The 115,237-nt window shown below is 47.9% G+C and overlaps 1 protein-coding gene across 3 annotated transcripts; it reads left to right on the top strand.

Annotated features, from left to right (window-relative positions):
* The first annotated feature begins 29,942 nt into the window (after nucleotides 1–29,942).
* Nucleotides 29,943–113,646, top strand: LOC133344834 (retinoic acid receptor beta-like). 3 transcript variants are annotated; one of them, XM_061555061.1, is made up of 9 exons: nucleotides 29,943–30,215; nucleotides 37,514–38,918; nucleotides 80,709–80,863; nucleotides 96,960–97,101; nucleotides 97,505–97,689; nucleotides 104,439–104,615; nucleotides 108,748–108,952; nucleotides 110,565–110,723; nucleotides 111,404–113,646. In XM_061555061.1, the coding sequence occupies exons 2-9, from the start codon at nucleotides 38,540–38,542 to the stop codon at nucleotides 111,694–111,696; spliced, it is 1,695 nt and encodes a 564-aa protein (XP_061411045.1). In that variant the 5' UTR covers nucleotides 29,943–30,215; nucleotides 37,514–38,539; the 3' UTR covers nucleotides 111,697–113,646. The 3 variants fall into 3 exon arrangements, with proteins under 3 accessions (XP_061411045.1, XP_061411046.1, XP_061411047.1); XM_061555062.1 differs by lacking the exon at nucleotides 29,943–30,215 and adding an exon at nucleotides 31,019–31,156; XM_061555063.1 differs by lacking the exons at nucleotides 29,943–30,215; nucleotides 37,514–38,918 and adding an exon at nucleotides 63,831–64,090.
* The last annotated feature ends 1,591 nt before the right edge of the window (nucleotides 113,647–115,237 follow it).

The raw sequence follows: 115,237 nt of genomic DNA, 5'->3' as shown, positions 1-115,237 counted from the left end.
CCGATCTCATGACCACTTGCTGTGAAGCGATGCCCTCGTAATGGTGGATAGGGGGCGCTCGCTGTGAAGGAGCCGGAGCCATGCCCTTTGTAAGTGAACGCACCCCATCTCCACCCCCACCCAGTACCGGATTAAGCTGGTGCGGGGCCTGAATTTTCGTTATAAAGGGGCCCAAAATAAAAATAAAACATACATATTAAAACACAATTTTTTTTACTTGCTTAGTAAAGTAATTTGGATTTTTTCATTTGCTATACAGCCAGATAATACGACAAATCGCTAAAGCTTAAACATACAGTCGTTCATAAAAGTTTAAGGCAGTATAGTACTATAGCAATAGAGCAAGTGCAGAATCACTGAACCGGAATTGATAGCTTTAAAGCATTTAGCGCGGGGCCTTTGAAAGTGCGGGGCCCGTAGCATATGTAGCTACTTTTGCGACTAGGATAATCCGGCACTGCCCCCACCACCTCCCTTCTCCCCACCCCCACGGGTTTCCGTTCTCCACCAACGTATTGACCCAAGAGGAAGGACAATTGCCCAAACACGTCGCCTGTTACATTTATATATTTTAGTTTCCCTTTTCGGGCAGTGTTTGGTATTGACGAACGTGTTAAGTTGTTGTTGTTTACCCACTGCATCAAGTACCACCCCGCAGCGATGGGGTGGACTTTGTTGACAGCTTTGTGTGAAGCTCTTATATGGTGTCATGTATTATCCGTGTTGTTTCCCCTGGCACGGGGCAGTTTTGCCCTGCTCAATCCGGCTGTTGCTGTTGTTGTTGTAAAATCCATCCACTGAGTACTCACTTCCTGTCAAGCAGCACGGCCTCGACTGGGATTTTGCAAACAGGAAACTGAACCCCACGGGCAAGCTGCTGTCAACCAGTATAGTCATTTCCATGTTGATTTACATTCACGTTCAAGTCAGCAACAGTGGTCATCCACTCATGTCTGTCTGGTTTTTGAATTTGCTTGTCAGCTTCAAACAACTGGCCCACAGGCATTGTTGCTTTCAGCACGCATACCGTCTACATTCTTTGATATTTTTCTGAATGATTTTTTTCAAGCGATTTCCATCACAAACAGAAACTACTTATATCTCAATGGGGCATCGTCTGGTTCTATTTAGAAGTATCAATTCACAAGTCAGGAGCAACCCATCATATTCACAGGGTAAATTTCCATTGCATGAGTGACCTCAAGCTGTCGTTCAACTTAGGCCTCTGCAGGATTAGTGTGGTGAAACATTTCCAGTCGTTTCTTTTTTCAGTCTTGGTAAAAAAAAAATGTGGAAAATTATATATTTTTGTAACTTGAGATTTTAGCTTTGAATAGTGTAACATAACCCAAGCATTAGGGTTAAACATTGTTAAAACATAATGATTTATAATATATTTATAATTGCTGCTTCCCTGCGACTGGGGATGCAGCCACGATAGGGTCAAGTAGAGCAGAAGGGGACACAATCCACGGAGCCGCGTGGCTTTTGACACAATAATCGAGCCGTGCTAGGCAGCCTTTGTAATGAACCAGAAGTGCCTGGGCACGGCCTTGGCACCGCACGGTTCTGACTTGGATTCGTCGTGGACATGTGGTATCGTTCAGCACCGATGGGGCTATGGCCATCAGTGCCCCTGGACTCTGTCAATGGCCCTGGTGATGGCTCTGACATTGAGTGGACGAGAGCGCCAGCCCACAGGGATCGAAGGAAACAATGTTCCCCACAAACAGTGCGCCGGTGTCGGACGACCGCAAACATGCGGCCTTTGGGGAAATTTCTTGCGCTGGGTCTGACTCTGTCACGGTGGCGTTTTGACGTGCAAGCTTGTGAGATCTCGAAGGATACATTTTTTGTATCAATCTTATTTCATGGTTTTTTGTTTCCTTTTCAGCTGGAGACCGTGGTTCTGTATTAAATTACGCCCCGCTGTACATTTATATCACATTCTTTAGTTGCAGTATTTAATACGTTTGGATATTTCACTCGTATTTCTTTGTTGAGTTGAAATATAGATGGAAGCAACTATGCCTTTAATGTATGGAGATGGAAGCAGCTGCGAAAGAAATGTAGATGGAAACACGTATATAAAATTTAAGCGATTTATGGATTTAATGCATGACAAAAAAAAACAACCTGGTATATGGGTGAGTCATTGGGGGAGAAGGCACGACATGGCTTCATTGATTCATTTCTCCAGCTTGCTTCAATAATGAACTCCTTTGGCGAAATTCCTTCTGCTCCCTCGCCGCGTCACGCAGAGGTTGTTGAATCCACATCCACGTGTGTTCTGCTAACGCGATTTGCGGAACGAGGGCAACCGCTCAAGTTCGACGCGCGGGTTATAAACGAAGCGTTTATCTCCGTCGAGTGATCAGAATTTCCAGCAAGGAGCCGATTATCTGTGTGTTTTTGACCGCTGGCCCAATATTCCAAGGCGTGCAACCCTCGCAGCGCGCAGCGGTAATTCACGGGACTCGCGCCTCTTCCTCCGAGCGTTCAAAATCAACGAGAGGACGTCGTCGTTAGGCAACGACGGACAGCGTTGACATCTGCGGTGTCGGCCTGCCATGCGAGTGGGGGGAGATGAGAGGGGGGGGGGAGCTCCGAGTTGGCGGCAGAAAATGCGGCTGTGACGTGGGGCCCAGCATTGACGAGCGTCGCTTGGTCGCGGGCCGGGCGGCGTTGATTGTAAAGGTCACCACTCGCGGTTGCGCACCTAGCGACCGACCGCATATGAAAGAGTCTGTTTATGGATCAGAGCACCTTTGATGGGCTCTCGGGAGGAAAAATAAATACAAAGCGGAGATTTGTGGAGGTTTCTTTTCGTTGTTGTTGTTGTTGCTGTGTGCTTTGAGAATGGCTGTAATGATGGCAACGGTATGTACGATGCATTTTTGTTGTTTTGTGTACAATGCAGCCCTTTGAAACTTTTCGTGGACTTTTTTTCACGTATTAATTTCATGCCTCAAAAGGCAGGATTGGAGAGAACGCCGCCGAGAGAATGTTCACCGTGGAGATGGAGCAATTGAATCAGCTCGTGTGCAGGTGCTGGATGGGAGGCGTTCATCCAGCAGTGAATTGATCATGGCAGATCATGATGATGATGATGAAAGGCAAGATGAGGTCAGTGGAAAAGTTAGCTGTCCCGTGACAATTCAAAGCCCCTAGTGATGATGGTGTCAGAGTAATGTTGGTTTTTCTCCATGCAGATTTGATTTAACAAATATTGACATGCCCGAAAGTCACCCTCACTTCATTCTGTACGTAATAATGGACTCCTTCGCCCCATGCAGGGGAGTTGTTTTCATAATCCTAAACTCATATTGATTTTTCGGTGTGGTTTATACCATGCCACGATCACTGGTAAGAAGAGACACTTACACCGTGATATCCTCGAGACTCCATGACAACACAGGTGTTGCTGAATCAGAACAATCCCTGTGTGTTTTTACAGCCACCGCCGGAATGAAACATTTGCCAAATAAAGCAGCAGCCATTTTCGCAGAGAAGAACCAACATTTTTCGGGGCTTTTGTTTTCACAGCACGTCCCGGGCATGTACAATTGTTGTATTAAAGATTACATTCCAGCCAAATGGTGGATCTGGAAAAAATAAAGCTAATGGAATAATTTCCTCGACAATTTCCTGATGGCTTCTCGCAGCGCTGTGATTGGTCAAGCTGCCTCGAAGCTGATCCTGAGACATTGCGATGGATGTACGCATGCATGCATGTATGTTGAACTTCTTGCGATGTCTCGCTGTGACAGAGGACCAAGCTCTGATGATGCCAAAGATTCAACAAACACACCGCTACGTTTCCAGCTGGTGGTCCAGTAAAACCACGGCATGTTTTAAAGCAGCATCGTGAATGCCGATTCCGCCGTGGTGGAATGGTTAGCGTACCGGACTTGCAATCCAGTGGTCACTGGCAGATGTTCTTTAAATCGCTCTCACCTTTGTCCGTCCCGCAGTATAGGTGGACGCAGAACAATGAGTTGATCGGCGGGTAATGCATGTGTTCTGAGATGAAGCGTGGGGTATTATCAACTCTTTCCAGACGTCTGGCCAGCATGGCAAAATATTCCAAATACCTACCAGAGGGACTCCCTCCAGTGGAGGCCCTCACGCCAGCAGTGATTTGAATGAGCACTTGCGAAGCTGCACCTTTACACGTCATTAATGCTGCAGGGCAGCATTTCACACTGTCTATGGCGGCGTGTAACATTTATCAAGGGCAAAAAATGTGCACAATACCGGAAAATCTTGAGTGATCGAATTTCAATAGAGGTGGCAGTGTTCAACTCTCCAAGTGCTGCACTTGCGGAATTTGTGCCAAACACAGTTGAAAAATGTTCTCCTACAAGTCAATGCTGCTGACTGACTCAGTAGGCTATACACTTATATGGCCTTCTCGTGGAATTTTTTTTTCCTTGTTATCAGTTTACTAAATAAAATCCTGATGCCATTGAACGGATCACCAAACTGCACAGGGGCGGTCTGTCAGTGGCTTGGCGACGATGCTACCAACGCGTGTGAGTTTGAGCAGTGGTGCAGTGGCCAGAGCAATGTGCTCCGAGTTTGATTCCTGGCCCTGGTTCAACATCAGTGGCAAGTGATATCTAACTACTACTAAACTATACTTTTTATTTAACCAGGCAAGGCCCACTGAGCTGTTTTTCAGAAGCGACCTGGTCACAATTTATAGCTCAACGAAGTGGTAGCTTATCGTGTGGAAATGTATAGCAGCCATATACTCTGAACGCATGTTGATCCTAAATGTGGAGGGAAATACCGGAGGACCTCGAGAAAAATCCACGTTACCACGGGGAGAGCATGCAAACTCTGCGTATACAGGCGTCAGGATCGGGATCGAACCCACGACCTCCTGTATACCAGGCGAGGTAGTTAACATTTCGCCACCGGGCCCTTCTCTCCCTAAATCGACTGGTACTCTGACCAGCGCTTTGAAGCATGGTCAAACAACTCCCATGACCGACACTTCATCGGTGTAGAGCAGTGGTTCTTAACCTTTTTGGAGGTACCGAACCCCACCAGTTTCATATGCGCATTCACCGAACCCTTCTTAATTGGAAAAATAAAATCTGATTTTTTTCAAATTCAAAACATAGGTATATGTTTTACTGGTGCACAATCATGTGAGTAGGGTGTGTGTCTTAACCTCCGCCGAACCCCTGAGACTGACTCACCGAACCCCTGGGGTTCGATCGAACCCAGGTTAAGAACCACTGGTGTAGAGGCTTCATCCAGCAGTGAATTGACACAGTGCTAGCAATTATATCATCAATATACCTATACGGATTCCCCACTGATAGAGCTATGGCGTTGCATGGGTGTGTTGAGGGGGGGGGGGGGTAAGCAAACCCCAATGGCATTGCGTGTCTGAATGGTCGAGGTAACACACGTACATTTGCTTCTTATCACAGTTTCTGAAGGCACATTTTAAAAGTGCTCACACCTTAACATTTCATGACGTCGCATAAATAAGTAAATGCGCCGAACAAACTCTCATTAAAATGTAAGCACGCATTTAATATTAACGATTACATTTTTAATTAATAAACAACGAGGCAGTGAAGTCACTGCCCTTGGCATGCTGGCCATGCGTCTATGTCGCCACGATTCGTCTGTGATTTTTTTTTTAGGCCCGTACTTGTCAAAAGCCCAAATGGATACAGACGCTATCTCTCTTCAACCAAGGCTGTATGTAACTTGTGAGAAAATAATTCACACGGCGGCGGTGCAGCGTTTCGATCACCCAGAGAGAGATAAAGCAATGTCGATGTTTGACCTGCACCCTCAGAGCAGTGGTTTTCTACACCTTTTCTGGCGACTGTGCCCACCTTGGTGACTGTCGTTTCAACCAAGTACCCCCTTACCTTGACCCATCATGAGTTTGAGAAATAAATGTTCATAAATAATGAACATCAATATTTCAACCAATTGTACATGTGAGGTATCCTACCTAGCTAGTAACTGCAAGTTAATAACTAACAACTTCAACGGACGCTCTGTATGCGAGACGTCATTTCGCTTCACTGGTTAATCTTGGCAACCACGTTGTTTCACGTAAATTATTCCAGAAAGGTATTTGATATCCTTATAGAACACAATATGGGTTTAAATGACATGGCAGTTATTTTTATATTGGCAGATTGCAGATTTACACACGATTTATTCACCAATGACTCTCGCGTATGATATATTTTCACGCATTAATAAATCACCTCACGTACCCCCTGGGACATTGACACGTACCCCCAGGGGTACACGTACCCCCTGGTTGGGAACCACTGCCTTAGACAACGGGAGAGGTACATCCAAACGGGACATTCGTCTAAGGCAGAGGTGGGGAACGTCCGGCCCGCGGGCCGTATGAGGCCCGCGAAATTATTTGGTGTGGCCCTGCCAAGGCCATCGCAGGCGGGACTCGAAATTCAATCAATCTAGGAGAAAACCTGGAAAAGCAGTTGCGAGTAGCAGCAACATCATCAATACCAGCTAACATCACGCGCCTCGCCAAAGAGAAGCAGTTCCAGCCATCGCATTAGGGGTGAGTTAACTAAATGTTTGACCAAATATAACAGGAAAATTTTTAAGTTGATAATTTTGTATGGCCCGCGAATGATGTTATAAATATCCAAATGGCCCTTGGCAGGACAAAGGTTCCCCACCCCTGGTCTAAGGTGTCCAAAACTCCAGATGGGGCTTACTCTCCAAGCTTTTGCTTGTAGCGCAAACATTAATTTTTAAATGTGGGTAGTCAGTTTTCATTGGGGTAAAGCTGGGACGATTGGAGACTTCAGTTGATAATTGTAATCTGCTACTTTTTTTTGGAATCGCCATCACATCCTTCCTTCCGAAGGCGGGAAACTCCCTACAAGACACGCAGAGCAGCGTGGGAATGGCGATGTGAGTCCCCCCCCCATCGCCTCCCCAACTCTTTTAAAAAACATTTCAGTGTTGTCCGATTCGTCAAGTACTCCCTCGCTGGCACTTAATATGTGCTCACTAACAGCACTTGCGTCAACTGTTTGTAAGGCTTCATGGAGGGAGGAGGGCAGAGAGAATATGGGAAGGAGGGTCGTTTCTACGCTGGTATCCTGAAGGAAAAATATCTACAGACCTCGGTTTACGTCGGGAATGCGTTCCTGAAAAGTGCAACGACGACTATCGAAACGAAGTAAATCCAAGCGATTTAAGGGTAGTAGGTGAAGGCTAAAGGCTGAAGCGACGGGTAGGAGTAAGGACGATGCTGTCAGCGACGTACTTGTGGGTTGAGGCGACGCAAAATCAGCGAGTTGTACATACCTGTCAACCCATCGGGTTTACCGAAATTCTTGTACGGGAAAATTGCGTTTTCAGGTCCATACAGCGTACTGCCGTTTCAATACGGGCGAACAAAAATCTGTTTATTTGTTTGTGTTTCCCCCTTGTGATGGGACGTTGTAAGATAAAAGTTGACATGTATAAGTGCACGCGGTGACCAATAAGGTCTGAATTGGTCTGTAATAAGGTAGGGCACAGATAAGGGGTTGACAGGTATGGTGGTGTAGTGGTACAGTAGTGTAGTGGTATAGTAGTGTAGTGTGTACCTGTCAACTCATACGGTGTACCCGTATTCCTGGACAGGGAAATTGAGTTTTCAGGTCCATACGGTGTACAGCCGTTTCATGATGGGACTTTGTAGGATGAACGTTGAGAATGTATAAGGACAATGGGGTGACCAATACGCTCTGAATCGGTCTGTAATAAGGTAAGGGGTTGCCCAGGTATGGTGGTGTGCATTAAATGCCGACGTCTTTCGCGAAACGACGTGTAAAGGGAGAGACGTACGTCCGTTGCACTGTCACCCGCATCTAAATCCGGCGTGCCTGAGTTGCATCTCGTCCATTGGGCAGGGGAACTACCGTCATGATCCGAGAGCTCCGGGTGGCCAGGGCCCCCCCCTCAGCCCTCCCCAAGTATTTGCCCCTTGGACAAAGCCGTCACACGTGCTCCGTCCAGCAGGTGGAGACATCATGCAATATTCATGGCGCGTCGGCGAGAAATCACGCGAGCGCTTCTACCTATGCGTCTCCCGTGGCTCGGAGCGGAGGAAGCGCCCATTAGCCAGCCAGCCCACCGCTCCCCGACAGGTGAGCATTATTAATTCACGTGCCACACGTGTCTGCTGCTGCTGCTGCTGCTGGTGCTGGTGTCACAGCAAGCAAGCAAGGGGTTGACTTCACACCGATTCCCACCCTCACCACCCCCGTCGCCCCCTCCGTGATGGAATCGTTGGTGAATTTTTTGGTTAAAAAGAAAAGGGACACTTTTAAAATGTCACTGCGAAGATGATTATTGAAGAGTTTGGGGTTTTTTCAAAAAAAAATGTGCTGACTTGTCACTGAAAGTTTGCTGGTTTAAACGCGCATGGTTGATGTTGGTATTGTATTCATCGGCTTTGGTCTCACCACTGCTGGATGAAGGCTGTCGCTATTCGTCATAGGGGGGGGGGGGTGGGGGGTCCTGCGATGCGACAAACCGTGTCCCTCCTAGATTCGAGCTGATCTCAGAACTCCACCTTGATGGTTTAATTTGTGGCCGTCCACTCGGGCTTGTTCCCTCCTCTGGCTGCCACTCGAGCGTTTTGCGATTTTGATTTGGTTCACCTTAAAATATATATTGACTCTTGTCTTGGACATTTACAAGCACCGAGATTGTACTCGACACGAAGCATCAGCGTCCGCGGCATTTATCAAGAGGGTATGGAGATCACAGACAGACCTACAGCTGGGATATTCGATTAATTAAGTGATCGAATACTCAACCTGGTCAACCCCTTATCAGTGCCCTACCTTATTACAGACCGATTCAGAGCTTATTGGTCACCCCATTGACCTTATACATTCTCAACGTTCATCATACAAAGTCCCATCATGAAATGGCTGTACACCGTATGGACCTGAAAACTCAATTTCCCTGTCCAGGAATACGGGTATACGGTATGAGTTGACAGGTACACACTACACTACTATACCACTACACTACTGTACTACACCACCATACCTGTCAACCCCTTATCAAACACGAAAATGGTTTGTGGGAAAACAGGTCACCTCCATTATCAAATGTGCCGCTGGACAGGAGGTAACGGGCGAGGTTCGGTGAAGTACTCGGCATCATGATCTTAGTTTGTTGTCCTACCCACGCACCCCCCCCCCCCCGATTAGCACGGTTGGCTATGTATGGTGCAAAAGAAGTTCAACATACATACATCAGCCGAATCTAGGGGGTTTCCCGCCTTCGGGCGGCAGAATGAGTGGGTGTCCGCGGTTGGCTGCTACTTTATATAGACCCCAAACATAGCAGTCGATTACAATTGTTACTCGAGTAATCTACGAATCGTCCCAGCTCTCCGCAGAATTGGTCATACTTTATGCGTCACACTTCAGAGAGTAAAGGCATGTGTATGACGACATGCTGTTCTTACAGCTGCTGTTATTTGTCTGTAGGCGTTGCGGGTGTCCTGCTAGGGAATGGTTTCCGGTGGCTACTGGGCTTAGATTACACACGCGCAGTAACGAGGTTGTTTGCAAAAGCGGTGATGGAGCGGTGAGCTACGCTGCGCTACGAACCCGGCGAGCCGAGTTCGGATTTTCCGCTCGCGGCAAACACCGGCGACGATTATCTGAACCGGTCACGGGCCTCTCCTAGGACGACTCAGCCTCAAATAAGTACCTGGTGCGATGTGTAAACATCGCCACTGGGGAGACAACGGCGGCCGGGCGTGGTGTTCGCCACCCACCACCTCGCGTGTCATCTTGCCGGCCTTCATAGGTGCTCGCTAACAGCACTTGACCCAACAGTCTATTAAGGCTATACGGGGCTGAGATCTTTATCTTTGTTTACCAAGTGTGTATGAACCTGGGTGGGTTGCACAACAACATTAAGCCAATATATAACAACGCGTGTGTGTGTTCAGACACCCTCCACGATCCCCCACTATCACAGTAGCTTTGCCCCCCCCCCCCGCCCCCCATGATTTCAGCAGCGCCCAGCGAAAGAGTTCTGATTTATGTGTCGCAGATGTTGGACAGGCATGTACAAACTGGGGGTCGCTACGTTGACTCGCGTGCCAGTGGGGATGATACGCTGCGGTGTGGAAGAGCACAGTTGGAATTTCAGGCTAGAATGGGCACGCCAACAGTGCGGGAAGTTGTCGCTTGTTCTTAAGAAGACCACCTGCAGTGATGGGGTTGAGAGGAGGTAAACAAGTGAGGCTTAACTTTTAGCGGATTGCGTTCAGTGATGTGTGAGCAAAGTTCCCGAGCGCTATCGAGTGTCCCATCAATACAGTGGCTCCGACTATTCCCATCCAACGGCCTCTGCCATTCACTCAAAGGTCGTTGGCTATAAAATGAAAAGTGCTGTCTGTGCCCGTGTCCAGGAAGAGCACAGCCCGTGCCAAGCCTTAACCTTTGATGTGCACTTACAATGCGTCACATTCCTTGCCCAGTGAACATGTTGCTTACAAATCAGACCCACTGCACCCTCCAAGTGTGTAAATTGTGAACAGGTTTTTTTTTTTGTTCCGAGCTTGCAGTTTAGGGTTCGGTTTAGATTTGTTTTGGTTGTAGCTAACGCAACATTTTCATTATAATCCGTCAGCTGAGAAATGGTAATCGCCTACGATACATTTACACGGCACGTGTGCTCGGAACTCATCTATGTCAGCAGACACGCTCTCCTTTCACGTTTCTTGAGCGTTTCATCGTCTCGCTTTGCCCACGCGCTGGGGAAAGTGAAGCCACAAAACTCCCTTGTTACCTGTCGACGCGAATCTCATTCAATCGGTGGAGTTTAAACATTTCATGTTTGTTTTTGTGGCGTTATTACTATCACTGTTCAAACGTACAAGTTCCGAGTCGCTGGAGATGTAGAGAGCATCTACAGACAGATGCAGCAGTAGCAGCAGCAGCAGCGGCAGTCGAGTACCAAGCGTGGGTTAAATGTAGCCGGCATGACAGCGGGGAAAGGGGGGGGTGGGGCGGCTTGCGTGGCTGGAAGGAGAGGAAGGGCTGTGGGGGAGCCGTGGAGGTTGCGGTGGTTGGGGCGTATTTTCGGATCAGCGGGCTACGGCAGCTTCATGGGAAGGGACAGCCCCGGGTCTCGATCGCTTCGCCAGGCGCTGCGGTTCCGCCCCGGCTCGGCGCGCAGGGTCGACTTGTCACATCGGAGCGCGTTCACCTGCCCACTGACATTTCTGCCCGTGCCACCGCGCGCTACGACCACGACGACGAAGAAGAGGGAGGGAGGACGGGGGGGGGGGACCCCAGGCGCAGCAAAGGCGAGTGCAGTGCCGCGAGTGCGTGAATAGGATCGGCGGCTTCGCTCGTCCGGGCCCGTCCGCGAACGCAGCGAAACGGCAGCGCGGGGCACGCCGAGAAGTAGCCCAGACCCCTTCTTCTCCTCCTCCTCTCCCCTCCTCGCCCTCCTTCATCGTCGCTGATACTTGTCTAACTCTTGTTCTCCTTCCTTCCTCCCCCTCCTCCTCGGCGGCGCTCCGTAAACTTTTGCGAAGAGTTCTCCGCGTGAGCGATGCGGTGGCCCGATGTTTGGTGAATCTCTCCTCCGATAGACGTCGGGTTTTACGCGTGCCAGCGCGGCCACCACCCCCCCACCCCCACCCCTTCGTTTCGTTTGCCCGCTTATGTTCACCGGCGGTTTGATGGAGACGGGGGAAGAAAATAACTTTGAGATTTTTAAACTAACTTTTGGCTCATGTGCCCTAACGCCAAGAATGTGTGTGTGTGTGTCGTTTTTAAAAAAATTTATCTATCTCTGGGTTTTGTATGACGCGTTTTACTGGTTTGAATATTTGTACCCGAGGCATTTATTTACGTACAACTGAAAACATGTAAGCAGTTGAACATAAAAATATGCTCAGCGAGTGGTGTAAAATGACTTTCGGGGCACTGCGTAACTTCTTTGCGAAGTTTTCTGACGGCAGGGAGGGAAAATGTACGCAACACGAAGGCAAAATGGGCCTGTCTGTACAATGGGGTTACTGTAAACGCATTGTTGATAACAATAGTCGAGTGAAGGAGTCAAAAGTTAATTTCCTGCTGCTCTTATGAGCATTGAGGCGAGGGCATGCTCATCCCCCGTTTACAGCCGTGAACCACTGGTGAACATTCAACATTCATATGGCAGGGTCGAGTATATTCCAAAAGGACATCCACCTTTGACTTCCCCACAAAGTGCTACCCGTTTTATCGACCCTAGAAGGGTGATGGGCTGAGTCACGTGAGAAGGAATATATCGTGATTTTTTGTTTTCCACAAACAGCAGGCGTGAATAAACAATCGCATGTTGTCGGCAGTCGGTTACGTTGCTATTTTTAAACTTTCCTGAAGTGTGCCCTCATGCGTGGTATGACGGTATGGTACACGGGGTCGTGTTTGCAACTTGTGACTTGGTGTCTGGTGACCATCAGGGACGACCTCGCGAGACGACAGATGGTCCAAACATCTCACGGAAAATGTTTCGGAAATTAGCACTTTTTTTCGTATAAAAAACAACTTTCAAAAATAAAAATTATAATTTTAAATGTTCCTTTTAATCTGAACTGGTCCTGCCCTTAACCCCCACGTCCCACAAACTCTGCCCAACATTGACATGGTTGTTGTGGCTAGAAGGCCTTTGTCCTTTGGCGGTATCAATCGCTGACCCTGTATATGCAGTGAAGGCGGGAGGCCAGCGGTCTCTGACCTGCAGCCTGTAATGAGGGCTTGCCCTTCTCCATCAGGTGGTGGTGGTGGGAGAGGGGGGGGTGCTGCGAGTGGCGAAGGGAAGGTGATGGGGATGGGGGCTGCGGTGGTGGTGTTGGCTCGGGCCAAGCCTCCCTGGTGATTTACACACTGCGGGCCACGGGAGCCAGACACAGCCATCCCTCAACCCTCCTCCCTCTTTGGCCATCCACTTCCCAGGGTGATAGGTTAACGCGATCGTGCAACACGACATTCACGGACACCGTGGCTAGCGAGATCGGCGGCCAGGAGTGGTGGTGGGGTGGGGGAGATGCGCAACTTGCGGGTTCGTGGCTAAAGGGGAGACTGAGTCAGAAAAGGAGACGGATTGGTCTGTGTGCGAGCGGTGCCGTCTTTGGCACAATGGCACGAGTCGTCGATTTGAAATCGAATCAAGCGCGCGCAAAATATGAGTGGACTCGTGGCATAATTCGTTTTAGATGCGTACGTCAACTGTATGCAAATTACATGCGAATGTTAAACGCAGGATGATGGAGTGGCCTGTACACATGAGTTGAAAGAAAGGAACAATACAAATGAGATGGTAAAAACGAAGACGAAAATTAAATTGATTCGTGAAATGAATGGTGGCCTCAAATTGTAATTGTTCGTGCATTGTACTGGGAAGTTCATTATGACATGCCGAGTCTTCATAGAGTTCGTTATCCAGCAGTGGAGTGAGAATGGTTGCTGCTGATGGGATGGTGAGGTGGTAGTAAGGCATTTGATGTCATAGCCATTAACATAGCACGCATGTACAAAACCAACTGCTCTATTTTGACATTTGCATGTAAAGGAAGTGCATCCGTTATAACTTTCCATTAAGTTTCAATTCATTCCCGATGCTCCGCGTTATCTTGTCGCTACGGGTACTTGTCAAATGGTAAACAGGAGCAGGGAAGAGGGAACAAAAACACAGAGCCTCGCAACATCCCAGCCGCTCATGCAAAAAAGGAAGGGCGCGGTGCGGAAGATGCTATCACAGCAGCAAACAAATGCTTCTGTTCGTTAATGGTTAATCCTGAGAATTCCTCACGGCGCTTTTATGCGGCCGTGCCTTTTTACCTGCACATCAGTCAAGCAGAGTCTCTGCTGTCCCCTGTCGCACCCCTCCCCCCTCCGTACCCCACCTCCCCGAACGACAGACGCCTGCCGACTTTCATTATGGACACAATGCTGTGTCGCATCTGAATGCCTCTGCAACTGAGAGATTTGCCCCGCCGCCGCCGCCGCAAACCCCCCCCCCCCCACGCCATCTCCCCACCAAGTCCCCCCATTTAAATAATCTTTGCGCGCGCACACATGTGATTAAGCGTGTGTTGAACTCTGAACAGCTCCTGTTATTCAACGTTTTGCACATTTGATGAATTGGTTCAGTTTCTTTTGGGAGCTAATGGTGCTTGCATAATGTTTGAAATCGGGGGCAAAGGCAAATCTGAATACATTGAAATACGCATATACTTGCCCCTATTGTAAAAAAAAAATGATTTATGTATTTTTATCCCACAAACACAATATCACTTGATAGCGTCTATGCAAACACGTGCATATAATAATGCCTTTTAATCTAAATGAACTCTGGTGGCTTTGTGCTGTTTTGCCAACAGCCGTCTTGCTTCGACGCCAAAAGGCTTGGAAATGTAGTCCTAATTGAACCCCCTACGGCAGAATGAAAATCTCCGCCTGGCTAATTCCGCCAGAACTGTAAAGGAGGAGAGCCCGCGCTGTTTTTTTTAGAACCGTCTAGAAAATGTCGAGACGGGTCACGTGCTTACTTTTTGGAGCCCAATCGATTCCTTTCGTGCAAACGTGCATCGGCACGTGCGCGCTCATCTCGCGAGAAGCGGCGGAAAAATTGAGCCCTGACTTGAAAGAGAGCCTTGGGTTGATTCGGACCAATTGATGAGACCTCTTTCCAGGCCTTGACAGTCTCCGGACCCCCCGTCTCCTCCTCCCCTCTACAAAAATCCATCAAAACTCGCTCCCCAGTGCGGTTCCTTCAACGGCGGCGATCCGCATGCCTCTCGTGTCTGCCCTCCGCAGGGCGTCCTTTGCTCTCCCTGTAGGCTCCGTGTACCGCCTTGAAGGCTGAACGACGACAACAACGACGCCTTAACGCGTTTGCAAGCTGTGCCCGTGTGGAGTTTAGCGAGGCAAGAAGGCTGGTTAAATGAAATGTACTTCACTTTTATCTTTCCCCTCACCACCCCATTTGTTTTCCGCGATGCGCGAGACTTCTTGGAAACCGATGAAAGGGCGGTATTTTATTTCGTTGTTTTGACTTCTTTGCTGCAGGATATTTTGACACGATGAATGTGCATTCTACTCAGGTGCATGATTTGACAGTTGATGCCTCGCAGGGCATGGGATTGTAGCTTGAAATACATTCCAGATGTAGGAGTCCACAAAGGGTGACTTCCTTCACCCCCACCTTTTATTCTGTATGCAGCGACTCTGTAGTGAAAACAAATAATTGGAAAAAGATGGCGTGGCTGAGATCCTGAGTTAGAATCTGAGCAGCCACCCATTTTTAAATGTGGACTTTGGGCGTAGTGAGTTCATGGTCCCAGCCTGATCACCTATGACAGTACACACACGCACACACAAACAACTTATAATAATACATCTGTGTTTTCACTTAATTTGGAGAGGTCTCAGCTCTTGAAAAGTAAAAATATTGATGTTACTGCCATGCGAAGGAGACTTCTACAGCAGGGTGCTTGGGAAAGTGGAGTCCCATTTGTGCACAGATAAGAGGTCTCGCAGAAGTAGTTTTGTGGTGGTGCACCGCTCTCAAATAGTTCCGAATGCACGTCTTCACTTCGCGATGTGACGCCGATAGCACAGCTGGAAGGAAACCGGTTGCGTAGAAATTGGACAATGTTGCGTAGAAATTGGACAATGCTCATCTCTGTTGGCAAGCATTGTTGTTTATATTTCCATATTCCTATGGCCAATGTTAGTATCCAAAGGCAACCTCTATTCACCTTCCACCAAGTTGTGTAGCCTCAGCAGGTAGTTCTCATTTTATTGACCCCTAGAGGGAAGATGGGCTGAGTCTCACCCTGTCCGGGATTTTAATTCTAAAATTAACGTTCTAACACAGGTTTCTTATGTAGCGTTCAACACGGAGGCACACGCTCTGGACTGGGAAGCAACACTTTTATTTACCAACTTCCCCAGCGGGTAACACTGAACGTAACTCGGGTTCTATAGTAGGTGATGTGGCTATGTGAGTAGCGAGTTAACTCGAGACGAAGACCTGGAGACGACGAGACGCGGGACCCAGGCTTGATTCCACCGACGAGCCAAGAACACTCCCGGGACCTTCCCTTGATGCTCCTGGGCGTGGCCTCGCTCCGTCCTCGGCCACGCCCCCTTCGAGACCTTTCCCGAAGGATCTCGACCGAGCATCACGTGCCCCACGCGGGCTACCACGTCCTCACTTGCCATCTCTCTCTCAGGCCATCACCAGGACTATGCCCTCTAGGGCTGGCTGACATGCCGCACTTACTCTGGTGCTAGAGAGAGGCTCCAGACGCACAGTTGCACTCCTGTAACAGTTGCTGGCGCGATCACCCTAGTGACACCATGACACCGTTTGTTGACAAATCTAAACTATTGTGAACAAACCGTGGCTGTGCTTCAGGGTTTAACTTTCTCAATTTTCTGGCCGCTGGATAGCGCGGAGTACATGGAAGGTGACCAGTGGCCAGAGCCATGAGTGGGAGGTGGAAGGTGACCAGTAGCCAGAGCCATGAGTGGGAGGTGGAGGGTGACCAGTAGCCAGAGCCATGAGTGGGAGGTGGAGGGTGACCAGTAGCCAGAGCCATGAGTGGGAGGTGCAAGGTGACCAGTAGCCACATCCATCAGTGGGAGGTGGAGGGTGACCAGTAGCCAGAGCCGTGAGTGGGAGTGGAGGGTGACCAGTAGCCAGAGCCATGAGTGGGAGGTGGAGGGTGACCAGTGGCCAGAGCCATGAGTGGGAGGTGAAAGGTGACCAGTAGCCACATCCATGAGTGGGAGGTGGAAGGTGACCAGTAGCCAGAGCCATGAGTGGGAGGTGGAGGGTGACCAGTAGCCAGAGCCATGAGTGGGAGGTGGAGGGTGACCAGTAGCCACATCCATGAGTGGGAGGTGGAAGGTGACCAGTGGCCACATCCATGAGTGGGAGGTGGAAGGTGACCAGTAGCCAGAGCCATGAGTGGGAGGTGGAAGGTGACCAGTAGCCACATCCATGAGTGGGAGGTGGAAGGTGACCAGTAGCCAGAGCCATGAGTGGGAGGTGGAGGGTGACCAGTAGCCAGAGCCATGAGTGGGAGGTGGAAGGTGACCAGTAGCCACATCCATGAGTGGGAGGTGGAAGGTGACCAGTAGCCACATCCATGAGTGGGAGGTGGAGGGTGACCAGTAGCCACATCCATGAGTGGGAGGTGGAGGGTGACCAGTAGCCAGAGCCATGAGTGGGAGGTGGAGGGTGACCATTAGCCACATCCATGAGTGGGAGGTGGAGGGTGACCAGTAGCCAGAGCCATGAGTGGGAGGTGGAAGGTGACCAGTAGCTAGAGCCATGAGCAGGGGGCATACAGGATGTGGTGTACCGGGAGCAGAAATATTTTCGGGCTCCCCGATTTGGACAGACTCGGCGAGAAGTCTTCTTCTTCTTTCGTACAGCTGATGCCGATGCAGAGCAACGACTACAATTTCACATTCAGATGGTCAAGCCAAACAACCGCATCAGGAGTAGCCGGAATGTATCGGTTTTGGTGTCTCCTTCGTATTTGTGGATCGGGCATTGCGTCGCCTGGTATACAGGAGGTCGTGGGTTCGATCCCGACCCTAATGCCTGCTGAGTTTGCATGTCTCCCTTCCCGTGGTTGCGTGGATTTTCCCCGGGTCCTCCGTTTTTATCCCCTACCACATTTAGAATCAACACGCGTTTTAGAGTATTTGGCTGCAAAACATTTCCACGTGATAAGCCACTTCGTTGAGCGACCATTTGTGGCCAGGTCGCTTCTGAAAAAGAGCTATGGTGCTCGGTGGGCCTTCAACCTGATGTAGAAAAAAAAAGATTTGTTCAGCGTTAGTTTATAAATGAAGCCCTGCCCGCTGCTCTTGGTTGCCGTGCTGCATTCAGGCTCCTGGGTAACTCGGCAGAGGAGTTAACGCATCGATCGGGCCGTGCGCACGAGAGTTGCCCCCCACGAGCGCAGAGCTCTCTCTCTCTCTCCCTCTCGCTTGTCCCTGAAGGACGGGGGGGCACGCTCGCCCCCTTCACGCGACACTGATTCCTGACATTTCCGACACGCGCCATCGCTCGCTGCAAGGTCCTTCGTCCGACCAGGTGGTTGCCGTCGTCCGTTGTCGCTGTTGCACGGGGGACTTGGGGGGAGATGGCCGCAATTTGGACTCGGATTTCGTCTTTTTTGTGTGATTTGAATTCAGAATACTTCTTTTCAAATTTGGGCTACGATAGAAACAAGCTTTTTGTTTGCAAATGGTCTTCGGAATGTTGAAGGTCGATATTTACAATGGAGAAACTGCTCACTTTTGTAATTTAGCGGAAGGAATCACCAAGACCGTTGCAGAAAAACACATTTTGTAAACTGGCTCTGCAATCTACATCTTTGGTACGGCTGATGTAGATGCAGAGCAATGACTAAAATTTCACATGCAGACGGTCAAGCCAGACAACCGCGTCAGGAGTAGCTGGAGGGCAACGCTGTGATGTCTCCTTCGTATTTGTGGATCTGGCATTGTGTCGTGGTGTTGTACGGTCTGTTCTGGATGACCAGCAACACTCTGGAGCATAGTAGTAATTGTTTTTACCCTTTTATCTGGTACAAAAACGGACACCTTTAAACAATAACCACAACACAAGCAGTTAAAATGCAAACAAAAATAAACAACTCTGATAATGATAATGACATGCACTGTCCTTGAAGTTGATTGGTCCACACCCAAGACAACTTTTCCTAGAGCCTATTCTCCATTGGTGTTGGACCAGATGACGCCAAAAGGCGTACAACTCAAAAACAGCGCGTTTTAAATGTTCTATTTGTGCATCAGATATCTGCATCTACTGCAATGGTTTGTGCGCAATGACACTCGTGGACATGTCTACGATGAACCTTTGTTGTCTTTGCAATGAATCATCAATTGCAAGTGGAAAAAAAACACAATATTGTTTTTATTTACGCCAGGAACATTTCATGAAAATTCTTTTGGTTGATTTCTACGAGTTATTCTATTTGTGCTGCACATTTTTCAAAGTTGAAACATTATTAATCGAGCTTCCAGAATAATTTTTTGTAAAGCATGACTGAAAACATTTGCCTTGGTATAACAGGTAATGCCTTTCATCCAAACACCGGGAATTCACCCACTCCCAGAAGCTATGCAGAGTTGAGCCCGGGATTGTGACCGTCATGCACAGCAGGTTGTTGTAAGCTGCTTCGGGTCTACGTCGTGGGCAACAGAGGCGGCGCAGCAACGTTCATTGTTGTACCGAACTTCTATGTTTTCAAGTCTATGATCAACAATAACCACCAGTCCGCACTGGCCAGTGTGGTGAAGTATGGTTATATTACGCACGTGACCCGCATGGCTTGAGGAGACCCTCATCCAGCAGTGGATTAACAAAGGGCCGTATATTGTTACAATGAACGACCTTACTAGGCATGTAACGATGCATCGATTCGTTGGTTAAAATTGATGCTGAGGCTCGGGTTGTGTACATTTAGTGGCACGCAGGAGAATGTATTGGTTACGATTTGTCCTAAGTACATTCAAAAGAGACACTAATGTTTCGTGTCGGCTCATGTAGTGTAACATCTGCACAATTAGACCTTCGTCCGGTTGTAAATTGACAAGGGGTAATCCATTGTAATTGTGCTATAATAGATATTATAAATAACTAAGTCGGCACATGTCAAACATCTTTAATACCACCGGCAAGGATACGATTCAGCACGCATTGTTTCTGTAAATCGGACCGGTGTGTGAAACTTAAAAAGAGAAGCCTTATTCGCCTGCTGCTGATTTTTTTTTACAACCGCCCCCGTCCTTTGTGCTCGAGACGCTTATGCCTGGAAAAAAAACATCTTTGTGTACAGAAGAAGAAGATTTATTTTGTTCAAAACCCTTCCACATAGCAATTGGGGCACGAGGCGGCGACGCTCTTAGCAAACCCACCGTGAGTCATTTCATGAATGACCAATGCCGAGCGTCGCGATAACACTTTTTGAAAACGGGGACGCTCTTACGCTGCTGTTAGCTTCATGAGCGGAAATCTCTCCCCCCCCCCCGCCCACTTCCCTCGCTGTTAGATATTATTGGCTTAAAGTAACGCGCCTGCTTATTTGTCTCACGACGAAGCGACCCTGGGCTTCCTCGGAGCGACGTGCACCCATAGAACGGACCATCTCCGATCGCGCTCTTTTCACACTGGCGTCAGTTGTGTGTGTATATATATTTATGTTTTTGACTGTGGGAGCGGGTGGGTCTCCACTGCGTGAACAATGAGCACGGGAGTGAGTCGTTGGCTCATGCGCATGTTTGTCTTTCTGTCGTCTTTGCTTTTGGGGACCGGTGTTCCGTGAAAAGGTAATGGAGACACTGTACCATGTGTATTTTAGAAAAGTGAAGAACACATATATGTCGGAAAAAAAATTCGTGTTTACTTTCCTGCCTACACCCGGGCCCATCCCTCATCTCATACATCTCGAAGGGTTTTAAATATTTGTTTTTTTGGTAATTGCGATCGCTTATTCCTGATAGTCCCACTTTTGTAAAAAAAATACAGTTTGTATTACAACACAGTGCCAGCTCGGTGCTGGGACTTGCCCTCCGCATTCCTTTGTGCGTCAACCTTAGTTTGCAACAACGTTAATCTCAAACTGAATCCTCCAAAGTATTCATCATCGCGGCTGAGAAATGGCATTCGACATTTTTTTGGATGCTGCCAGGGCGCAATGGGTTTGCTGCTCTTGATTTTGAAGTTCAGAGGTCACCGGTTTGCTGTGCAGGTGCGGCAGTTGGACCAACGGCGCAAGTTTATTAAAATCCCGCCACCTCTGCCGACCCGGCAGTTGCACCATAGTTATTCTATGGGCATGCCTCGTGTGGTGGGGTAAACTGTGGGTATTCCTCCCACCTCTTCCAAGAGGTCTGGCCATGGTGGAAGGGTAGACCAAATTACCATCTTTTGTTTGACTATTTTACCAGGTAAGGCCCACTGAACTATATAGCTCTTTTTCAGAAACGACCTGGCCACAATTGATAGCTCAACGAAGTGGCTTATCATCTCGGGGAAATCTACAGCAGCCACATACTCTAAACGCACGTTGATTTTTAAATGTGGAGGGGAAAACAAGATAAAAATCCACGCAGCCACTGGGAGAGAGACATGCAAACTCTAAATAAACAGCAGGCGTCAGGGTCGGGATCGAACCCGCGACCGCCATCGCGGACTCTGAAGCAACACTCAAGCGAAGAGAAGAGCCTTCTGGCAGCAGTGGCATGAGCATGAAATTGCAGGGCCGCACCTTTAACTTTTAACCAAAAATCTGCGGCAGGAGTTGACAGTCAGGTGCGGGGGTTTTGCGATGCAGCCACCCTTGATTAGACGTGTGATTCATGAGCCACTCGCACATTAAAATTGCGCTCCGCGACAGACCGATACATCACCTGGTATCCACCGCCCCCCCCCGATTTGTTTGACTCCCCTTGACACGTGTGCCACGCGATGACGTGGACCGCCTCGCCTGAACAAATGAGGTGTGGGTCACGCTCATGGGCGTTCCGCCGGCCCTCCCCTCGCTGCTGCCCCGGCCTGCTTGCGAAGGCTGGGGGTTGCCACCTGTCCTGCTTTTTCCCAGGATTTGCCCGTTTTTTTGTGTTTAAGCAGCGGTCAATCGTGTAATAAAGCACCACTCAAGACAACGCATGTGGTTCTGCCCTCCCTCGATATGATTTTTTTTGTTTGTTTGTAACTTAGAGGTGGCAACCCTATCCGGAGGTGGCCGAATTGCAAAATAGATTCGAGAAGCCCTTGCGCGCGTGCGCGTGGTGTCGATGAAAACCGATGTCGTCGTGCGGGCATGATCCACGAGCGTTTGTTCGACGTGCGGTGGCGCGCGATGGGGGGAATTCGATGTTTGACTCGCAGCCCATTAGGCCCATGCTCTTGAGAGGGAGGAAAAATGGGCTGGAAACTTTCGGCAATTTGTCAGCGCCGCATTAGGGCTTGCGGTCTAAAAATCTGGAATCGCCCAGAATCTATTAAGAGGCGCTCACTCTCTCTCTCCTTCTCCTCCACTTGCGCTGTATTTGCTTTCCATTGCGAGCAAAAGGTTGATTGGCATCGTAAAACGATTAATTTCCCTGGTTTTTAATCAAGCGGCCACATTATGCTGCCACTTCACAAAACATGCTGATTTATTAATTATAGCAACAATTGGCTTGTCTTTTTTTTTACTATTATAAATGTACCTCGGGTAAATGTTTAATGGGAGCAGTGGTGGTGCAGTGGTCCGTGCACTCTGCTGTGATCTTGGGGACCTTAGTTAAATTCCCGGCCACAGCTAACGTCTGCGGTGAACGATATCAGAGCCGTTTCTCGTGTCGCCCCATCACCAATCCGCCCCGACCGGCGTGGTGAAGCACGTTCAAACAACGTCTGACCGACACCCGTGTCGTTAGCGCCTCATCCAGCAGTGGATTGACAAATGGACTTACGTGCCCCGTGACCAATGGGTGGACTCGATGTTTTATTCCTTTGCTTCAATTTGCCTAACTCAGGCTTGGAGTTTATAGGCAGCTTGGAGGGGGCGGGCGGCGGGCGGGGGGGGGGCACGTGCAACCGTGAGCCAAGTTGGCAAGCCAACCTATTGAGGGAGCCTCCATTGTGGTGGAGGATTCGAGTGTAAGAAGAGACATGTGCGTCTAAACAGAGCCGAAACATTCAGTGTGCACCCATGCACTTGCCTTCTTCCTGTGGAATATAGAATGTCCAGTTCAGCATCTATCTGGTTCCAGGTATGCAAATTCCCTGGCGCGTGCCGCTTGAGAAGGGAGCGTTAAATTTCGATTTAAAGCTTTCGTGACTGCAGGGATTGATCTTCTTGGTTCTTTTGGTAAAGTCACGTAGAAGGAAAATAATAAAATAATAAAAATAAAGCATAATTCAGATTCTTCCTTCTCGACAGACCTGTTCTCCACCTGAAGACGGCTGCTTGCGTTGTGGCCGAAACGTCGTGAGAATTATTTTATTATGTTTTATTTTTAATATTTTATTATTTTCCTTCTACGTGACTTTACCGAAAGAACCAAGAAGAAGGGAGCGTTAGCAGCATTTGTGTGGTCTGTGCCGTACGAACACAGCAGCGATCACGAGCATTGGCAAACACGGAGCGCCTCTCTCTTGAGCTTCCTTCATTTGGGGCCCTGTCAATGACACGCTGGGCCCAGAGTCGGGGACAATGGTCAAGGATTGGAAGAAATGATAAGCACTTGTAATTAATGTGCCCCCAGGGGGAAGGCGATGTATCTTGTGCTTTCATCAGGGGGATATGACTGATTGTGGCTCGATGGATCAAATTGGGTCAGCCCCAAGGTAATGCAGCTCCTCTACTGAGTGAAATTGACTTATTATTTGTCTCAAACACACGCGTTGCGATTTCCGGTATCATTACTGTGGTTTTCCTTTTTTTCTTTTCCCATTATGGACTCGTGTAAGACATAATGGGCTACGTTCTCAGTTCCAATTACAAATTAGGAGATCGCATAGGGAACGGTGTACAAGCAAAAAATATATAACACCTTTATCATTAACACTGTCCAGTAAGAGGAGATATAAAGTAGGCCGATGGTCCAGGAAATGCCCCTTCTTCAGGGTGTATAGAGAGAGGGGGAAGGGTAACAAAGACTTGGCAGTCTCTTTTAACAATACTCAGTCTACCTTTCTGTCTGTCCAAGAGTGGTCCGTCAGTCTTGTCTGTCTTTCTGCCCTCTCTTTATTCTGCAGCGGGGACCATTTCCTGAAACGTTCGCGTACCCTCGGCAGCGAATAGTTTTAGGGCAGCGATGAATGCATTTTTTGAAAAAAAAAATGTTTTTACTCGTAATGCTGTTTCTTTGCATATGGAACACTGTACAGCATTTAATTATTTATTATTAAACAGAATCATTACTTTCTCAGCACATGAATACGGTGCATTGTCTCGGGACAGGGTTATGTTTTAAGCATGGGTAACGGGGGTCGTAAGCCGCTCCGACACGGGTGCCGACTGGAAAACACATTGAGCACCGATTGTGTCAACGTCCCGACGGCCCACGTGAGAGGGGGCAGACGGGGGGGGGGCTGTGTGCCAGCGCTAACCTGTTGCATCAGCTGTGGCAAAATCCCCCCCCCCCCCGCATATCCACAATGCGTATACACTGGGGGAATGCGCTGTAGAAATCCACTCATCCGCGGCCCTGTTACCTGCAATCCCTGTTATACGCTGCACCGAAACGGCCAGCAGAATATCCCTTTATCCGCACCTCTCCTTTACCTTATCTGTGTATTGTCAGTGTGTTTTTTGCCCAACTTTGCTTTGCGGAGCCTCTTCACAAGCCATCGATCAGAAAAGGTCATCCTTTTAATCGCATTTATTGTGACGCTCTTGGTGTGGTGAATTCCTTTCATATATCTGCACATTTTTCACAGATAGCGGGGGTTTATTGTCAAATTCGCCCCATTGTTTGCATTTATTATCACTTTTTTTTTACCAGATAACCTGTGTATAATAGGGTCCACAAAGCTCATGGGCCACATCGGCCACATCAACGCAGATAAGAGGAGGAGTTATCTCGTGCTTGAGTCGTTTGTGTGCATGTGAAAGCTGACCGTGCAAGTAAAACGAGACAGATATTGGTCACTTGGTAGAGAGCGTTGCCCTCTACAAATTGGGTTCAGCATGACACTCCACAGGAGGTGAATTACTTGGTTCACTAATGATGGTGATTGTCTGTTTGTAAGTCTTGAACACGAGACTAAAAGCAATTTACAACTTGAGGCTGATGCTCCCATAATAAATAATACCCAATTTGGGCCCAAATTTAAATATTATAGCAGAAACCCTATGGTATATGTCCCAAATTTTATATTTTTAGCTCTTCTAGAACATAATTACAACTTACATTTACGGTCACTCAGTTATCATAGGCTATATGTAGTAGATAAATATATTAAACATTGGAAATATTAAATATATTCTTGGTTCTTTCGGTAAAGTCACGTAGAAGGGAAATAATTAAATAATATTGATATAAAGCAATAAAACATTCTCACGACGTTTCGACTGCAACACAAGCAATCATCATCAGGTGTGATTTCACACCTGATGATGAATCCCTGCAGTCACGAAAGCTTTAAACCAAAATATTAAATGTTGGGAATCTGGTCCTGTACTTTAAACATCATCTTAAAATAATATTAAGCTTTTATTTAATGTCTTTATCCATTTCATACACATTTCAATATCGTAACACTCTATATTCTAGTCAATGTGAATATACTGCGAGTACGGGTAACATTCATTGTGAACCTGTGTCTACCCTTCAGCGATCACACATCAGTCAAGCAAGCTGTGCCCATGAATCCAACTCAGACTTCTGGGTTCATACTGCAACAACTGTGCCACCACACCCCCCCCTCCCTCCCTCTTATGAAATATTTTGGTCTGCCCAGTTTTTAATATATCTGAGAAGCATTTGTATATTTTGATAATTTGTTTTCCACATTCCTGCTGCATTTCTCGCAGCGAGCGTTGTGCAACACTTGGGGATTGACATAATGAGTACAGAACGGCCACTGCCTTTGCTACGTCACTGCACATTCTTAGGTTTTTTCGGTAAAGTCACGTAGGTAAAAACATTAAAAAGTTAAATAAAATAAAAATCACGACGTTTCGGAGGCAACACAAGCTTCCGTCTTCAGGTGGTACCGTCACAGCCACGACGGCTGTATCAAGTAAATGAGAGATTGTAGGAGCTACCACTCCGTTTATATAATGGTCGGAGAAGGTGGGGGTGCAAGGGCCGCATACTTTTTATTAATATGGTTACTGCACCTCGGAGCGCCGGTGAACATGTTTTGACTTTAAAACCATGTGGGCCGAGTCGTGGTGCAATGAACTCTGCGAACCGAGATAAATTCCCGGTCGTGGCTGACAACATCTTCTTCAATCAATCGAACAACCTTTACTTGCTGTGCCAATATCACCCTCAAAAAGAAAAGTAGCCATCGGTGTTCTTGGTTCTTTCGGTAAAGTCACGTAGAAGGGAAATAATAAAATAATAAAAATAAAACATAATAAAATAATTCTCACGACGTTTCGGCCACAACGCAAGCAGCCGTCCGCAGGTGAAAACCACGTCGAGAGAATTATTTTTATTATCTTTTATTTTTATTATTTTATTATTTCCCTTCTACGTGACTTTACCGAAAGAACCAAGAAGATGAATCCCTGCAGTCACGAAAGCTTTACATCGAAATTTAGCCATCAGTGCTTCGTTACGGCAGAATGGTAACAAGTACAGGGGGCGTGAAGCAACAGGAACGATGAAAGAAACCCGTCACGACCTCGGCGGTGAACACCGACTGAGCAAAGTAGTATGGTAACCGCGCATAAGATAAAGTGCAACCGCGCAAGACGAATAGCATAAGAAAAGTAAGTAGTAGATAAAACAAATAATAAGGAAATAAACCTCCCCCCCCCCCTTTTCTTATTTAATTTTAGATTTTATGGTAAGACAATATTCGTATATCGCTGATGCTGATGTAGAGCAACAATTACAACTTCACATTGAGGTGGTCGGCAGTGGTTGTATTGTATCGGCGTGTGAAGATGTCATCTCTCGTATTTGTGAATTGGCCGTTGAGCCGTTATGCATTCCGTGGTCCGTTCAGGGTAACCACAGTCGCATGAACGGGCAGTATATATATGTTTTAATCATCAGTGGCAAGTCATACCTGAATTGATCCTCGGCCCACCCCTCTTCTCAACATCTTTCACTAACTAGTGTGGTGAAACATTGTCAAAAAACCCACACAGGGGGGCACTTCATTCACCAACGGACTGACAAAAAGCTGTATTCGTTTAAAGATCACTCTTTCACTGTCCTTTCTGGAAGCATTTATTGTTTATACACAACGCAGCCCCTGCTTTTACGTACAATTGGTGTAACTAAAACTGAATTTGTTATTTTAACTGTTTCAATGGGGACATTTTTAACCGCACCGGCCAGCCATAACAGGATGTAGGCTTCACCTGCTCTACACCGTAACGTTGAAATAAGAAGGATATAGTGGCTCGACAATTGGCTTTTATTCAAATCTGGTGTTTGCTCTGTGGCGAATGAATGGGCCGAAGAATAAGCCAATCTCGAGCGAGCACCAGGAGTAGAAGCAGCAGCAACAGCAGCACCTGCCGCACAGATTCTCCGACGTAAATTGAGGTTTGTTCAGGTGAAGTGATGACTTAGAATGGCGTATTCTCTCCTGACACGTCAGTCAGGTATTTACCCCCACCCTCTCCTGTCTCTCTCTGTCTGCGTTTTTTTTCCAGACCCACTCCACTCCTCAGTGTGCACTCACGCATAACCTGGGCTCACCTGTATCGCCTCTGTTGACATTTCAATACTGTTGCCTGGCGGGCAAACAGTGCCAGTGAAAAAGCAACGATTTGCAGCGCCTGTGACGAAGCGTTCGTTGTTCTCCGGGCGGTCGCTCCGCCTCGCGTGAGCCACGACCAGCAGCCCCCCCCCGCCACCCCCCCCCCCCCCTTGTGAATTCAGTACACCCGTCGTAGTGGTGCAGTGGAGTTGTTTTATTGTTGGAATATTGCATTGCGCTAAGTGGCCCGCAGCACAAAACACGCTGCCACAGCCAGGCGGTTCGTATTGTGTGCGGTGTTTGCCTTCTATTTTTCCTAAAAGCAGACATGCCGCGCCTATACATTGTATTACCGCCAAAGAATACAATGTATAGGAACGCTGTGCTATGTGCGGATGCTGCCGCGGTGGAGATGGTGAGCAGCGCGCACCGGACTTGCGGCCTAGAGGTCTCCGGTTTGACTCCATCCTCCGGCGCGGCATTTGAAACAATTGGCAAGTTTTTTTTTCAAATAATATATATTGCTCCCTCCAACTCTGTCCGGCCAGGCGTACAAATGGACCTCTGGCCAACATGGACGAGTCGGCCAAATGTCGTCTATGAGGGCTCTCTCCATAAAGCTCCCTCCAGTGGAGGCCAGACGTCGCAAACGGGTTTTGATTCCTTACCCGTAACCGTACCTGGCCGCACCAGGGTCGCAAATGGGTACCCGTACCCAGCCAGGTACGGGTACCCGTACCCTACCCGAAATGAGTGACAAACGGTTACTCACCAGTGACTCACGGCCTACCCGTACCCGTACCTGGCCGGGTACGGGTAGCCGGGTATCAGGTAGGGTACGGGTATCGGGTACCCGGTTGCGACCTCTGGTGGAGGCCCGTCCACTAGCAGTGGCGTGAGTTCGCAATTGCAGGGACGCGCCTTTACCTGCGCCGGCTGTGCGGGTCTTGGTCGATCGCACCGTTTGTTGCAATGCTTCTTGTGCCGTTGCCTTGTTTTGAGTTCACATTCATGGCGTTACACGGGCAGTGGGGATGTGGTCCTCTTGGGGATTAATAGATAACGAAAACTTTTTTTAACCTTGGTGTCGATGGTGTGCTTACAAATAGTGTCACGTGTGTCGTGACGTAATCACAATGTATATGCACAGCCCCAGAGTCAAACTACTTCTGCATGAGGGCTTCACGGCACTGTTGTCGGTGCTATTTTACCATACTTCACCGCGCTGTGCAGTGTGGGTTGGATGTATGTTAAACTTCTATTGTACCATACGTAGCCAACCGTGCTAATTGGAGGTGCGGGAGAAAGTTAAGTTGGGTGAGGGGGGGATAGATGTGGGGCATATAATTAGAGTACAACATAGATGTAGAGTACAACTTGTGAGATCTGACGGAGGTCCCTCTGACCATTTCCTCAAGCTGGTCTCTCAATCTTGTTTTCTGGCATCTTGAGGCATATTTGTGTTTAATTGCTTAACAACAACAAAAAACTGAAACTATCATTTCATAAGGTGATGACAAATTGTTTACTTGCAAAAATTAGTTTCAGGGCTTTCTTAGAAAGCAAAGCATGACGAATCTTCTTCTTGATTCTTTCGGTAAAGTCACGTAGAATGAAAATAATAAAATAATAAAAATAAAACATAATAAAATAATATTATTTTATTATGTTTTATTATTTCCATTCTATGTGACTTTACCGAAATAACAAAGAAGATGAATCCCTGCAGTCACGAAAGCTTTAAATCGAAATTCATGACGAATCTTTCATTTTATGCATTTTGGATGCATTATATTTAATAAAAAAACAAATAATGTTTCACATGTTGCCACATTTCATTATTGCAGTCTGGTGCCACTTGAGGGTTGCCTCGTATCTGGATCTGACCCGGACAGTCTGGCAAATGGCACCTGTGTTCCGGGTGGCAGCATGGATCGATTCGCACCGAGGTGTGGTACCGGCTTTGCCGTGTTGAACTTTCTCCCAGTTCAACCCGCAGGTTTGATAACAAAGCCCGTGCCGAGACGTCAGTCCGGCTCTTTGGTTTACAGTGAGGAAAAGGCAGCAACCGTATTCCACGTACAGTAGAGTATATGCACAGCCGGTATGCCGATTATTTATATGGAAAGGAAATGGATTTGAAACATGCCTTTTATTTATTTCCCATTGTTTCGCGTTTTTTTTGTTGGTTAAAAACGGCCCCGCGTGACCCCGCGCGAGCCAGACAAGGGGCACGACGACATGGGGTGGGGGGGTAAGGTCGGCTGGGTTCATTCCGTGCTCATTCGCGGGGCCTCCGTGCGTGTGTGCGTGCGTGCGCCATGTGGTGGAGGGTTGGGGGCGGTTTGGGGCTGGTTTGGATGGTGGGAGGATGGGGGGGGGTGGCGGGGCGGGGGGATGTCTCAACCGCAAGCAAAAGTGGTTCGTCAGGCCTCTCGTTCCGCGATGTCACTTGGTGTGCGTGCACGAGCGGCGGCGGCGGTGGTGGTGGAGAGCGGCAAGAGGGGAGGTCCTGCCAGCCATCCAGCCAGCCCGTGTCAGAACGTCTTCCCGGCAGGGACAGGTCAAGCGCGCTCGGGTTGGAACGGGGCAAGGGCCAGGTGCCCGCGGCGCGAGCCGAGGTCCTCCTGTCGGCAACCGGCGGAGTCGTCGAGCGGCGCGTGTCGCGACGCAAGCCGCACGGCTTGTTGCCATTACTGCCCAGAACTGACCTGGCCGTCACTTTGACGGCTTAATTCAAGGTGAGGGCGAGCGGAGTGAGTGAGTGAGTGAGCCCGTGCGTGCTTGTTGTGTGTGTGCGCCTCGGGTGGATTTTTTTTAAGTTCCTAACAGCCGGCGGATTTATCCCCAGAATTCGCACGAATTTTTCGCTGGTTGTTTTTTTACTCGCATAAACAACGTCCGCCAAAAACGCCGTTGCCAACAACTTGCCAAATTAGCACGTACAACTTGTTCGGGGTTAATTCTGTGTGAGTGCGTAAATACAGCCGAGCGACTCATCAGTACAATTTTACAGCTTGTTTCCCCTTTCACGGAGCGCGCACGACAATCACGTCATGCTTGTTAACGTAATTGGGGAAGAAGGAGTGATAAAAGCCCCTTCCCAGGACGAGAGGAGGGCCTGTGGTTGGTAGCGGCGGCAGCGGCGCAGGAGAATCAAATTGTCCGCTCGGATGAGGACGGGAGACGGGGCGGGGAGAGAAGCCACCCCTCCTCCTGGCCGCCCCCCCCTGGCCTCGCTCTCTCGGGGTGTGCACGCGTTGCGTCTCGCCGCTCGTAGCTCCACGGCTGCCATCTCCCTCCCGAGGTATTAAAAGAAAAGGGCCGGGACGTAAACACGCGTGGGAAGATAGACGAAGAATATCCTCACAGTACTGCTGGAAGGAGGGAATAACGGCACTTGCATTGCTCAAGTTGGTGTGTCATCGCACGGCTGACAGAATCCAGGTACTTTTAATGTTCTCGGAAGACTTCACAGAATTCCCAGGACAACGGCTGCCTTAAAGAGAGGATGATGCTGGGAATGCCAGGACAGGTGGCAATGCTATGCCGCTAAAAGCCGTGCCAGTTGCTGTGCCGTACCGGGGAGTGGTGGGGGCCCAGGAGAGAGAAGTGAAAGTGCCGAGTGTGCCCACCCAAGCGCATGGCAACGCGATGCGGAGGGCCGTGCCCGTTTCCCATGGTGGGTTTTTGTTGTTGTTTCTTGGTGGTGTGCGTTCGCAAAAGAAGTGTAGCGCGCTTGATTGGTGTTGTTTCTCACGGAGAGCGCTGCGCGAAAGAAACCGTCGCGTTTTCTTCTTGTTGCGGCGCCGTGTTGTTATACGAGTGCGATCCCTCCAAAACGAATGCGCTACATTTGAAATATTCGTGGTCGCTCCGTGTCGGTGTTTAAGCTGGAGGCCGACAAACCGAGTTTGGCATCGTCGTTTAGTCTTCCGAGTGTTCAAGCAGCAGCAGCAGCTCTTGTGTGAGAGCAGTTCTTCGGTGAGAGTCAGATGTTCCACGGAACGAGAGACACCTTAAGTAAGAAGGTGGCACGGTCCGAATAATCTTGACCTCACCTGGCTTTACCTTCCTGAGTAAAACCGTGCAAAAACCTTCAAATTATTACTGTACTTCCTTTTTTCTTCTCTCCATTGTTTTCGAAATACCTCCGGCACCTTAAGACTGCTCGTTACTGTGTGTAAAAAAGCAGGTTCTTGCTGTGAAAGCACGCGTGCGTGCGCGTATGTGTGTGGTGTGTGTGTGGTGTGTAACTATGCAGCATGCACAGTGAAACGCGCATGAACCTCATGCCCTTTATGAGGGGTCTCAATTAGTGTACCTGCAGGCTTGGCACGGTTTTCTGGTCTGTCTGGTTAGCCTTGCCGCTCACTCACACCACCCCCTGGCTCCCTGTTGGGGGGTGGGAGGGGTAGGGGGCAAGTACCCAGGCACAACGGTGCAGACTGTGCGAGAACAGTGGCTTAATACACGGAGGTGTTGTTTTAACGTGCATTGTGCCACCGTGGAGCAACATCGCCTTATTGTGATACGTGTCTCATGTCACGTGGAATTAGAGGAGTCGTGACCGCCTCTGCGTGTGCGCGTCTGAGCTCGTGCACGTGCCGCGCGCGACCCCACAAATGACACTCGCTATGGAGAACGACAGAACGTGAAGCCCGGCTTGACCCCCACCCCCCCACACACCCCGCGTACGCCGTGTGGAATGAATTGTTAATTGATCAGTGTGGCTTTGGTGGGATGATCTACTCCTGAGCCTCGGCTAGATTGGGCGCCATCTGGTATTTATCTACCAACTCTGAACTGGGGGTTGTGTGTCCCCCTCCCCTCGTGTCCCTTGCAATTAGGGACGATTCGTTCCGATCTGCTCCGAGAAAACCTGGCACCGCCGCCGCTGCCGCCACCGCGCAGGTCCGAGCGCGATGAGCTCGCAGCCGCAGCCGCAGCAGCAGCAGAGATTCCCTTTCCGCCTTGGGCACCTGAGTGCCTCGCTGCTGTTAACACAGCACGTCGCACTAAATAACCCAATATGCAGCCTGGCAACAAGAGCACTGGAGGGCCTTGCGCACAACACAGTGTGTGGGCGCGCGCACACACACACGCACATACACGCACACACGTGTATTTGTGTCGCGCATTTGTGCCTGAACCCGGCGACCTGAGTTTTTTTTGGCTTGCAGCATTTCGCGCAAAATAGCGCAATATGCAGCTCAAAACAACAACAAGAAGGAAACACTGGAGGGTCTTGCGTAGTAAACATTGTTTGCGTGGGTGTGTGTGCACGTGGTGCATTTGCATCTGCTTGTGGTAGTTGGGTGGACGTAGGGGATGCTGCCATCGCCCCAGGAGTAAAAGCACACACGTGCCTGGGCCTCGTGGAGAACTGATTATCCAGCAGTGGAGTGAGAATGGCTGCTGCTGATTCTAATGCTGCTGCTGATGCTGCCCGTGACATATCTTCAGACGTGGACCCTGTGACTGCCCAAAGTATTCTGATCAGCTGATGTTTTCCCAAAAGAGAACGCATTGGTCTGCTTGAGAGACTGCAATTCAGAAAATACATTGTTCTCATAATGTTTCTCTTCCAAATTGCAAATGTGCACGCTAAAGCCTTACTTGCAAGCAGGCTGTTTAACGCTTTAGCTTAATGTTCCTGGAGAAATTATCTTACAAATGCCAAACTCAAATTAGTTTGCGTAAATGGATTTGATTAAGCGAGGCCCTGTCTGTTCAGGAAGCCTTTTTCGGCTTTCACACTACATACAATTCTCACGCGTGTACGACTATAGAACTGTGCTGGGATGGTGAGAACGCTGCTTTCAATCAATTCCTGGCCACACACAATACACATGTAAATTGGCATCTGTCTAATTGAGATTAAAGTAAAAAAAGAAATCCACCCATTCTCAAATCCACCAATGGATGAAGGTCTCCTCTCCATGTCATGCCGGTCATGAGTCTTGTTTTCTATATTTACCATGGTGGTCAGTACCAGTTGGTGTAGATAGAGACTGTAAAACCGGTTCTAATATCACTTATCACTGACATCAGCCATGGGCGGGAATCGAACTCGGGATGCAGGGTTCTTTGTGCAGTACGCTAACCACTGTGCCACGGCTCATCTCCTGATCTACTCAGCCTAAAACGAATAGATCATGGTTCGTCAGAGCTGGAGAGACAAAGTTAGTCAGGCACAGAGCTGACCACACGACCCCCACTGTGTCAGTGTACTTATTCAGTACCCACGATCAGAATGTATTAAGTATGCCCAGCAGTCTACAGGGTTTAATAAGGCGTTGCTGACAAACATATCACTGGGTTTAACACGAAGTTCCATAAAAACAGGCCTTTGGGAATCCATTGTTGGATGAAGGCCTCCCCATACACACTGTGTCGTTCATGAGGGTTATTTTACCATCAAGTTTATTTTTGTTTAACAAGTTGAGAACTCAAGAGACCAATACAGTCTCGTCGGTTTTTCGGTAAAGTCACGTAGGTAAAAAAATTAAAATAAAATTAATAGAAGTAATAATAGAAATCAAATAATAAACCACGACATTTCGGAGGAAACACAAGTCTCCGTCATAAGGTGTGACCGTCACAGCTAAAATTACTGCATCCAGTAAACATATCACTGGGTCCAGTAATTTTAGCTTAAACATATCACTGGGTCCAGTAATTTTAGCTGTGACGATCCCACCTGATGACGGAGACTTGTGTGCCTCCGAAACGTCGTGATTAATTATTTTATTTATATTATTACTTTTATTATTTTTATTTTTTTACCTACGTGACTTTACCGAAAAAAGCCTAAGTCACGAAAGGTTGATTTTCGAACTTGGCAAATTTTTACCCATGATCCCAACGCGCAATGGGCAACTATTGCGAACGACGCCATGGGTTATTGGTTTTTAATGCTTTCATTATATTCGAACAAGAGCCCGAAACAGAGCATAAACCGCGACGTACGAAGAGGCGCATAGAAACTCCGCAGGTAAAGAAAAATCCAAAATCTATGCGCCTGTACAATCAACGGAATGGACGGGGGGTGGGGGGGGGGGGAAATTGGGCTCACTGTCTCACCCAGGTGGGGACCGCGCGTGGGAACATGGACTTAAATTTTATATTCGCTGGGGGGATCTTTAATGTCCACCGTGGCGCCGATGGCACGTGGTATTATTACGGTGAATGCACACCGGCATTAGTAACCAGGGCGGCCACTGGAATTGAACCGTGAACCTTTGCGACGAGCGGCGAACGTCACCGGCCATACTTCAACCGTGCCGATCGGTGCGGGTCGGTGAAATCGGGGGACGTGGTCGTGGGAGCATATAAGTGCAGTAGAACAACCGATTTTGCTGTACTGCTCACTTGACTTGCTGCCCACCACGTAGCCCCAAAGTCTATAGCAACCTGTGTTGCGTGGTTGGCGCTATCCATATCCAGCTGAACCCCGCCCGGCTAGCTTCCGCCATCTGACGAGACCTGGCGCATTCCAGCCGATTTGGTCATGGGCGAAGTGATGTGCAATGCTTTTACATTCACGCGCCGCTGGGCGGTATCAATATACATAGAGGTACGGACATAGCTTCAGCCTGTGTGGTCCTTACCTCTTTGCAAAATAAACATTGCACACGCCCATAGATCAGCCATGTGTCGTGGCACTTGCCCGTAATTCCAGCCCTTTGGGGAGGCAAACGGGTTGGTGGATCACGTAGAGATTCGCGAGGAGGCCAGGAGATCACGGTCACAACAAATGGGTTGATGAAGCCATCCGAATATTTGACAGCCCACGGACACGTCTGCATACTTACCAACTCGCCCTCCCCACTGATGTAGGTGGCAGGCTCCCGGTCTGTAAACCCTTTTACTGCATACCGATTTTCAAAGCAACAAAAAATGACATCCACATTTTTTTTATTTTTCAGAAAAATGTATGAAGTGGTGTGATTAGCTCTGAAAATCGATATGCGGTAAAAGGGTTTGAAAATTGGCAGCCTGCCGCAATCCTGATTGGGGATAGACTCAGCCCATCATCCATCCAGGGGTCTATAAAATAAGTACCACTTTGTGGAGAAGTCAACAGTGGTTCTCCTATGGATGGCCTTGCCCCCGTCATGGGAATGCGAATTTCCCACCACTGGCTCTGGGTTGTGAACAGGAGACGAGCGTAGCCTTGATATTCTCGTCTGAAGTGGGACATCACTTTCACTTTGGTACGCACGCATCTCTGCCAACCAATTATCGTTATACCCTCTTAATGCATCGGGATTTTCTTTGAGTACTCCTGGCTAAAACTTGCGAATGCATGTCTCTCCTGAATACGAGTCTTGAGGCTTTAGTGAGCCTTTCCTGCAGGAATAATCCACGTTATTATACTTTCCAATGTGCCATGCGAATCACACTTCAACCATCATCGGGATGATGGGTGTAGGATGTTCACTGCAGTTACGATGGAGTATAAACTGCCCCAGAGATAGAAGCAACCCGCTTAACGACTTCTTGTCGTTAGTAGCGAGCCTTAACGAGTACCTAAGCCGCATGGTAAATGATTAAAGTTGCACCACATACGGGAGAATCGTATCACGTGAGACAATGCGCGCAATATGGATCATTTAGTACGGATAAGAAAGGAACTCCGTGTGCAAGCACTGCCATTGGTCATCCATCCAGGTCTGCAGTCCTCATCATTAAATAATTAGAGATTCGCAATGAAAAATAAACATTGTGCCATGTTCACTAAAGAGTCAAAACGGAGGCAAGAGGCCAAATATTATCCCCCCACTTAAAGTGAATTTAGGCGTGCCACTTGCCAGTGCCTGATTGTCTAAGGCTCTTGCCGCATATGAATTTGTCAATTCTTAAGTTCGCGTTAACTCATCTAATTTCGGCTCTGCCATGTGTAATGCTCCTGCATGGCTTGGTGCTCTTTTAAAGGGGATACAACATCCCCTTTTAAAAGGCCGGGGGGAAATCCATTTAGAACAAGCAAAAAAAAATGTGTGTGTGCTTTGGCAGAAGCTCGCTTGAGAGCCGTTTTATTCTGTGCGGAGAAATGAAACGGTTTAGCGCCACCACCACGCTCTTGCTCGTTAAGCAGGGACGCATTAGCCGAGGAACCTGGCGAGCCTCGGTGTCTGTCGGCCGTGATCGCGAGCCCGCAGTCGTCCCGTCTGCGTTCTCTCGCCGCTCGTCATTCTTAGCCCCCCGGGCCGGAGCCAGAGAGGACGACGCCGCGTTGATTAAAATGAGCCCACGAGGCACACGGAGGCTTGGGGAAGGGGCGGGGGTTGCCTCAATTCCAACATGAAGTAAAAAAATTAATTACATTTGGTCGAACTAAATTGATAAGGCGCAGATATATCCTCGTTTTTTTTTAAACAGCTGAGGGTAAAATATATTAATGGGATGATCTAATTATTTAAAGACACTGTTCCGCCAGCAACGCGGCTATACTTGTGGGGGAACAACAATGAAGGGACTGCAGTGGCAGTCGTATACCATACGTGTACGGTCATTTTGTCGTCAATCCACTGCTGGATGAGAGCCCTTTCACCACGCTCGTGTAGTTTGTGGGGCTTGTGTGACCGTACTTCGCCACGTTCGGCAGCGTCGGTTGGTCAAGGCACCAGTGGTAGATGAATGTAATATTTAAAAAAAAAACTTGCCACATTTATCACAAACACAGAAAAAGTGTACTATCAGCTGACATTTCAGGAATTGGGTCTTCTCAACAGCAGCCTGATTCTACATGTACATTCACTTTACAAGCACTGTGTACATGTATACATACATTTATGTATTTAATCCACTTAGATACACACAGGCACAATAAATATAAATCATATACATCAGTATTGGTTAAAAGCGATTTTGCACGGGCATTTAGTATCAAACGAGGAAGCACATTAATCAGTGTTTCAAGGAAATTTGTCTTTATGATGAAGGTGGAGGAAAAATGCAAATTGAAGGTTTAATTATTAATCGCAAGACTTGGGCACTTTTAACCCATTCCTTTCTGCTGTGCGGGTGGCAGGACTGGACCGTGACTGAAGAGTGCCTTTTTGGGGGTCGGAGGTCAGCTTGGGGTGCGCGGCAGCTCTCATCTTCCTCCTCCTCCTCTGGGCATCGCATGGACGCCACTCGCCAGCAGATCCGTGGCCTCGCCCGCTGACGCCAGGGGTGAAAGCACCGAGACCCTGGGGAGAGAGCGAGAGAGCCCCTCTCACTCTCCTGGAGCCCGCGGAGGCAACGCTACCGTGGAAGATGAAGGGTGGATTTGTTTTGGCTTCAATCTCGCAAACTCGGGAAACCGGAACGACTGCCGTGATCATCGCAAGATCTTTTTGCGCGTGCTCGTAATTAGGAATGCAAATCTACCGTGTCAGAAGACCCTGACTTGAAGCTGAACATAAAAACCGGGATATTGTTCTTCGGTTTGACTTGTGCTAAGGCTCAGTGGGTTCAATGTTTTTTTTTCCACTTGTGTTGGGAATGCCAACGACTGTTTGGCTGTGAAGCATAGCTGAGCAAACCGAATCCAGCAGCATTACTGCGCCCTACTTCGTTGAACCTTCACTGTGCTTCGCTCTGCTCTTCCGTGGCCACGGTCGTGGCTTAGGACGGTGGCTGCTGGCACGCGGTCGCTGCTGCAGCTCACCCCCCCGCTCGGAAACGTCGCGTTGCAATGATACAAACCAAGCGACGGGACGCGCAGCATTCGCGCGGCAGTGCGCGGTGAACCGTCCCGGCAGACAGTGCATGGGACTCGCAACCGCCGTCCGTCGCCCTCCTCCGACGATGCTACCTGCGCCGCTGACGCCGAGTCCAGAAGTTCCGCGGAGGCAAGCGGGGGGCAGCGCCCCACGCCCTTCCCCGTGCTAGCGTCGCGCAGCGTTCGGACCATCAATGACCACATCGGAGGCGCGACGGGGCTGCGAATTTCGCTGAGGGAGCGTGTTCGACGCCGTGGGGATATGCGGGCGAGCGCGTGAGGACGCTCGCGCGCTCGCGTGCTCGCGTGCGTGAAGCGGACCCGACCCGGTCGCCGGCCGCGGTGACCATGGCCAGCAGCAGCAGCCTTAGCAACGGCGGTGGCGGCGCCGGCGGAGGAGGAGGCTTCGTCGGGCCGAATGGTGCCAGCGGAGGGTTTCCCATGCCTGTGCCGTACCCCTTCCTCTTCCCGGCGAGTTTCCCCGGATCGCTCGCGGGACACTACCGGCAGCAGCAGCACCAGCAGTACCAGCAGCACCAGCAGCACCAGCAGCACCAGCAGCAGCACCAGCAGCAGCTGCACCAGCAGCAGCGACTCCAGCAGCAGCAGCAGCAACGACTCCAACAGCACCACCTGCGCAGTCCGCATCCGCCCACTAGCCTTGCCCCCGTGCTGCTGCCGCCTCCTCCACTGCCCATGGGATGTGGTGGGAGCTCTTCGCCCAGCAGTGAGTAATACACGGTATTCGCACAGTGGTATTTAAGCCGTTGTAGTATTGTTGTTGTTGTTAATGAGGGTCTGCTTTGATTCCTGTACTTCAGTGTTTCTCAAACTTGTTTGTCCCGCGAACACCAGACAGCCTCCCCACTCCTGGTGGCAAAACGCATTCACTATAAATACCAGTCATAGAAAATTATTCATATTACCGGAACATTTTTTTTTCTTCTTAAACGCAGCTATAATGGGTTTCCTTTTAGGTGGTGGCATTTAATTAGGGTAGTTTACCTAACTTAATTTATTATCAATAAAAAAAATCATGAGTAAAATCAACCAGCATTTGCATCACAGCCTCGCAGACCACCTGGAGGACCATCGCAGACCACCCGGTGGTACCGGGAACCACACTCTGAGAACCGCTACTGCAGTTAAACCTTTGTGGGGTGTTGTTACTAAAGCATCAGCCATGGTCTGCCACCAACTGGATGAAGGCCCTGAGCCTCTCAGCGTGATCTCAATCGTGAATCACCATTTCCTGAAGTTTATTTCATCTGCCATACAATGGATGTAAAAAAAAAACTGTGGTGCACAGGCAATGCTGCCATTGTATATTTATAAAGAAAACCCACAAAAAATTGCTCAATGCAACTGTGTGGCTTGAAAAGGAAAATATATCTATCAGGAAACGTTGTATTCGTCATAGCACATGACACCTCGTGCTATGAAGTAGGATCATTGCCCGAAAAAGTCGTCTCTCGTATTTTTTTATTTTATGGCAGCGTTAGTGACGAGCATGAAGTGGCTTCGTGTGTTGTGGAGAAGGCCCATTGCCTGAAACGTCATTTATCATATTTTTCCTTTGAAGGCCACAGTGCTGTTTACGAACGTGTTGATTTTTTTTGTTGGATAAGTGAGCTTCTGCATCGCTGTCAATTGCAGCATCACCAAACGGTTTCTACCATTGTATAAATGGAGGGGTAGGGAACGATCTGCCTTGTGTGTCTTTTTGGGGGAGATTTGTGACACTGCAGATGTTAATATGGAAGACAAGGTAGTATCTCTTGCATGGAGGAGCTGTAGCCGAGTGGACGAGGACATGGGGCGAATATCGGGGTGCCATGGTGGTGAGATGTTAACTAGTTTGTCTGGCATACAGGAGGTTTGTTCGATCCCGACACTGACGCTTGTATATTTGGACTTTGCATGTTCTCTCCCACGTGTATATTTCACCGATAAGCAACTTCGTTAAGCTTTCATTTGTGACCAAGTTCCTTCTGAAAAAGAGCTATGTAACTCAGTGGGCCTTACCTGGTAAAATAAAAAATAGTTTAGTTTTAGTTTTTTAGGATCGGTTTAACATTCAAGCGGCGTGGCCGTCAATCCCAGCCTCTCATTATTTTATTTCCCCCACCCACCTTCCCCTGGCTACAGCGTCTGTTCCCTAAGCAACTATTTTTAACTTAAGTAATGTACAAACCATTGCATTATTAATGCAATATTAATGCAAGTATATGCATTATTAATGTACCGTATGTGTTTGTTTTAACGGTGTATCGTGTGAATACAAACTTTTTCGTGTTTTTTAAATTATGTCGCTTGGCTTCTGCTGCAGCCCACAGGGAATTTTAGTGGGGGGCTAATGTAACGTTTCGTCCCCCCCCCCGCTAAGAGGCGGGGGGGGGGGGGGTTAAAAGCCCCCTTCTTTCTGCCCCCCACCTGCCCCCCTCCCCTCCCCTCCCCCTTTAAAAGTCGTGTCAATTGTGCCATGATGTGAGAAGAGAATTTCCTAAAATTTGGTTAGGGGCCATCCATTTAGTACGTACGCATGGAGGGGGGAGAGGTTAACCCAAATGCGTATGCTTGCATATGGGGGGTCTACTGACAATGTACGTACCCATAGGAAATAGGGGGGGGGGGCTGAAACCTCAGTAATAATTTGTCTACATTGGCCTTCAAATGAGCCACAGTTCAGTTTCTTCAGCTGTCAGACAAGTACTACCGGGAGAAGTGGGACTGTGGGAGAGGTGTCACTTGTGTGCCACCGTGCCCCTGACTGCAGCTATCACGCAGCTCAGCAGTGAGTCTGACAGAGTGTGGCGGCCTGCCCCATGGATTACACATCCTGCAATCTGGCCTCACTGCAGACTGCTGCTGACTCAAGATTTTAGCTGCCGCAGTGCTCTCTGTTCGTGCTGCTGCTGCTGCTGCCCGGACTTCAGTACTAACACTCGTCTGTACATCGGTCTACTGTTGCAGCAGATGTTCAGTCGACGCACTTTATATATAAAGACTAGTTCACCGAGTTTTTAGCGTGTTTTTAAGATCGTAATAGACGTGTTTTTTAATAACCAGTCAGGATGGATAACACGGTCAAGTATAATAACTGTTTGTACAAAGCTGTGTGTAAAGCTAGGCCGCAAGCTAGTAAACAAGAACAACAAAAATAAACCAGTCGTATTCTTTGGGTCTTTTGGTAAAGTCACGTAGAACAAAAAATTATTAACAAAAAACTACGGACGTTTCGATCGCAACACGAGCAATCGTCATCAGGAGAAAAAGAGAGGGGAAGCTGCTGAGGCAGGCTGTTTGAAAGGTTTTCAATGGGTGTAGCCCAAGGGTCATAGACGAAGTGGGCGGGGCTAGTGATGTTAAAGTGAGAAATTTGCATGTCAATGTAAGATCGGAGAGCTACCTCCACGACGAGGGCACGGAGGTGGCCATTGTAATGTGAGAGATTAGCATGTCAATGTAAGATCGCATGCGGAGGTGGCCATTGCGTCGTGAGAGATTAGCATGTCAATGTAAGATCGCATGCGGAGGTGGCCATTGTGTCGTGAGAGATTAGCATGTCAATGTAAGATCGCATGCGGAGGTGGCCATTGTATTGTGAGAGATTAGCTGGTCAATGTAAGATTGCATGCAGAGGTGGCCATTGCGTCGTGAGAGATTAGCATGTCAATGTAAGATCGCATGCGGTGGTGGCCATTGTAATGTGAGAGATTAGCATGTCAATGTAAGATCGCATGCGGAGGTGGCCATTGCATCGTGAGAGATTAGCATGTCAATGTAAGATCGCATGCGGAGGTGGCCATTGAGTCGTGAGAGATTAGCTGGTCAATGTAAGATCGCATGCGGAGGTGGCCATTGTATTGTGAGAGTTTAGTATGTCAATGTAAGATCGCATGCGGAGGTGGCCATTGCGTCGTGAGAGATTAGCATGTCAATGTAAGATCGCATGCGGTGGTGGCCATTGTAATGTGAGAGATTAGCATGTCAGTAAGCATGTAAGATCGCAGCGCCACCGCCACATGGAGGATATGATCGACAGCGGCTGTGTGACATTGAACCTGTTTAATGTAAAATCGGAGAGTCGAAAATAACCACTAACATCAGAAGGTAGGATGGAAACATCACAGCCAGTTATGACTTAATCTGGTTAATAACGTCCTTCCAATGATTGCTCAGTTTGTACCCATCTTCTCGGTTGAAATTGTGTCTCTGTCTATATATCTGGATGGCTTCATGAACGAATCTTTGTTGATAGCCAGTGGGTTTGCAGAGTACCTTCGTCTTAGAGAAATCAATTTCGTGTGAGCCCACCGCATTACAACAATGATCATCCACGGCCGAGGTATTGGTCCTACCGTGTTTCAGATCTGCCTTATGTTCACGAACACGGTCCGAGACATATCGCTTAGTTTCCCTAATGTAACTACTGCTGCAGACACAGCTTGGTTTGTATTCGCTGAGGAATTGCATGTCAGGGGTCACATCCTACCCCCTTTTTTCTCCTGATGACGATTGCTTGTGTTTCGATCGAAGCGTCGTAGTTCTACCGAAAGACCCAAAGAAAATGAATTCCTGCAGTCACAAAAACTTTAAGTCAAGATAGAAACTAATCGGTTATGGGACAAAATAAAGTGGGATTAAATTCCTATAATATGTCACCTGTTCGACTGCGTTCAGTCGGCGTTTGAACCTAGCAGACACCAGACACACCTTTTAAAGGTACGCAACTTAATTATTTAATGCAGCCGGCGGTGGACTATCTGTTTGCTTAAACACTTTAATATTATTAATCCTTGAGCGTTTCTGCGTGGATTGAATATCGGCCGTTCTATAGCATTCGGGGGGGGGGGGGGGTCAAGATTTGACAGATTTTTGCGTACCTACTAAATGGATGGCCCCTTACATTTCTGTTCGCTGTAGTCAGTGTGGTGTTGCAGGTCTCCCTTTACAAAAACGGTGATAGTAAATCAACGTGGGATCTCTCATTGGTTTCCTGAACAAGACACTGAATTGGAGCAATGTGGAGATGGGTGCTGATTTTTGAACACTCTTGCACGGATGAGACCGGAATGTGTTGACACACTGTAACTCCGACCATTGCCTGTGACCAACTCTCCCAGAATGCACTCGGATCTCATCGGATCTCAAATGATAAGCCGGATTTTGAACCTTGCCACTGGATTGGTAACCCCCCATCGATATATATCTAAATGAACTCAGGCCTCCCGTAATGCACGTTATTTCTGTGCGGCCACCCCCACTCTGAATCTCTCCCCTTTCCCCCACCCACTGAAAACAGACACTGCTCCGTGCAGATTCGAGGCCCTGATGTAGCTTCTTTCTCCCCTATCCTCTTCTTTCCTGACCCCTTGCTCCCATTTTTCTATTCCCTTTCCATCCTCTTACCCCTTTGTTTCCCATAATTTATCCTCTCTCGTTCCTTTCTCTGTGCCCGTCCATTACATCCTTGACTCTACTCCACTTCCTGCAGTGTGTCACAGGTACCAACGTTGGTAGTGCTTAACAGCAGCTGTTATAGACAGCAAGACTCCACTGCCAGTAGAGGGCTAAGAAAGTCAAGTCCATTGTCGTGCATGTGCTCCAACATTCGTGCTTGCCCGCCTTCACCAACACACACTCACCGGCATTGTGAAGCATGGTCAGATAATCCCCATGATCCGTACTGTGTGGGGAAGCTCTCTCATCCAGCAGGATTTACAAATGATATTCTTTTACTTCAGTTTCGTAACTCGGTCTTGGAGTTTATAAGCAGCGAGGGGAGCCACTTGCAAATCCGAGAAAAGCTGGTAAACCAGTCTGTTAGAGGGGCCCCCCATTCATTGCATCCGACTGCAAGGAGAAATGTGCACACATTAACAAAGCGAACACGCACGCACTGATTGTTGCCGGCACGTCGTGTAACGTTATATTTTTTAAATGGCAGCAACAATCATTTGAGCCCTCTGATTGTGGGGCGCCACGGTGGTGAGATGTTAACTACTTCACTTGGTATACAGTAGGTCGTCGGTTCGATCCTGACCCTGATGGCTGTATATTTTGAGTTTGCATGTCTTTCTCCCCGTGGTCACGTGGATTTTTCGCCAGGTCCACTTGTTTTTCCCTCCACATTTAGAACCAACATGCGTTTAGAGTATTTGGCTGTTATACATTTTCACATGAGATAAGCCGCTTCGTTGAGCTATCATTTGTGGCCAGGTTGCTTCTGAAAAGAGCTACATAGCTCAGTGGGCCTTACCTGGTAAAGTACAAATTGTTAAATCGTTAGTTTAGTGTTATTTGTGTCGTTTGGCAAGACGTCCAACGTTTTTCGCTCCACGTTCTGAGAGCGTTTTCAGCTTCCGAGCATGCGGGGCGAAACCATCGAACATCATGCCGAACGGCACGGAACGCAACCCCCGAAAAATGCGCGTGAGAGCCGGGTGGTGCAACTGCAACAATCTACGCCGCAGCGACAACAATACAACGATGCATTCATGGCGTCTAAGCGCAACCGCATCTTAGTACGCTTTATATAAGATTGAGAACTGCATTAGGGTGAAAATGGAGTCCGTGGGGTGGGAGGTCAGGGCAGAGACACCAAAAGGTTATCACCAATAACCAAGGAGAGCCCACGTTTGTTAAAATACTTGCAATGAGTGCTTTTTTTTAAAGTAGATCAGTGGCATTTTCACGAAAAAATACATACACGAGCCTGGCCATTGGCGAGTTTATACAACGATTGGCACGATAACCGTTTTGTTGTTTTCGTGAAAACATGTCAAGCATCCTCGAATGGCCAGACTAACGGGCGTAATATTTCGCGGGTGTAGCAATAAGTAGCCCATGGGCTCGCTTAAACAACGGCCACGAGCTCGCACGGACACTCGGGGGCTGCGTGAATTAGTGATGAGCGCGCGGGAGAGATGGGCACACGGACTACAACATCCCTCTCCTAATAAAGTGCTGCGGAAATAAATGATTCACGGTAAATATGAGCAAACTCCCGGAAACCAATAGCTCCGACCTGCAGTACAGCCAACCGCACGTTCTGCCAAAAAGGGGGCGAAAAATGAAAATAAATGTATATTTGTGCAGTCGACATATGATGTACTGCAAGGGCTTTCTTTCTTTATTTGTTTATTTATTTTTGCAATCTGCAGTGTTTCATAATTCATGTTTGCCGCTGATTTATAAAGCTTCTGCAAATGCTTTGAACGGATGGCCTTACATGCCGCGTGTATATCCACCAGATTCATGGCGTGACAATTCATTTGTCTTAATCAAAGAGCAAGGAGTAATACATCAGCCAGCCCTGGCCCGAGCGAGGGGCTGTAAATCCCATGGATTGGACGTTTTCGGGGAGGGAATTTCCCCACCATGGCCGGCAATGGTACCCAGGAGTCCGTGTCGTGAGAGTGTGGTGGTGGGATATTGATTTTGTGGCGTGTAGCTTGAAAACTACCCATTAGCGATTATCCCCATTGCAAACACTAACGGACGTAAATTTATGGAGGAAGCTCTTACGCAGGTGTCGCGAGGTTAAGTTGCGCTCAGGAGAGAGGGTTCTTGTGGAGGGACACTCTTAATTATTTTGGATGCTTTGTTTTGTTCCAGTGTTTTTTTTGATTTTCCCGATTTAAATACGTGCCACTTAGAGGCGAGCGTAAATTGTGTTAGTCATACCACAGGCGTCGAGTCATATTTCATTGTAATATGTGCAGCAGACTGCATGTCATTGCACAATTAGTGAATGTCCCATTTATTACGATATATATAATATACCTGTTCAGCCCGATTCAATATTTTGTCCGAGAAAATATTATATATTGATTTGTGTTTTTGTTGTCAATAATGAAAGAAAATTAATCAGGATAATGAATAGCTTTTTTTTTACAAGCCACAATTTTGGTCTGCGGAATAGTTAGCTCATCCCACGCCTGAGCTGGTGGTGAGATTGTGTTCATTAGGCTGGCGACGATGCATAGATTCAGAGATTATAATGATTCTGTCGCTCGCGATACGAGTGTCGGATCAAGCTTGCGAAAACTGATCATTTACAGCTCGTGGAAATGATACGCAAATTATGTTTTACATTAAAAGCTCATGGGACAAATGAAACCGCACAAAGAGACAGAACAAAAAGAGAAACAATACAAACGAGACAGTAAATGTCAGACGATAAAACTAACGATCGATTCTGGAGTCAAAATTGCACACCTTGAATAGTGACAAATCGCCAAATTGCTGGAAGGGGTAAAACGTGACTTGTGTAGAATTTTCCTTGATCTCTTGGACGTGGACGTGGTGAATTTACCAAATAATAGAGTGAAGCACTGGCCCCATTGTGATCATGTTTGTGCACAAGTTCTCCACCAAACACTCGCATGCGCGTGTGCGTGAGCACGCACCTGTGCACTATTGCTCAAGTGCATCGAAACATCCTTTTGCTCGCTTGCTCGCTCCCACAAACAAGCGCCCGCAGCAGGAAGCCGCCGCTGCCCATGCCAGCTTTCGCTTGCACAGGAAGACAAATACAAATAGCCCCCCCCCCCCCATAGCCTTAACAGACTGTTGTGTGCCGCAACGGTACACAAAGGGATGGGTGGCCAGCACCACGCCTCGAGTGGCGATGTTAACATTGCACCAGGTACTCATTTGAGGCTGGGGAGGCCCAGTACCAGTGCAGATAATCGTCACTGGTGTTGGTGGCCGTGAGTGGGAATCGAACTCTGGTCGCCAGGTTCCTAGCGCAGCGCGCTAACAGCTGCACCACCGCTCCCCACACGCATGTAAACACACACGCGAACGTAGCATGATGAAATCACTTTTAGTGTTTCATCTCGTCGAATCTCGGAAGCTAAGTAAGGTTGAGCCCGATGAGTACTGTACTTAAGCTTTCTCTGGGGAATACCAGAATAGGGTTGAGTTGCGATGTGGATATGAGGTGACAGTAGAGCAAGGAATTGTTGAATCTATCTGTGTGGAGTTTTGAGTGTGCGTGGTTTTTCTCCGGGTACTCCCGATTTCATCCCACATGAAAAAAACTCGTAACTCTCATGAAATTGTCCAACCATCCTCATGCAAGAACCTCCAGCAAGAGAGCCTTGAGATTCAGTGACACTTATTTGGTTAAATAAATGGCATTATTACACAATAATAATGCCCTTTTGGGTGGCATCCTAACCACTGCGCTACCCAACTTCGAATCCTGGCCACGGCTAACATCAGGTGATGAGTGATATCTGAACCGGTCCTGGGAACCCCCCCCCGCAACCCCTTTCACCAAACCACACTGACTAGCGTGGTGAAGTATGGGTCAAATAAACTCATCCCCATTACCGACATCCAACCCCCTTCAACCCACACTGACTAGCGTGGCGAAGGATGGTCAAACTAACCCCCATGACCAACATTTATCAGCGGGATTGGCAAAGCGCTGTAAATTAAAAAAAACGAAACCCATGATAAACTTTACATGTGCGTGCGAACAACTCAAATTGCCCAGTATCTCCATCATCATCGCTTGTTTTTGTTGAATTTCTTTCGGTCGGTCGGTTGGTTTTGTGAGCGGATCAGCATTACAGACGGCGCGGAACAATGCCTTGCCACACGCGGCTCGTAAACACAGCATTGTGGGCCCTCGGTAGTGGCGCTAATAACAGCCGTCTCGCGAGTAGTTTTCATTGCAACAACGTAGCACGCAGCATTTATCCCTCGCCTTTTTTCCGGCACGCGTAACGAAGCGTGTGGCGCCAGCACGGAGGGTCACTGCTTGCCCTTCGTTCTGTAATCTCTCGCCGCGCTCGCCAATTACGGGATGAGTGGAGTAATTCACCCGCCGCGTCGTTGCGGAGTTTTACGGTGGAAAAAATTAACACGCTAAACGCTTAATTTGTATTTTTTTTGTTGCAGAATTGCACTTTCCGCAGCAACGGGCGTTATTTTAACGTCGCAGAGACGAGATAAATTTGCCATCAAAATCACCGGCGATATTTTTTTTTTAGTCCATTAAAGGTTTCACTTTTCATTTTATTTTTTTACATCATCAACGCGGGCCATTTAACATACGAATATAATAAATGCGTCATTACACGAGCCGGTCTTGACAATGATTAATTCTCATTTCCCAGCACGCCACCGAGTGAGTAAAATAACAAGCCCTTGGTGGCCTCGCTTTGCTCTCTATGGTTGTTAGTAATGAGGAGAATTAAATCCGTGAAATGCATTTTTTTTAACTGGCGGTGAGGATTACCTTGCGGCTTGTTTACTTTAATCACCTCTTTGGATTCGTTGTTATCGTCGTCAGCCATGATCAACTAGCCACTGCTGGATGACGGCCTCCTCCGAGCGGACCACCTCCAACGTTCCTGCGATGCAGTAACAATCCACTGCCTCTGCACACTGCATCTCTCCCCGGATTGATGTGATCTCTCTCTCTTAGATGTGTTCCATCTTTAGGCTTGTGTTCCATCATCGCCCTCGACCATTATCCAGTTTTTCTCCGAGCGACGCGTGCCGCCCAAGCCAAGATTCCGCGTCGAACCACCCTTTAGCCTCCGATCCACGTGCATTAATTCCAAGTGTCCACCGCTCCACACTTCTTTGACCACTTTTCAGTTTTTGTTCCATTTTCATCCTTAACGGTGATGTTTATGATCTGTACGTTATAGCAAGTAATACACATTCATGATATACTGTATATGTATATTTAAAAAAAAACTCCTGTTGGAAAGCTTTATAGAATCCATGAATATCGACGTTCTACTTCGGGCACATTGATATGTAATTATCAAGGTCAGTTCTCTCCTCACCGTGTTAGACCGCGTTTATACCGTACAATATTATTATTATACCGTACTAGACCGTGCTGATTTTAAGGACGCAGGTGAAGTGTCGCTCATTCCTGTCTCTCCGGCTTTGTCGCACGCACAACAGAAGCACGTGCATGTGCCGCACATTTGCTTTGCCCGGTTAGCCGAGTGAGCGCCGGTTAGACGAGCGTTCCGTTTTTCACTCTCCTCGTCGCAGTCGCACTCTGGTGATGAACGTAACTCTACGTCCTGCCAAAGCGGCGCGCTTCCCGTCGCCATGCAGTGAAACCCGAAAAGGTTTTTATTTATGTTTTGTTGTTTTTCCAAGGTACGACAGTTATGTATATACATTGTAATTCAATACAACTTGGATTTACAATTTTAATTCCTCATTTGCAAGGGGATCCTGGATGAAAACGAGACAACATTGGACGCAGCCGTTGCACACAAAAACTCATAAATAAAGAAAACAATCGGACCACTCTAGTCGTGACGAACACTGCCTTGTCCACGTGCACTGTATAGCCTTGTGTCAATCCACTGCTGGATGATGGCCTCACCATGCCGTACGGGTCCTCGTGGTTATTTGACCTTACTTCACCATGCTGGTCTGCGTGGGTTTGTGAAGCCGCGGAGCATAGATTGTGTTACATAGGGGTGCAGTACACCAATGGGTTTTGTTACACAGCCCTCTGCTGCCCTTAATGTAGCCCCAATACGGCCGTCTCACATTTTGTTTACACGTATATATAAAATAATCTCACTTTTTGGACAACGGCCCATTTATACTTTGTTGCTGTTGCCCAAACCCTGAGCTGAAGTAGTTTTATGTTATCAGACAATGTTCATAAGGAAAGGTGGTCACCGTCATTAGCCATGGTTAATCCACTGCTGGATGAAGGCCACTACTTCTTCTTCTTACTGTTTTTAACGATGTCTCTATCCTTGCACGTGTTCTCTAATCTACGGGTTCCTCATTCTCCCTCGCAGTGTAATTCCAAGCAATCATCCCCCCCTCTCTTTGCTTCCTTGTACACTTATCAGTTTTTGTACCATTTGTTTTGCTATTCATCGTGTTTTTGATCAATGTCATAGCAGGTAATATGGATTCATTATCATGCTACTCCTAAAATAACACTGGTCAACACACTTTTTCTGGCATAAGGTATTCCAACGGTTTTAAGGTAATTTTGGGGTGCTGATTCCAAATCTGGCATCAGTTTTTGTCTATCACATCAGGTTTTTGAAATATCAATTATTGCATTTTCAATAAAAACTGCAGAAGAAAAATATTAAATAAATGTGGATATCTACATAAAATTATATTATAAACACACTATCCTAAAAATACAGCACCATATTTTAACACTAAAGCAGTCACTGACTCGCAACAACTTGCAATCATAAGTGACAGAGTTAATTTCGGGTAAAAGCAATGAAAATGGGGTATGCCGATAGCATAAAAATGAGATGTGATAGAGCAAATCTGAGATCAGATTTGGAATCAGCACCCTGAAATTAGTCTAAAGCAGCTGCAAAAGTCCAGGCCAGAATTTTTTTTTTTGACCAGTGTAATATATGCATCGAGTGTCCAGACTGACTGCTGGCTGAGCTACTTTCCATCCCAACAATAACTCTATTTATGGCTGTGGGCCGTTGGCCACTGAAACTAGCTGGGTAACTGGCTAAACGGAATTTTCCATGTTACAGATACACATTGCATTGAATTGAAATGGTGGAAGATGTTCGGAAAACGCATCGCGGATAGCGTTACCGAGGCGGGATTAACGGACACAGAAGCCTGACCACGGTTCATTTGAATTGGCAAACCTTTTCAATTTATGTTCCTATTAATGTAATTCTTTCACCAGAATAGTCTTTAAATCCCGGAGAATAAATATAGAAATACTCAAAATAATGATGATCTTGCCATTGTATTACTACATAAAACAGCAGATTGCTTTTTGTGCTCCAAGTACAGAAATATGAGAAGAGTGAACACGACATCTGTCTCTAATTTTCCGTTGCATAGCAATCGGTTCTCTTACCAGTTGTTTTGTTAAATTTATCCTTACGAGGACAAATGGATGGTTGGAAAGCGCTACAGAAGCCATGCATATTCATTACTTTTCTTCCTTATTAATATTGTTATCTTTTGAGGACACAGCAGTTTTCCCCCCATTTTAAATAGCATTAATTATTTTCGGCCTTGTTAGGTTTGTTTTGTTATGTCTACCTGCCGCTACGTTTTGATAAAAAAAAATATCTGGTGGTTATTGAGCCTTGGTGGCTTGTTCGTGCACTTTTATCCTCCATAAAAGAGGTTTTGCTTGCGTTAGATTGCTTAAATATAAATGTGTTGTTAAACCCGCCACCAATTAGAAAGGTTTTCCGTGTAAACAAAATGTGCGGATTCGTTACTAGTTCAGAACACTGCTGGAGAGTAAACCCACAGCATTTACAATGCGAGTACGACGTTTCGCCGGTAATTACAACCAAACCTCATCAATATTAGTCACGAAAGCCGATGTGTAAAAGTGATTTTTTTTATCCTCGTTTTGATTATAACTTATTAAAAGGGCACAGGTGAAGCATCACTCGTGGGTGGCAGCGTAGGTGCTGTCCAGCGGAATAAACAGAATTAAGTGCTGGACCCAACTTTATTTTAATTTAGTTTTTTTCCCGCTGGGAGCAAAGTGATCTGAATGTAGTCAAGTGTTTTTTTTTGTCAGTCCCTATGCAGGACCCTCTGAGCTTGGGCGACAAATGTAATTCTACTTTCTACCAAATCAGTTGCGCTTTCCCATTATCGTGCAATGGAATTACTTGATTATCGATGTTGTTTTCGAGGTAGCTTTTTTTAATTTGGATACAATCAGTGCTTATTTTCAGACAACAGCCCCAAACATCGTTCCGAGAATTAATTCGGCAGGCCAGCCACATCCATCTCGTTTTCGTCCATGATAAATCACACTAGATACAACAATAACGGTGAATCCATGCATCACACTTTTTTTTTTAAACCTGTTTATAGGATTTTGAATATTTGATGTAATTATGTGTGATCAATTAGCTCGGTTGGCTACATAAGGTGCGAAAGAAGTTCAAAATACGTACATTATTATGGATGGGCCTGTGTTGTACTCTTGAGCAGGGGTCCCCCAACCCCCGGGCCACGGACCGGTACCGGTGCGTGGCCTGTTAGGAACCGGGCCGCACAGCAGCAGGAGGTGAGAGCGGTGAGTCCGCACGTGGCCCGCCCCCATTGTTGTTTATTCACCACTTCCATCCGCGCCTCTTTCCCGCACTGCGCACTCGTCTCAGTCACAGTTTTGGTAAGCCCACAAGCTCTAACCCCTAGTAGCCAAAATGAGTAAAAAACAAACGTCGCTGGAGAGCTTCTTTGAAAAGGGGGAAAGACCCAATGATGACCCCCCCCCCCCCGGTCCGTGAAAAAATTGTCTTCCACGAAACCGGTCCCTGGTGCCAAAAAGGTTGGGGACTGCTGCTCTAGAGGTAGTGCCTCATTCCAATGAGCCCTGGGTACAACACAACGCAACTTGGATGTATCCAGCATACACATTCAGCCTCATCTCAAGATGTTCTCTGCAGTCACTTGAGATTCACATTGTGATCATCAGCCGTGTTCCCTCCACTGTTTGATGAAGGCCTCCCACAATCTGTGTCGCTCCTGCACATGAGCTCGATCTAATTGCTCCATCTCCACGGTAATCGTCATCTCGTGTTCCCTCCTTTGGCTTCCATTGCCTTACCAGACTCATCCATTGGCCTTCAATCTTTTTTTTCCCACCGTGGTGCATCCTGCCCAAGCCCTTACTTTCCTTAACAGTCAAATTTTTTTTTGCATTTGACTGCAAGTATTGCGGTTAATGTAAACATGATTCCGTGCAAAATGTGTCAGTTTTGTTGCCAGAAAAAAGGGGAAAACCCATATTAGTATATTTTGGTACTGGCAAAGGAGGTCCCATGATGTAGCTGCTCATCCCGAGCTCTCATTACTCTGATAATGCGTTGTCTTGAATTGTGCGCCTGTTGGCGTCATCTGGTCGAACACCATATGAGACCAGGCTCTAAAGAAAGCTGTCTCTGGTGTGGACCAATCAGTTTCAAGGACAATGCATAAATTATCAGAGTATTGTTTTTTGTTTGCATTTGACTGCAAGTATTGTGGTTAATGTAAACATGATTCCTTGCAAAAGGTGTCAGTTTTGTTGCCAGAAAAAAGGGGAAAACCCCTATTAATATATTTTGGTACTGGCAAAGGAGGTCCCATGATGAAGTCAATAGTCACCTTCGTCATCATCATCTATCCTGGCCTCTTACCCACGGTGGCGAGATGTTAACCACCTCGCCGGGTATACAGGAGGTCGTGGGTTCGATCCCGACCCTGACGCTTGTGTATTTGGAGTTTGCGTGTTCTCCCTGTGGTCGCGTGAATTTTTCCCCGGGTCCTCCGGTTTTTCCCTCCACAATTGAAATCAACATGCATTTAGATTATTTGGCTGCTATACATTTCCACGTGATAAGCTGCTTCGTTGAGCTATAATTTGTGACCAGGTTCTGAAAAGAGCTATATAGCTCAGTGGGCCTTACCTTGTAAAATACAAATAATTTAGTTAAAAATAGTTTTACCTTTTGAGTTGGTAATAGGACAGCTTTAAGTGTAAAATAATTTTTCCAACCATTCTTAATCCACCAGTTGATGACGGTGGCCTCATGCCATGTCAGTCATGGTGTTTTTTTGGACCATACTTCCCCATTGCGGTCAATGTAGATTGGTGAATGGCAGGGGAGGACAATTCCGATTCTGATATCACTCGACACTGACATTAGCTGTGGACGGGAATTGAATTCCAACTGATGGGTTCACAGCGCAGCGCTCTGAAAACTGTGTAACTCCCCGCTGTGTAAAATATCATATAGCAAAATCTACTGCGTTAAAATGTTGACATTTACAGAACTTTGCGATCTTTATATGAAAGGCAGTATACAAAACATTACTATTATTATTTTGTCCGTTTGCGTCTCCAAAATCATGAGCACAGAACATAATACAACGACACGTGTTCATGAATAATTATTCTGCGTTGGCTATCGGTTCGCTTTAAAAGTGATTATCTGAACGAATAAAAAAAAACACAAACAAAATTTTTTATCACGCCGTCATCCAGGCAAGCCCGTAATGAGTGTGCGCGAAATGAGAGCGGGGGAAACACATGAGACGCGGTGCATCTGTCCTCGGCGATGGTGAATACCGGCGGAATCCGCCCACTACGAGACTGAAACTCCGTCGAGCGTAGACGGAAGCCAGGTAAATGGCGGAAGCTGATGAGAGGCAGCCGTATGCGCACCAGATCGTAGCGGAAACGCCGGCAAGCCTCTTAGCCGCCTCGTCGTATTCGCGGAGCGCTCCTGCCGACTTGGACGACGCCAGAGTTCGGCGCATCTGCCATTGGGCTCGTGATGGCCTCGCGTGAAGTTAATAAAACGGCAATAAAAACAAATCCACGCACAAAGGACGAGCGCGCCCTGTCGACACGCGTGCTCGCATTGTTGCGCCCTTCCCCAATGTGGCTCTTTCATTTCACCTGCTTTTAAATCAGGCGCGGGCGGCTGTAAATTTGCTAAACAGTTTCACCGATTTGGCGAGGGGGGGGGGAGGCAGTGGAAGCGGGTGGACAATGAGCGATGGGTTGTGTGGGCCCGTTGCTCCATGGGTGTATTGAGAGCTCGCGGGGCATTTGTCACCGAGTTGTCTGCGGTGACAAGGAGTGCTAGTTGGGCAGGATTTATCGCGGGGGAAACAATAGCGCTATGAAGCATTTACAAGCCGGTGATGCTGACAGTAGAAGTAGCAGCAGCCTTCTTCCTTTTTTTTTGGCACCAGAGAAAGTCACGGCACTTTTTTGCTCGTGGCCAATTAAATTGAAAGAAAAAAAAACCTACAGTAATAAAAAATACAAAAGTAAGAAGAATCTGGTATCAGGATAACAAAAAATCCCAGCCTTCATCTGAGAGAGACACGCAGCACTTTGAGCGCGTGCGTGCACAGTGTATCAAAACATCTCACTTGTATATCATCATGGGGATATGTTTGCTTTTCAGTGTCATGGAGCATGGCCGCTGTTGTGAAATGGCAAGGGACTCCATCTCAGGGCCTCTTTGCAGCCGTTGGCTCTGTCCGCTATTGTTCTGGCTTTTAAGAGCACGCACGCACACGTACACACACACGCACGCACGGCAAGATACACGAACTGCAAGCTTAACCACCGTGCAGTATTGACCCTTCCTTTCAAAAGTTTATTCATGCATCACATTTTTTTTTCACTACTAAGTTTCTAAATCTTTTGCACACAACCTTAGAGTTTCCTGAAGGTGAACCAAGAGTTGGAAGTTTCCTTTTTTCGTCCCACAAAACATTTCCAGTCAACGCACCGGTAAGTGCGGCACGCATCTTGTGTCGTTCTGCTCGTTGAGGCCAACAGGAAATCCTGAATTGAGACCAGACGACACACGTACACGCGTTCCACATGAACAGAAAGTGGTGGTGGAAAGTAGCCTTCCGTTTCCACGTTGGTACCCGCAGGAAGACGGTCACTGCACATCGCGCGGTGCTTTCAGATGTGCTTCTGCGGCCATCTGGAACGCTCTTCCTTCTGATATTTGGAAGCCACTGGAGCTATGCACTTTTAAATCGAGATTGAAAAACCATTTCAGTATAACTGCTTTTTGTGTTTAGTTTGTTGTCATTTGCTCGCATCTCCGATCAGCATGGTTGGCTATGTACCGTGCGAAAGACGTTCAGCATACATACATACAACATACAAAACATTTGTAAAAATAAAATATTCCATTGCTTCTTCTGTGGACGCTTCAGTGGTGTGCATGCATCTGTACGAGATGTGTATAATTAAGTATGTTTCAGGCATGACAAATATTTTGTATTAAACTTTAGGTTACTGAATACCATTGTTACTAAACATTGTATTTATGTATTACATCTCATCGAAGATAGTACTCACATTGTATTGTGCCTCATCGAGTCATCCTAAGGCACAATAACATTTTATGGCTCTATATTAGTTTCACTTTTTTTTCTCTCCACAAAATGCCTGGCACAATTTTTTGCAGAAGTAAAATAAAACAAGCCAATGTTAATGCTCGTCTATCCCACACACCTGTTTAACTGGCACCGAATTCATGCAGCATGAAAATCGGATGCGCGTCTGACCGCTCGTTACAAATGCTAATGCGCCGGCGTTTAATTTTATGCAGTTTGCCCAACCGCACTGTGCATTGTCCTTTTTGTCCTGTATTCTGCTCTAATAAGGCTGTCTTGCTCAGTTAATTGAGTTTTCTGAAGAATTTGAATCATTCCTTCCCTGGGGGTGGCCGTTTGGAAAGATTCCTCTGTACGCTCAAAGTGTTCCACTCTGGTCAGCCCCTCGAGCTAATTAATGTAATAGGGAGCGTCAGGCCGGGCTTTGCAAGGGCGATTGTTGGGAAGCGTTCAGAACAAATGGCCATTAGTTGTCCTTAAGACTGGCTTCCACTGCGGCAAGGTTAATCTGTGGGGTAATTCTGCAAAGGAGGTTAAAGGAAGGAGAATTGGGCATGAACTGGATGGGGGAGGCTCCGTGTCAAATAATATGGGCTAATATGGGCGGTAGGGACGCTGCTACCGTGCTGTAATGGTTAGCACTGTGGACTTTTAATCCAGAGGTCGCCGTTTGGATTCGATCTCCCGGCGTAGCAGTTGAAACAGTGCACACGTTTCTTCTTCTTGGTTCTTTCGGTAAAGTCACGTAGAATGGAAATAATAAACTAATAAAAATAAAACATAATAAAATAATTCTCACGACGTTTCGGCCACAACAACAGAGTCAGACTCTGTCTTCTCGACAGACCTGTTCTACACCTGAGGACGGCTGCTTGCGTTGTGGCCGAAACGTCGTGAGAATTATTTTATTATGTTTTATTTTTATTATTTTATTATTTCCATTCTACGTGACTTTACCGAAAGAACCAAGAAGATGAATCCCTGCAGTCACGAAAGCTTTAAATCGAAAAGTGCACACGTTTCTTAAACGTCCTCTTCCGGCAGTGTAAATGGGTGCACCACAGTCGATCGGCATTTCGCATGTAGTGGGGTAAAGTGTGGGTACTCCCACCTCTAGCCAAGATGTCTAGCCAGCATGGAAGAGTAGGCCAAGTACCCTCCAGAGTTGCGGCGAATGGGCTCGCACGCCGCACCATGAATCTGATCAACCCACTTCGATTCCTGGCCACGACTGACATCAGCAATGAGTGAGATCTGAACCGGTCCTGTGCCCCCACATTTCACCGATCCACGCCGACCCAGCGTGGTGAAGTATGAGCAAGCAACCGCCAGACCTGACACGGTCTTCATCCGGCAGTGGTGGCTTTTAACAAGCAGCTCTTTTATGGCACACTGGTTTCGTGCTTGCTGGCAATCGTCACCGAAGTGTGACCCGGCTACGTCACCATTGTGCTCTTTCTTTGCGAGAAGGTGTAAAACAGAACAGCAGTGATTTCACATGAAGAGCGGAGCCCCGTTAAAAGAGGACTGGAGCAGCCTTAAAGACTTGTTCAACAAGCGGACATCCTTGTGGTCAGACCGCACTGTAGCGTTTTTGTTTACTGAGACACGTCGAGCACAAAGGAAGGGAGCATTTGTAAAAATGCAGCATCAGGCCGATAAGGCTTCTTTTTTAAAAGTTCCGTGCAATAAGTCCGATGTACAAACAACATGTTAATTTGCACCCTTGTTTGTGATTTTAAAGACATTTGACAAATGTTTACTTCCTATATTATTGCTGACATTAACATTTTTTCATTTATTTCCCATCCACTGCTTGATGAAATCCTTGCGATTCCATAATCCATCTTGTGTCAATTAGGGGGCATGTTTGGCCAAACCTCACCACACTGTTCATTGCGGGTTGTGGAAAAGGGGTAGGGGTCAGGATTGAATCAGATTAGTTTATTTAGATTTGTTACACGCATGGTGATGTTTAGCCAGTTGCCCGGATATTTTAAAAAGGGGAGCACAGCAGCAATAAAACAAGAGACAATAATGAGATATCACTCATTGGTGACATTCGCCGGAACCAGGAATCAAACTCAGGTGGCAAGACACCGCTGCAGCTCATGATTGTCACTTATATTTATCTGTTACAGTAGTTTAACTAGCGTAACATTATTTTTTTTTTATAAACGTATTAAATAAGGTGGAGTGGTGGTATAGTGGCGAGCACACCTGTACTATGAACTTGGTAACCTCAGTTTGATTCCTGAACATGCCAAACATCGGTGATGTTGAGTGATATCTGAACCGTTCCATACTCCCGCGTGGACCACCATCCCTCCGCTTCCATTTTCACTCACCTGCACCACAGCTGACTTTGGCATGTAGAGTCCTTCGTCCAGCAGTGGATTGACAGAGGTTCTGCAATTTGCGTTAGTATTTACTGTCCTTAAAAATAACCGTAGTCAGTAGAATAAAAAATAAACCAAAACATACCGGGGGCAATCGCTCTATTTAAAAAAAAAAGCAGCTTTGTTGCATTTACGTTGTGACATTTTAAAATATCGAACCAGAATCAATACTTGCTGAGAAGTTACGCACGGCACTCATGCGCGATGATCCTGCGGTTCACTCAATGTGTCCCTCGTGACCGATGGTGCGGTGCTTGAGCTCGCCTCGCCATCACGCCGCCGCATGGCCCTTGGCTTGCTGTCTCCACCTATTGTCTTCATCTTTAACACAAACGTGCACAATCGCGGCTCGTTTGCGGATGGAATTTAGCGTGCGCCTGTCGTGAATGTGCGTTTAGAAAAAAAAAATAAACGGGTATGAATTTTTACAATAAATGTTTGGGCTCTTTGTCAGTCCGCTAACAGATTAAGGCCACCGCCCTCCCAATGCCATGGGAGCTGTTTGGCCAGATTTCAACACACTGGTTAGTGGTGTGGGTTGGTGAAGGAGGCCCTCAGGATTGGTACAGGTGTCATTCACCACCGATGTCAGCCGTGGATGAATCCATCGTTCATCGCACAATCCACAAACCACTGCTTATTCTTTGTGACCCTATATCAATTATATAAACAGTATTTAGATAATTTAGCATTTTCTTCTCATTGTAAACCTAGGGTAAGTCATTTGAATTACAGACATGCATTTATGTAGATATTTACACAGCATATACAAAAAACATTGGCGACCACGCATTGATTTTGCAGCACAGGATCATGTATACACACTGGGGGGAGGGGTGGGTGGTAGTTATGAAGTGTATCGGTGGTGCAACTGCACCAGGTATCATGGACTTGACGGGCCCAGGTGCTGGTATATGAAGGATGGGGAGAATCGGATATGGGAACTCCACTTTATTTCTTACACCAAGGCCCATGTCATCAATGTTATGCCACTGTAAATACAAAAACCCCCGTATAGACTTACAGACTGTTGGGGCAAGTGCTGTTCGCGAGCACCTATGAAGGCCGGCTTTGTCTCCCTAGTGGTGACGTTTACACACTGCACTAGGTACTCATTTGAGGCTGAGTCGACTTAGGGGAGGCCCAGAACCGGTTCAGATAATCATCACTGGTGTTGGCCATGAGTAGGAAACGAACTCGGTTTGTTGGGTTCGTGGCGCAGTGCGCAAACCACTACACCACCGCTCACTGCATACACACACACTTACAAGCGAAGGCACACGCATATGCACTTACCCACCAGAGGAGGCAAGAGCGGCATCTCATCCAAAATGTTATTTTCTTTTTTGTATGACATAGACCATTAAAACAATTATGTAAAATTGCACAACTGCACATTGTTGACGTAAACATCATTACAAAAACCTTAAGTATAATATTAAGAAGTCTGAATGTACATGCTAGCAGGATTGCTTTTTCGAAATTATTTTCCCCATCCGAAATCTTGATGTAGGTGCACCGCCGCGTTCAGAGGCTGGCATGGGGGGGACACCCCCCCTCCCCCACCGATCCTACAGACAGGATCACCACCGATCTGACAGACAGCTTCATCACTGCGTAGGTTTTGGCGGTTGTGCTGTGTACAGCCTCTTCGAGATGTTTTTGGCTTGTACCGTGTGTTGTTCGGCAGCATGTCCAATGTTTGGCTCCACGTGCTGGGAGCTTATTCAGAAGGTGTTGCCGTTTTGTGAGGTCGAAAGAAGTTCAATATACATACATACAGGTCACTTGTCTGTGTGATTTGGTGGGTACGTCCGGGGTGTCCTTGTGAACTCACGATCGCACACGGACTGTGCTCACACCCATACTCAATCACACACACACAATCATGATCGCACAAGTCAAAATCACACACGGACATGCTCGCTCACACATTCATGATCAGACACACAATCACTATAACACACGATCACACTCACAATTTCATGATAACTCACAGTCGCACAAAAAATGACGATGCCCGCAATCGCACGCATATACGCTCGCACAATCGACGATCACACACAATCTCAATCGCACATAGATGCTCACCAACAATCACGCGATTTTGCTCAGCCGCTCGGCTCCATCATGCTCCTCCACCGCCACGGCGTCGATTCACCTCGACATTCGGGCGAGGGGGGGCGGGGGAGAAGGGTCGTGGAGCAGGGGGGGGGGGGGGCGGCGGTGGTGGTGGCAAACCCTAACAAAACCTTTTGGTAACGGTTAGATAATTTGTCTGGTGTCTCACCTCCCCCCCCCTCCTCCTCCCCCCGCCATCACAGTCCCGCCGGTTCCAGGCATTTGGGAAACTCTGGGGAAGGTTGGGAGGGGGGGGGTCCGTTCTTGCTAACCCCTCCCCCCCCGCGGGTTCGACGCCACTGGCACTACGGCTGTAGCGGTCTCCCCGTGGGTGTGAGGTCCCTGAGCCCCGCGCTCGCGACCCTTTGTGTGCAGCGCCATTATTACAAAGGTCTCGGCTGTGAATGTGCGGCCCTGCATTGTGTCAATGCTGGCTGATGTATGGCCTCCAGGTGGTGCCGAGACCCCTAGGCTTGCACGGCAACAAAGGCTTAATTTTTCACGTAACATTTTAATGTTCCCCCCATAATTGGATTCTTATGCGGGGCCAAGATGAAGATCTTGGGCACTTCGCCTTGGGCTGTACATGCAGTCGGTCATATTAACTCAACGTCGCACTTTATGTATGTATCTCTGGCTAAACTTTGACTAAAGCCAAAACAATTAGCCCCAGAAGGGAACGGAGACCGTGTGCGATGTTTCTGGAGTTCCCCCCCCCCCCCTTTTCCTTTACCTTAATTGCTCATCTGGCTATATGCAAAGACTATTCCGCAGTCACGGCTGTGGCAGCGTGCCTTGTTAGGAATGACGCATTTCTTTTCTTTATGCTAACCAAGCTCGATTGCTCAGCCCGTACCAGAGGCTCGTCCCTAAATCTGGATTTTATGAATCATGCATTTCACTATTTCTCCTTTAATAGGGCTGCTGGTGATAATGGTGGCTGGGGAACGAGGAAGGGGGGGGGGGGGTGAGAGTGCTATGGGTCTGCAGCGTGGGTTTGGCGCGGCGTGATCGGAGAAGCAGGTGTCTCTCCCCAGTTCACAAACAAATCGGGCGTTCTGAGACGGCAATTTTGAAACGCCGCTGACCCAAACAGGCGCGCTGACGGGGGCGTCTTGCGCCTGGTAATGATGACGTACGACTCGAACAGTCTCATCTGGCCGGCTCGGCCGCGCTGTAATTGCATTACGGCCCCTCCACCCCAAATTGATGCAGCTTGTCAGCCTCGTGGCCCTGCTGATGAGATCGCAATTTTTTTTTTTAAAGCAAGAACGTTGGAGATTCGCGAGAGAGAACAAATAAATGTGGTCTCATATTTAGTTTTTTTTGCGTGGTCCATCCACGCGGGGGGTGGGCGGTCTGACCGCGGCATGGCTCTCAAACGCGACGCATTTTTGTGACGAAGGCGCCCTGCCTGAAAAGACTCTCACTTCCACCCTTTGTTGCCGCAGTCCTGGCGAAAATGATTTATGATGCGTTTCCCAGACAACACGGCTCCCATATGAGCTGGCTGATTGATGTTAAAGAGATCGAGCTGTACCTATCACAGATAAGACTAAAATTGTCATTTGATTCGAGCCGTATTGACGAATGGGTTTGTGTGGAGAACAGAATTTGCTTGAGAGCAATCGATTCCATTTCAATCTAGCCCAGCTTCATTCGAGGGCTCACTTTTTTTACATCTTACGATTCCGCCGAATCGCTGTACAATAAAAAAAAAACTACCGTCGTCCGCGACTACAGCCAACCGGGCATTGCATTCGTGGCCTTTTTTTGGTGGATGCAAGGGGAACGGGGAAGGAAGAAGAAGAAAAAATCAAAACACATTTTGGGATTTAAAAATAAGAGACGGGGGAGCATTTTCTGATGGCACTGCCGGTCAAGACGCTAGCACGTGGAGTCGGGTGACGTCACAACTGCAGAGGTCACATGAAGGTTGGCAGCTCAGGGTGGTTCACTCAGAGTTCAGGCGCATGCATTAAGGGGCTGCAGCCATTCATGGCTCAGCTCTGGGGCAGTGGGTGGTGGCCTATACAACACCGGGATAGTCCACTGCCGCTCCCATAGCAGGGGGGTGACGGCGCAAATTGTTAACGGTAAATATAAGCCTATCGTTAATATTTCGTGCAAATTATTCGCAGCGGGGGGAGTAGTATTTGTCTGCTAGCCTGTGTGGCACTCTGTTTGATATCGGCAGGGATTAAATGTCTGGTAAGATTTTCTATTACTTTCAACCCCCCTTCGGAGGTGGGGTTCTGAAGCAGCTGGGGAATGGTTACTCAGATCAATTACAAGCTCTTAGGTTTGTTGTGAGCCATAACTCATGACTCTGTCGTGCGGAAGGAGGTGGGGGTGGGTGTGGGTGTTGCATGCAGCTCGGCTCAGACAGACCCAAGGCTGCACGAGTGTGGCTCTTGGCCGTGATTTTGTGTTGCCCGCTTCGTCTGCCATCTGCGGCTGAGTGAACGAGTTTAGACTCGGGATTTCGCCCCCCCCCCCCTCTACTCTGTGTTTTTTTGTCTTTGTAAGTTTGTATTCCACTGTGAAATTTTTGACCGCGTTTTTATCTCGCCAGAACGTGGGGGTTTTTTTGGGTTTAATTTCTGGGCGACAAATTCATTCTTAGCCTATGTTTAATGATAATCTATTTTGAGAGGGCATCGTATAAACTCGCAGTTTTTTTTCTTTGCCCCGCGAGTTATTGATTGAGCTGGTGCGGGCGACCGCTCTGCGCGCAGTGGTAACTCATCTTTAGCGGCTCCAAATTCTGCAACTCAATCACAGCGGAGAACTTAGTGGGGGTTTTTGTTTTACAAAGGGCGGTAAGACACAGCGAGCTAGCTAGCTAGCTCATCGTTCTTCTAAAAAGGACCCAAGACAATGACCAATGTGGGACAATCAGCGGTGAATGCAAACGCATGACAAAAGTCCTCGCGATTCCCATTCAAACCGACCTCAACAAAGTCTACATTTCGCCTTTGATTAAAAAAAAGAGAAAAGAAAAAAAAACCCCTCCTCCTCGTCCTCCTCTCCCCACCAACCCAGCCCGTCGTCAATCCGTCGAGGTCAGCTCAAGAAACTTTCAAGAAAAGGCGGCGCTGCAAGTTTTCGTGAAAACAACTCCGGGAGGGGAGGACCCACGGACCCAACTTGTGCCGGTGTGGGGTGGGGTGGGTGGGGAGTGGTGGCCGCAGCCGCCGCCGCCGCCGCAGCAGTGAAGCGTAGGAAGTGAAGTGAGCGGGCGAAGACGAAGAAGAAGGAGGAGGAGGAGGAGAAGGAGGAGGAGAAGAAGGGACAAGGGCCATGTACGACTGCATGGAGACGTTCCCGGGGCTGTCGGGGTCCCGGCAGCAGCACCTGCGGGAGCCGTGCGGCCCCGTGCCGCGTGCGTCGTGCATGATGCAGGCGCGCTCGCACCCGGCGTTCTTCAGCCCGCTGCCTTACCCCGACTGGGGGCCCGGCTCGCACGACAGAGCTCACTGTGAGTTGCTTCGGTGTTTGTGTGTGTGTGTGTTTTGTAGCGGACAAAAACCGGTGACAATTGTCTCAACCGGTCCGTGGGCCTCTCCTAGGTCGACTCGGCCACAAATGTGTTGTATCCCACCGGTGGCGGTGCGTAAAAACGGAGACAAAGGTGGCCGGGCGTGGTGTGGCGGTGCCGGTCTTCGTAGGGTTTGCTACTCGATGGCAGCGCTTGTCCCAACAGTCTGTTCAGGGTGTACGGGGAGGGGGTGGGGTGGGGGACATCTATGTATTGTGCACCTAGCCTGGCACAGACGCTGTGGCGACGTCGAGTGGCTAATGGCGTCAGTTGTTGTGCGGGGAGCGGTGGTGCTGTGGTTAGCGCACTGCTCGATGAACCCGGCCCGAGTTCGATTCCCAGCCACGGCTGCTAAACATCATTGGCGAGCGATAGCTGATAACTTAGTGGGGGAGGGGGGGGGGCTCTCATTAGCCGCAGTAACAATAAACAATTGCCGCCGTTTGCCACTCCACTGCTGGATGAATGGCTCTGCGTGCCACGTTCACCATGCTTCACGTGAGCCGGTGCGGGTTGATGAACTACTGCGGGCTACTTAGTTGTTTACAGTATTCGGGCATAGGACGATTGTGTGTGCCTCTTGAGTGCTGGGAAGACAAAGGTGTCCGGGGAATTGTCGTGTCCACACCACCAACCCCCACGCCTTGCGCATCCTCGTGCCCGGCCTTAACTTGGGGTGCTTGCCAACCAAGCACTCGCCTGCTTTCTACATTCTGTGTTGGCTGTACGTGGTGGTGGTGGTGTGGGGTCTGTGTGGGTGCGAGCGCACGGTTACAGGCACCATATGATATGGGGCACATTCGAGTTCGATTCCGGCTCACGGCCACCAAATACCAAAGCGACGATTTTCCGTGAACCGGGGACCCCCCGAACCTCCTCCTCCTCCCGGTTTCAAACGAGCACCTGGAGCGGCGTTTCAATCAAACAAACAAACTAACAACCCCCCCTCCATCGCCGGTGGGGTGAGACAAAGGCGGTCGGGCGTTGTGCCCTACCACCCCGCACATTCCCATCTCATCCCCATCTCGTGTACCGTGCTGGCTTTCATAGGTGTTGCCCCCCCCCCACAACACTTGCCCCCATAAGTCCAACAAGGCGTACGGGGGATCTTTGTCTTTTTGTGCGCACATTGTTGCAATTCGCGAGCCACCCACCTCTTAGGCAGGCGGCCAGGACAACTGTGGGATGAATAAATGTGATTTTTGCTGTTCGGGGAAGGGTGTAACAGAGACGGCTTCGTTTGCATAAGAATTTGCGATGTTGATGGATCGCAGATTTGTTGTTTTTCCTTTTTACCGGGCGACCGTGCGGGTTATTGTTTTGCATTTAATGAAAATGTAGTGGTGAAGCAGTGCACACAGTGCGCGGCTGTCAGAAGTGAACTTTGCTTCTAAAGAGGCCCTTTTTTATGTAACAGTTTTGGTTTCCATCCAGCTGGAAGAGGAGAAAGGGGGTTTGCAACAATCTCGCGCAGCAGCTCTCCCATGTGTTTGTCACTGAAGCGACGTTGGCCGACGATTCGCTCCACGTGCTTCTTCAGGAACTTGAACAACACGCGGTATCAACCTGAAAACGCACTGGAAAATATTTTAGAACGCACCCGTAAACAAAATATGTACGACGTGCCTTGTTCGTTTGGCTGATTGTTAGACGTTGCTTAATCTATATTTTACAATCTGATTATCCAGAGGGGGAGATGCCTTTGCGAGTAAATGTTTAGTTGTGCGTGTGTGTACATTTGTCCTGGAGGGGTTTTGTATCTTCAGATCTGACAACACTGGGATCGGTATGCACCAACAGACTAAATGCATTATTGAGCGGCTTTTGTGGAGTTAATGTATAGTCCTGATAAGTTGTAATTGTGTAAGCGGCAATCGCACACATTCACACAGTTTATGTCGTATTATGGACTTGCAATATAGTATTATGGACTTTGTATGTGAACTCTATGACTTTACATTTCCTGTATGCACCTGCTGAGGAATATATTTACACATGCATGCGTACACAGACAAAGATCCCCCATGTAGCCTTAACAGACTGTTGGGGCAAGTGCTGTTAGCGATCACCTCTGAAGGCTGGCACGACACACGAGGGGGTGGGTGGTAAACACCACGCCCGGCCGCCTTTGTCCCTCGTGACGATGTTTACGCACCGAACCAGGTACTCATTTGAGGCTGAGTCGACCTAGGGGAGGCCCAGGACCGGTTCAGATAATCGTCACCGGTGTTGACCGTGAGCGGGAATCGAACTCGGGTCGCCAGGTTCGCAGCGCAGCGCGCTAACCGCTGCACCACCGCTCCCCACACCGACACCCACACACGTGCCAGGAGCCTGCAGAACCAGCCGGGCACAAAGCGAGAACAACAAAGACACTTGAATGCATTGCGCAACATCGTGCTTTACAATTCACTCCGGTCAAACAGTGAAGAGCTACACATTGTAAGTGTTCTTTAGCAAGAGATTTAGCGATTCATTGCTTGGCCAAAAGCTGCCATTCATATCATTGGCCTTTTGAAAAAGGCGTGCTGTTAGGCTGGTTGGGTTCGAGCTTACATCCCAGGGTGGCACCGCCTGATACTCCGCATGGAGTCCGATGTTTTCCCCAACGTGCTGGGAGCTTCAGTAACTGAATTGACCACTGTTAGCCATGACCGGGAATCAATCTCAGGTTACCGGGGGTGAGTAGCGCGGTGTGATAGCAGCCATTATGCCATTGCCCCACACACACAACCACAAAGACACACACATACCCTGAATTGCTTCGGTTGCTGATGAAGCTCTTAGCACGTGGAGCAAAAATGTCGGACATAATAAATGCGGTATCAACCCGAAAATACATCCGAGAGCTTTGCAGCACAACTGTGAAAAAGCTACGCAGTGCATACGGTAACGTTGTCCAGAATTAAGCGCGGACAACACATCTGTTAAAACATCATCTCCTTGGTTATGGAATGGCCTGAAGAAAGAAAAAAACACACCCACCCAAAGCCTTCGGTTGTGGGAAAGAAAGAAATTAAATATAAATGCCTTTGTCGTAATAACTGTGGAACTTTATTTATTTTTGGCCAGACCAGTGTTGACCGGGACACCCAAAGCACACTGTGTGCACATAAACACGGACATGATGGTATTGTAAGCAACCTCTACAAGCGAGGCTGAATTTTATACAAACCCTTGCTGCGCTTCTGTCTTGTACATATTTACTTCCACCCCCGTTCTCAGATTGCCTAGGTTCTGAAACAGACGCTTGCACGTGCTCTTACTGGTGTCTGCTTTACGTCGCCCTTCCGTGGAACGGATTTTGTGAGCATGTCCACATGCTGATTTCCACCAAAGCAAGCCTCTTCATCATCGGGGATGCTGCCGCATTGTTATGGTTAACACACTGGACTTGCGATCAACATATCGTCAGATCCATTTGATCTCCCGGCACGGCACTTAAAACAGTGATGCAAGTTTATTCAATCCCACCGCTTTGCAGCCAGCATTATAAATGCGAACGCCGCGTTCGAGTGGCAGGTCTTGTGTGGTGCGGTAAAATGTGGGTACTACCGCCTCCATTTGGGACGTTTAGAGCGGCTCTTTTGAGTTCCTTCTAAGCAGCCGCTACTAGCAGTGTCTTGAACAAGTCATTGGAGAGCTGCACCTGTACACAGTATTCAGTGACTCTGGATTATCAGGCAGTGTCTGTATTATCATCAGCCATTATCTATACGCTGCTATATGAAGGCCTCATGTCATTCTCTATCTCGCGGAAGGCTTTGCGCTGCCACAATCCATCTCACTTAGACTGCTAATTAACTGATCTCATCGCTCCGTGTCTGTGGTGGTCATCCGCTGGGGCACATTCCGTCCTTTGGTTGCAATTCTACCACCAGTCTCATCCATTGGCTATAATTTCTGCTCACCCTCATGATGTGCCCTGCTCAAGCCCATTTAGATGTTCGTAAGTCAGTATGATGACGTTTCTGATTTTAATTTGATCCCTGGTTCATGTGTCTCCCCCCCCCCCCCCCCCTTCTGTCCCAACCATGCATCCTTTGCATATTTATTATACACTATACCTTTTGTTCCTCTTAGCCCTTTGGCAATCTTGACAATGAATTAGTTGTTTGATGTGTTTTTCTTGCATCCATGTGGTACGAAAAATACATTTACCGTGCTGAAATTATCCAAAACTTCCGAGTAAGATAACAGCAACTGCAACCCAAAGCGTTCCCAAATGGATGCATTTTGAATCCTGGTTTTAAGAAAAGTGCGGGCATTTCAATGAACATGAGGGCGTGAGAAAAGAATTGCTCTCTGCAGAAACTGGTGTTTATCCAGCTGGTTATCATCGCGAGTTTCCATCTTTTTAAGGCATCTGTTTTGTAAGATGATGTGACTTTTACATCTAGTGTTTCTCAAAGCCTGTACTGTGTAGGCATGTGTTGTTTTAGGCGCTGAGACCAAGACCACAGCCTGTGTGGCGATCTGAATCTCACTTGTACATCTTGGAGAAAAGGCTTTAATGCATATTTTTTACTAGTTACAGGGATATGAGTGGGGGAAGAGATGGATAGAAGGATGTATATGGGCAGGGCAGAAGAATGAGATTGTACGTGGATGGGCGTATTAATTAATACGCGAGTCGATCTCTGAAAATCAAATTGCGATTGTACGAAAACTTTTTTTTACCACTTACCAACATCTAGTTTCAATATGAATCTCATCTGAATTGTTTAATTTGTGGATGAATATACATATATAAAAAAAAATACTTCCATGGTGAATATTATTGTCTTCTAAATTTACGCAACTTCGCTGTTGGTGCTGCGTGTAAAGATTGCTCATAGATAGGAGTCACTGATTGAATAATGAAGCTGCACTCTAAATTTCGATTTAATTTTCGATTTAAAGCTTTCGTGACTGCAGGGATTCATCTTCTTGGTTCTTTCGGTAAAGTCACGTAGAATGGAAATAATAAAATAATAAAAATAAAACATAATAAAATAATTCTCACGACGTTTCGGCCACAACGCAAGCAGCCGTCCTCAGGTGAAGAATAGGTCTGTCGAGAAGACAGAGCCTGGGGTGTTTCATTCAGATGCTGTCTTCTGGACAGACCTACTCTTCACCTGAGGACGGCTGCTTGCGTTGTGGCCGAAACGTCGTGAGAATTATTTTATTATGTTTTATTTTTATTATTTTATTATTTCCATTCTACGTGACTTTACCGAAAGAACCAAGAAGATGAAGCTGCACTCGTTTGCAATTGGGGAAAAACAGGGAATAAAATTCAACCAGCACCCCGTCGAGTAATGGTGAGTCACGAGAGCCCGTGCGTGTCCTTGCCAGAGCTTAGAGTATTTGGCTGCTACTATAAGTTCCCCCATGATCAGCCACTTCGTTGAGTTATCATTTGTGTTAATTCTAGATTTGAAGCTTTCGTGACTGTAAGGATTCATATTGTTAGGTTTTTTCCGGTAAAGTCACATAAGTAAAAATTAAAGTAAAAATTAATAAAAGTAAAATAAAAATCACGACGTTTCGGAGGCAACACAAGCTTCCGTCTTCAGGTGGAACCGTCACAGCACGATTGCTGTATCAAGCAAGAGAAACTCCAAGAGACCCGTCCCTGCATATATACTGGTTGAAGTTGGGAGGAGTCAAGGCAGGCACCTGGATCGGAGCTTTGTATTATTATTATTATTGTGAGGTTGGTGCGGCTGAGGCCGCTGCTAGGAATGGGCCTTTGTTGTGTAGACTGGTTATCATTTGTGGCCAGGTCGCTTCTGAAAAATAGTAACTTTTCCCCATGATCAACCACTTCGTTGAGTTATCATTTGTGGCCAGGTTGCTTCTGAAAGATAGCTATATAGCTCGGTGGGTCTTAACCTGGTCAAATAAAAACTGTTTTAGTTTTCGAGTCGTGCCGATGCTATTTGTTTTTCTTGTTTATTGTTCTCGCTCTTCACTGCAACACGGAAATCGTGTCGGTTTTCTGGCATTATTATTATTGATGCATTTATATATTTACACTTGTTTACCCAGGGAAGTCTCACCGAGTCGCATGACTTGATGAGTTTTCCACAGCAGGGGGCGATGATTGCTATGCACAATACTGTTGATTTTAATTGAGTAATTATGCAGGTAATTTTTCAAATTTAGCAAAATATGGACCATGTCACGCAGGCACACAATGACACCGTCTTGGGATCTTTACAGTCCACTGTGAAGCAGATGGCACGTAGTTAATGGCAGGGGAGTTTTGTCTTCTAAGCCCCACATTTAGCGCTAATTAACGCCCATCTCTCACGTACTTCCTGCTCGCGATAGCACTCATTACAAAGTGCTTGTCACAAATGAACCACAATACCTTGCTGGGTCTCGTCAAGGAGCATAAACCATCACATAAACTCCGGTCATCCTCGCAATGGCTTTTGGCTAGCCGTCGAACAAAGACGGCCACTGCATCGTGCACCTTCAGATGTGCTTCTGCAGCTGTCTGTAAAGCTCTTCCATCCGATATTAGGAAGCCAATGGTGCTATGCACTTTGAAATCTAGATTGAAAACTCATTTGTTCAGAACTGCTTTGTGTATTTAGTTAGGCTTCCCCCACGCCTCCGATTAGCACGGTTGGCTATGTATAGTGCGAAAGAAGTTCTAACATACTCTTTGCAGTCACGAAAGCTTCAAATCTCGAAGTTTTAACATACATAGAAGGCCAAGCGGTTGCTGGATTCAAACCGTGAACCTCTGCAACAAGTGGCAAATGCGCTACTGCGAGGCCATGGCACCGGGATATTCGTGTCTCACACACACCGGTGCGCCGACTGCAGATGTCGATGCCATCTACACGTGTTCTGATCTAACAAACGTTTACGTTGGGGAGAGATGATGCGTGGAGTGTGCGGCGTTCTCGGATGGGTGCTTGTGCCTTAGGCTGGAGCTGCGATGGAGAAATCTGGGTTTAGAGCAGTGGCTTCGTTACTATCGAATGCAGATGGTGCAGCTGCAGTGGGGTCCTACCGGCCGAAGGGGCACAGGCACCAGGCTACAAAGAGGGCGGTAAATTGGACGGGGGCCCTCTTTTCATTCCTGACATCAGGGCTCATGCCAACCACCGTCTATGCTATTGGTGGTGAGGCAGATGTTGCCAACATAGACTTTATTTAAACAAAGAAACCCCCTCAATTATGATTTCTCCATGTACTGGATAACTTTTTTGTCCACGGCCCCTATTACCTTCAACGCCGGTTATCCGTGGCAGCTGTAGGGTCTTGGAAAACTCCTGTTAACCGTCACCCTATTTCTTATTATTATCCGCAGCATTATCCACATTTCTACCCACAATGCATAGCGCCACTGCTTTATTAATACTCGTGATTTGGTTTTGTGGATAACAGGAGTCACATGCAAGATGCATCCTATTCGCATTTTATACCCCTAAAAGAGTTAAATTGTGGATAATCCTGCGGATAATAGAATTTGCGATTTCGGTCCCCATATCACTGCGGATAAAAATAGTTATCTTGCACAGTATATTTTTAGTTTTATATTACTTTTATTTGGCTTTCACTCCAGTGTTTTATTTCTAAATCAACTTCTCAATTGTGATCATTTAGATCACAATAGATTGTGATGTATGAATTCTTAAGCAGCTGACATAATATAGAATTACCTGTATTATAATAAACTGATGTTGGACTCAATACACGAATTTGTGGAGTTAGGAGTTATACCATATTACATCGTGCGTGTATAGAGAGAGTGTACATTTGGAAAATTTTAAGCACTTTTCATGGTGTAGGATTCTTTCATAATCATTGGCAATATTTCACCTCGTGGGATTTTTCTATGCATGCCTAAACAAATGAGAACCATGCTTGGGCTCGAAGGATGTATCATGTTCGTGCCAGGTTAGGTGTTTTTTTAGGAAGGGTTCCAGATATTTTTTTTTGCAACCGCATATTCGTCTGCATGGAGAAACCTAAGCGAAAAACGTCAACGCTCCTAGGCGGAGTAAAGAGTTCTGCAATAAAGAAAAACTACACACACACACAATAATAATAACACTAAAACCACGCAGACATTCCAACACTCGATGTGCGTGACTCAACCAACAATAGAGGCCGGACACGGGCACAAAGACTGAGGACTGAGATCCCCCATTAGCCTCTTACAAGCGAGTTTCTTTTTGCAAGCACCTTTTTCAGGCCAGGATGACACGCAAGGGAGAGGTTAGGCCAGGGCCGCATTGGCACGCGCGATCGTTTTTTGGGCAGCTCCACGATTTTGGATGTACGTTGCAGGCACTTGAAAAGTAAAAAACGTGGGTAATCATTGGTATAGTGACGAATTCAACTGATTATTCTGTGATTCTTCATTGACAGTGGCGCACAAGGACAAGTAACAAAACACTCGACACATTCATTGTATAACAGCTGATGCTTCGGGCAATGGTCCTCTTTCAACCATTACTTTTGTGCATGAACAAGCCATATTTACCAACACTGTGTATCCTGCCATTATTCCTACAAGGTGACCTAATTTGCAAAACTACACCTTTGCGCCTCCAGTGCTGCACTTGACACGCCACAAAGAAACGCACACACACACACACCGGTTACTCATTTTACACCGAGTCAACCGAGTTGAGGCCCATGCTCGCTTCACATTGCAAAGTGATCCCGTGGTTGTGCATCACGAACAGGAATCGAACTCATGTTGCCACGGTTTTTATTGCGTCGCACAGACATCTCAAACCGCGGCTCCCCCCCCCCCGCCACCCCCGCTGACCTCTTCGCGGTATGTATTTTGATTTTGCAAAAGCGGGTCATGTCGGTGGTCACTGGAGAGGTCCCTGGTGTTGGATTACCCCGGCGACCCCCCTCCGTGGGTGTTGTCACCTCCGCTAACGCTGATTGACAGGCCTGACCCTGTAACCGGCTCGGGTTGACGGGAAGTTCTGTCCAGCACTGATCCTGGAGGAGAGGGGGGGGAGGGGGGGGGGCTCGGGTGTTAATTTAGTGAGCATTTCTTATTTAGCCATCAGCTCAGTCGAGAAGACTCTGTTAAATGAATGAGTGCTGTATTGCTTATTCAGTCTTAGTCGGGTAAACTCAGTGTTAATTTAGTGAGCATTTTTTATTTAGTCATCGGCTCAGTCTAGTTGGCATCAACCTGTGGAGTGAGTCAAACCTTTATCTGTGGATTTCGTTTAGTCATTCTTCTTGGTCTAGTCGAGGAAAACATCAAGCATTCCCTCCAATCTTGATTTGAAGCTTTCGTAACAGCAGGAATCCATACCCTTTGGTTCTTTCGGTAAAGTCACGTAGGTAGAAAAATGAAATTAAAATAACATATCACGACGTTTCGATCGCAACACAAGCGATCGTCCTCAGGCGGAAAACAATAATCCAGCAGTGGAACTGCTGAACCAGCGAGGGAGCTGTTACAGCGAGCTGTTACAGCTCTCTATTTAATTTTTCTACCTACGTGACTTTACCTAAAGAATCAAAGAGTAACCATTCCCTCCTTGTGATTTAATGTTGATGTGAATGGCATGCAAATCCCCACCACACAAAATATTATCAGGTCGACCGATCCGTGAACGCAGCATATCTCTTCATGCGTACATATGTAGCCAGTTACTATTTGTGGTCTTCCTCAGTGCATTGCTGTCTCGAATAACGTGACCAAAATTATCTTCGTCGGCGTTTTCACTCGGACCAGTTGATTTCGTCTCGTCACAGCTGGTCCTGCTTTGGTATCTGGTGGAAAGTCGTGGCCGTCACGCTCAATGATTTCCTTCCACTCGCTCATCGTTGACGCCACGTGGCGGTGCCCGCTGCCCCGCGGGCCGTTCTCCGAGCCGGGGTCCGTGCCCCGCTATACCCGAGATCCGAATGGATACTCACGTCTCCTGACGTGAAGCCCGGAGCACAACTGCGGAAAAAAAAATGTGTGAAAATTATAAAATGTTAATTTGAAGAAAAAGGAAAAACCACAACACACGTCGTCCATAAATATTTTTGTTATAGCCAACGTCGTTGAGGAAGCTGACTCTGGTGGTGGTGGTGGTGCGATCGGACGTTACAAGCTATATCGTGCGGCCCCACCGGTCCCTGTCTCTCCGCCGCTCGCTCACTCGTGACTCTGTCGCCAGGTGTGCGTGTTTTTATTATGTCGTTGTTTGTTTTGGTTTAAGGCTGCAGCGACTCAAACGAGCAAAAAAAATTGCTTTTCACTTTTTAAAATCCCAAGCCGCAAGTCCTGCAACATTTTTTAAGTGATTGATTACGTGCAGTTTTTCCGGAGCATTAATTTCTCCGCGCATAACTCAGTGAGGTATTAACAATGCTCTTCTAATGTAAACGTGGGCTAAAACGTGTCGCTTGCCGTGGGCTATTGCTGCACTCTCCTTTTATTTTTTAAACGTTCCAAATGTGAGTGGGCACGCGTGCGTGTTTGTGTGTGTCATGGGAAGCGGTGTTGCAGCGGGTCAGCGTGCTGCGCTACGAAACTAGAAACCTGAGTTTGATGCCCACTCACGGCCGTCGACACCACTGATGATGATGATTATCTGACCCGGTCATGGGCCTCAACCTGGTGTGATGTGTAAATATCTCTACAAGGCAGACAAAGGTGGTCGGGCGTGATGCTGACCACTTCACCTCATGTGCCATTCCAGCCTTCGTAGTTGGTTGCTAACAGCACTTGCCCCAAAAGTCTGTTAAGGCTACACGGTGGATCGTTGTCTTGCGCGAGGGTGTTCTTCGCCCCACAGTGGCTGCTGCATAATTAATACGCATGTTAAAGTTTTATTTTGTGCACACGGAAATTAAGCGGAGTACATTTTCCTTAAGTTGACGTGGGTCACCGCTGCATGGCAAATCGGACCTGGGGGCGTACAGACTTTGGGACAATTTAAATTGCGCGCAAAATCACCTCAATAAAGTGCTCATGTAATTTTCAGATGATTGTTGTTATGATGGTGTTAACGGACGATTAAATTAAAAAAGCGGGGAAGGTGTTTGTGAATATGTATTTGTATATAACGTATTTTGCACTTTACATAGCCAACTGTGCTAATCGGAGGTGCGGGGGAAGGACAACAAACAAAACATAAAATCAGTTTAAAGAAATTAGCTTTCAATTTAGATTTGAAAGTGCATAGCTCCACTGGCTTCCTCATATCAGATGGAAGAGCATTCCAGACGGCCGCAGAAGCGCATCTGAAAGCGCGCGAGGCAGTGGCCGTCTTTGTTCGACGGCTAGCCAAATGTCGTTGTGAGGATGACCGGAGTTTGTGTGATGGTTTACGTTCCTTGACGAGGTCAGCAAGGTATATTGTTGTTCAATTGTGGCAAGCACTTTGTAATGAGTGCTCTCGCGAACAGGGAGTACGTGAGAGATGGGCGTTCATTAGCGCAAAATGCGAGGCTTGGAAGACAACAGCGATGGAAAATCCACTTGTGCCAAGAGCAAAGTCCTGAACCCCACCGGCTAACGCTCTAACATAATTACCTAAAATATTCAAATGTAATTACCGGCATGCACTTCGTCACTTAAACTGTTTACTTTTGCCACACCGCGTAATAGGGGACGCTCTTTCCTATTAGGGTTACTTTATTAGGGAAATTGCAATTCTGAACTAGAAATCACATTTCGACACGTTTGTAGGCTTCTGGGCTGCTGTGCCGCGTTTTATGAGCGCTTGCCCTAATTTCGGGCGCACACGACCCACATTAACGCGACAAAATGACTCGGAAGCAGGCCTAGTGCAGGGGACGTGTGGTAGAGCCACTGAACATAGCAATTCCCAAAGGATGTTAATTGCTTTGTCTCGGTACCAATTGTAACACTTTCTGTCATGAAAAAATATGTACTCTGATTAATTTTCACCGAGACACTCATCGGACAGAGGTTTGTGTTTACATCCTGGAAACAAATACCGTACATGTGAGAGTTAAAATAGTAATACTGTAGCTGCAAAATGTGTTTGATATCCAAAAATGTGGCTGTGGCTGTTCTCACCAACACTAGGTTCAACCATCATGCTGCTCAACTGCGGGAATTCTCTCCCGTTGTTTCTTCCCAAATTTTACTCGCCTTACTCCCTTGAATGCGATGTTCGGTGCTGGCCACCTGACCTTTGTAGGTCTTTACCGGCCTGTGCTCTGCAACTTACAAAAAAAATGTAGCACCGGTCCTTCCCTTCATGCCTCGCATGTCACGTGACACAACCATAATTACTTGTGAATTTGCACAGTCGCAAAATAGCTGGTGCAGAGTCTCCTCTCAATCTGCATTCGTGCACACACGCCTGTGTGCAGTTCTTTGGCTCAAGCCCTCCTTATTTTAGCCAAAGATTTTTCCGAAGAATGCAACACACGGGTCTCTCTTCTGTTACACCTTTTTTTAAATATATAAAACATGTCGAGTCGTTTGTTGGGAGAGGGTGGCGACGCGCTTAACCGCAAACGTTGCGCAAATAACATCTCTTTTAAAAGGAGACATGAAAAGAAAGGAATGCAGACAATTAAACAATGCAGTCGCGCCCCCACGCCTCGAGTGGATATATAAAATTACCTCTGGGACGGCAGCACCGCGGTTAGAATTTCTGAAAGTTCCGTCACATTTGGGTGCAATTACTGTAAGTCCAGAGAGCGGAGGTGCGTTGGGATGTGGGGGTGAGCGGGCGTATTGTGAGAAGAAGGGGCGGTGGTGGGCGGATGATGGGGGGGCAGGTGGAGACTGGTGGAAATAAATTCTCGTGTCAGCTGAGAGGATGTTGCTGCCAAGACTGTAATCACCTCCAGTCAAGCCAGTTGTAGGTCTGTGGGTCATTTTCAGAAAATAAAACTCGAGCTGAGAATTGAAATATGCTCAGGAACTCAAATCCCCTCCCTCCCTCCCAAAGATGTTGAGGAGATCCATAAAGTTGGTGACCTTGTCTCTTTGTTCACTTGACACTTTGCAATAAAACTGTTGCTTATGTCAGTTTGGTAGCTAACGTTTAGAAAATAAATATTGCAATAATGAAAAAGGCTGTGCAGATTCACTGCTTCCCCCAACCCCGCACTTGACCCCGCAGTTCGACGATTTGTTGGGATGTAGGGTTGCAGTTTGAGTCAGGCATCTTTTTTTTTCATAACATTGCGGTGAATGTAGCGGCCTCCAGCGGCTGCAGTGGCTGACGTAAATCTGTTGCACGTCAACGCGTACGAATGTTAAAAACAGCGATTGTTAGGCATGTCCATTCGAGGACATGTATCCGTGAGCTTAAGAATCCACGTTAATTGACAAATTGGTCAATCTCTTCTGCCTCTATTTATCCACACTCTGGTATTCGGAATCACGACAATTATTGATGCGTGCGTGAACCATTCGCGCGTCACGGATGCACCTGGCGAATAGGGTCATGTGCATTATTTTTAAAGCAAAAAACAACATTTGTAAAAAAAACAACGTCGTATGTTATTGGTAATTGCTGGCACTCGTTAATTGAGCGCTCTCCCTAAAGTTCACCACCACAAATCTTCCCCCGCCCCAAACCATAAACCTCCAGATCTCAGCCACCCCATCCCCCCTCAGCTGTTTCAACATAAGTAACTCCCTTGGAAAGTGTGCGGTGTCCCGGTAATCTGTCTCCAGCTCTGCGGGCCTGGCCTCTTGGCGAGTGAGGTCAGGTGATTTGGATTAGTTTGCCATGGGACTGCCTGCTAATTGTGCGACAGGGGCATTAGAAAAAATATTTCTTTGTTTTTTGGCACAAATTCCTTCTCTTGCCGCCGGGAAAAGGTTTTTTTCTTCAGCTCCCCCCCCGACCCCCCCCTCTCCCGCCAGTCTGAACATTTTTTTTTCTAACGGTTCTATTGATTTACTACTACAGGGCCTATACAAAAATGTGTTTGCCTCAATTCAATCTGTCAGCGGTGTGGCTAGGCTTATTGACTTGTTCCCAGCGCTCCAAATGGTGTTTTTACATCGTACGTGCCACGCGGTTTTTTTTCTTGCAATGCGCCGGCTAGCGAGTTGCAGACAAATTAAACGCGTCAACGTCACGAAGAACCGGCCCACGTGCAGGTGCTGGGTGCACTATTGCATCTCGCGATTGTGAGAGATGGCGACTCCTTGAGGGGTGGGGGGGAGACCTTCATCCAGCGGTGGATTGATCGTGACTTATGCTCGCGGTTAATGATCGTAAAGATCATGATGATGATGAAAGTAGTATGTATTTATCACGTAGGCTTTCGCGACCAATATCATCCATAATAGAGGTTTTTCGCCTGATGAAGCTAGTTGTAATTACTGGCGAAACGTCGTACTCGGATTGTAAATGTTGTGGCTTGGCTCTCCAACACACCGGTGTGCTGTTCCGTTTACGTAACCACCCTTACTAGTTTGCTGTGTTGGGTGGTGGTGGGTTTTAACGACACTTTTATATATTTATGCGATCTAACCCAAAAAACCTCTTATGGAGTATGTATTTATGTTGAACTTCTTTTGCACCGTACGTAGCCAACCATGCTAATCGGCGGTGCGGGAGGGGGTAACAAACTAAACACAAAAAGCATTTCTTCATAAAAGAGTTTTCAATTTGCATTTAAAAGTGCACAGCTTCAGTGGCTTCCTAATATCAGAAGGACGAGCGTTCCAGACGGCCGCGGAAGCAGTGACCGTCTTTGTGGGTGAACAGCATTCGTTCGCCGCTGCGCTTTCGTGCCTTATGTAGTATACAAATGACCGTGCGGGCCTGGCTGCGTTAACCGTTGCAGTAAGTGAGACGGCTAACACAGAAACCCGACGTGGAATGGCCATTTATTTTTCATGTTGACGTTTCTCATTAGCCGGTGTGTGCCACAGCAGTAGCACGGGTTCTCAATCTCTGCGTCACTTTATTATGGGTAGAGGTTGCCACCTCTGACATGCAAAAGGCCAGGCGTATCCAGTGAAGAAGAATATCTCAGAGTACCAGAAGAGCGGAGTAGACCTATATGGAAAGTCACAATATTCAGTTGTGTTATTACTGTGCAACTGACAACAAAAACAATTGGACTTTCAACATCATGGGAAGACTTATCGATTTTCGAGGTCCTCAAAAAGAGTCCATTCCTGGTAAAACCAGAATGGGGATGTAAGTGGAACACTTTTCAAATGTTATGTAGGAAGCACGTGGTATGCTCCTAAAATATAAATTTCCAGCATAGCCACGTTGAAAGCCAATAATAATAACAATTAATATACAGGCCTATGTCATTCCACCGCTGAAAGAAGGCCTTCCCACACCATGTTGGTTATGACTGTTGTGTGTGATCTCGTGTTACGTTATAATGTATTCCCAAGAAACATTGAATTCCTCGTTTAATATGCCCCTTTGTGCAGTGTGTGTACCACTTACGGAATGCTTGTTAACACTGTCCAACTGCTGCACGAAGGCCTTCCTGCGCCGTGTCAGTCTTGGGGTACGAGGGGATTTGTTTTTCCCATACTTCACCACGCCGGTGAGTTACGGCTCTCGTTTAACACGTGTTTAGCCGACCCACTCTTCCCGCTGGTTTAGCTTTTCTTGTATGCGCAGCTCCGCCGTTAACTTGCGCAAAGCACCCATCCCCCACCCCCCCACCGCTAAAGCTGGGCCTCTCGCTGACATTGCGACTTGGATCAATGGGGCCATCAATCTCATTTGCAAAAACCGTGCGACATCACGGCAAGGGGCCGCCGGTGTCTCCCCGTGCTGCAAGTGCGAGCGTGGAAACACGATACGGACAGTGAAATCCGCACACGGCGTCTCGCCGCTCTTCCCAGACTCACCTGCGTCGACTTCCATGGCACTCGTTCGCTCCTATGCGTCATCAATTAATTATCGTGATAAAATCACAGCACCGCACTGCCGAGATTGTTTGTCCGCCATGTGTGTATATATATATATTTTTTAACGAATCAACTGAAGTACCGAGAGGTATATAAATTAAAGGCAAAGTTATACGAATAGTTGTACATTGGTTAGGAGGCCAGAGTGCTGAGCTGGAACCTCGTGATAGCCTGCAGTTCGTTGCAGGTGTTGAAACTATGTTCTCAAGTGTCGGTGGTTGATAGTCTCTGGCCCGTCTCTTAAAAAAAACTGTGCAAAAAACCCATCACATTAATTCTGGGAGTCATCAATAACTGAACAAAAACCACCGTCACACAATGTGTTATCCTGACACTTAACTCGGCTAAACTCCATCTCTGAGAATTAAAAATGTTGGTTTGCCTGTAATGCGACAAACATGACCCTGTAGCAGTGTGGATAGAAAAGTGATGCACCTTACTTTGCGGAACAGAGAGCACTTGAATCGATCTCAGAGGTAGCTCTGCATTGTCCGATGCAGTGTGCCGCTCGTTCTAACACGATGGGTTGCGCTGCCGTGCGAGAGCTCTGAATGGGTTCTCTCGCCTCGTGATGTGACGTCCATAGCACGATCGGGATAACGTGGTGGTGGTGGTGGTCGGGGGGATGAAAAAAATCCACCCCCTAAATTCAATAACAACCGTGCCGTGTCTCCTCCTCGTTGTGTCGCGCAGCCATCGACACACAGAGCAGCAGCAGCGGCTCGGAGGAGTTGCTACCCAGCCCTCCCTCGCCTCCGCCTCCACCGCGCACCTACAAGCCATGCTTCGTGTGCCAGGACAAGTCCTCCGGCTACCACTATGGCGTCAGCTCCTGCGAGGGATGCAAGGTGACTCCCCCCCCATTCCCCCACCACCCCCAATCTCGCGTGGCCGCCAGTTGGAAGCTCCGTCGCCGCTCGGTGACCTGTACGAAACCGCCTTGGTTTTTGAAGGGCGGCAGAGCAGCGGACGAAGCTGGCGTTCGTAAGAGGGGGCAACTAAGCGGCGTATCGTGGCTAGCATTGGCCCTAGCGTGAGGGATTAAATGGGACGGGCTGTGCAATTATTCCCCCCCCTCTTTGTAGCCTGGAGCCTGGGCCCCCACCTCTCCGTGGGACCCGGGGCAGTTGCACTGCCTGCACACGTTCTGTAGCGATGCTCACTGGGGGGCACTCTAGGCGGAGAGAAGCCAAGGTGGGAGGTTCGCTGAATTCTCAATTTCACCATCCAACGTCGGCGTACAAGGTTTTAAGTGATGCTCACGGCATATGTGTGTCGCCCCCTAATCTCCCCTCTAACGTGTACCGTGAAGGGGCACGGGGGAACCAGTTCGCCTGTGCTCCCCGCTCACTTTGAACAGTGCATTGAAGAGCAAAGAGCAAGCTCCCTAGCATTGTAATGAGTCACCACCTCCTCCCGCCATTCAATGAATCGTCGTGATCGAGGGTCGCGACTCAATTCAAGCAGCCACTAGCGGCTGCAGGGACGATGTGTACAAATCATATGGAAAAACGAAAAACCTTATGCTCGCGATTCAACTCGCGAGTTTTGGGATCGATAACAATCGATGCATCGACTCGGCGCTAGACTCCTACTGCTCGCAAAGTGGACTGGACTGCCAGCTCTGCTCATTTCTCTTACCTCGTCTCTTAGAGTCTGCGAGTCATATGGTGTGCTTGAATGAGCAGGGCGATATAAATAGGCAGGCGGTAGTTTTCACAAGAGCCTCGGCGTTGATGCAGCGCCTGGCAGTTTTGTGCAAATGTTTAATTTCTTTCCCCCTTCCTGAGGAGGAACCACAACCATGACCAGTTTGACAAGACGATGGCAGGCGCGTTGGCTCACTGCTCGCTGAATGATGGGTATTAGAAGCTCACCTGGGGAAATGCCAAGGATTTACTTAAACTCTTATCTCTCTTTGTGTGATCGGAACACATGGTCAGGGCAAGGCAGCTGCCATCAGCTTTAGATCTCTCACTCTGTCTCTTCCTGATACGCTATGGGGCATTGGCCACAATTAACAATGAACGAAAATATACTTCGAACATTGCCACCTTTTATTTTGCATCGCAGCAGTCCTAACCCACGGCATGAAAACACAATTTTAGGATGTCGCATTTTGATTCACACGCGCTCTTATGTCTCGCGGTAAATCGCGATGACACTACCCCAGGCTGCCCAGAAGATTGTCATCTGTTTGTCTCAGCATGATTGTTTTGTCCACCCGTGATGGAGTGACTTATTATACATATATATAAATATATTTTTTGGTTCCTCCAACCGCTTTGTCTGTCATTGGATGAGACCGGCCGGACCCGATAAGGAAAGTTAATTAGCTATAAGTAGCTAAGCTGGAAATAAGGGATAAGGCAGTAGGCCAGGGGTATCATTTGTCTGATAAGGAAATGTCAGTGTGCTACGAATCCATTCTGCTTTTGGCAGGATTGTGCTTCCAGGCAAGTGCACTCTCCAGGCATTCATTAGGCGCCAGTGGGTGGGTTAATGTTTGCGTAAGAGCTCCCTCTCTCCCGTCCTGTCAGTGCTTCTGGTAGACAGTCACTCTGGTGGTGGTGTTGTTGTTGTTTTATCTCCAACTTAATGACATTAAATTCCCGAGTAGAAACTGTACATTTTAGCTTGGGGTGCTGCGTGGGTCTTCGGAGGGTGCTTTAGCCCCCCACCGTGCTCGCCTGCCCCCCTCTTCTTGGCAGACTGGTGTGGGGAGTGGCGGGGGGTTGGGGGGGGGGGCAAACAGGAGACTTGTAGTGCCCCGACTAAAGAGAGTTGACTTAATTTTAGGAGGAAAAAGTAAGAATGATTGTTATTCCCAATTAATTTTTTTAACTGTTAACATAAAACCCCCTTTGTACACTAGCAGTGTAATTTACAATAGATGGCTGCTTATGTTATAAACAGCGTTACTCTGGAGAGAGACTCTGGCCGAGGGGGTTTGGCAACACATAAAACACGTCATCTAAGGCAGGCATTTCAACAACCCTCGTTGTCCACTTGGTAAACTGAACAGATTCGTGTCCTATTCCCTGGGCTACAGCTCCTCCACGCAGAACACCCTTTGCCTTATTCCTATTCTATAATCGATCTTCGACGCCGCCTCAACGCCACCTCCCCCGGTCCCCTGGTGTCGTAATTTGCGCGCCCGGCGCGGGTCTTTAAACTCACTTAGGGAAGCGGCGGCGTTCTCTCCCAGCGGTCGGGCCAGTGCCCCCGATGATCTCCGACAGACACGTCCAAGCGTCTCTCGTTTGATTTGTCCGGGCGCCCCGACGCTGGGCATTGGGGGCTCCAGCGAGGTGCCAGAGGCTCCATGGGGCGTCTCCTCTGGGCCGCCCGCCGGTGACCTCTCCGCTAGATTCCTCGCACCGTCAGGTGGGACAGGGAGCTGAGTGACAGATTGCCTCTTGCGGGGCTCTGCCCGTGATTGATAGGGTCATGTTATTGCTGACCGCTGAAGGAGATCCCCGCATAAAGGAAGAAAGATCCTTTCTTTCCTTCCAACCTCATCTCGGCCCCCGCCTGCACCCCCCCCCACTACCCCCTGCGTAACGGAGCTAGCGGCTGCTGCAAGAAGCATTTGTTGTGAATTATAACGTAGGGAAATGTTCGCGCCCATGTGGTGTTTTTTTCCACTAATCCAGTATTGCGCATTACTTGTCAGAAAATGCATTAATCTCTAGGCGTCATTTTAATGATAAATGATCGAAAGTGGCGTTGCTTTCTTTTTTGACTTTACACCATGCAGCCTCTCTGTTTCTTTTACAGCCCCTTGTCAATCCACTGCCGGATGCAGGCTTCCTCACGCCATGCCGGCAGTTTTGGGGGGGGGGGGGGTTGTTCAGCAGCCACATTTCTCCGTGCTGGTCAACGCGGGTCGGTAAAGGGTGCGGGAGCCCGGGCCCGGTCCAGATCTGGCTCTCGCCACAGCCGTGGCCGGGAATCGAACCCAGATCACCAGGTTCATGGTACAGCAGCGCTAACCACCATGCCACCGCTCCAATCTTACAGCCTCTATATTAACCAATTGATGTAACGCATTGACCTTTTGGAGTCTTGTGTGGCTGTGGGACCGCCGGGCTCTAAACGCCCGCTATGGGATGCCTTTGTTTCTCCCGTCCCTGCCCCACTCTCAAAAGAGACTTTGTTGTGCGGCGCATTTCGGAGTGGCGGAGTGTTTGGAGTGTTTCCCCTCCCGTTTGAGTGGACGTGTCGGGTTTCACGAGTCGGCTACTCCGCTGGGGCCAGAGTTTAGCTTGGTGAGCCCATATCAAGCATGCCTCTAAACACCGCCTTAAACACCGCTCATTATTACTCGTGACAATTGTGTTCATCGAAGCGATCATTATTTGCACCAGTGTAGCAGTGATGCAGCGGATAAAGCACTGTGCCTTGAACCCTGCGACCTGACTTTGATTCGTGGCCACGGCTCACATCAGCGGCGAGTCGTATGTTATCCAGTCCTGGGTCCCAGCCTTCCACCAACCCACGCTGACTGGCAAGCGTGGTGAAGTATGATGGTCAAAGAACTTCCCACGACTGATGCAGCATTGTGATGCATTCATCAAGCAGTAGATCGATGAAGGACTGATGATTTTGGAGCAATTCTACAACATGTTATTTTTATGTCATATGTATTTTATTTATATTCAATTTCCTCCACAATATCTCTTACCAAGCTCTTACAATGACCTTTCACAATTCAAGAAATGTTCACTCTTATCTATTTCAACATTGAAAGTGCTGTCTGTTGCTGGCCGTTTGAAATCTTGGGCCTTTGGTCCCTGTACTCAGCAACTGTGTGTACACAAACAAAAAAGAGCCATCACATGAAAAACAATTGCAGTACAAAGAAGAATTTTGAAAATAAAAATGAATAATCATGTGGATAGATTGGTAGTGAACACAAACTCTGTCAATGCTCTAACAAGATGACAATCTGGCAACTTGTTTATGTTATAACTGACATAACGTTTTTTGTGGAATTATGCTCATGCAAGTCTACAATTGTATCATTGTGTTGCTATTGTTGCATTCTCGGTTATTACAGCTGCAACGATGTTTTTTTTTCGAATCACGACCCGCATAGTCACGTTGATATGTTTTATTTTTAAAAAGTTTAATGTTCTGTTTAGTTAATTACGTTGGCTGGCCTAGGCAACGTAAGAAACACGGAGGGATAGCCAGTGCTGAATAATATCTCTGTTCCTCCTCCAGCAGCGTTCAATAACATCCAGCAGTGCCTCGTCGACTAAGAGGGATGTCTTTGATGTATACCCCACTCCACAATGAGTCTGTGTAGCGGTTAAGAGACTCGGCCAAGATAATTCTATTTCACTGAAAGCACTCGGTAGGGAGTTGAAGATGGGCAGGTCAAATGCTTGGTTGGCAGGAGATTATGGTAAGTAATTATATTAATTTAGTACATTCGGCATGAGCACCATCCTCATAGTGCGAGGCTATCACAAGGGCAGTGTGTGTTTTATAGACAGTTATAGTCTGCCAGTCGGGTGGCGATGTTGCTATGTGGCTTTAGCCAATTAAGTAATTAAGTATGGCAATGGATTCTTGGATCGGTGTCAGTGTGTGCAGAGCTTCACGTGTTGCCTCCTCATATTGGGTGGGGGTTTTTTTTTTTTCCCAGGTTCTGTTCTCTGGTTTCCTCTCACATTAAGCCAAACAACTCGCTAATGGAATTGGCCAAACATCCCAATGTGGGTGGGGGGAGGGGAATGCTGGGGGGAAGGGACCCTCGGAGAAGAAAAAGAATCTCGGTGAGGCTTTGCTGGGTAAATAAAGGGGGATTATTCAAAAGTGAACACTGCAACCCAGAATCTTCTCTTTGTGCTAGGAGTCGGGGGGGTCCGGGGTGGCGGCAGGGGGGGGGGGGGGGGATGGGGGTGGAAGGAACAGGAGTTTTTCCAGTGGATTTGCAGCTCTTATTCGCGTCCCTGCTGTGCGCAAACCCCAGTTCAGAGAGCATCTCTCCGGGCCTTTTAATCCCTGAGTGAGTGCGCACAGGGGATGGCTCTTTCTGGGGTGCCAATTCCAGACCCCGCTCACCGGGGAGATGCCCTCGCCACATGCTCGCTTCAGGGGGGTGGGCAGCAGAGAGAATGGTCTTTTCGGATGCGAAACCCCTGACTCTGAGATCATGCTGACCCCGTGAGGGAAGGCCCTGCCCAGTGTTCACATCGCAGGGCACGAGAGTCCACAGGGACTGCAGTGAAACCTGCATAGCTGATGATTCAATGCAGGAGCCCCTGGGCTGCCTACCCCATGCCCCACCGCCCCCCTCCCCCCATCACTTCACAGCTGCAGCTTATAATGTCACATTGTATCAGATTGCAGCTCTCGGGCACATTTTAAGCGGGGGTCTGCGCAATCTTTCTTTTCATCTCTCGTGGCAGCTTATAGTGCACTACAAAGTGTTTTTTTTTCTCTTCTCTCTATGCGCATTTTCACCGAATGCATGACCACTGTGTAGCAGGGCCATCCCTCCAGACGCCTTTGATAGACCCTCCCCCACAACTACTTCCCTGGCACGTAGCCGCCGCCTTGCTCTGCTTACCTTGTCAATTCTTGCCTCGGCCAGAAGCCGCGATTTGAAAGCTCAAACCCTCGAGGTTGATCTTGCATTCTTTTTTTTATTGAATGCGGTATATCCTCCCCCACATATCCTCGCCAGGGCACCGAGCTGTACGAGTACATACGTGAAAAAGGACGGCTGCGTGAACGTCTGTAGCATACGGCGGTTAGGTCCATGTGTCCACACATTGGTGAATTGGACAAAAATGAAGCGCACACTGCTTTGAGCGCGGGGGAAACGCTTCACCATGCTTTAGCAGTTAGCAGTTAGCAACTGAACTACTAAACTAAAACTATTTTATTTTATCAGGTAAGGTCCACTGAGCTACATAGCTCTTTTTCAGAAGCAACCTGCCCACAAATTATAGCTCAACGAAGTGGCTTATCACGTGGAAATTTCTAGCAGCCAAATACTCTTAAGCGCATGTTTATGAATGTGGAGGGAAAAACCGGAGGAGCTGGAGGAAAATCCACGCGACCATGGGGAGAACTAGCAAACTCCAAATACACAGGCGTCAGGGTCGGGATCGGAACGCACGACCTCCTGTATACCAGGCGAGGGAGTTAACATCTCCTAGCCACCGTGGTGCCCAACTGCACGCGAGATTACGAACGCGTGACTGCTGCGCATGAGGACATCCGTCTCACCGTGCACAGACACCGCACTGGGAGCGAGCAGTGAAGCGGTCAATGGCGCACATGCGACGGGTCAGATATGCCACTTGGGACTGTGCTCTCTCGTTCATTTCATTTCTTTGCTTTGGCCGTCGGCATGAAGCGCGGCGGCTAAGAAGGCACGGAAACTTGAACCTGCTCCCAGGGTCCGCCTGTTTTTCTATTTGCATCCCAGCCCGCGCGCATCTTCCTGTTGTGATGGGGTTTCTCGTCATGAGCTGGTATCGAATGCTGAAACAAAAAGGGGGGTAAGCAATGGGCTGATGTATGTTTGTATGTTGAACTTCTTTCGCACCGTACGTAGCCAACCGTGCTAGTCGGTTGGCTAGTCGGAGGTGCGGGGGACTACACTTGCATTTTATTTCTACGTGGTTAAACGCACCAATGTTTTTATTTGTTTTAACTGCAATAATGTGAAGCCCCAGACAAGACGAGTATTATTAATATATTATGTTGAACTAATTTCAACATCGTGCTTTGACAACCGTGCTAATCAGAGATGATTAGCAGGATAGCACGAGAAGATCTTTCTTGAGAATAATCAGAGAAAGACGATTGAGATTTTTCTGGACATGTAATGAGAAAACAAGAGACTGATTGTAATGTTTTGAGCGGGGGAAAATGACAGGCACAACAAGCCTGGGAAGGCGGCGAATCAAGTACACCAGCGATTTGAACGATTGGATACAACTGGGAGTATCGAATGCAACGTTCTTGAGTGATATCGTGGGGAGAGCTAAGTGGAAGAAGGTCACCATCGCCGACATCTTTGAGTAAGGATACTGCACATTGAGAGGACTGATGGGCCTTTTATTTTGAAGCCTCTTATTTTGTAAGAATTTTGTTGAAGGGACTCGGCCCATTGTTTCTGGTGTTGGGAAAGGGCAGGAAAACGTCGTGTTTTTGGAACAGTATTCATTCGCCGGACCAAATTGACCACCCACCGAAAATGGACATTGTCTAAAAATAAACAGAGCTTCCCTGCAGGGCGTTTAACAGGAAAAAAAGAGAAAAGAAAACATCCAGTTGTAGGGTTGTTCGGTTTCCGCTGTGCAAGCAGAGTGCAGCTTTAACGTAAACTCCTGAAGCGGTAGTGGTCGCGTTGATGTAGTAAATGTGGTAAATGTGACAACATTTGTGACAAAATCACTCGCAGTGCACCCCAACCTACACACATTTCAGCAAAGTAGATTGTGAGCCCGAATAGTGCTTGGATGGGCGGTGGCAATGCATGCAACGGGTGCGTTACAGGCTGCTGCGGTGTTCCCGTTGGTAGCAGATAGTACTGCAGCAGCAGCAGCAGCAGCAAAATTCATCGTTGTACCGTACTTCTATGCGCCAGCGTTCTACGCTGCTGCCCGTCTTCAGCAAGCATTACTGACCAGTGTGGTGAAGTATGGTCAAAAGACTACTGTACGTGTGCAATGTGGTAGCGACTGCACATGCTGTTGGTTAGAGTGGCACATCACACACATACACATGATGTGTCACCAGAACCCTAGAAAATGCTGCAGCCACAAGTTAAATATATATGCGTTGTCTTTAATAACAATAATGCCCTCAATTTAGCTGGCAAAACCTTAATGACTCAAGGATCTCTTTTTCAGGAGGGTCCCGCTTTGGGATGTTTGGCCAATTACAGCTCCTCACAGATGGATTCAAGAATCAATTTCTCTTCTGCTGTCTCATGGCCATGTCACAGGCCAGGCCTATAACACCCGTTCAAGTACTGCCCAGGCTCGGCTCTGCTTAGTCTCTGACATCTGACGACACCGGGTACATTCGATGGATATTTATTGCGCTTTGCAAAGGCGTGTTACGCAGCCTACAGCTGCTGCTTCCGCTGCTGTTGTTCCATTTCAATACGTTCCCGTTAAATAACAATGGAATTTAACAATCCCACTGCAGTCAAGTGCACTGTTGCGAAAGTGGCCATAAGCTCCACTGCAGGCCTCTGTCCTTTTAAAAACGCAATGACGCAGCCATCGCAGTCGTATAAACTTAAACAGTAACACTATTCTACCATGTAAGGCCCACTGAGCTATATAGCTCTCTTTCAGAAGCTACCTGGCCACAAATGATAGCTCAACGAAATGGTTTATCACGTGGCAATTTCTAGCAGCCAAATACTCGAAACCTACGACCCCTGGCAAGCACTGGCAGTCACCCACCACGAGCACGAACCTGGCTCATGTCTCCTTGGCTTGTGAGACGCGACGAGATCGGGCACGTGTTCAGGGTGATTTGGTCACGAGGCGAAATCGCCCTATGTGTGCCGGGTATTTGTGGGGTTGCTGTCTGTCTCTGGTGACCCGTGGTGCAGCTGTGTTGGTGCCGAAAGCCATCGTGGCATTCCCCTGGCAATCCGGATCATCTCCCACCACCCCCCCTTTTCCAGGGTCACGTTGTGCCCAATGGCTCTAGCCAATTTAATGTGCACGATTTAGCAAGACACCATCTGGGGAGAGGAAGAGAGAGGGGAAAAAAAGTGAAATGGTCTTTATCTCGTAAATATGCGCTAAGGCTGTGTTTCCCACAATGTCCAACATTGTTTTAAAGGTTTGTTAACGTGACTAAATAACACTTTAGAGGCATTCCCGATAGTGCCTGTTGTAGCCAGAATTTCAGCGGCACGTCTGCATTGATGCTGTATGAACTTGTATGGTCGCGACGTCGTCACAGCGATGTCACCAGAGTTCTATCTTATCTTATTTCTATTTATATTGTGCCTAATTGTACATTTTAAAGTCCCTTTCACCCATTAACATAGATTCAGACTGGTGTCAGACATCCTGGGACACACAGCCTAATTTTGCATCTACAAGATTCATGATCTATTTAGCATTGGATATGCCAGAGCATTCGGAGTTGCCAACGGGGACAGATGTTTTGTTTGCAAATAATATACAGAGGTCCCTGCAGAGGCATATTGCAGGGTACATTTAAAAAATGTGTCATGTGACCTCTGACACCCAAAAACACAATGGTCAACTCTTGTGAATGATGCCACCATAAAACACAGCACAATTCGGAATATATGCATGTATATACACACAGCATGGAAATGTGACGAGATGCTGCGTATACAAACAGCGAGTGTCTTTATTTTATAGAGAGGAGTCAAAGACGGCGGCAAAACTAGTAAGGTATTGAGCCTGACAGGTAGCCGACAGCACAGATGGCTGGGGAAAGGGAGTCCCAGACAATACGGGCAAGAAAAGCATCAGAGAATGAGTGACCTCTCCCCACACGGGTCTTTAAAGTGCCTTTTTAACAGCAGCTGTCAAACTTTGGTAATTCCCTGCAGAAATTAGGTGGGGTGGGCAGCCGGAATTGAATCGTTGACTCTGTACAAATTGGCTCGGTGTTGGCGCACAACAAATGCCGGGAAACCCATTCACCCGGCGAAGATAATCACGTACGCATTGCCGCGGACAGCCGCAATGATAAACAAAAAGTGGCGTATAAACGGCGATAACAATTCATAAATAACGGCAATAGTAATAACAGAGGGCAATATCTATAGCAATATCAATGACAATAAACAATATGAGACGCAATAACAATAAATATTTTTTTTTATCGGCGCCATGAGTATTAAGAGTGTGCGGTTTAATAAATTCACAACTAAACTGCGTGTGTGGCTCACGTGTTCATTAATTAAAAGAGCTCTCCGTGCGCAGAACGCTTCGTGCAAGTGCAATTGGGCGAGCTGCGGGCGGGTTTCCTGACGGGATGCCCGATGGTATCCTCTGCCACCCGTGTACTCATTTTTTGCGATTCCGCAAATTTTTTTTCCATTTTGGTCGCGGGCGATTGTGTACGGTAAACCAGGGCGTAGCGAATGCGAGGTGAGTCCGTGGCCGTAGGTTTCCGCAAATGCACGTCAGCAGAGGCCCGATCAAAACAACAAAAATTTAGTTTATTTCTTAAAATTCATGCATTTGTGCAATATAAAAAGTGTGGGGGCTGGGGGGAGGAAAGACATCACTGGGCTTTGGCAATGACAAAGTAAAGCGGCTTTTTTTATCAATTTATAGTCGATGTGTCAACTCCGGGAAACCTCTGAGAACACTGAAGTGGAACAATTAGATTTTTTGCACATTCAACGGAGCATTGTTTGGTGAATGCGCATGCTGTCGAGACTGCGCATGCGAGGGCAGTCGGTGAGCACATATTAAGGCCAGCACACCGAACGAGTGAGCATTTAGCCGAGTCCGAGTCGCTTTCGTCTCCGCGTTGCTCACACTGATTGTGCCGCACCTATTGGGTGCTCATTTCAGGCCGAGCTGACCTAGGGAAGGTCCAGGGCCATGTCCGTAACCCAAATACGATCGTCTGTGCAGCCTCGCGTGGCTCAACGTCTCTCTGCGTGCTCGCAATCCGGTTGAGCGTCGGGAACGAGAAGGCCGTTCCAAACGAGCGCTGGGGAATTACGAAGCCCTTCCTGCCGGGTCACCGAGGCCAACTGAGGCCAATTGAGACCATGGCCTGCTGCGAAATGCACAGCTGCTCGTATTCAATCTCGCCGGGGAGTTTTGAGGTCCGCGGGGACCGACATTGCTGATGCAGCATTGGCAGCGAGCGGCAGCAGCAGCCGCAGCAGCGTCCGAGTGGGGAAAAAAGATAGTGCCCACCCCGAGCCAGTCCGACTGACGGCGCGGAAATTTTTGTGCTGCCGAAAATCACGTGGACTCGTTTTTTTTTTAAGTCACCGTGTGGCGTAACGACGCTCCGCGGAGGTGTTAATCGTTCTCGAGTCTCCCGCTTTCACGGTGAGATGCGTTGAAGAAATATTGTGGAATTTGTTCTCCGTACGATCATCGTCCGCGTCGCGATACGTTTATATTAGGTGCACCATTTGGCCCCGAGACAGGCGATTAAGATACATTAAGGCTTCATTCCCGTGGCCCAATATGGGAGCGTCGAGCAATTACATTTTATGGCAACGACCCGGGACTTTAATACGGGAATCCGTCTTATCAAAAGTTAAATAGAACCCCTTAACCTAAATGGAATCTGAAACACTGTATACATATTTAGGTGATCATTAACTGTTTATCGTTTGCTCCGTTAATGGATGGTGATGATGATAAATGGCAAACTATTTCTGTTTTTCAACCTTTTCAGATCCTGACGCTGCATCTATCCCTCCCCGCTTCTCCTCGCGCACACAAGTTGGTGGCTTTGCCGTTAGCCAGCAGATGGTGCACTTTCCGATTATCATATTAAATGGAAACGGAATGAGCGACGAACACCCATTTGGCCCGTAACAACATTACGCTAATGATTATGGCTGCGAGCTTGCGCTCTGTTAATGCTCGTGCCTGGCTAATGGGCATGGCAGGTCGTGATTAAACCTTTTAAACCTCCCTCGGAATTTTTAATGAACCGCCAAGTCAGAGCTGAGCATGGAGTTAAAGGGGTTAACCGGCTAATATTTCAGCGGGTCCTTTGCACCCCTGCGCAAAGACTATGGTTATTAAAACATATTGCGGCAACATTCCTTGGTGCGGGAGAGGTGAAGGCGGCGCGGCTGCGCGCTCAGCAGCTCGTCGGCCGCTGCGATGGGAAGCCGCCGTGAACTTGTGTGCGTTAGAGAGGCAGGGTTGTTGGGGGAGGGAGGGAGGCATTTGTCATTTCTTGGATGCCGTTCTCCGCTCTGCTGCCTCCCCCACCGTATTTAGGAACTTCCTTCCTCCAGCCATTCGTGCTGTCGAGTCCCTGCACCTGTTAGAAGCGCTGGCGATTGTGTTGCCTAGGTCATCGGGAAAGTTCGAAAAATTACAAATAATTACGAAGCTGAACCTGGGAAAACAAATAATGTCTCTTTTGTAACTACAGGATTCCAGGTCTCTCGAGCAAAAGTTTATCAATCTTAATTGGTCACTCATCAGCCAGGGTTAAACCACTGTTGAATGAAGGCCTCCTCAAGCGACCACCACATATCACCATCCTGCAATCTAATAATCCACCTGCATGCAAGCTTTTTTTTAATCGAATTGTCTTCTACTCTTATTCTTGGTTCTTTCGGTGATGATTGCTTGTGTTGCAATTGAAACTTCGTGAGAATTTTATTGTTTTATATTTGTATTATTTTATTGTTTCCCTTCTATGTGACTTTACCGAAAGAACCAAGAATATGAATCCCTGCAGTCACGAAAGCTTTAAATCAAAATTCCTTCTACTCTGTTGAATTTTTGAGTTGTATAAAAATATTATCAGAGAATGTTTTTTTTAACTTAGAGCCAAGAGTTTAGGAGCCACGGGCAATTGCAGAGTTAGTTTGTTTGGCGCCCAGCGAGATTCACTGATGGGGTCCATGCTGGCAAACTGTCATGACACTTAGCGCAGCGCCGCTATCACCGCTGCAGTGTGGGCCCGTCAGTGGCAAATGTGGCTGGGGAGCTTTTCAATTGCGCCTTCAAGGCCTCGTTGCATTTTTAATGCCGAGTTGGAAAAATCGTGGGGATGACTCCAGAAATTCAAGATGTTTTCTCCTGATAACCCAGACGTTGCTTGTTCCATGACACAGCAATGCTGCCTTCCAAAAAACAATGCGTCTGTCGCCTCATGACTTTGCCTATTGCAGTTCTAATACATTGCATGTGGCTGGGAATTAAACTCTGGTTGTCGGGTTCGTAGCGCAGCACGCAACCCACACCCCGCACCGACCAGTGTGGTGAAGTATGGTCAAATAAACCCTACGGCCTGCATGTCATGGAAAGGCGTTCATAAAACGGATTGGCAAAGGGGATGTGTATATATTGTATGGCGTTTTTATTGTTTGTTTAATTTTTTTTACTTTTGTCTGCTTATACTTTTCCCACTCTGCCCAGACCATAAATATGGGATGGGTATTTAAAACTGATGTGCACATTGAAGCTCCGAATGCCAAATTGCGTGCAGCTGGGCGACCTGTCAATAAGTGAAACTCTTGACGCTCACTCCCCGCGTGCCCCAGACCTTGTCCAGCCGCAGTCGCTTCTGACTTGCGGTCGTGTTTGTTTCACGTGAGAGCGATTAGCCGTGCAGCGGCCTCGGCTTAATATGCGTGACCAGGTCAGCGAAGCCCCGGGGGTTGTGTCGTGTGTCCTATCCGCACGTGCAGGGAACCAGGGGGAGAGAGCGCTCTCCCATCGCTACAAATTGTTCACGCACGTTCTGTATGTAATCCGCAAGTGGGGATATCAAAGATTCTCTCCCTGTGTGTGTGTGTGACCGTGGCTGCGAACTGTCAAGCAACGTGAGCGTGTAACTTTGCACTGACCAAAATATAAAGAATGAAGGTGGCGAGTGGGTGGGTTGTATCTGAAATCACAAACTCTTAAACGCAGCAACTGAACGGCTAAATCACTTCTCTCATAGTTGCCCTTCGTAGGTTAATGCACAGAGATGAACGGCGCGATTCATTCAAAGGCACGGCCCCGCCGATTTCGAATATGCCCCCTTTTACTTTATTCTCAACAGGTGACTGAATATTTTAACAGCAACTGCTCCATATCTTACGGTGGAGCATTACATATTTTAAGAGGTGTATTGAGATTGGTGGGAGACGTGTGCAATTGAGTCGTCGAGATGAAATGTTGATTTCTTTGAAAACCATTCCCGGTATAGCAATGGGGTGTCTGTAGATGGATCGCCCTGTATATTTAGCAGGGACTGTACTCGTAACCGGCGATGTGGCGGTTAGCGCACTGCACTGTGAATGCAGCAATTCAAGTTTGATCCGCCCCCCCCCCCCCTGCCATGGCTAACATCCAGTGGTATCTGAAACAAGTCCTGGGACTTTCCCTGTCTCCATAGCTCTGGCCAGCACGGTGAAGTATGATCAAATAACCCCCATGACTGACACGGTGTGGGGGGGGGGGGGGGACACACACAATCCAGGAGTGGTTTGACAAAGTGTTATTTTAGTCACCAGCGAGTCCGTAAAGCTTCACCTGCAATTCCAGCTTGGGCGTCGTGCTTCACGGATTCACGGTTAACTGGGGTCGTGTGCCGGGTGACGGTGGTAGGCACGACACTCTAAAGCAAATTTGGAACCCTAGGCTGGACCTGCCCTGCGAGTGAAAGTGATTGATATCCAAGCCATCGTTGGTGACCCAGGTCGCTCCTTGCAAATCAGACTATATCCTTTTCTATCCCTCGTCTCTTGAATTATATCACTTGGTTAGACGAAATCAACTTGAACTTCATTCGTTACCTGGGGTAACAGTTGAGAAAATAATTTTTGGGTGGGGATTTTCTGATTGATAAGCATCGCTTTAACTGTATTTGTGCCAGGTTTCACCTGCGCGGCACTTCCAGAACCTCATTAGAATCGGCATGAGTCACACAGCCAGTCACCATCGTCCCTAGCCATTAGATGCGCCCTTATGTTATGCATGAGCACGTGTTTTTGTTCATATACAGGGTAGGGACATGTCACACCGAAGCTTACTTTGAACCTCACCTTATGCGCTGCCATAAATGTTCGTAAAAAATAAATGCATCGATATGATTTACGAAGTGCTTTTGTACGGTGAGTCATCGCTTAACGCGCTTTCGCCAGAACGCGGTTGTTCTATTAGGGAATACTTTTCACATCATGCAGAACATGCCCGTTATAACGTGGAACGCGCACCGTTACAACGCAGTTTCTGAGCGAACTACTTTCTTGAGCTGCGCGGCTGAGCGGTACAATACTCTTTGCAGAATGATACGGTAAAGCGGCGGCGTACCCTCATTTCGGTTCTTGGGAAGACTGCAGGCTGAGTTTATTGTACAGTTGTGATTCAGTAACTCAGTAATTCCTCGCTTAACGCGGGTTATTGCTTCACGTGGAACTTTTCAAGAACGCAACTGCCCTGTTAAACGAAGGATCATCACTAATATGTTAAATGTGTGAATTATGCTGCTGTTCAGGAGTGGTGGCTATCCGTTTCTGTTTATTCTGGGCACTCCTGGTTTCCTTCCAAATGCAAATCACTCTTTATAAATTAACCAGTGCTCAAATGTCCCAGTTGCAGGGACCCTCGATTGCATTTGCATGCTTTATACACACACACATCCCTTTCTCGATCCACTGCTGGATGTGGGCCTCCCCCACGCAGTGCCAGGTTGTGAGGATTATTTAACCATATTTCACCACTCTGGCCAGTGCCGGTTGATGACGTCGGGGAACGTAGACCTGGGAGCGTAGAGGTACAGCACAACCGCAGTTGTTTGTGCCCTGAGCTCTGCAGCCCATATTGTATACGGACACAGCCTATGAGACCTGTTATGCACGGCGGTCGCCCATCCGGGTACTTAAACGGGCTCAGCCCCGCTTAACTTGCAAGATCTGACAAGATTAGGCACCTTCCTGGTAATCTGGCTTAGACGCTTCAGGAATCAAAGCCGTCTTTGTTGTTGTCGTCGTGGTTGTAATCGGGCGATGACATGGCCTAGCGGTAGCTCATTTGCCGCTTATTGCGGAGGTTCCACGGTTCTAATCCGGCAAGCTGCCCTGGTTATTACTGCGGTACGAGGTACGTATCACGTTTCAAATTTGATAGGTATCTGCAATTTACTCAATTGGGTTGATATGTGGCAACCATGCCCTCCCTGAATGAGAATCGCGATACTCGGTGACGCTTTATTGGGTGAACGAGCGCAATACAACAATAACAATTTATTGTTGTTCAGGGCTTTTTCCGCCGGAGCATCCAGAAGAACATGGTGTACACATGCCACCGGGACAAGAACTGTGTCATCAACAAGAACACTCGCAACCGTTGCCAGTACTGCCGCCTGCAGAAGTGCTTCGAGGTCGGCATGTCCAAGGAGGGTGAGTGAGGAGCGCAGATCGACAAGGAGCCACCAGCACACACCGAGCAACCTATGAAGGCACATGAGTTGCTGGGTGGTCGGCACCACGCCCGACCGCCTGTGTCTTTCCATTGCCGACGTTTACAAGCCGCGCCAGGTACTCGCTTGAGGCCCAGTTGACCGAGGGGAGGCCCCGCGACCGCTTCGGATATTCCTCGCTACTGATGCTGGCCGTGAAAATGGATTTCAGGTCGCCGGGTTTGTAGTGCGGTTGTGCCAACCAACCGTGCCTCCGCTCCCCACGTGCACACGTAAGACAGCGTTCGCCTCTCGTTAAAGTCGAGGTCAAAGGTTGTTAGTGCTGAATCTTGCTCTCATTGCCGTCCGCCCCCCCCCCCCCCTGCCTCGCGTGCATGACGCAGCGGTGAGGAACGACCGCAACAAGAAGCGGAAGGAGGCGCCGGTGGTGGTGGCGGCAGTGCGCAGCCCCGAGGTGCCGCCTGAGCGATACGAGCTGAGCTGCGAGCAGGAGCAGCTGGTCGACAAGATCCGCAAATCTCACCAGGAGACTTTCCCGTCGCTGTGCCAGCTTGGCAAGTACACCACGGTGAGTTGGGGGGCCGGCCGGCCGGGCGGGTGGGCGCAGGGTATGTGGGCACACATGTCGAACTCGAGCAAAGTGACACTAAAGAGGTTCAGCTTTGAAATGTCATTCTGCTCTTTTTGCGTATGCGGTGACGTGGCCCAGAGCACTTGCACTTTCGCGGCTCAAAAAGGCTGCCCTTGGTTAACACCGCGGGTGTAGTGACTGGAAAATAAACACCCACCTGCTTCTAGATTTGAAGCTTTCGTGACTGCAAGTATTCATATTCTTAGGTTTTTTCGGTAAAGTCACGTAGGTAAAAAATTTAAATTAATAAAAGTAAAATTAAAATAAAATAAAAATCACGACGTTTCGGAGGCAACACAAGCTTCCGTGCTTCACAGTGGATATTAAACATCCAGGGAATGAATTATCAAGGAATGGATTGCGCGCCGGCACCACGTTTCAAACTTGAAAGATTACCCTCAAATTTCTCGATACACGTGGCAACCATCACCACCCCCCCTACTGGCAGACTCATGCCCACTTGCAGGCCAGAGGCTGAGTCGATTTGTGCCAGAAAGAGACAGCTGCCACTTGGGTTGCCCTTTAAATGTTTGAAAGGAGATGTCCTGAGGCATTTGGGCAACACATAAATGCCAAGGTTATTATTATTATGTCTATTGTATTGTTTTTGGTCGGCAAACATTTCCTTCATGAGTAATTCTATCAAATCAACACTTAGATCTGGTGCTTCCAGATGTACTACTTGGGAGGCACATCATGTCACCGAATATGCAACATACGACAGAAACGACATTTGAAGGCGAAACTTCTTCAGCGTCACTTGATTTGAGTTCACGTTCTGACCCGCACCCTGCTGGACATCCGTGACCAAGAGCTTTGTGGCTCATCAGATCCCTCCATTATCAATAAATATTCTGATTCTGAAATAGTCTGAATCTAATACTAAAGGTGATATAGCCATGTAGGCCTGTGGGCTTGTGGTCACCAGCCCACCTTGAAACATGACATGCATTCAGCACGCAGAGTTAAAGAGTATATATTCCCATTGTGTTGTCGGTATCATGAGATGAAGCATCAATTCGTAACTATCACAGAGCATTGCAATCACTCCGTGTGTTTGAGAACAATGGGCCCGTAAAAGTAGCTTTCAGAAAACTATTTCTGAAATCCCTTCAGCACTGTTATGCACGCATTGCTTCCTAGACACGTTTGTTGCTTGGTAATGAAACCGCAATTTTTCAATCTCAGAGCTGCAATTTAGACAAATTAGGCGATTGGATAAATTGTATTATTTACGTGGGGAAAGAAACATTCTTTAAGCTGTTTGACATGAATGACCCTCGGAGGAACCCTGGTGAAAAAAAGTTCCCACACATAACTCGTAACATTGCCGGCGATGAGTAGCAAAGACGCTTGAAGAAAACGGCATTCAAGTAATGCGCCATTCAAGTAACACTGGCAGCAGGTAACACAGAAATAAAACACCAACTCACGTGGGGCTCGATGATCACATGTGCCGAAAATGGATACAGTATATCTCAAAATCAAGGAATGAATTTAAACAGGTCGGGGAAGGAATTTATACTTGAAACGTCAAGTATAACATTGTGCTTGGTGTGGTTTTTTTGGCAACACCAGCTTGAGTCCATCAACTCACTCCACTCGAGAAGCCAGCTTTAATCACAGGTGGTTGAAATCTATATTCTAATCCAGGTTCTCAGCGGTACTGGCTCCATGGCTGTGACCTCCTGAGCCACCAGGCCACCTCTGTGCACAGAGGATTAAAAAAAGAATGAAAACAATGCCCCACACGAGGGACCATTTCCAGGACGTTGCAGTCCAGTGGATTCTGCGTCGTGTGATAATGGGGCTCTACGCGTGAGCATTATTTCGATTTGCAGAATAATGAGAAGATGTGAGGGTTTTTTTGGCATGGAGGCAGGCGAGTGAGTAGGACATTTCACGCTCTTTGTCTCCCTGTAGTGGAGTGGCGGTATAGTCGTAGCTCTGAATCTGGCGACTAAAGTTCGATTCTCCACCACAGCTAACATCCGTGACAAATTACATGAGAACCAGTCCTGCCATTCCATGCAGTCCACACTAACCAGTTTGGTGAAGTATGCTTAACAACTACCCGTGACTGACATGATATGGAGAGGCTTTCATCCATTGGTGGATTGATAATAACTGTCATTTCTTTGTCTACTTTGCGTCGATTACTTTGTGACCACATTGGAGCTGCAGGTATGAGCTCAGAAAATCCCTGAGCCATGTGGCACCCGTTTTGTGAAAATCGTAAAAATGTTCACACGCAGTCGATGCCTCGCGCCCATTCAAACTCGCCCTTAAAAAGTAACAGTGAAGAATGATTTTTAAGTTGGATAATGTGCATTCCTGATTCGGAATTCGCCACCCGTACATACGTACACACATACGCACGTACGCCCGTGGACATACGGTCCAACAAAATGCTAACAGCACCGTGCCGACCGCGCGTTTAGGAGGCTCTCGCCAAAGGAAGCTTATTTTAGCCTTGGCCATTCGCGACGGTGTCTAAAATGATCCTTGTTGAGCGTGTAACTCCTGTAATGTTATTGCAATAATTAGCAGCCCCAGAATGTCATGCGCACATGTAAAAAAATTAATCGCTTGTTAAAAGTGTAACGGTCCCCTGTAGGTCATAGGTACCCTTTGGGCACGGCTGAGTGTGGGTGCGGTTATCTGAATCATTAGACCTGGCACGAGCGTGTGTCCGCCGCGACCGCCGCGGCCTCTGGAGGGGAGGGCTCACCGCCGCCGTCGTGCACCAAGGGGAATGCTTTTTGAGCAGCTGTGCCAGCGTCCCTGGGCAAGGCATGCACACCATGGGAGATGCGCGCACCCATACTTCCACAAATGTGGAAAGATCAAAGAATTGCCGAATTGCTGATGTCGCTTCCATTCGTTCAGCGTCTACTGCTGCCCCCTTGGATTGGTTGGGATAAAAACGCAGCATTCCATTGCAGTGTGTTTAAAAACTGTTGCTTTTCCATCCTGGCATACGAAAGAAGAAAAAGAAGGGCCAGGGATCCTAGGGCACCAACCAAGAACCTCGTTAGGCCAGCAGTGAATATGTGACAGAGGGCTACATGGCAGCAGACGTGGTCTCTCCCTTGTAGTCTGCAGTGCGATGCCCTCCTTACTCACTGCATTAACATCAGCCATGGATGACGATCTTGCCAAGTGGTCACCGTCTGTCGCGATGCTGCGAAATAGCAATCCCATCAAGCACCTTGCACGTTAGCTGATTTCGTCAATCCATACGCCTACTGAAGTCCTCTCGGGCACGTTGCCTTCCATCGCTGACGCTCCGCTGTTAGTCTCGACCACCGGCCATCATCTCTTTGTTTGTTTTTCGCCATCATCCCTTTGTTTGAGGTTTCACGAAAATGTCTGCTGCCGCGTGATCGAAATGGCCACATGGCAGCAGACAACCTTGGTCTTCTTCTTTCGTATGACTGATGGAGATGCAGAGGAACGACAACTACAATTTCACATTCAGATGGTCAAGCCAGATAAGCATGTCAGGAGCAGCAGAGTGTGTCGCTGTAATGTCCCCTTCGTATTTTTGGATTGCTAGATGTTAACTACCTCGCCTGGTATACAGGAGGTCGTGGGTTTAATCCCAACCCTGATGCCTGCTGTATATTTTCAGTTTGCGTGTTCTCCTCGTGGTCGCGTGGATTTTTCTCCGGGTCCTCCAGATTTTTCCTTTACATTTAGAATCAACATCGCGCGTTTAGATTATTTGGCTGCTGTAAATTTCCACATGATCAGCCGCTTCGTTGAGCTATCATTTGTGGCAGCCAGGTTGCTTCTGAAAAATAGATATCTAGTTCAGTGGGCCTTACCTGGTGAAATAAAAAATAGTTAAGATGTTGTATGGTCTGTTCTGGATCACCACAGTCGCAGAGCAGTGCATCCCCACAGAACGAGAGTGAAATCGAATTGAACGTCTCTGCGAACGTATCGCTCTTGACCGGAACGCACCGAGGTTACCGACCAGCAGTAGGCAAAGTAGACACAGAACGGGATGTAGCTCCCTGGCGACGGAACGTCAACACAAGCGAGTGGATTTCTGCAGGAAGGCACGGCACAATGATACATATATTAACGTCTCGTGTTGACTTGCACATTAAGATCCGCACCGTATTTTTAGAACAAGCGAAGAGGGTCAGCCGGGTTTGTTGAATGCTGCGATCCAGATTCGCGCACTGACAAAAATTGGCTGAAGGCGCATCGCCATGGCGATTTTGCCCCGTTGCTGTTGACGAAGAACATGTTGGGTGTATTTTCACCAACAATCGGATGAAATTTATGGTTCCAGTTAAGGGTCCATTGTTTGTTGGATTTGTTTTCTTAAGTGAGAAATTATAAATGTAATTTTTCCATGGGACAGAAGTGATGTACATATTCATAAACACAATCATCGGCCGTGGATGAAGTCTGCCTATTAAATTTGTGAAATGCAGAATAACCAAGTCAGAACTTCTCGCTTGAAACAGGATGATCAATTTATAGACACTCCTATTAAATATCAATGCCCCTTCGCTTACTTGCCACTAAATGTTGAAATCAATCTAATCAGCTATGTTGGCCAAAGTGTATGGTTGAGAGCGCTAAAAGATTTAAGTGTAGTTAAAAGATCCAAGTGTATTATTGCATTTGGTGAGAGATATGTAGACAGAGGCTTTGAAATAAAATCTTGTACGCTGTGTAATTTCTCCCTATAATTTTAGTGGGATATCTAGAAATGGATGACCCTCATTCTGAGATTTCTTCCTTCTCATTCGTTCCACCTTAGCGTCGCTGTTGTTTATGCCCGCCCGACGGTACCGTTAAGACGCTTTCACGAAATGACTGATGCGCCCATTCGAGCGGTCACCATCGTTTTCTCAACTTGGACCGAATGGGGGTGGTGGGGGGGGGGGCACGATAGTGATTGAAGCGCACCCCCCCTTCCCCCTGCTCTCTCTCTTGCCCTCTCTGGAAAAATAATAATAAGTCATTTCAAAAAAATTATGGTGGGGAAACGCATATGGGGCCGGCTACCGGGTGTCCGTACGGCGTAGAAAATAAGCTGCGATCTGCCGGTTCAGAGGTCAGGCAGCCCAAGGGCACACATGGGCCCTGTCATCCATCAAGGAAACACTCAATCCATCATCGGAGAGGAAGGCCCTTTTAGCCTGCCCACGGGCGAGCGGGGCCGCGTGGCCGCAGCCGCCGCCGTGTTAATAACCGTTAGAGTCACACGCTGAAAAATAAGGGCTTTGTTAACGAAGACGGAAAATAGATTGTCCTCCAACAGGCACCAGAAACAGGGCCAGGGTTGTGGGGCCTTTTGAGCAGCGACGTAATGGGTTTACGGTACAGCCCCGTAGGGTCTGGTTGGGGCTGCCCCCCCCCCCCCCTCCAACTATCCTCCCTCTCTCTCTCTACTGAAGGTTCAGCCTCCCTTTCTAAATTCTTAGAGTCAAGACATTGGGCTCTGTCGCCGCTGCCCCCTCCTGAGTTGTTGTAGATCCCCCCCCCCGCGCCTCGTTAAACAAGGTCACTCTGCGGGGTTGTTTGGGGTTAGCGAGTGTTGGATTGGGGTTTTGGCGAATGTCGGATTCTCGGAAGTCCTCCTTTTTAGAGCCGCACTTTGAAGGCTTTGTGACGCCGTCGTTTCAGACCCCGCCGCGCTCCCCCTTGAGAATTGGGCTCCGCACTCGCGCTTGAGGTTTAAAAAAAAATTTTGAAGACGAAAACAAAACCCAAAAATTCCCACTCGTGTGGGGCGAGGTGGGAGGAACATGGAGAAAGGGGGGGCGGGGTGTCAGGTTGCTTAAGCTTTAAAAGACTGCGCCCATTAATTATCTTGATTCCTTTGCGTGCTCTACTGCCTCTTGGTGGCCAAGCGTGGCGATTTCAGCAGTGCATTGCAGGCATTCGGATATTTTTTTTTCCCTGCTACTGTAATCGCAACAAAAAAGATCCCTGCCACCTTTGTTCTTATCGCTACGTATTTTGATATCACTTGAAGCAACGAGCCGTTACGCATATTGGAAAAGGCGACCAGATTTTACTTGTGTTGTACTCGTGTAATTAATTGGACAACAACATGGCCTTGAAAAAATGTGCTCGCACATCTGGGTATACCATAGTACAAACTGACTGGATAATGCTTCACCTTCCCATTCCCTTCAATGACTTGTCATGGTTTGGGGTCATAATTCAAGGCAAGATTGAATTATTTTATTTTGTATTCATTTTTTTTATTGATTCTTGTTTTTTCTCACTTGTTCTGTTTAAATTGTACAGCTTTGTTCACTCCAGGAACCAAAATGCAACATTGTCAGATCATTTGTACAATGTTGTCATTTCATTTGCGCTAATTTTTGCGTACATTTTTACACGCTCAAATTAAATGTGTCTATGCTGATGAAGTCAATGTAACTTCCCTAGCACGAATAATTCAAGAATAGCTTCTCGTTTCCTCTTATTCGCACTGTCGCGGGTAATTTTCCCAATTAAACGTAATAATTTCACACGTCTTGCACACGTACGTGTAAATCATGAGTGATCGATTCCAACGCGTTTCCATCGCACGCGCGTGTAGTGTCACGAGCGCAAGAAGCGATTCCGACTCGACGAGTCGTCTCAACGGATGTGTGTCTGTGTGTGCGCTCCCCGCGAACGCGCTTTGCCACCGCTGCTCCCTGCAGAACTCGTGCGCGGACCACCGCGTGCAGCTGGACCTGGGCCTGTGGGACAAGTTCAGCGAGCTCTCCACCAAGTGCATCGTCAAGATCGTGGAGTTCGCCAAGCGCTTGCCGGGGTTTCCCAGCCTGACCATCGCCGACCAGATCACGCTGCTCAAGGCAGCCTGCCTGGAGATTCTGGTGAGCCCCCGGTTGCCCCTCGCTCGTTCACTCGCTCAACGACTCTTTGCGTTAGCGCACTTGCTGAGTTATCGTCAGGAGCCCTGAGATCTCTATCCACTGCTGGATGAAGGCCTCCCCGAGCCGTCGCCATGTCTGGCGCAACGATCGCTCACTTCTCAAGTTAACGGTCACTCGCTTACCTGCTTAATAAAATCACTCGTTTTGCTCTCGTGAATTGTTGTGGAACACTTGGCATCATCATCATCAGCAGTCCACTGCTGGATGAGGGCCTCCCCAAGCCGTCGCCATGTCTGGCGCAACGATCGCTTACTTTTCAAGTTAACGGTCACTCGCTTACCTGCTTAATAAAATCACTCGTTTTGCACTCGTGAATTGTTGTGGAACACTCGGCATCATCATCATCATCAGCAGTCCACTGCGGGCTGAAGGCCGTCGCCACTTCTCACGGATCCAGGCCAGCCGCCTGTGATTAAACTGGGCCCTCAAGTGTAGCGACTTGTTTAATGGTCTCAGCCCGATCACTAATGATTGTCGCGATGAACGTTACTCTCATGTGCAAAGGATGTGGAAAGGTTGCTTGCCCCCCGAACGGATTCTTCCACCTCGTGATGTGACGCTGACATAGCACAATCTGGATAACATGAGGGGAAAAGATAAAAAAAAAACTGAGGAAAAAAAAAAGATGTGATTGTATTGTACGCGCCTGGTTTATTGTGAAATGCAATTCCACAGGGTTAACTTTTTTGTTGTAAATGTCGTCTCTTTTACACTTGCAGCACATTCGCTGATATGTTACGCTGCGATCACTGCTGAATATTTCCATTGCCAGGAAATGTAATATTTCGCCGATGTACGTAATTAATTCCGTGGCAGTCCAACCCAAGTCGCATGACAAATGGTTGCGTTTCTACGCAGACCGCGTTTCGACGTGCGCAATTATATCGTGGCACCATGTTGTCTCTATTTATTGTAAACAGACGCACGTAAAGGACACATTTATTAACGTACAATTGGGTGCCGTCGACTCCAAACTCTTGTCCGTGTATTCTATTTCCCCACCATCACTGAATGTCAGATTTCCATCAGCCCATGCCGCTAACAGAATGTTGTGTGTGAGTCTGTATCTGTTCTTCTTTTACGGTCATATGTTTTTGAGCAATATTTTTTTTGCCAGCTTGTTGAAAAAGATTGTCCTTTAAACTGTCAGGCCCTGCCAGAAAGACAGATTAAGTGACCGCAATTGACCGATACTCGAAGTCATATTTCAGTCCCTGTGGGGATGATTTAACCTCGTGTGCTTTCTCTGACCAGCCTAACAATGCATCACGGGCTCTACAAAACAAAAGAAAAGCGCGATATTGGTTTTTTTTTCTGCGTCCATGCCACCGTTAAGGCCACGGACCATGATGCGGAGAGCATTTTTGGTTTACGAATTTTTTTCCGCGATTGTTATGCACGTTAACCTCTCTCTCCCGCTTTCATCCTTGTAGAGAAAGCTGTTCTCACAATGTGTGTTGAAACGTGCGATTGTTGAGAATTTACAAAAATACATTTCGATCATGGAATGAATAAGCAGACCTGGTTGTCTCTACATAAATATATATAAAATTGTTAGTTCATCAGCCCATGGTACTTTTCAGACCAAAATCGTCACATATTCGACCATCAAATATCCACCCCGATGGTTTAACCGCCCACACCCGGTGCAGGAATTTTGGATTTATCCGACCGTTTTAACATATCCGCATGTACCTCGGCGCGCGGCAAATCATCTGCGCAGTACTGTACTGTATTTTATTTAAACAAATACATTTTGGACCCATCCGGAGGGCTCAGGCTTGTTAAACAAACACTGCCGGCTAGTCATTTCCAAAAGCACCCTGTCTGCAAGTCAGCACTGTGGAAATTCCAACATAAAACTCAAATTAATTGGGTAGGTAAGACCGTGCTATAATGCGTGCTTACAGAGACTGTTAAGGCTGAGGCCTTCTTAATAGGAGAAGCCAGCTGGCTGTTGTCCTGCATGGCTGCGTGTGTTATTTGCCGCTGTTTTGTCAAGCGCTGGGAGTGAGGCGCGTCAAGTAGCCGTTTCGCTCGTCACGCGATTGATTCCATTCCCGCACGAAGTGAGGCGTCGCGCGGCTCGCGGCAGCTCGCGCCGATTGGCACGCACCTCCTCTGGTGTTGCACTTTTCACGCTGCGTCGTTTGCTACTGCCCGTCGCCCTCCTCCGTTTGGTTAATCGCTTGTGACCAAACTGCCCGGCATTTGCAGCGGCGGTATCCGCTTCATCTCTCCGTGCGGATTGCTTTGTTCTTCTTTGCTGTCCGTCGCTCGGTCGTACGTAGTGCGCGTGGCGGGAGTGACTCCGTCGCAACTCGGCGCCGCTTGACCTTTACGTCCTGCTCCTGGAATAATGTCGCCCCCTTTGCGCCGATTGTCGTTCCGTGTGCGACCAGTCGTAAGCCCGACAGCAAGGTGGGGGGCGCAAGTAGTACCCCCCACCACCACCACCACCACCGACTGACCCCCACCCCCTACACTCACCATCGATTACCCGCGACCTTCATTTGGGGAGATGTCGCCCATTCTCTGCGTGTGGAGTGATGAGCTTAGCTGCTCCATGATGGCTCACTCGGTGAGATGAGTTGTGCGATAGCCTGGAAAAGTTGCTTTATAATGGGGTGTCCGGGCTGTTGCGAGAGAGTTAGGGCACATTGTGCTTTTGTTTTGTCATCGTGGTGTTTTTGCTTTTTACATTGTTGCATGATTGTTCAGTTACGCTCTAAAATATATGAATAACAATTTTCACGTTCTTTGAATATACACAATCGATTCAACAATATCGGTTCCCCAATTTTGCACAAAAAAAATCATTATAACTGATTGATTATATGCACCCTTGAAATTGAATTCCATTAACCTTATCTTGCCTCTGCAGTGCCTCTTGAAGCTTATCACAAACACAAGGTCTGCCGTGCTGGCAGTAACACTGTATCATTTTGGGACTGTGCGAGGCACATATCAATAAGGGCTGATGGAGTGCCGCGTTTCGGAGGGTGTGGGCATTCACAAATGATCCTCAAATGTCTATCTGTCTTCGAGGCTGAAACAGACTCAAGTGCCGTGCCAAACAAACTCGGGGGATTTAGATTTAAGGGCGAGTCACGGCTGCACCCCGTGACTCTGTCTGGGCGCGAGGCCAAATCCAGCCCAAGGGCGTTTTGACGATTATGCCACTGTATGTGCAGCGATATGTGCATAGAATTACACTTGTAACCAGACAGTAAGAGCTGCATGCGAAGATCAAAACATGTATGCATGTTGGAGGCGTCATAATAAGAACACTAATGTAACAAACGATCGTTTTCAGCCCTTTTTGTCAATCCACTGCTGTAAGAGTTCATCCCCACGCTGTGTAGGTCACGGGGGTTGTTTGACCGTGCTTTGCCATGCGGGTTGGCAAGGCGAGGAGCCGAGACTGGTTCTGATTTCACTCGGGTGGTGGCTAGGTTCAGCTCGATTGGGACCTTGAATCGAGCCCAGGTGGCCAAGTTCATAATGCAGTGCACGGACGACTGTGCACCACTCCACCGCCGAGATGAATCATAATTGACTGTTAAAAAAGTAAGTGGGCTTACGCAGGACGCCTTGTTAGAATGGATGATCGTTGATGGTCGAGACTTACGATGGTGTGGGAGCCAAAGGAAGGAAACACGTCTGTACGGACGTCTACCACAGAGATGGAGTGATGAAATCAGCTCATTTGCAGGTTGTAAGAGGATGATTACTTTGCAGGATTATGAGAGAGAGTTGGTGACGGCTGGCCAAGACCCTCATCCAGCAGTTGGTTGATCATGGGTGATGATGATTATGAATGATCTGTTATTGTGTGGCCCGCCAAAGGTATTTGAAAGTCCTAGTCATCCCTCGGCAAGGATGTTCCCCACTGCTAAGCCAGGTGGATCTTGGCATCGCAGTCGCGTGAAGGATGGCGGTGGCGACATTGTTCTGAGGAAGGGGGGGGGGGAGGAGGATGCCTTCATCCAGCAGTCGATAGATCACGGCAATAACAACACGCTCACGTGACATCGCTGCTCCCCTCTCTCCCCACCGATTGTCGCACCAGATCTTGAGGATCTGCAGTCGCTACACGCCGGAGCAGGACACAATGACGTTCTCGGACGGGCTGACGCTCAACCGCACGCAGATGCACAACGCGGGCTTCGGGCCGCTCACCGACTACGTGTTCGCCTTCGCGGCCCAGCTGCTGCCGCTGGAGATGGACGATGCGGAGGCCGGGCTGCTCAGCGCCATCTGCCTCATCTGTGGAGGTCGGTCGGTCGTGTTCGCCTTGGCGGCTCCGTTGTCGGTCACTGTTAAACACGACTCTTTATAAAAATGTTAGTACCACTTAACGATAGCCCGGTGCAAAATAGAAACTCCGCGAACAGAAGCCCGAATTCGACGCGGCAGGTGTCCAATGAAAGGGGGGGGGGGGGGATGGGGCTCTCTGGCCCCACCCAGATGGGGACCACGTGCGGGGAACATGAAGGTTTATATGGGGAGGGGAAACGGGTAAGGGGAGAAGATAACTAACATACCGGGGGAAAAGAAAGGGACAGGGGGAGGGAGACGACTGTTTGTTTTTAATCGCGCTTGTTGAGCGCAGGCCCCAAGGCCCAATGTGCCGGGCGCCAAGCCGCGTAACGGCATGACTTGAGTTGCGATCGATATGAGCCGGACACATTTCGTGAATTGAGCGAGGTTATTCTAAGAAGTTGGGAAAGAGATGGCGGCATGGAATGCCAAGTCAAGCGCCGCGTGGGGAGGTCCCCATCCAGCCGTTGTTTTACAAAGCGCTGTACACAGACACAAAAGACAATGCTGTAGATCCCCCATGTAGCTTCTACAGATTGTTGCGGCATTTACGAGTGGGGGGGGGGGGGGAGGTTTGTGTGGCCTATACCTAGCCCGGCCACCTTTGTCTTCCCAGTGCTGGTGTTTACACACCACACCAGGTGGCCGTTTAATGCTGAGTAAACCTAAAGAAGGTCTCCAATGAGTTCGGTCGACACTGATGTTAGTACTGGATGAGAATAAAACTCGGTTTGCCGGGTTCATTGTGCAGTGTGCTAACCACCACGCCACCACGGTTTACCCTTTATCAAAATGTCACCGATTCGACCTCCACCACTTCTGTCTACCCAGCAATGTAAATGGGTTCACCACAGTCTACCGGAGGACGCAAGTGGGGGGTTTAAGGGTGAGTCCTCCCCATCTATTCGGAGACATCTAGCCAGTGTGGAATAGTAGGCCAAAAATACCGTTCTGCCAGGAGTGACATAAGCAGGCCATTACTGGGCTGCACCTTTCTACTTATTATTATGAATATTGTTAGGAGAGAACCCGTTGATCTGCAACGAAAAATTACATGCAGCTGTCATTTTCATACCCTTCTCACAATCCTGTACTCGGAGCACTAAAAGTGCTGTAATCTACTTTTTATGTTGTAATAAAACGTCAAGATAATGTATAGTGAGGATTTCATTTAAATTCTCGAGGGTTTAAGGTATATTCTGGCAAAGTTATTACATTAATAGGATCATAAATGTAAAAGTACAAGCAATTTTAAATGAACCGAGTCAGTCTTCTATATTCATGACTCACCTATTCAGTGTCGCGACCTATTCGATGTCTTCCGAACATCTTCCACCGTTTCAATCCAATCCAAAGTTTATTTGCCACACGGAAAATCCCGTTTAAGTCAGCTACCCAGCTAGCTTCGAAGGCAACGGCCCGCAGCCACTAATAATATAATTATTATTGTTGGGGTGGAGAGGAGCCCAGCCAGCAGCCAGCCAGGAAACTCGAAGCATCGATTATTTTGAACAGTACAGTAGTATGATCGCTAACAAGAATGTGGCTCGTCGGGTGGCTCCGCAGACCGGCAGGACCTGGAGGACCCACACAAGGTGGAGCGGCTGCAGGAGCCGCTGGTCGAGACGCTGAAGTTGTACGTGAGGCGACGCCGGCCCACCAAGCCGCACATGTTCCCCAAGATGCTCATGAAGATCACCGACCTCCGTGGCATCAGCGCCAAAGGTTCGTGGCCACCAGGGGCACTCCAAGTGCCACTCTACCTGCTCTTGTGTGGTTTCATGGGCAAGAGTGTTTGTGGCTTGTGGCTGTGCCCATGTGTATGTTGGTCCCCCCCCCCTACCCCGAGCGATTGCTCCCCCAAGTACAAGTATGATTTGTTATACCTGTGTATATTTGTATTGCAACCCTGGGGAAATATTGGCCGAATCCTCCCAGGGGGATGCTGCCATTGTGTAATTATTAGTGCAGTCCAGAGGTCACCGGTTACATCTCCCAGTGTGGCAGTTGAAACAATGCTGCAAGTTTCTTCAAGCCTCTCCCTGTCTTTGTCCAGCCAGTTAGTCGATCGACAGGTTGTGTATAGTGGGGTTAAGTGTGGGTTCTCCCACCTAAAATTAAACTATTTTTATTTTACTCGGTAAGGTCCACTGAGCTATATAGCTCTTTTTCAATAGTGACCTGGCCACAAATGATAGCCCAATGAAGTGGCTTATTGTGTGGAAGTATATAGCAGCCAAATACCGGCCACCGTGGAAGAGTAGGCCTCTAATGGAGGCCCTTTCCGCCAGCAGTGACCTGAGCAAGAAATCTCAGCGCTGCATTTTACCCTCTCACCTATTATTACGCAGCACAATGATAGAAAACGTGAGCACCCACCTCACCACTGCTGTCACCTTTCGCAGGTTCGGAACGCGTGATCACGCTCAAGATGGAGATCCCAGGCTCCATGCCGCCGCTCATCCAAGAGATGCTCGAGAACATGGACAACGCGGAGGAGCTGTCGCCGGCGCCGGTGGTCTGCAAGGGCAGCGGCTCGGCCGACCTGTCGGACACGCGCATCACCACCGCAAGCGAGGATACCGGTGACGGCGATGCCGAGGACGTGAAGCCCGGCAAGAGGGCCCTGGACGGTCTGGAGTCTCCGCCTTGCTTGGCTGTCCCCGTGGGACAGACGTCGCTTGCGCCGCCGTTTTGATGAAGGACTGGGAGTGGGGGGTAGCCCCCCCCCCCCCCCCGGCCTCGTCTGGCTGCTGTGACTCTGCGGCTGGAACGTTCAGATATCTTGAAACGGCAAATCTTGAATAAAACAACGTGGGTTTCACCGGATGGTTCCGGAGGACGAGCACGATTGCTCGACGGCGGACATTATCGGCATGTTCTGTTTGTCTCGAAATGGGCTGGTGCAAAGAAAAAAAAAGGAGAGAAAGGTTGAGTTATTCATGAATAAAAATTGGCCAAATAACGTACAGGGTTGAAAAAGTTGTAAATTGCACAGGAATGCTTGGAAGAGGCTGACCATCAGCCAGGCTGTTACAATCGTATGAAAGTAAATACAGGGTTTTCACTTGGCGAGAAGGAAAGGTTGATTTGTTTTTAAGTAGGAACGTACTGAGGCGAATTTCACCCTTGGTGCAAAAGGGATTTTAATGATGTGGAAAGTTTTAGCTTAGTGGTCTCTCAAGCAAGACCTTGGACATGAATTGAGGACCGGCGACTGGAGACAGTGCACTTACGGAGAAAATTGTGGAGAAATGTGCTTGAAGAGAATGACTGGATAGTGAAGCTGAACTGAACCAGCTCAGCACACACGCCACGAGCTCCTTAATTCCATGAGTGTCCACTACAAGGACATCGTTTGGAACAGCAGACTGCATGAAAATGTTTGTCAGGAAACATTGACGGTTGTCTTTTTTGTATTTTTTTCTCAATTTCTCTTTTTTGTGTTCTAATGAAATGGAATGTACGCAACTGTAATTGTGTCCATTTATGAATTTGTATGATATTTATGTAATATTTTAAAATGGTTTTCATTGCAGCCTTCAAGCATTCAGTTTGCAGTATAAAAAATCCAACCGGTCAAACTTACCAGACAAGATTATTCGACCAACGGTTTTAGGTTTTCGTGACCTAATCACTTCACACGTGGGTTTACGAGAAAGTCATTGTTTGAGAAAGTACATTTTTACTGGCAGTATATTTTTGTTATATCAAACAAAATCATATTAAGCTACAACGCAATCCGCATTAAATTCCTGTACAGGTTAAGACGCTTATATTGAACCTTTTTAATTTTCTCATCATAATGCATTATTCGCCTGGAATACAGTGTCTGCAGATGCCTTTTGGAGATGCTGCAATCAGGTATAAAGCAGATATTTTTATTTTTGTAACTGCTAAAATATCCGTTGCTGATGTGTCGCTGGCTTGAAATCACACCCCCCATGTGTGTACAGCGTGTCCATGTTGGGGCGCCGCCACCACCACCACGGGGTCTCTGCGCTCACGGGAAGGCGTCGCTCGTTCTTTAGCTGCCACTAAGTCGGTCGGAGCCGAGTGGAGATCGGTCGTATCCAGGGCTTAATATTGCACTGAATATTGCCTGGGTCACCGGTAAGACTCGAGTAAGTGACACGTGACTCGCAATCACAGATTTTGTGAGTGGTATACTGGATGTGGTGTGCCAGATGCGGAAATATGTTCCGGGTCACGGAAAAGACAGAAGTAGGTGGCACGTGACTAATAGCCACAGCCATAGTGAGAGGTATTATGGATGTGGTCTACCAGGCCTGGAAATATTTCCCGGGTTGCTGGTAAGACTGAAGTTGGTTGCAAGTGATGAGTAGCCAACAGCCATATTGAAAGGTATACTGGATGTGGCATGCCGGGTGCGGGAAGCATTTTCTGGGTCACCGATCCCAGCTGGATTTGAGCCCCGGTTGCATCGCAACGCACGCCCTTCATGTGGCGCCAGCGTGCCGCTGCTGTTGGAGCTTCACGGCGTCCGTCGCGCACACGCGGATTTCCTTCGGCCGGAGCTTCCACGACCCCGCCTGCTTTTGTACACTTTGCTAACTGTTTGTACTGCGTCTCCTCGAGTCGGCAAAGGCGGACCAATTTGAACAGAATAAATTTGACTGTGCGTACAGCTTTGTGGTGTGGTGTTCAGTTTTTTTTAGTGCGTGAACATTTTGTAAAAAACGCACGTTGGAAGGTGGCTGGGTGGAATGTTGCAGATCTTTATTTCGAATCCAGGCAACTGCCTGTAATTTAAACTGTTCATCAATGGTTTCATTTTTTCAAGCGAAGAGAGTTGATCGTCCCAGCCCTGCTCGTCAATGACTTGAGGGAGCAAAAACATCACGTTAAATGTGGTTCTGTGCTTAAATCAGAATGAAATCGTGCTCTGAGAATTCAAAATATCAGCTTTACTCAAATGGAATGAGCAGGGAGGTAGGAAAATGCTGCCTATTGCATGCCACCACGAGCACAATCGGCATACAATTCGGGGGTCGGGGAGAAGAACATACAATGCAACTGGTATTGGCCAAACCCTCATGCTGAAACATCAACTGCACATTACCCGGTTTGGGTGACACAGCATGACAACGGGAACCAATCCAAACTCTTATTACAGCGTGATGAACAAGTGTGGACGAACTGCACAGGATTGTTGGCGACAAACAAAATTGCCATGTTGCTTTTTGACCAAAAAATATATACTGTACATACTTTGTGAAAGTAAAACAAAATCTGTAGTGGGAGAGTGGGTGGTAAAATGCTGCCCTCTGCTGTGTAACCAGAGGTCGCTTCAAAATCGTTTACACTTTAACAGTACTTGAAGTGGTTATAGCTGAGATTCGTCTCTGTGGGCCATTTTCGATTTAGATTTGAGCTGATGTGATCAAGTCTCATCCAATGCATTTGTTTAACATTTCTATTCGACGATCTGAACACGATGCACACAACACGGAAAGTGAACGCCACGTTAACGATCCAGCATCCCTCCCCAGAGAATCACAGCTCTCCCACTGACAGCAGCACCCTCGTAAGTGAATGTTTGGCACTTTAAAGTGAGGGCGGGTAGGAACTGGCAGTGGACAGATCTTTTTTTAATCAACTCTGGTTTACATCGGGGCCGTCCATAAATGACGTCACCCACCTAGGGGGGGGGGTTCAGACATTTGTGACGAGGGGGGGGGGGGGTTTGAGAAATGTGAGACATCAAAATGCGCAACTTTAAATACATATAAACAACACGTTCTACTTAATTAAATCTACTTTTTAATACATGTTTTCTCCTACAACATCGGAGTGCAGCGCCATATTAAATACGCACTACAATGACAATAGTTTAAAGCGATTTGAAGCATGTTTTATTTGGGGGGGCGGGCAGAGCTTTGTGACGTCATTTGAGGGGGGGTGGTCTTGACTTTTTGTGACGCCGTGTAACGAGGGGGGGGGGGGGTAAAAAATCGTCCAAAATCGCGTGACGTCATTTATGGACGGCCCAATACCTGTCAACCCCTTATCAGTGCCCTACCTTATTACAGACCAATTCAGACATTATTGGTCACCCCGCGCCCTCAACGTTCATCCTACAATGTCCCATCGCAAGCGAGAACAAACATTACCAAAAAAATCGTATGTCCCTACTGAAACGGATGTACGCCGTATCGTACCTGAAAACGCTATTTTCCCGTACAAGAATACAGGTAAACTGTAATGGGTTGACAGTT

Source organism: Lethenteron reissneri, chromosome 20, assembly GCF_015708825.2.
Source record: "Lethenteron reissneri isolate LAM-NWPU_2019-01 chromosome 20, ASM1570882v1, whole genome shotgun sequence".
Lineage (NCBI taxonomy): Eukaryota > Metazoa > Chordata > Hyperoartia > Petromyzontiformes > Petromyzontidae > Lethenteron > Lethenteron reissneri.
The sequence above is the reverse complement of the archived record's forward strand: the minus strand, read 5'-3'. Positions and strand labels throughout refer to the sequence as shown.

Coding starts and splice junctions, on each gene's coding strand:
- LOC133344834 (XM_061555061.1), top strand. CDS start 38,540: ATGGCCAGCAGCAGCAGCCTTAGCAACGGCGGTGGCGGCGCCGGCGGA. Junction 80,864..96,959: donor GCTCCTGCGAGGGATGCAAG/GTGACTCCCCCC, acceptor ATTGTTGTTCAG/GGCTTTTTCCGCCGGAGCAT. Junction 97,102..97,504: donor GGTCGGCATGTCCAAGGAGG/GTGAGTGAGGAG, acceptor TGCATGACGCAG/CGGTGAGGAACGACCGCAAC.